This window comes from Rhynchophorus ferrugineus, unplaced genomic scaffold (assembly GCF_030347505.1).
Source record: "Rhynchophorus ferrugineus isolate W39M unplaced genomic scaffold, kcgeb_rfMv2 rfM9, whole genome shotgun sequence".
NCBI classification, from domain to species: Eukaryota; Metazoa; Arthropoda; class Insecta; order Coleoptera; family Curculionidae; genus Rhynchophorus; species Rhynchophorus ferrugineus.
The window spans coordinates 30,257,654-30,401,832 of NW_027472588.1; the positions used below are offsets into that span (position 1 = coordinate 30,257,654).

A 144,179-nucleotide genomic window follows, 5' to 3' on the forward strand; every position below is an offset into this window, starting at 1 on the left:
GCTCCCAGCTGTTGGCTGTTCGCAGACCTCAAATAAATGCTCACCGGTAAGAAATTTCGCTCTAAATATTCGGTTATCGCTGAAACTGGGGCTGATTTTGAGGTAAAAGATAAATCATTCTATATAAGTGGTATGGAAATGTTAGCGCGGCGCTGGAATGATTGTGTGGCTTTTAATGGAGATTACGTTAATGAATAAAGCCAATTTTGAACAAAAAAACGCCTTGTCTTTGTTACACCCAGGACGTAAGTATCTTCCGACTAACCAGTACAGTTTTATAATTTTGAATCTGATCTCTTCTACTTTTTATCTAACGGGATACATTCAATTTCTCATGTTTTCATTGGTAGGTTCATCAAGATAAATGTCGAACTATATCGTTGATTTTACTTGAGCCTCTCAAATTATATAATTAGATTATTGCCACTAGGCATTTAATCTTGATAAATGTATGTTCAGGTCAAAATATTATTAAATGATATCATGTAATAAGTTAAATACGTTCTTTGATTGCTTTTTCAGCAATTCATTCCTTGTTTACAACATGTGTAACAATTATACTAGATAGATAAATCTGCTCTTCCAAAAACAATAGTTTTGTAAGTACGATGATTCGTTTAAAGTCGATCGACAATTTTGATAAAATGTAAAAGTAAAATTTAAAAAGTAAAATTTGATAAAAACTCTAGGCATTTACTAAGCCTAGCAACTACTAGACATATTGAAAAACATATCGGTTTATCGAAAAAATGTAGAACCAAAATGTAGTAATACCGTAAATTTATTGAACGATGTTGTATAGCGACTATAAAAAGAACAATAAACAAGTTCTAGGATCATATGATGTAAACCGTCGTGATATTTTCCATTTGTGTTATATCACCTGTGTAGAGTAGGTAAAGATTATCCCAATACACTTCTTTGTAGCACACCTGCTTTTACATCTTTTATTGTAGAGTAGGCTCCCTCTTGTTTTACTCTAAACATTATGGCTGTAATGTAAGATTTCAATAGTTTCGGTTCGTAATTTCATAAACTTTTTCAATTTATTTCAATCTGTTTTTCTGTATCTCTGTTGTTATAAACCAGAGCAATTCTTGACTCTTTATTAAGAAACCCAAACCGGTGTGTAGTTATTAGTTTTTTTTGTCTTTATAATCGGATTTAATCTCTCCAACAGAAGTTTTGGAATCATGATAATTTCAGCCACCTTTCAAATATCTGAGATGTTTTAGTCAAAATGTTGCATTGATCAATTTGGTGAGCTTTATAATTCCTTTTCTTGGTAGTATTTGCAACAATTGTCATGTTATCAAAGGTTTCACACTTTCATATTTTTTCATATTTTTTAAAAGATTTTTTATAGATCGACTTTTTGTATAGTTCTCTTATAGGTGGACTGTATAGACATAATCGTTTTATGTATTTGGTAGCCTTCCAGAACGAATAATATTTCCCTTATCCTTTTGTTTTTTTGTCATCTGTTAGATTTCTCAGATATTTATGTATGTTAGATTTCTCAGATATTTATGTATGGATTTGTTTGTAATTTACAGTTTTTCTTGTAAATCTTCAGTATCTTCAAAACTTAACTGTTCGACTGTCTTAACAGGTACATTTAGTTGAGTTCTTCAGCAAATTATTCCCACTCTGTTATCTTGTTTGCTAGTGAATAAATAAAACGCTTTGTTGAAATGGTTAGAAATAACATTTTTAATGCTGCTGGTCCAACCCCCTTCTAGTTCTTTCCCATCGCTAGTAAGCATCTGCAACACTTGATTCATCAATTGCTAAACTGCCTGAAAACTTTTCGAAAGTTTGTTAGTAGATGTTCGCCCAATAAGTCTTGTAATTTACATTGTCCTCGGATTTTTTAGTTCCCTAAGTAAATCTTTGTTATTGACATGAAAATCACCGCTTCTAAGTCGTTGAAATCAAAACCCAATATGACGAAACATCATCAGCATAAGTTTGTAAAAGTCTTTAGAAGCAGATTTCTTTATTTGTATTAAATAATCAAAGTAATGAATGTCCATTTTCGACAATTTTTTATTACGACAATAATTAATTAGCGTCTGTAAACACTGAGTAAATTAACAATCGAAACTGTTATTTTTAGTGGAAAAGTATCAAAACCATCGAATTTAACAGTTATGTTAGGTTATCTGACGCCATTCAACGAAACCGTACAACAAAGTACCTCGTTCAAGTAGTGATGACAAAAGTATATATTTTTAGATTTTTTATATACAATAATATCCTACAGCAAAAAAATAGAAAAGGTAGACAAATTGAAATATTTAACAAAAGATAAAATAAACAGTGTTTTCTAATAAGAATGGATAACATATTAATATAACCAATAATGGTGCCAAAGCAATAACTATGAAGAGAACAATAAAAAAAGAAAGAAGGGTGATAAAAGCTTGTTATGAAATATAAAAGGGGATGGAAATACAAATAATAAGATAAGTAAAATATGGCAATATTGAGATGTCACCAGAGAAAAATGAAAAATAAAGCAGTATAGATTCCAGCAGAAAAAGGGAAAACGAAAAAACCAGAATCAGATGATTAAATAAGAAATAATTAAATAAAGAAGAATAGAAGAAATATAGAATATGTGGAGAAAAAATGGACCATTAAATAATATAAAAATAGAATATATTTCTTTAGGAATATTCGGTATAAGCAGAAATATCACATGGGATATAAAAGTATTGTTCACAATTGCACATGTATTACCAATGGTGAACTGTACATCTATTAAAAACTGAAATAGGCTAGAAAAACCCAACTGATGAGGTGATGACAAGAGTCTGCATTATACCTTATATTAGAATATGATTCAATGTATTAATGCAACAAAACGCTTTCATAATAAAACTCTTTAGCCAAAAAAATCTTTGTAACATTCTTTCTAAAGAAAACCTGCTGCAACTTTACAAATGCCCAATATTATTCGATACGCCCCTGGTAAATCTACATATATATGAATTTTGTAGCACACAGTCAAACATCATATTTTTTCTACTGCTAAATGGCAGGTTCTTGACGGCACGGCATAGCACTCATGTAGACCATCGTCATACACTGTTAACTACAGAAGAAGCGTACAAACAGGTGCATTGTACTTTTAAATTTTACCCTTGGCTTGTCATGCGCGACACCCCCATAGTTCCAATACGAAGAAAATATATATATTTCTTGCTCCTCATATCGAAGTGTTGGCACGCTCTTTTCACTGCGAACTAAATTAAAAAGAAAACAAATCAACGTTTTAACTATGTGAAAATTAAAAACAGTTGTTAACTATAGTCTATCCAAAGTTTTTTTGTACATACATCATCAAGATGTTTAATGTATTGCCTGTTGTAATTTGTAAATTCAATTTGGAATCAGACAGTATTTTCCTTCTCCTTTTAATGCTGTCTGATAAGTTCGAACTTGTAACCGAACTAGATAGTCAAAGTTGTCCGGTTGTCAAACGTGTACAAAATTCTTTAAAACAATAGTGATAAGAGGTTATAAACCGGCAAACGTTATTTTATTGCTTCGCTTGTTTTGATAAATTTCAAATCGCTGCTTATTATTACTCTGATTGAAAATTCCGAAGCCAGACGGAACAGATTGATTATTTAATTTCAACTGGAACGAGATGATGAAGGCCCCTTCTTGTCAGTAAAATTCGTTAGAGAGGTAAGCATTTTTACCGTTAAATATCAATTTGCTGCGATTTTTATTGAAAATATTTTTAGCGTGTTGTAGTTGCACTGAATATTACGGACACGATCACTGAAATATCTCAACACATTAAAGATATGATCTGGAACTCACCGAAAAAAAATGTCCTCAAATGCATAAAAAAGCTGAGTAGTTTTTCAATACAAACATAATTTAATACAGTTAAAGGGAAACTCTTTGTATTAAAAGTATCGAAAAGGTCAAATGGAACTTCCGTATATTGTTTTTAAAAGAATAGAATTTTTAAAAGCAGATAATAAAATGAAGAAACACTTATAATTATAATTTATATATTTAGATAATATTTAGAGAATACTTTAGAATGGGACCAATATACTCAACCCAACTACTCAAGTGTTATGACAACAAAAGTTGATGGAAAAAGGTAAATGTTGGAATAACAATTGATTAGGTTTTATTAGTCATAACATTTATTAATAATTCATTGCAGATATATTGTACTTCGTGCTGGAAACAGGAATGGTTGATAACACCTTCGGTTGGATGAATTCGATTAATGACATTGAAGAAGAAATTGACAAATTATGGAATTGTGAACAAATGTTAGATAGATTGGGAATTAACATCGTACTTAATTACTTGAATGAAGTGATTAACTGAGTGATATGATTCAATGCTGCCAATGCTAAGGCAGGGTGATGAGAATGGAATCAAATAAAGGTGAGTATATAATTAATATATGATAACTGTAGAAAATCTTATTGTAGAGTGTAAAAGATTTATATGCACAGATATGTGTGTAATTGTTCAGAACATATATTAGCATTTGGTTAGAATGTGTCAGGAGAGAAAGAATAGTAACTGTTTTTGCAGATATGGCAAATGCATTAAGGAGAATGCAGTGATTAAATTTAGTTTTATCAAGAAAGATGTATACAGATATTAACAGAACAAACTAACGAGAAATACAGCGATATCAAAATGTCTTTACATGGAAACACCATACCGAAAGACACAAGAACTAAGCGTAAAAGGTAAATATGCTCTCTAATGAAAGTAATCTCTAATATATTACTTGGATATATAATTGTTAATTACGTGGATTGGCCTCCAGGGGATAAAACTAAAAACGCCCTGAATTCTAAGTCATAGGTGGTATGAAAAAGAGTTCAGTGTAAATATAGTCAAACACAACCCTAACCTATAAATTATTATAACTCTGTACTTAACTGTAATTTTAATTCATTTGATAATATATGCATTAGATTTACTGTAATGTTAAAATAAACTATATTTGATAACAGTATTTTTGTTTAATTATCTAATAACATTGCGACGTTTTGACGTCACAAATTTAGATGACGTATGTACAAAATAATTGGATATTAATATTAAATTAACTAAACATATTAATGATGAATATACAAATAAACTTTGAATATACTATAGGTATGTTGGAAAAATTATTTCGGTTTTTCCCTAGCAGATAGCGCTCAAATAGCATATCCCAGGTAATACTTATTCAATGAAGCTATACTATGACGCGTTCGAAACTAACAACTCATAGAATATTTTAAATATAGCGTCATTTGCCAAAAATAGTTTTTGAATAGTTCGAAAAGAAAAAAACTGTAAAAAAATTGTGGGGTGTTTATCATTATAAATGTGTTTTTTAAATATTTATTTATTACGTTGTTACTTGTCCTTGCCGAGTATCCTATAATTTACATCTACAATTACCTACTACTTAAACCCATATATTATTGAGTAATATAAATACAACTCAATAGGGAACTCTGGCGCAAAGTTTTGCTTTGCTCAACATCCAGAGGGATAATGGGTCATTCAAGTAATTTGATTGGTCAATTTAAATTTCCATTATAGGCACCTGTAAGAAAAATAGTTTACTGTGAAGACATTTGATTGGCTCATTAGTAATGTTTGGCACGTGACAAACTTGACGGCATGTTTGATAGGTCAATGAAATTTAAATAAAAAACAATTTTTTTCTGAAATAAATTTATTAAATAAAATTTAATTAAATATAATTATAACATAATATTTAAAAATAAATAAATACTAATATAATCAAATCAAAATAAAATATAATCAAATCAAATATATCAAATACAAAATGTAAATATAATATAAAAATAAATATATCTATAAAATATAAATATTATATACATATATATAAAACCATAAGCAAAAAACTTTGGTGCATTGCAAATCAAAATTATCTCTTCCGTCTTTTTCCTTTTTCATATTTGTTTAGTGCCATCAATTTAATAGGATCTATCAGAGTTCTGTCTTTTTGTTTTCTTATACTGAAAGAAAACTTTGCGTCTTTCCCTCTTATTATGCTGTTCACCCGTTTTACCCAAAAGTATATAGCACACCTTGTTAGTACTTTTAATATTTTATCCAGATAGTGAAACAGATAATAAATAACAGATAGTGACACTAACTGTTAATTCGCGAACTTGAGTTAACACACGACTGGATACTATCGTATTAAGTTATTATTGCAGCGACGGATGAGATCCAGCATGAAAAAGGAATGAATGCATGTTGTTTGGGTAAAGATTGAGATATGAAATGATATTTGGAGTGTCAGTTTCCCTGTGAATTGGATTATTTCTTACAAACCATGGAGCGGTTAAGATTCTCCCGAGGAGGATATTTTGGAAAACTTGAAGCCGTTTCACCTGGTTGGATGTAACAAACTTGAAGTAGACATTAGATCCGCAGAGGGGCACGGATTTCTTGTTTTAAATTCCTTCCGGCGAAGATTGCATTAAGATTCATTCCGTGATATTTAGAATTGTTGCTATATGGAACGATAGTATTATTGATTGTTATTTGTGCTTGTGCGGTCTGCGTTAACTACAGATGCATAAATTTATATTCGCCAATTTTTATTTTTCAGGGGACTGGGTCCAATCATTTATAGTCTGTTCAAAGAAGCAGTGAACATACAGTAAGGTATTTAATGTATTGCGTGTCGTAATTTTTAAAGTCGTTTCAAAATGAGACAATATTTTCCTTCTCAATTCATTCCATTTAAAAAGAGATACAATGTTGTCTGATATGTTCGAGCATGTAAACGAATGAGCTTTCAAAAGTCGTTCGGTTGTCAAATGTCTGCAAAACTCTTCAAAATATTTGTGATATTAAGACGTTATAAACTGGAAAGCGTTGTTGCGATACTTTGGTTGTTTTGATAAATTTTAAATCGTTGCTTAATATACCATATTGCTCTGATTGCCGCAACCAATAGATAGTCAGGGGCAGAAACCAATTGCGTTCTCTAATCAGTTATTTCGAACAGGAACGAGATAATGGGAGCCCCCTCCTTTCAGTAAATTCCGTTAGAGTGGTAAGTATTGATAAAAGCCCGTCCACATACGAAGTGGGTGACGAATCAAGACCATTTTGATATTAGCGCTATTTGAGATCAAATATATGAAATGTATAAAAACAGTGAGTTTACAAACAATTTTTTCGATATAAACATAGTTTACTAAAACTATTTCAGAGAAAATGCTTAGTATGGAAAGTATTCATAAAACACATAGAGATATGCATCTTTTTGAGGAATGTAAGTCATCTCTTCATACAGTGTTACGGTACATAGGATTTAAATGGTTTTTTTTTCGTTTACTAGGTTGACCAGCTAGAACCAAATGGTCTTCGGCTGATGTCGCTTCAGGTTCGGGGTATGGTTGTTTCGCGGGCGACAGAGACCCTGGGTTACGACTGGGACTGTCGTAGTTTGTTTACTACCGGGATTTGTGGACGGGTAGGGATTTTATCAAGATGTTGTCGTGTTCTAAGGTTCCTATAAAGAACCTCACGCTGAGCATGTATATGAAATTTTTCACAAACGGAATGCCTGATTCGCGGTGTGTATTGACGTTCCTCATAAATCATGGAGCTCTGAGTAACGCACGGACTTTTTTGGATTGGAACACTTGCAGTAGTTCAAGTTGTCTCTCCAAGGCATACCTGTACCACACCTGTGCCCCATTGAGGCAGATTGGATTTAAATGGTGCAAAAATAACCCTCTTATAACCCTATTTTTATTTTTTCTTAAAAATATCGATATTGTAATATCGATATATTTTTTGGAAAATATTCATATTTTTTATCCTTGTTGCAAAAAATATATCGATATTTTTCTTTTCGCCAATATATAGATTTTATTTTTAAATATTAAAAACAATATATCGATATTTTTAAACTGTCGATATATAAAAATATCGATAATTATGTCTATTTGCAACACCCCTAATCCCTACTACCGTTATCTGTAAATTATTATGAGTATAAGCCATAATTTTTAAAGAAGAAAAATCGATTATAACCTACACAATATGATTATTGCTATTCTTTTCTAATACAGGAACATCGACAAAGAGATATACATAATAGATTAGGTTCTATTTAGACATATTGACAAATTTTTAATCACAGCGTTTCTTGACGTGTCCATTGCACTTTAGTAAAACTTAGTTGAAATTATAACTTAACGATATGGCACCAAAAGAAAATGATTCTAAAGGAAAAGAAGAAAAAGTGGGTCCTTTATTTGGATTTTTAAACATATCTAGTTATACTTTTATTTATTTTAGCCTCCCGCAAAAGTCAACAAATGGGATAGTTCAGCTGTAAAAAATTGTTTAGATGATTGTGTTACAGAAGTATACCATTTCATCAATAATTAGATTGAATTGTTATTTTATTTAATTTATTTGTAGGTTTTAACAAAAAAATTTAATTATATAGAAAGTTTTGCACTTATGGATGGAAGACTTCTTATTTGTACAATAGCTATTGCCGTTGCTATATATGCTCTCATATGGGATTATTTATACCCTTTTCCACAATCGAGGTAAAACAGTTATGAGATATCTGCCAGCTTATTAATTACATTTTATTTTAGACCTGTCTTAATATTTAGTGTACTAACATATTTTCTTATGATGGGAGTGCTTACATTATATCAGACTTATAAAGAGAAAGGAATATTTGCAGTGTGTACTCAAAAAGAAGGTTCAAATAAGGGATCCATATGGGAAGCAAGTTCGTTTATGGGAAAATATGATGATATATATGAGTTACATCTTTCCAATAAAGATTCTGTTTCTGGTAAAGTTAGAGAGTTTACCTCGAAGAAAAGCTGTGCGAGTTACATAGATGTCAATGGCATTATTTGTCAAGATTTAGTTGAAAAAGAAGTTACAAAATTACACAATATGTTTTCATCAGTTAAGCCTGTTATAAAATCTAAATAGTTTTTATTTTATTGATTTTGTACTTTTCCAAATTTTGGAGCATTTTCTATTGAATTTATTTCGATGTTTTTTTTATGTTGATGTCAAATAAATGTATATATTTAATTTTAAATCTTTTTATTAATATGGTAGATTTTAGTAGTTATAAGTATAAAATCAGTCATAATGTTTCAAATTAAAAATATCGAAATTTGTTTTTAAATATTGATTTTTTCTATCGATATTTTATTTTTTAAAAGGATATCGATATGTATTAAAATATCTATATTTTTGGAAGATGTTGCAAAAAATATATCGATATATTTTTTGTCCTATATATCGATATTATTATTAGATGGCAACACCCCTACTTCAAATAATCCATCTACCTAGCTGAAAAATGCATATTTTAAGAAGCTGTAACTGCAATTGCTTAGATGTGTTTAAGAAGATATAAGGTTAATTTAGCCTATATAATTATTGTTTTTGAATGGAGACTACCGATACGAAAGAAATAAAACATCATAAGCAGCAAGAATACTGCTTAACTAGACCAACATATCGTCAGGGTAAAAGACTTACAGCTGTAAAGGTGGGTTTTGTAATATATCATATACTTTGGTTTAATATTTTTATATATTCAGGTATATACTATCATCAATGAATCCCAACATTTATATATTTATGGTGTGCCAAAAATTAATTTAAGGAAGGAATTAAAGCATATGTGTACAAAATATGGAGATCTTTCAACTATAAATGCTGTAGTTGATGTAAAAACAGAACTGTTTACTGAATGTTTTCATGTAAATTTTAAAAGGATTCAGTCAGCAAGAATAGCGAAACGACTGTTGGATACTAAGTCATTTTATGGTGGAGTGTTACATGTTTGTTATGCTCCAGAATGTGAAAGTATTGAGGAAACTAAATCAAAGTTAGCACAAAGAAAAAAGGATGTGTTATTTAGGTTACCCAAAAACAGGGCTTAATAAAATAAATACATAACTATATATATTCAGCACATATTGAACAAAGACAATGTCTAAATAACAATATTAGTAGTGTAAAAAAAGGAAATTGTGTATGTATAATTTCATTATTTAAAGCTACAATATGTTTTTAGTAATAATAAATTATAAACAGCAGTTTAAAATGACTTAGTTATTAAAGTAAACTAATTATATTTATATAGATTAATTTGGCCCTATATTAAACTGCAATAAGTACTGCAACCACTTGGAGAGGTGTGGCCTTTTTGACCTACGTGAATGTTATCATTATAAGATTCCCATAATCCAGGTGTCTGTATAATCTGCAAAGAAAACTATTAAACTTTGGCATGATTGATAAACCGATTACCTTATGGACTAATTCTTCAAACGCATTTTGGACTCCATGTTTTGTTTTTGCACTAGCTTCAATATATAAAGTTTGATGCCTTCTTGCAAAGGCCATTGCTTGTTCCCTTGTTACTTCTCGATTTTCCTTAAATATTATACAAATAATTTTAAATTAAATAATCCCAAAATAAATTAATAGTTACCACATCGATTTTATTTCCAACAATCATTTTTACTATATTATTTTTAGTTGAATAAGTATCTAATTCACTCAACCAGGTTTCAAGTTTTGCAAATGTAGAATAACTGCTGACATCAAACACAAGTATAGCTCCTTGGGCATCTCTGAAAATAACTAACATCCTAAGAACCTATATATAACTGTCTATACACAAACCTGTAATATGATGGTGTTAATGTTCTAAACCTCTCTTGACCAGCAGTATCCCAAATAGCCAATTTTACTGTATTTCCATCTAATGTAACTTTTTTTGTTTTAAAATCCACACCAATTGTTAAAGTTTGCTCGGGATCGAAATTATCTTCTGTAAACCGTAGTAAAAGACTGGATTTTCCCACACCACTTTCTCCAATAATTAAAATTTTTAATGTTGTCAGGATATCTTCATCCATAATGAAGTACTATCAATATCTCCAGTAATAAATAATTGAAAAGCACAATATAGAGATGATTAACTTACTTTTATAAACTGTAATAATCTAATATATCCTCTATAATTTGTATTTTAAATTGCCTATTTTAGAATGACGCAATTTTACATTTATAAACAAAGAATTGTCAATAGAGTGACCGCTCTAAAACGTGGAATAAGAAGAATTTTAATTTATAACCCCAAAATATAGAGCTTTCTCAATATTTTATCTTTATAACCAAATTATTATATTATATATATTTTTATTTTAAATAATCAAATAAAATGTTTTCAATTTTACTATTATCAAGAAAGGAAAATACTAATTCCATAAGCTCTTAAAAAAATTGTATATAACTTATATGAGATTATTATATGTACAGATATATTGTGTGTAAATGTGTACCCAATAAAGCAAATACGATTAAAATAATAAAAAAACAAATATCCATAAAATTTCCTTTTTCATATTAACATCCTATTACTATCACAATATTCCCCGTAATAATAACATTATTTTTATATATCGATACTTTAAAAAATAAATATATATCGATTTCAAATATGAGAAAGAATGTATCATGTCGATTTTAAATGTATATTAAAAGTAATTAGGTTTTTAAAATGTTTAAACAAATATCTTCAATTTTTTAAAGAAATATTAAAATAAATATTTTCATCTATATACAATTTTATTAATATTTTTCGGCGTCCCTAGTTCAGTTTCAGAGTAATAAGTAACCTACAAATGAGACTGTTTGTTATTCGAGTGTTGGTTTGTTTTGGTATAAGTTTGTTTTTGTTTAGTGCCAGGATTATTAATATTTTAAGTTAACAATGTTTTTTCACGTAGGAATATTAAGTTTTAATGTTTAAATTTTTTTTAACACACTCTATTTTAGATATCATTGGAACATGAAATATTACTCCATCCTCAATATTTTGGTCCACAATTATTAGAAAAGGTTAAGACAAAGTTGTATACAGAAGTAGAAGGTACTTGTACGGGAAAGTATGTGGTGTAATTAATTTAAAATTCAAGCTTTATGTAATTGTTTATTCTAATAGATATGGGTTTGTAATAGCAGTAACTACAATTGACAGTATAGGAGCAGGACTAATTCTTCCAGGTCAAGGATTTGTAGTTTATCCTGTAAAATATAAAGCAATTGTATTTAGACCATTTAAAGGTGAAGTTTTAGATGCTGTTGTCAGACAAGTAAATAAGGTATGTTAATTCAAAATGTATCATTCATATTTTATATAAGATTTGTTTTTCAGGTGGGAATGTTTGCTGAAATTGGTCCTTTATCTTGTTTTATCTCACATCATGTAAGAAATATATGTTTATATGTGAATAATTATTTCTGAAATAACATTTTTTAAAATTTTTACAGTCGATACCTTCAGAAATGGAATTTTGTCCAAACGTAAATCCACAGTGTTATAAAACAAAAGATGAAGATGTTGTAATTCATGCAGAAGGTGAAATTAGATTAAAAATTGTTGGTACCAGAGTAGATGCCAGTGGTATTGTAAGTATTTAGTAATATCTGTGTACTTCTCTATTAACCATTTTTCTTCTTTTCAGTTTGCCATTGGTACATTAATGGATGACTATTTAGGACTTATAAGTAACTAATAGGAATAATTTTTCATTTCAATATTATTAATTTTAAATCAAATTGATTTTTTTTATGACCCTGTATTTCATTTCCTGATTGTTTCAATTAAATTAAGACAAAAGGGCAGTTTTTCCGACATTTATAAAAAACAAACTTGTAAAATAAATATGAACAATATTTTATAAAGATTTTTTATTATGAGAAAAAAACAATCTATCCTAAAAGTAACAACAAAAGAAAGCTTAGGATTTACGATAATTCATAAAACAACTTGCAACGTGGTATAAAATAAGATAGTTGTTGAGAACAAAGTAGGTAAAATATATCAATATTCTAAATATGGTTTATGCATATTTTTAAATTATAACATTAATTCTGGTAACAACCTCTTAAAAAATGTTATACATATATATTCAGAATAAAAAGTAAATAAATAACATAAGTTAAAAAAAACATCTAATCTGTTATTTTTAAATCCTGATTATAGAAGCTGTTGATTGCAATACAACTGGAACATTATTCTTTCATGATAAATGTTGTCCATGTATCATTTCAGATAACTTTATCCCGTTAATATTTAGAATTGATGTTTTTCGGATGGAGGAATCAAGTTCTTGCAAATGTAATGCTACTTTTTTGTCATCATTTACAAAACAATTGTTTCTTCCCAATTATTCACTGCCATTGGAGGTATCATTATCACAGATTTGAGTTTTGGTAAATGTGTCTGACAGTTTCTTAACGTCATCTCCTGGTTTTGCGCCAGCTTTATTGGAATGGTTAGTATTTAAATTATCACCACCTAAATATAAAATATTTATTGATACAAACATTTTTGTAATGGACAATCAGTAATACCAACCGCTATTGTAATCAATGACGTTCTCACTATCGTCTAATAGTTCAGTCTTATTTGCTTCTGCATTTGACGAGTTAAGATTTGTTTTAATACCTCCCAGTCGTGGTCTTATATCTGTGTTATTAAGATAGAGACGGACTTCGTCTTCACTTATCGTTTCGATTCCAAACATGGTACCTAAAAAATATTTTCGTTATGCGTGAAAATCAGCATCATTTGCTTAATTCAGTTACCTATTGGGTATAATTCTAGGAATTTCTTATTCGAGTCTTCGTTCCAAGTCAGGCCAGGCATTGTTTCCAAGCTAAAGGTTTCTGATAGGACTTCCCCGTTTTTCTCCAAGTTGAATTCGTTTAAGCTCCTGAAATTCCTGATCAAACCTGGCTCAGTTAGTGGCAGTATTCGAGGTACTATACTTTCTCCGTTTAGCAGTAGTTCGATGGTTGCCGTTTCACCTGTAGTTAGTTTTTTCATCTCAAATATTGTTTGGCCTAAAATAAAAAGTAACTAAGCGTGTGTGTATGTGTTTGTGTGTATACACTACCGTCAGCAGATATTTCATTAAATTTATCTTGCGCTTCTTTCGTCCAATATGGAATACCGTCAGGACGTTGAAGGCAACACTTCTGTGCTAACGGAGGAGTAACAACTAGATCTTCCGGTAGCTGCCTGAGACTGCTGCTTACACAGGAATTCCCATAATCAATGAAAAGTAATTCTATGCCTGTGACAACATGATTATTTTTAAATCTGATATTTCTCAACATGTTTCAAACTTACCCGCAATTGTATTGGACAAAATTCGGGCTCTATACCACATTTCATCGTCAGGAAATAACGCTGCGCATAATGTACCCGGAGCCATGTCATCAAGTTCCGGGAAGGATTCCGCACCTGAAAGCTATATACCAAAATAAAACATAACGGTACCATTTTCAAAATACGTACTTGTTCGGCAATCCACTCTAATTCATCCACACAGTTTTCCAGCTGTATCCAAAATTCAGATGGAGAATTCAGGTGACTAACAAAACAGGTAGCTTTATTTTCTAGTACGATCTCACAAGGCACCTTAAATTTAAAACGTATAACACGGATAACGATTGGTTCGGATCTAGACTTACGGCAAAATTTTGAGCCAGCAATGCGTCTTTCACATTTTGCGAATTTGCGTACAGTTCTATGATATGAATTTTTTCGTCTTGTATCAGAAGTTCTGCAACCAAATTATCTTGAGAAGTTAAATTTTCAAATAATTCTAGAGCAGCCTGGCTCCATTCCTCATCTATGGATTTCAATTTCAAACTACATCGGGTAGCGTAGACGGCTAGAGAAAGTAAACTGGGCGGTAGCGTTTTCAGTTGGGTGGTTTTGTTATTGATAACGTCAGTATTTCCATAGTCGACAAAACGTACGGTCGTTATATCGTCATCGGCATCCAAAACTTCAGCCCTAAATGAATGAAAGTTAATAAGAAATGAGGTTTCCGGTTTAATTTGCATTATTTTTTATTTATTTAAAAATCATCAAACATGCCACATGTTACAACTATAGTCTATCTAAAGTAGCAGTGAACTCAAGTCATCTCAATCTAGGACGTATTTAACTTTGAATTTTAGTTTATTTTAGCTTTTATATGTAATATATATTACAACATTCTAATGCAAATAGAATATTGAAACAAAAATATTATAAAATACCATTTATTTTAATATTATAGTTAACTGCTGCTTTGGATAAAGTATAGTCATTCACTGTCTAGTCATTTTTAATTCGTTTCTTATATTATTATTATAATTCCAGATTTTATTAATAATCGTAATTAATAACTCAATATCTAAGATTTCAGGCACAAACTTCGGTACTATACAAGGGGTTTTTGTCTCTTCAACTTGCAGGTAGCTCCACTTTTCTATCAAGGAGTTTTGATGCTTCTATGTTTTTTTTTCACAAACCGTTCGCTCACCTAAACTTAATTCTTTCTGGATGTCCTCATTTCTAATATTCCATGGGACATTAACAACGCTGTAGAGAATATTGGATCATATTGATACCATAGTGGCTCCACGGAAGTCCACATTGGTTTGAAAATTTGGTTATATAATAACAATTTAATGTGGATTAATATTTCGGATTGTCGTCCAAACAGCCACATTTTTTTAAGGCTCAAACAATGTATTGCTGTTTCCTTTTAGCATGTTCTTGCTATTTCAGCTTCCCATCCAGTGTCATGTGCAAGCATTTTCCAGTGTTCACATTATTTTAGAACCAATCATTACCAACGGGTAGTCTACTTTCTATATGTGAAATTTACATGTGTAAACTTCGTAGCATTAACTTTATTCGTAATTTCTCATTTACAGTCGTTTGAACGTTGTAATTTGCAGGTAAGGCAAATATAAAATCAACAAATGTGGCCGATGTTATTCCTTCACGTTTAGTCATATCATACAATATTGGTACACAATATTATAAAGTAGACATAATCATATATAACAGATTGGTTTCAAATATGTATTGTTTGTTATTTTGAATTGACGATTAGAAATGTAAGATTTGATGATTCTCGCTAGGTAATTTATTTACTAACATCTTTTCGAGGCAATCGTGCCATACTTTATTAAAGACTTGGTCACATCTAAAAGTATAGAAGCACAACATTCCTTTTTTTTTTCAAAAGTTCAGTTGTCGAATTTTTATTTTCAAATTAGTAACCCGGGAGCAGTTCCTATTCTTCAATAATTGGTTTAAAGCGTTTCAAGAACTATTTGGATATGATTCGACAATTATATTTTGAGAACTCACCTGTACCATTGATGGTCCACACTATATGGGGCAGCACATAGAATACCAACGGAAACTGTTTCTAAAACTGGCATCTCCTCAACAGTTTTTTGTAATTTAACTTGTAGCTCGTCTAAAGTAGTGGACGCTTGAGCAAACTGCACGTAGAATTCTGTAGGACTGTCTATATGGCTTACATAAACAGAAGTACCTCTTTGTTCTGCATCATCTTCTGATTCTACTAGAGCTAAGAAAATATTATTGTAAAAACAATGTTATGAATTATCGGCGGAAAATCCATTATTTCAAGCATACCTGTTTCTTCGAATACTTCATTTTCACTGTATAAATATCCTGTAGTTTCTTCTTGTGTTACATCATTGTCGTCATTAAGATGCTCCCCTTTTGGTGCAGTGTCACATGTCGATTCAATAATACCTTCCCATCCTGATTCCCCATAATATATTTCAAGAACAATTTCTTTTCCAAGCAAATTGTTAATTTGTTCCGAGTTTATTTTCACCTACGTTTATTTAAAATTAAAATACAACATATATACTCATATAATTTAGAATCATTAACCTCTGTACATAGCATATTGGGGACGTTAAATTCACTTTTTAGCTGTCTTAAGGCATCAAAACCAACTTTTTCTTTAGTTCCATAATCAACATAAAAAACTATTACTTCCGTATTATCAAAAGTTGTTACTTGTCCTCTATACCAGTGTCCATCATTACTTCGAACAGCATATATGGATCCTAAAAGATTGTTTTAATACAGTATTCAAATAAAGACAAATATTAACTCACCTTCTTCAGGAATAATGCTCGTTTCCTGTTTAGAATTATTGTAAGAAGAATCTAAATTTACCAAAAGCATTCCAATCAAATCAGTAATATCATTTGGTTGTATATAAATTGATGTGCCATCTACACCTGATACAAATCCAGTTATATGGGCACTAAAAAAACAATCAAGAAACAAAACATAAGTTGAGTTTAGATCTATAGTACTGAGATACTACCTTAGAATAAGTAGAGGGCATAACGGTTCAACCGTATCCAATGCACCATCATCTGGATTCAAAATGACCAATTTGTTCCCAGAGTTATCATAAAACGTCACATCCAATCTGTATTTAAGTAAATTCCATTTAAGTAATAGCATAAATTAAAAATATTACTCCATAACTTACACATTGTTTGTCAAAATGTTATCTACATATATAATTAGAGTTTTTTCAATATAACTTTTCAAGACATTCTCAAAACATTCCGTGGCTGATTCTAAATTATGCGCCTTACAATTCAAAGCCAAACCGCACTCAAGGGCTATAATGATATCCATCAGATTATTAACGCTCTTCAAAATAACTCGAAACTGTTGGTTAAGCAATAGGGCAACATCAACTTCTGGAGCTTGAGGGGGTGGCGTGACAACCACCAGGTTATCCTGAACCAACAAATTTCTTATATCTTCGTCCCTATCCCATAATTCAATATAGGTTCTAGGACAGTAAAGTTAGTGTTATTGAAAACCTTAAGATATATACAATAAATATTTACCGTATATCATCATTATATAAAAATTTTGCTGTATAAAATTCCTTCTCAAAATATTTACTAAAAGTGGAACAATCTGGCCAACTTTCTCCTGTGGGATTAACGAAATTTAAGCCACAACAAATTGCCTGTGCTGGTAGATTCATGAATTTTTTTTCTGAAAGATATTTATATATAAAATCCATGATTTCAGAGAAAAATAATATAAAAAAAGGTTGGAAAAAAGTAATCTCGGAGTTTCCGAATAGATAGCTTTAACGTAGCAATACTATCTAGCAATACTTATTCAATATTCCATAACAGTCCATAGAACATTGTGGTTATAAAGGTAGCACAATTCGTTTTTTTTTATAATGTCAGTCAACAGTTATTAAAGATGGAGAATCTAGAGGGTTATTTTTGCCATATTTTGCCTTTTTTATCTCTGAAAGGGAAAAATACAGCGTAGGCTCACTACGTGACATACATGGTATTGGGTGCTTAATACCAGTATCAGAAACGATCGCTTTGGATATAAAATGACAAAATTACCTTTTCCCCAAGCCCACATAAAATTAACTCATCTATTACTCACCAATGGCCCACACTTTAGTTACAGTAGCAACGTTTCCAAAATCTACATAGAACACTTTAAATTGACCACCTGATGATTCCAATATTTGCGCTCTATACAAGACCTTGTCTTCAGGGAAGTAACCTATAACTGGTGCGCCTACTGGACAATGTTCCGGTTTCCGATTTTTATATGTTTGTTGAATATCTTCCATGAGTGTTTTGAATTCATCCTTGCAATAATAAATATATATGGATAAAAGTTTAGTTATATTATACTTTAATGAAAATGCTTACTTGGACTGATTGAAGTTGACAATAAAAATGTCCGGGATTGTGAAACCAGCTAATCATTACTTGAGATTCCGTACCAACTACATTTAGTTTTTTAAACGTTGCTGTAAATGATGCGGCATCTAATGGTACAGACACTTCACTCATGTTCCAGGTTTCGTTACTCGCACTGCTTTCAAATGAGGCATTATTAGACCTAGATAAAACAACAATGTGAAATGTTTTGGCCTCCTAATTTCACAAGCGCATTATTAACCTGTTATGAAATCGGCTGCCGCCAAAGTCATTCCGCGAACTCGTACGGAGATTCCTTTTGAAACTTTTTTCAGATCCACTAGAACTCATTTCACTACCATCCCTAGAAAGAGTAAGTATTAGCAACCCAAAATTATGTTTATATTATGTTTATGTGTATGCTTTAGATGCATACACATAAACAACAGCATATTATTGATCCTATACCCACCAAAATGATAAAAAGCGCTATGTTTAATAAAACAGGCATTCGAAAAATAAATTGTATTTGAAGAATAATAAAATGCTTTCATTTTTAGTTTATTTTGCTCATGCATAATGTTGACTTCTACTTTTACTTATTGATATGATTAACAATGGAAACTTCAGTAATACTGATCCAACACTGGATTCTTAACAAAATATTATTCAACAATTTTGAATACTCCATAATCAGAATATTACCTGACGGAAACTGAAAGTTAGAAAATGAAGTCCTTTAAGCAAATAAAGGATTAATTAAACGAGCACGTTTAAAAAAACAGAAATTATAATATATAACACACTAATAGGACTATAATAAAGTATAATGTGTAAATAATGACAACGCCAAAACAAGTCAAAGCAACACTAATATTAGAGGAAAAGAAGATGTTAATAACCATACAAAGATTTTAAAAAATTCATGGTGAAAACATAATTAAAATGAACTATGAAATGCAAAGAGTAAAGTGGTTGGGCTATTTTATTACAACTAAAGAAAAATTGCAAATACAACAATAGGGTGCAGTATAAAAAGGAAGACTAATATGGAAACGGATGTAAACAAGTAAAAATCCCAAAATTCACCGATATCCCTTCATTTATTCATATTTGGTGGACGCAATTAAATTAAAAGAAGAACATCGTAGTATGTAAGTAGTATGTTTTATTTAACTTAACACAGATTCAAGAACAAGAATAACGATTTTTGGAGCTCAAAAAACATTAAATGATTCCAGTAAAAGCCCTTACATTTTGAAAATTGTTTGTTTTCAGATATATGGAAATATAGCCGTATTTTTTAAAATTAAGACAAATGATAAATAAAATGCATCAACTGAATTTAATAGAATGCCAGAATGCTAGTGTACTAAAATTATAATGTATAGATATACACAAATCAAACAAAATGTATAACATCAGACGAAATTATAAGGTGATCATTAAAGGCAAACTAATAACATGCATTCATATATTAAAAATTGTGCTTAATTTTACAACTACTCTAGTTAAAGCAATGTCACAGTTATCCAATATCCACAACTTCCATTAATAAATAATATTTTTTTTGGGCTGGTTATGTGGAGACTGCCTCATATAGTCTGCCTACCTGATGCCTGCCACTAAACCCCACCCTATCAGTTGATCCAATGACTGATATACTTCTTACTGTTAGTAAGGAGGGTGCCCGTAATCGAGAACACCATCAAGAGGCACAAGGGCCAGGCATGACATGACAATAATAAGATTAAATAACCCTAACCATATGGGTCATTTCAAGTGCTTTACGTTCATAAACATATTAAAAACACCACTTACTGTTTTTTTTTGTTCAATGAATAATTTATCCGTTAAATAATTTATATCCCAAAAGAGCATAACTGAAGCCTAAGCAAATATGTAGAAATGAATGAATAAATATATATGGTTGATTAACTTACACCAAATATGATCTTTATTACCCAGAAGCATACTACACAGTATGTCCAATCAAGAAAGTTGCTCAAAATCTATTTGGAATAATAAATTAAATGAAATCAAGTAGCATTTTATAAAAAACATTAATAAATTTAAGCTTTCTTAATCAATTTTTTTTAAGTTCTCTTTCAATTAGACAAACTATGAATCTCTCTACCATTTAGCAATATTTTTACTTACAATATCGGTTATTAAATAAAATTGAATATGATGTTACCTTTTAAATTTGTTTGTATGCGACCTAAAATATATATTAATATCTGTATATTTAATATAACTAAGAACATTGTAACTATAGAACTAGCAGGAAAAATATATATCTTATGAAAAATAACATATCTTAGTCATATTATTATAGTAGATATATATTATTTGGTTATCTCTAATTTTGAATTAGTTTGGATTTAGTTCCGTTCTGATTAGTTTTTATATATGATAAATCAAACAAGTGAAGTCAAATAATAAATTCTTCGCATCTACCAATCCTTCATACATGGACAAATTTTAGATCTGATAAAAGAAGGAAAACGAGAGTAAGACTGAAGATATTTTGCATCATCACTTAATTTTGATTTAAAAAACTTATACCATAAATCAACAATTTTTCAGCCATTACCGATGTGTATCTGAACATTCATTGTTGATAAAAAATAAATTAATTGTGGCAAGAAATTTCTTCACGAAACAACTTTCCAAATTCTTTGAAACAATAAACTAAAACACAATTTCAAGTGACTGACTGATTGACACACTATTACACATTATCGGCAATTTTAAGATGATTTGCTTGATTATAATATTATGCAACGATAGCAATTATCAAATGATCGACATTTTTATAAAAAATATATGTTTAAATCGTTTTTTTTTGTCATATTTTCAAGGCTTAATTCTTTCAGAATACATATATTTAATAGTATTTTCCAAAATTTAAATTATTTTCGTAGATATAGCTATTTTAGTGAGATGGTATCCAAACTCCATACAAGATTTTCTCGAAATTACTTTTTTCAAAACTGTTGACATGATATATTAAGTTCTACTTAACAGATTTACATGATTTTTACTGTTTTAAGGTTAAATTTTGAGGTATTCTAGAGTAGAAAACCCATTTAAAATCATACCAAACTATATACCATTTTTCACTGCTAGTAAAAACAATGAATCATACTCACTTCCTATATTCTTTCTTGAAACCATCTCTTTTGTTACTGTCTTTGTTGTGTGCCCAGCTGTTTCTCTCACTTCTGTCTGCTTTGTCATGGTCAAATCTGCATAATTTACCAAATAATGATCATTACCAAATAAAACATTTATCACCGGCCATCACCTTCTTTTATTACCGCTGAATTTGTCCCTATGCCTTCGGTCATCATAGCTTGCTTGGGCACTTGGTAGCGTTGTATCCCAAAGGCCGCTGTTCGATTTATTAATTCCGTTTTCATTCACAGCAGCTGCCCAAGAATTCGATTGGTTGTAAGCATCTCTGTTGTTCCAGTTGTTTTTGTTGTCGTGTCGGGGTCTGTTAATTCGGTCGTTAATATTCGTTTTTTTCGAGTGTTCCGATCTATTTCCTCTATCTCTATCCGGTCGTTCGTTATTTCTACGTATAAAGTAACGGCGTAGATAAATGGTACCAATAAAACAGTTTTAATTATGAAGCCTCATTATTTAATATATTATTTAGATTTACTAACAGGTATCAATAAATAACTCTTATTTTGAAAGTAAAAACTGTTAACCTACCTCAATCCTTTACTAGTTTGTCTCCAAGATCCTTTCTCAGGCGAATCGTCATTTGAATTTGAGTCGCTTTGTCTATTAAAATAAAAATGTTAAATATTTTTTTATTTACGATGTAAGAATGAACATAACAACTTACATCCTGGTAATTCTCCAAGATAATGGTATTTGCCTGATTGCATTAACAAATAAATACACAACTATGAATACTTAAGTTACGAAAAAAGCTAACTTGCCTAAAGCTCTAGTATAAGAACGGTATAGTACCGTCCGGTTTTTGTGAAGTATAGTGTCAATCAGTAAATTGGTATCCGAAGAAGCAATCTCTTCCATCAAACAGTGAAGCAATCGAAGCAGTTTATGAGAGCGCATAAGAAGGAAGGCTGTATAAAAAAATAATGTCCAATGCCAGTTACCGCTGTCGCCTCAAATTTATTCTCAAAAGCTCGACATATCCAAAGTAAACACAAACACAAAAATCATTGAAATTAGGAATTAACTTCAACTCCCTTCCAACACTCACACATAATAAGGCAAAAAGACGTCGTCACTTTTGCATACTGTCATCAAAGGGACTTTAATGTTCATTTATATTAAATTGCTGTCAAAACTTTCACCCCCCGTCGAAGTGTACAGAAACTGGTCTTCTCAAAAGAGGAACGAGAAATGATCTTCGCCTGTAAAATAGCTTCAATTTACGTGAAATTCGCAAGAAGTCACAATTTAAATCAGAAACCTTAAAAAAATGTCATGACATGCCCTCCTAAGGGTTTCATGTGCCACCCACATGTTTAAGACCTAGGACAATTCCAAACTGGCTTCACCTCAAGCCCAAAACTCCAATGCCGAGAAAGTTAATTTTTTCAAGTTAGATCAATTAAAATAAATGATTATAAAAAGGCTAAAGTCCAAACATTTCGACGTTAGTCGCAAATTTCAAATGTACTGAAGGCTGCAGAGGCATATAAATTTTAATTTTAAAACCTGACTAATGACTTTCAGTCAAAAGAACAGACTAAACGCATTAAACCCCCTTCTGAATTATTACTAACTATTATATATATATATATATATATATATATATATATATATATATATATATATATATATATATATATATATTATTACTAACTAGTTAGTAGTTTTGAACAATACAATCAATTATGAACGACCGCATAAGTTTCAAGTCTAAAATGAAAATCCCTTTTTCACTTCATACTACATGAGCAAAATAGCTTGACACTATGGAAAAATTGAAACATGATCATATTTATCTCAGGAATGTATAATATAAAACATTATTAATTTTTAGTATTAATGTGGAAGCTGTAGAAAGTGTATATGACCTCTTTGCCTGTTGCCTTTTCAACCGAGCTCACAAATTTCAAACCTCTCATTCTCATACAACCTCTCAAATAATTGACATCACCGAGTTATTAAGAAAGTACTTACCGTAAACTACCAGTTCTCCAGGATTTCTCGCTTGGTCTGTCACTGCTCCTGCTATCGGAACGATCACTTCTGCCTTTCCATTCTTTAGTATTGTCTCTACAATTAACCCAAATAATATCATCATGCCCGTTAGCGTAAAAATTAATTCTTATTTGATCAAAACATTGTCGTGAAACTTAAAACTCTTAAATTTTTAACATTAAATATTACTATACCTTGCCGGTTTTCTCTGCGGTCTATAGGTGTCGCTACTGTCAGACTTCCTATGTTCAATCTTGTTACCCGCTTGTACCAATAAAGGGCTCACTTGACTCTTAGCTGTGGCGATTTTGTCCAAAAGTAGTGAGGCAACGTTATAATTAGCCGCGTCGATCAGCTCGACCAGTGCTTTCCTGCCGAGCATCTCACTAACTTTCATAGTAAATGTCTGCTCGAGAATTAGCTCTTCAAGTAAATTATCGCGAACTTTATCCGTACCCATGTTCTGGTATCCGTTCAGGCAACACTCGATGGCTTGAGGCCGGAGAACTGTTAACTATAAGTATAATATTATTAATCACACATGATAATTAGGGTTAAGAAAACACATTACCAATTCTCCTTCGATCATTTTAAGATGAGCGATTGAGATCACTTCTTCGTTGCCATAATCAATATATCGGACTTTAACGTTTTCGCGATCAATTATATCAACGATTTCACTTCTATACCACACCTGGTCGACTTGGTACAATGCGCAACATGGGAGGCCTAACTTGATTTCGTTTACATCAATAGTATCGTTGGTCTTACACGAAATTTGTAGATCTTCCATTACTTTCAGAAGTTCTTGTTCCTAAAATATATAATATCAATAGGCGAATCAAGGCGCATGTTTCTTAAATTTAACCTTAGCAGCCAGTTGTACATAAAACCTATTGCAACTGAAGACATAGCTCACTTTTACAGGTTGCGTAAAACCTCTATTTAGTAGCAGTGGTTCAGGATAAGCGTGTTGAGCTGCCCTGTAATAAAATCACTTTAAAACCAAACCATTAAATACTATCATGTTATTGAACGTGTAACATAAAATGTAACTGAAATGGAACTACATGATTGTTGTTATCATTTCAGTATCGATGATTTATACACGATTCTACTCTACTATATACTTCTACTATCTGATTCTATTAGCGATACATTGAAATGACACATAAAATTTTTCATTAACCATTTATTGAACAAAATTTATACAAATTGAACGTGTATTACCATCAATTTCTAAGATTTTACAACACATTGGATAGACCTAATCAAATCGGTTAAGCAGGGTGAGTATGTTGATCCAATTAATTTAATTTATGATTTGTATGGTTGTACTAAGACAATAAAAAACCTATAAGGTAAATTGATTTATGTGATAGCAATTTATGTACTTTTAATTTTCTTGGATTTTTCCAAGCTATAAAAAAATTTCCAACTGTTGATCCATCAATTCATCGACTTTTGTTTTGTATAGCTCCATGGAACATTTGAGCTATCAAAACCAAACTGTTTAGCTGGAATATGACAAGAGCATTGCTATAAAATTTCAGTGTATTTTGCACAACTTTTTTAGCATATGTAGGAAAGAAATACCCACGGGATAAAATCTCGTAGCAGACAAATAAAGAAACTTGAATTTGATGGTGTAAACCATCATTAAACCTTAATAATATTCATATTAGACTATAAATGACATCTGCAACAATTAGTTCCGGATTCTAATATGTATCAAAAATAATGAATCAGTATATGAGTTACTTTTTATAAACTCCATATATGACTTATAAATATGAGAGTAAATTTTAATATAAATACCTGTTTATCACGTCCAAAGCATTCGTTTTTGTTTCGGGGTCCCACATTTCACATTTTGGTATTGTTGTCTTTTTGTTAGATGGCAATACTTTCATATATAATAGGCGGTTATCCACAAATTTCTTGAATGCCAATAACATATCTAATGTCACAGTCGATTTTTCAACGCCATTTAAAGACAGACGTATTGCCATAACTTTAGGGAGAACATATTTAAAAGGGATCTGATACAGAGCTTCCAAAGGTAGAGTTTCATAATTACCAAAATCTACATAAAATACCTAAGACAAAATGAAACTGTTAATTAGGAACGTTAGTTTTTGAAATATACTTGCTTTAAACTGGTTATCTACTTCATTCGTCACAACCGCTCTGCATACATTTCCGTCTTCGATGCACCTGGCTAAACAAATTGTGCCTGGCAAAGGAATATCTTCCAACATTCTTAAATTAATAGAATTAATTTCTTTCATCAATTTAGCTAGAACATGTTCTGATTGTTGCAATTGGACAGAAAATAATGTGGGACCCTCATTTACGAAAGATACATATACTGCATATTGTTGAAGAGGTTCAAGTGTCGATGCTGAAATTTTTAGGTTACTTTTTCTAATTATTATTAAAACTCAACTATTTACCTTTATAACTGTTGATTTCTGATGGGGCTCCTGTTGGTAAAGGAGTAGGTGTACTTTTCTGTAAACTCATACTTAATAGCACTGCCTGTTGGGCATGTAACGGTATAGGTTGTAACAATCCCCTACTTATGAGTAATGCACCTGAAAAAAATGTAACAATGCAAAAATAACATATGTATATAATGATTGTTTTAGTATACCAATATCAGTGTTGTCAATAAAAAGTTTAACAAGGTAGTACTGAGTAGCTTGAGTCAACAGTTGACATTGCACCTCCCTGTAACGTAATTCTCTTGATATTATCTCAAATAAATGTTCTTTCCATTCTCCTCCGCCTAAAAAAGAATAAATTTGGTTGTATTCAGACAGAACAGAAATTTCACATTAAACTGTAACCAAAACATTATTGGTTATAAATAGAACTGTTCCGCTTGGTTTAACAAGTACATGTTTTTTGATTCTCTGCTTTCATAAGTAAAATATGTTGACAATTTAAACCTTGACTATTAATTAGGCAGTATTAGTCATATCCAGACAAATTAGGATAGTCAGGATTTATTTTGTTTACCTGGGCAATGTGCTTCAGCAAATATAAATCCTGTTGCTTGAGGTGGGATGGAGATAAAGGCTGAACATAGAGTATGTAAACTTCTAATATTATCACTGGGAACTATGTCTTTATTACCATAATCTATAAAAATTACCTCAACGAAGCATTCATTAAGATTATCAATGCTTAATATTCTGGCCCTAATAAAAATGTTAGATCACTGTACATTTTTAATACACATTTTAAAATAAAAATAGTAATTTACCTATAGTATTTATTGTCTTTATATTTCGCGCATACCAAAGTGCCGACCTGTAATTTTTCGAACGGTATTCTACCTAAGCCTTGATCGAATTGAGGCGAGATGCCGCGAAGAAATTCTTCAACATAAATTGAATTGTTTTTTTCGGATTGCCCCCACACTTTTAGAAAGGGACCTTCCTTGTCCACGTAAGTTATAAAGAGGTCTAATGTTTCTTGTGGCTCCATTTCGATATATACCCTATTCGATCATTTAGTTATAGCATTTAAATAGGTCGTTGCAGGCGAAAACCGGCAGGAAACGTTCTTAATCAGAATAGGACAGTGTTTTATCACCTAACCAAACAGAAATGTCAAAAGTTCATTCGCGTTATTTTGGCACTGTCAAATCAGTATTTTTCCCATATGTTTATAAAAAAAAGTTGTTGCTGATAACCCAAATAACAGCCTGAATAAGAACCCTATTAAATTATTAATTAATATGTGAATAAAAAGTTACTACTTAGGAATTATATTAAAATAACGTAACTAATAGGTTATCAGATATAATTGCATTTTTCAGGTGTGAATGCAGGATCGTACTTATAAAACATATATTTTAGAGACTTAGCACATGCAATTGCTTTAGGTATTTATGGTGTTCTCTGGAGTAAAAAAAATATGATGGTAATAAAACGCTTATTTTTTGACAACTTTAATGTAAATATTTTTTATTTTAAACCTCATAAAATATACATTCAGCAAAAACATTATAAAAAATACTTTGTGATATAACTCCACATAATCTGTAATGGCAAAGGTATAAATTTAAGATCATTTCTTCAGTTTCTTATATATAAAGGCATCACACAATTTAATAACATAACAAATTATATAAAATAATGAAAATGCAAACTATGTTTATAACTTAATTTATAAAAAAAATTGTCACCATCAATCTTCATAACGCTCAAAAAGGTTTGATGAATTATTTTTAAGTACTACAATTGAATCATACAATGGAATGTTATATATATTACTGGAATAGAGAGGAAAATATGTTCTTATGCTAAAACCCTACTTACTACAAATAGAATAAGGTTTGAATATCTATTAAGTGCTTTTCTTTTGATTGTTCCAATTTTTTTGATATAGGTATCACAAAAGCACTTGGAATGATATGGTTCTCACAAAATGTAAAAATATATCTGTAAAATACTATATTGGATGTAAGAGAAATTGACGTTTTTTTTGGTCCAAATATCTATAAATTGGTTCTGGAAGGATAAATTGCATGGCTAAATATAAAGGCAATATTTAAAGCTCAAAAATTCAAACCAACCCTAATCTAAAGAATTGGCAAGAATGGTACTAGTAAAAAATTATGAACATGGATTATAAAGAACTGTAAAATATTTGAGCAAAATTAATGTTTTCAGCTGTGTTGATTTTTTAATAAACTAATTCTTAACTTAGATATGGTTTATAGTGACCAGCTGATTATTTTAGACAGTTGCAAGATTTTGGTCTTTTTTTGGCTGGCGAAGGTGGTGCAGACCTAAAGTAAAATGAAATTTATTACAATTTACTAATTTGTTAATCATGTTACTCACTGAGGAGGTTCAGAGTAACTTTCTCCATACTGCTCTATAAACTTATCAATATCAATATGAGGAATGAGCTAAAATTAACTCTTAATTAAAATAATATAAATAATCCGAGAGACAACAAACCTTCGATGGTTGTAAAAATCTTTTTGGAATCCTGTTAATAATTGTTGAATTTTTTCTAGGTCCAAATCCCAGGCCTAATAAAACTTCTTCTGGATCAGGTCGCCTTAGCTCTAACACTGATTCCACACTACTACATTGACTGTCATCTGAATGAAATGATGAATCTCTGAAAGTAGTTTTATCATAATTCATTTTGATCCTATATATAATTTCACTTGCCTTATAAGAAGTTTTTGTCGGTTAATGAAATTTTGTTGGGCAGCATAAACATTAGGAACTGAAGATTTTTGAGTCTGACCAACTTGATTTCTTTGTAGGGTATTCAAAGTTTCGAGCCACTGTTGAGTAAGGGCTGATTGTTTTGCTACTAAATTTATGACATTATCACTAAAAAGACATTCTGATACTTTATACATTATTTATATATTCTTTTTATTTTACCTATCCATATCTACTATAAAATCCTTTCTTCTTTTCAGTTGACTATAAAGAAAGAAATGTGTTGTTCATACTTCATATTGTAAACTTTTTTATTTATTATTAGCTAAAAAAGAAATTGAGAATATCATAAATAATAGAGGGGGCGATTTAATAGAGTAAATGTGAAAATACGACATACAGTCAATTGTTAATATGTCAAAGAAATTTAAGTGAAGGTCAACATGAAATAAAAGGTGATGTCTTTCATGTCTAGTTAATTTAGCTAAAAAACCGATTGTAAATTTATAATAGAAAGGTTAAGAGATTTTATAAATACATCCTCTAGTTAATATTTTGTCTATACATACCAAATTTCGATGTTTTGAATTTTGGTAATTTAAGACAAAGTTAGAATTTTTTATTTAAAAAGAAACAGTAATGGCATTGGTCAGTTTATGTAGCTAATGTCATGATATGTTTATAAATAATGGTGTTCGATTTTGAGATATATAATTGAAAAATATTTATTCTGATAAAATATATCGATTACAACTACTGAAACACTTTATGATATATAATTTTAGGGTAATAAAAATAGAGCTTACATATAACATGTAATTTTTGTAATATAATGTATGTTTTTATAATGTATTCGAAATAAATAAATTTTGATTAATTTATATAAAATGATTTTTTTTGGATTACCTCGAATATTGAAATATATCGATAACGCCCTACACTAAATTAAGTAATATTATTTTCTAAATTTAAAGAAGAAGAAGCAGAACCGTACTCTAAATTATGATAATGTGTAAAATTTCATTATATTATTCTTATTATTCTAGATACTATATTAAATTTAAAAGTCTGTTAAAATTATGGACATATGTATAAAGTTTATATTTTCAGAAAAAATGGAATTATAATAAAATATACAAATGAGCTCTCTCATCTCTAGTTGCAAAATCTTTTATGCGTCTCCTTCAGCAGATTTGGTAGCTGGGATTTCGGTAGTGACATTTTCGCTAACTTCTGCTGTCTCTGTTTCCGCGATGTCTATTTCAAGAAGATTTATTAAAGTGTATGAAAAAGTGTTAGCGTTAACTTAAAAAATACCTTCTGCTTTTGTTTCACCTTCAACTGGAACATTTTCGGTTTCTTCTACTGGCTTTTCCTGAGTTTCACTATTATCGCCCCTCTCACCTTTCTGATCGCCTTCTTCCTCAACCTCCGCCTTTATTTCGGTTTCAGTTTTGTCTTCTGGTTGCTCGCTATCGCCCATCTCAGCCTCATTTTCAGGTGCGGCTTCAGGCCCCTCTTTAGTTTCAGTTTCAGGCTCGGCTTCTTTTACCTGAGATTCATCGGTTGGAGGCTCCCCACTTTCGGTAACGCCTTCTTCTGGTTTCACTTCATCATCTTCCTGTTTACTTGCTTCCTCGACAGTTTCTTCCTTTTGTTCTGAATCTGGAGCGACAGCCTCCGTTTGTTCTTCTTCCGGTTGGGGCTTCTCTTCGATTACAATGGTGTCTTCAACAGGAACTCCTTCTTCGACTACCGTTGTGCGCGTAACTTCGAAAATAAGTGATGTAACACGCGGTGTAATGTTTATTATTGCACTTACTTACTTTTAATAACCTGATCATACTCTCCTTGCGTTTCGTCTTTTGCCGTTGGAGATTCTTCGGCTGGACTTGGTGGTGGAGGAACTTCCTGATCTCCCTCCTCCGTTTTTTCTATTTTAATTGGTGGCACTGCCGCACCAGCTTAAACGAACGTGATTCTTGGTGCGTTTATCGAGTTATAACATGTCAATTGAAAAGTCCCCGGCCTGACACATTGATGGCGCTACTAGAATTAAATCCATATGTTTTTTAGTTAGCCCTAACCCTTAAAAGATGCGTGTATAAATTTGACAGCTGTCAGATCATTAGTTTGTGAATTATAGCATTTTGAGTGAAGCAACTTTTGTTATTGTGAAAAAAATGGATAAAAAGGAATTTCACGTGTTGATAAAATATTCTTTTTTGGAGGGAAAAAATACAGTTGAAGCAAGAACTTGGCTTGATGCCATGTTTCTGCACACTGCTCCAGGAAAATCAACCATCAAGGATTGGTATGCTAAGTTTAGATGTGGTGAAATGAGCACCGAAGACGGTGAACGCAGTGGACGCCCAAAAGAGCTTGTTACCGACGAAAACATTTAAAAAATCCACAAAATGATTTTTGTGGATTTTTGAATGTTTGAATGACCGTAAATTGAAATTTAATAAAATAGCAGACACTCTAAAGATATCAACTTAACGTGTACATCATATCATTCACGAATATTTGGGTATAAGAAAGCTCTGTGCAAAGTGGGTGCCGCGCCAGCTCACTTTTGACCAAAAACAACGATGAGTTGATGATTCGCAGCAGTGTTTGAAGATGGTCAAGCGTAATAAACCCGAGTTTTTGCGTCGATATGTGACCATGGATGAAACATGACTCCACCATTTCACTCCGAATTCCAATCGACAGTCATCCCAGTGGATTGCACACGATGAACCCGCTTCAAAGCGTGGGAAAACGCAACAGTCACCTGACAAAGTTATGGCGTCTGTATTTTGGGATGAGCATGGAATAATTTTCATTAACTACTTTGAAAAAGGAAGAACCATCAACAGCGAGTATTACATAGCGTTATTGGATCGTTTGAAGGACGAAATCGCCAAAAAACGGGCGCATTTAAAGAAAAAGAAAGTGCTGCTTCACCAAGACAATGCACCGTGTCACAAATAAGTGAAAACGATGGCAAAAATCCATGAATTGGGCTTCGATTTGCTTCCTCATCCACCGTAATCTCCAGATCTGGCCTCCAGTGACTATTTCCTGTTCACAAATCTCAAAAGAATGCTCACTGGGAAGAAGCTTTCGTCAAATGAAGAGGCGACCGCCGAAACTGAGGTCTATTCTGAAGCAAAGGACAAATCGTACTACAAAAATGGTATCGAAAATTTGGAGGGTCGCTATAATCAGTGTATTACACTTGAAGGGAATTATTTTGAATAAAAAAACTAATTTTGCCAAAAAAATGTGTTTTACTATGGTGGGCCAGGACTTTTCAATTGACCTGTTACTGGACGTTACGTATACCTGGTGCTTCCTTAGAACCCTTATCCTTTGGTTTCATCTTACCGCCAGGACCAGAAGCGAATAGTTTAAATTCGTTGGGCAATTCCTCGTCCGTGTGCAGTTGATCGGTGAAATAGATCCTCCGTATTCGAACGTTTGCGTGTATCTGAACCCTGGTCGTTTCGATGTAAATGGAGCCGTAAGCTCGCTTGGTAAAGTCAGCCAAATTGAATTGCACCTGATTCCACCCGGCGCTCAAACCTATCGGCATGGTAGTGCAGAACGGTCGTACTTTGGTGGTCGATTGAAAATTCGATACTCTAAACCTCCGTCTCATCTCTTTATCATCTGGATAAATAAAATAAATAAGTAAATGCTATATGTATGATTTATAAAATATAGCATCCCATTGGTTCAATTTTTAATGGCTCATAAATTTGGCTGCATTTGAGCGATAGCCACCTGCGATTTAAGAAAACATTTTCCTATATTTTAACTCCAGTTCCTTCATTTTTTTTAATACATGTTCCTTCCGGCCGAAGTTTTGCATTAGATTCACTCCGAGATACCTAGCGTTGTTGCTATATGGAATAATACTATTATTTATTGTTGTTGGTGCTTGTACGGTATGATTATAAGTGAACTGCACATGTACAAATTTACTTTTGTTAATTTTAATTTTCCTGGTTTGGGTCCGATAGTTTATATTGTCACTTGCTTGTTGTAATTTTGTGGCTTCTTCACTATTGTTTCCAACAGCCAGAATAGAAGTATCATTAGCAAATTAGGCAGTGTGCGGTTTCGGTAACATTTTCAGTCATGAACAAGGCCGTCATATCATATTTTATCGAATGGTTTTGCTAGATCCAAGAATATAGCTGAACATGCCTTTTTACCTTCATAAACTTTTTAAATTACATTTCTTATTCTATGCACCTTGTCAATGGTTGAATGTTTGTTAATAAACCCAAACTGTGGGTCGTAATTACGTTTTTTCTCTCCATAATTATTTTTAACTGAATTAATCTATAACGCTACCTTTATATCGAGAATGTTTTATGGACTGTTTTTTCTCAAAGGCGCTATATTATTCACGTAATGTATGGAAGAAGTTGCACGTGGAAGGGAGGACATATTATTGGAGGCTATCGATTGATGGTAATGATGATGATTCCGTAAGTCAAAATAGGCTTTATAATTTATAGATAAACCGATTTCTCTGATTTTAGGTTGTCTTCGATTTTAAACCCGATCTTCTCTGCTTTTTGTTTGACGTAATGTTTCCACTTTAGAAATATTGAGATATTTTGTTGGCTCTGCTTGCGGAACTGAGCATCTCCCAAATCTGCTGGAATCATATCTTTTTGAAAGAAAATTTAGAGTCACGTATGAAGTGGCATTCTCAATACTTAAACCTATTTCGGCTAGAGTTCTCCAGGGTAGGGTCTTGGGACCACTTCTATATCTGCTCTACATTGCTGATATCCCAAAAACAGAAGAAACAGTACTTCGACATTTGCCGACGACATAGTTATAATGGCAAAATTATATATCCCTGCCTTATCTCTAAGGCTGTAGCAAAATTACAAGTAGCAGTCAACAAAATCTATAAACGGACTAGAGACAGAAAAATACAGCTTAGTAACTCCAAATCTGCCCATGTTAATTTTGCTTTGTGGTGAAATGACAAAAACCTAATTATATCACTTGACGGATGCCCGATTCCTCAAGCAGAATCCGCTAAATTTCGGCATGCATCTCGATGGTAGATTAAATTGGAAACACCATGTTAAAGAATAAAATATTTTTAACAAAAAAAATTGAACAGACCTCAAAAAATAAATAAGGAACTGGCTAAAGATTAAAAAATAATGAAACTTTTTAAATAGACTCATTTTTAACACAAAAAGAAACATTTTAAAATGAAATATGCACAAAATAATCGTTGTAATAAAACAAATAAACAAAAAGCTTATTTAATCTATTTACTAAACGAATTTTATATTTTAATATATACACACAATTTAGCTTAATACCTACCTTACTATTACTTTAACTACTACCAACTGATCACTTTGACGTCGGTACCCAACCCAAACAGTAATATTAATTTATATTTGTTTTGTTGGTAATTTAATTTTTTATATGTCACAAAATTATATTATTATTTTTGTATTGTTTGGGCTTGGCACCGACTTCAAAGTGATTAGTTGGTAGTAGTTAAAATAATATTGTACATAGATAAATAGGTTTAGGTAGGTATTAAGCTAAATTGAATGTATATAGTAGAACATAAAATACATGTAGTAAAAAGGTTAAATAAGGTTTTTGTTTATTTTTATTTTATTATTACAACGATTATTATGCACATATTTTATTTTAAAATGTTTTTATTGTGTTAAGAATTTAAGTTTGATTATTTTTAAATTTTTAGTGAGTTATTTTCTCATTTATATTTTGAAGTCGGTTCAATCTTTTCTTAAAATTATTTTATTTTTCTCTTTTCACTGTTAGATTTTTACTCAATAAATTACGCAGTTATTATTTAATATTAACATGGGTAGTCCAAGTAAAGGTGCAGCCCCCATGAGGAAAAATAGGAATAAAGAACGCTTCAGGCCCCGGGGTCCGCTAGCTAGCCTACGTGATTTGACAAATGTGTTAACTAAATTAGAACAACCAAAAGTTATTTTCCCCGTCGGGAATCGAACCCGCGACTTCCGTTTGGGAGCTAAGCGCTTTATTACTATATAATCACTTGTCTACAATGTTTCTACAAAGTCTTATTTGCTCTTGATAGTGCTTAAAAACAAACTGAATTACTTTTGCACTGAACGACTTCCGATTTTTTGTCACATCAGATCAGCAATAACATTATACACAAGTATGTAAATATATATATATATATATATATATATATACATATTTTTTTTTGTTTTTTACTAGTAATCCAAAACAAAGTTCTACAATGAATTACCAATACTTATTATTACGCATCTAACGAAGAGCTACACGGTTATCTCAAAATCAAATGATTCACGAAGTGATTCATGAATAGGTAATACGAGGATCACTATTTATATTTCTGAAATTGGCAACACTGTTGTCATTTGAGTCCATCTGACGGTTCCATCGTAAAGTATGACATTTTTGACGAGATACGTACATACGACCATTTTGTCGTACGGACGCTATTTGTTTATTTTATATTTAGTTGAAAGTTCCGTCTCTGCAAAAAATGAAACTAAATCGTGAACATTTTCGTACGGTGATTTTGTTACGATTTTCGACGTGGATTATCACAACAAGAGTGCACCAATTAACTTAATTTGATTTTGGAGATGAAGCTCCATTAAAACCACGGTGTATCGTTGGTTTAGTGAATTGAATTCAATCGTGGTCATAGTTCGCTGCCCGACGAGTTTCGTGAAGGTCGTCTAAAATCGGCTGTTGTGTAAGAAAACATCGATGCTGTGTGCGAAATGATTAAGATTCTTCCGATTAAGCAAGATCGTCATGTCACCTATTGTGAGATTCAGGCATCCCTAAGTATTAGTTCCACCAGCATATATGCAATTTTACATACATAGCTGTGCACATGCTTACATGCTTAACACTTAGCTGTACGAAAATTATGTTCGCGTTGGATTCCACACAATTTGACAATCATATAAAATTGTGACAAGTGACGAATCATGGATATTTTCGTATGAGCCCGAAACTAACCAGCAGTATGGGTGTTCCAAGATGAACCAAATCCAAGAAAAGTTGTTCGCGTACGAAGCACTTCAAAGAAAGTGGTGGCCTGTTTCTTCAGGAAAACTGGTCATATTGCAACAGTGCCTCTAAATGATTGTAGAACAGTAAATTCTGATTGGTACCCAACCATTTGTTCGTCAGAAGTCTTCGGTGAAATAAGGAAACTCACACATCGTCTCAAACAAGAGACTATTAGAGCACTCAAAACATCGAATTGATGGGTCATTCGCCGTACAGCACTGATTTGGCACCCAATGACTTCTTTTTGTTCCCATACGTGAAGAATAAACTGCGTGGTCAACGATTTTCATCGCCTGAAGAAGTTATTGAAGCGTTCAAACATCATGTTTTGAAGATATCTCATTCGGAATAGAACAAATGCTTTGAAAATTGGTTTAAGCGTATGCAAAAGCGTATCGATCATCGTGGCGAGTATTTTGAAAAACAATAAAAATATATTCGCAGCTTAACTATTTGTTTTTTTTTCCTATTCCCGAAATACAGAGTGACCCTCGTATAACCATTCACACAAAAATGACTCTTTTCAAACAAACACTCCATTCCACCCCAGTTATTTACATAATAAATAAAGATAGTGACTCCTGATCGATCTCAGTTTACATAAAACAAGAAGAAAATCTATAACGAATCGAAACAGTCTGTTTTGACATCCGTAACTGAACTGGACGGACACGGGTATTGACGTTTGAGCCGATTAATATTTAATAACGATCACGTCTAAATGGAAATTTAACCTAAGGCTCGGGCTGAAATAATTATCCAAGAGTCGATTGGTTCTATCGCGTGACATAAAATTATCGAGTAGAGCAGGTTGAATTGGGAGGAAGGGAGGAAGGAGAAATAGGTAAGGTTATTTGGTTTTAATTTTGTCGGAAGCTTCGTTTAATTACTTTGGTTGAATTCCGCCCAAACAGTTATTACATAAACAAAAAAGGAAAGAATAGTTTATAGAATATGGATTTGGAGTTACTTGACGTTTTCTAGGCCAGGCGCAGGATGGGACGCAGTTTGGTGAGGTAACGCAGCATGAGTCACGGCGAGATTTTGTTGAGTTAAAGAACGTTAGCTACTGCGCAATATTGCTTTGCAACGCGATCCTGCGAAACACGGTGTTCTTGTTTCAGTGTTCGCCTAAAGTCATGGTGAGTGTTTAAAAGTTTTTTTTTATTACTCTTCGTGAGTCCACAATCTGCCTTATTGGCAATAAGTATTTCTTATGTCTATATTATATATACATGGCATGTAGAAAATCACTTCATTAAGCAATCTTCTGTATAAAATATTATCTTAATTAATTAGTCTTAATCCAAAGTCTACATATGTCCAGTAATCAGATCAGGTGGTATTAAACGTTTTAGTCTACGCACTTCACTATCACGTCGCATATTTAGCTGATTAGCGAGTACATTGGGACGCACTGACACTCTTTCGAAGTACTTCACACAAACACGTTGAATTACACTCGTTATATGTTCTAGAGGAATATCACGTTGTATCACTTTATTTGAAATATAGTACGGAGCATCAACAATGGCACGCAACACCTTCTTTTGGAACCGTTGAATGATGGATATATTAGATTTGCTAGCGGTACCCCATAGTTGGATTCCATATGCCCAAATGGGCTTGAGTATAGACTCATACAGCAATACCTTGTTATCTAATGATAACTTGGATTTGCGCCCGATGAGCTAATACATTTGATATAATTTTAGTCCCAGTTGTTTTCGTTTAGAGAGTATGTACTTCTTCCAGGTTAGGCGTCGATCTAAGTGCATACCAAAATATTTAACATGCTCTGCTTGGGGGAGTTGACGATGATTGATATTCACTGGTGGACATGTTCTTCTACGCAGGGTAAACGTTATATGCGTGGATTTTGTTTCATTGGCTTTAATGTGCCATGTCTTCAACCATAATTGTATTTGCTCCAGGTGGGTTTGTAGGTTTGTTGATGCTGTGACTGGATCTTCATGGGATGCTAAGATTGCTGTATCGTCTGCATATGTTGCCACAGTAGTTATTTTTGTGGTGGGCAGATCAGCCGTATACAGAAGATACAGTACTGGACCCAGTAGTGTTTAAAAGTGGAAGAAGAATTAATCGAATCTGTGTGGATTCGGCAAGTTTTCTATGATACAAGTTATGTAGACGACATGAGCATTAAATTCTTTAATTAAAATTCTTTACTAAACTCTTAAATTAAAGTAAATTCTTCGCGAGCCTTTCTTCATTTTAGATACAACTTCTCAGTTACCTTACCAGTTCAATTGAAAAGTCCCCGGCCTACCATAGTAAATCACATTTTTTGGCAAAATTAGTTGCTTTTATTCAACATAATTCCCTTCAAGGGTGATTACTGATTATAACGGCCCTCCAACTTTTCGATACCATTTTTGTAGTACGATTTGTCCTTTGCTTCAAAATAAGCCTCAGTTTCGGCGATCACCTCTTCATTCGACGAAAATTTCCTTTCACCGAACATTCTTTTGAGATCTGAAAACAGGAAATAGTCGCGGGGGCCAGATCTAGAGAATACGGTGGATGAGGGAGCAATTCGAAGCCCAATTAATGGATTTTTACTATCGTTTTCACTGACTTGTGGCACGGTGCATTATCTTGGTGAAGCAGCACATTCTTTTTCTTCAAGTACGGCCGTATTTCGGCGATTTCGTCCTTCACGCAGTCCAATAACGCTATGTAATAGTCGCTGTTGATGATCCTTCCTTTTTCAAGGTAGTTAATAAAAATTATTCCATGCGCATCCCAAAATACAGACGCCATAACCTTGACAGCCGACTGTTGCCTTTTCTCACGCCTTGGAGCGGGTTCATCGTGTGTAGTCCACTCGGATGACTGTGGATTAGATTTCGGAATGAAATGATGGAGCCATGTTTCATCCATTTTCACATATCGACGCAAAAGCTCGGATTTATTACGCTTGATCATCTTCAAACACTGCTACGAATCATCAACTCGTCGTTGTTTTTGGTCAAGTGAGCTCGCGCGGCAACCACTTTGCACAGAGCTTTCTCATACTCAAATATTCGTGAATGATATGATGTACACGTTCAGTTGATATCTTTAGAGTGTCTGCTAATTCATTCAGTTTCAATGTACGGTCATTCAAAATTATTTTGCGGATTTTCGTTGGTAACAACCTCTTTTGGGCGTCCACTGCGATCACCGTTTTCGGAGTTCGTTTCACGACGTCTAAACTTAGCGTACCAATCCTTGATGGTTGATTTTCCTGGAGTAGTGTCAGGAAACTCGGCATCAAGCGCAGTTTTTGCTTCAACTGTATATTTCCCTTCAAAAAACAATATTTTGTCAACACGCGAATTTTTTTATCCATTTATTTCACAATAATAGAACTCTTCACTCAAAATGCTATAAGTCACAAACTAATGATCCGACAGCTGTCAAATTTATACACGCATCTTTTGATGGTTAGGGCTAACTAAAAAATATATGCATTTAATTTTAGTAGCGCCATCTATGTGTCAGGTCGGGAACTTTTCAATTGACCTGTTAGTTACTAGCTATCTGGGAGATAAACTTTACCATTACAGATTCGAATCCGTTTCCCGAATCAGATTCAGAACTAAATTCCAGTACAGCCATTATTAGTGCAGTATCAATACTATTGTACCAAGATTGCTACTGTGTACAGCTTTACTGTAAAGCGAGAACTGCAATCGTGTTTACGCGTTGTCGGCGTCTGGCAGTTTTATGCCGGGTACACTTGCTGTGACCCTCACTGCGTTACCTCACCAAGCTGCGTCCCATTTTGCGTCTGGTCTTAAGGGAGTATTCTAGTTTAGAAATTTGAAAAAAAAATTTAATCTTTGATCATAATTTTTGAAACAGTGTTATAAGTACTGATGAATTGTCAGAAGATAGATCAAATCAAATCATTCTGTCCGACACTTATTTGTTTCAATATTTTTTTGTAACAGAAAAGTTTATAATATTGGGTTTTTTTGTTTCTATTTGATGGCCAATATGTTGATTTGCCAGAAAAGATACGTTGTAAGTTATTTACCTGTATCGCTTTGATCAGTTTCCTACCCTTTGATGTTATTAATCTTGATTCCTTTTGATTAAGTGTTTGGAATTGTAATCTCCGACGGTAATAAAAGCTTGGAGCTATTCTGCTTTGTTATGTTCGTTATCTTTAGGTGGGAAGTAAGTCACAGACATTGTTATTGACCCATGGATTTCCTATATGGTTATACTGGTTGCTTCTAGGTAGTTTTTGCCACATTTTTCTCTTTCGTAATACCTTATGCCTTCACGGATGATTATGGTTGCACTTCCATGGCCTTTATAATCTGGGTGTTTTTGTACGATAAAGCTTATATTTGGGGATTCGCAGTTATGTGATATGAATATTAAAGTGTGTTTCAGAAACTATCATTATATCAATGTTTTGTTCTTTAATGAACTTTTTTAGGTCCCTGGCTTATTGTTGTGAGTCATTAGCATTCAGACAGGGATTTAGTATTTTAAGTACTCAGTCATTAGGCAAGTTTACTGACGATAGTGCAGAATAAACTAAGCATCGTACTCATTTGTTCCATTAGTTTACTGATCATTTCTTGTAGCATAGTGATGTGGCTGGCAAGTATAATAGGTTGTGGTATTTGGATATTTTTGTTCTGACTTTTATCAACCCCTTGAGTGTACCATATATGCGATTGACTTGGTCTAATGGGTAGACTGATGTCTTTGTTATTGTTGATGTCTTTGTATTGTATCACGGGATAAAGTATTTGCTGTAGTTTCTTGTGAGCTACACATCCCTTGTAATTCGCTGAGTGATTGCCTTTGCAAACTCATCTCGAACTATTCTAGTGCAGTCTATGGTTGCATGTTATATTATTTTATAAGTTGTTGATGTCATTCATCTCCTTATTATAAGATTTTGCTTTGAGGTTGACATAAAACATTGACGAAGGTTTCTTTGTTGTGCGGTGATTAATATTATGTACATTTACTCTCTATATATATATAACCTTGTTCAGCTACATATTTGAAACTTTGTTTAGATTTTCGTATGAATGTATGATAGTGTGTATTTCTTTTATATAGCTCTTCTAACAGTATTTTAAAATGCTCAGCATCGAATACTTATATTTTGATTGCTTCACATCTTACCATTTTAATTGTGTAATTATTTGTAATTCTAATTTAAGGTCGTTAGTATGTCTAATTACTTGTAAACGGTTATTGGTGGTGGCTTGGAAATTGTTATTACCAGGTTTGCTTGTACCCTGGCTTCAGTATATTATGATTGGCCGCTAAAACAATTCATTATTTATTGGCTTAAATGTATCCAATAATCACTGATCCTGGTCTGTTTTCGCGCAATCTGTTCATTGGGATTTCTCAAGCGTTTTTTATTTATGTTCAATTGTAATGCATAGGTGATTGGGTTGATAAAAATAGTTTACAGTAGTTAATTTTAAATTAAGTTATATTTTAATATCATAAAATAAGATACTATGACTTTAAGAACGTCTTACCTAAAATTTGTATTTCAAACGTAAAGTATTTCTTCATATTTTTTATGATCATCACCAGATACGGCAGTTTGACGCCCAATGAGGCCCTCGGTTTTATCGGACACGTTATATAAGTGGTGGCGACATTAGTACCGCCTATATCCAGCACCAGCGACTTGACTTCGTCGTCGATTACGCGCCGAATGTGGCCGTTTTTCACCTATAATATCCGAATCAATAGTTTCCTTCTTGCGTCTTGGAAGAAAGATTGCGTTTTAAATGTCCCGCATACATACCTGTTTATCCCATATCGCCAAGGGATTACTACCGACACTGAAGAATATTGAAATAAACCCGCTCTGATATGAATTTGCAAACATTTTTTTTATTTGATGGGGAAATATGTCAAACGTCAACGTATGACGTTTGACAGACGAGGGTCGTTTTTATTTAGTTTTTTTTAGGAGCAAGATGGGGAAATGAACACCCAAGGACAGCATTTTATTGAGTTGTTTACCGTTTTAATACTATTACTTCACTAAGTCATATTTAATTTAATCATATGTTTTGTCTTACAATTCCATAAAAATTACTAGCGAATCCAGCTTCACAGAAAAAATAGAGATTTAAGTTTAATAGACAATTTTGGATAAATGTTTCGCGACATCCAATATCTATATTTCACCACTTTGAATTTATTACTTGTTTGAACCGCTATATTAAGAACCACGAAGACATTTGATTGGTTTATTTCATTTCTATGGTGCGTTTTTTTTTTTGCGTGAGAAAGTAATAAACATAGAATAAAGAAATGTAGAAGTGGAAGTAATGTGGAAAAAACGGGTACCACGTTTAAGCTTTTTGGAATCCCCATTACGCGGCCAAATGTAAATGAAAAATGCAATATGCGATATGTGTGTTTCTCTCTCGTTCGGCATCGGTATTAATAATTCTAACCTAAGCAGTTAACGGCCGTTTTTAGGTGATATAATTTGTCTTGTTTTTTTGCGTCAAGTTTTTCGGTATATATATATATATATATATATATATATATATATATATACCGAAAAAAATGAAAAATCATTTTAAAGATGAAGGCTATAGGACAACATGTGGAAAGCCATGGCTGAAACAAGATGTAATTCCTACTTGTAATTTAAATAGTAAGTATTTTGTTAAATAGTAATGATTTATTGCATTGGAATAATTAAGCCCCAGAAGTAAGTATATAATAAGAAACTTATGCTTATTATTAGAGAATGGAGGTTCTAACTTGAAATTTATATGTTCATTTACAGATAATTCACCCTGTCCCATCAGCTTGAAATGCAGTGGCAGAGGATATAAACTGTTATCAAAGATATTCTGCTGGCCTTCAAGAATACATTAATGCAGATACTGAATAAGGTTTCTTTTTGCTGCTGGAGTAGTAACCTATAATTTTGGTCGTTAGTTCAGAAACTTGACTGTATAGACTGAACTGTAGTTGTCATATTTGATAAAATGTACCTAAATTTAGGTAGGTTGTTAATTTAGTTGATTCTAAAAAATAATACAACAGAACCATTAATAGTTATATTATCTTATTTTAATGTTTGTTTGTTTAGGTAATTGTTTTAAATATTAGAGAGAAGGTAATATCAGAGGATTACGTGTTTTGGGTAGTGGAGATAGGATAGTGGTAGGAAAATTAATGTAATTGTGACATATCAATAAAATATATATAAATATATTTATTTTTTTATTTTCCCAGTGAAATTAAAAGACATTTTTTTTATTTTCCACTAAATTGTTTTACTATACATTTTTAAATTTTCCGCCGTAACTAATTGTCATACGGCGTATGCGTAAGCGCCCTCACACGGGGATTCCGAGCGTAACTTAGAACCAATTTTAACATAGGAGATGCGCTTTTAAGTTTCTTTATTCTATGGTAATAAATGGTGCCTTTAGCGCTTTTTAAGTTTTCATGATTAAATTATAATCAAAATTAGTTCGTTATAATGCATATTCGTTCTAAGAAGTGTAACCGGATCTATTAAAAACAAAATAAAAAGACATCGTTTTCCTTTTAACTTTTCCACACTTACTTAAATATTATTTAAAAATTAAATAGGTCATGTAAAAAATCCCAAGTATTCTGTGTCAATATGTGTGGTGTGTAACAGCATTGTTTTTACTTGGTATATATGCATATATATATATATATATATATATATATATATATATATATATATATATATATATATATATATATATATATATAAATATTGTAGCTTGAGCTTTTGATTGAGGTTTTGTATATATAAACACGTATTGTTTTTTAACCTATTTTTACTTTATTACCAATAAATAGGCGATAGTTATTATAAATAATAACTTATACTAAATCTATATCTTTTACTATATTTTTGTTGTATGATACGTACTTTTTTGGAATAAAATGTTACTATTATTATGTTAATAATATGAATAATTAGCGTGACACAGTTTTGGGCCAAGGAACTTATTTAAATTATAACAGGGAAGAACAAGAAAAAGGAAGAACTCTACAATTTAAGAGGATATCTAAGAGGATATATCTACTTAAGCTAAAGTTAAGAATACACTTATACACTAAACAAGTTCGTGTGACTTGGTACGCTTAAATCTTCTGATTGTCTGCATGTTGTCCAGTAGCTATATTGCTTTCACGTTGCTATTTTAGCGATTAAGCAACCTTATTTCATATTTTAAGGCGAAATTGTGGATTACTTCGTCTATCCATTTCATTCTGAGGTCTTCACGTTGGTTACGTAGTGATGAGCATTGATAATTAATTATAGAACTTTGTTTTGAGTGGGTTGGATTACTAGTTGGTTTGATGTTATAGTGCAACCTCATATTTCAACACCATAGGTCCAAATAGGCTTTATGATTGGCTGATAAACCAATCTCTTTGATTTTAAGTGAAGTTGAGAGTATCTTCCAATCAACCAGTGCAGTTGCTTGACTTTGAGTCGAATTTGATCTGCATTTTATCTAATATGATGTTTTCAATTTTAGCTGCCATCGGGATACATTCTGAGGTATTTAACTGATTCTACTTGATGAATCGTGCAACGGTCATGTGATATAATTAGGTTTTTGTAATTTTTCTTCTTTTGTTGTTGGGATATCAGCAGTAAAGAGCAGATATAGGAGTTATCCCAAGACACTACCTTGTGGAAATCCAGCTGAAATAGGTTTAAGTGTTGAGAATGCCCCTTCATGCGAGAATCTTTTTTGATATTCCAGGTCAAAGACTTGTGAATATATATATATATATATATATATATATATATATTTATATATATATATATATATATATATATATATATATATTTATATATATTATATATTATATATTATTTATATATATTATATACATACATATATATATATATATATATATATATATATATATTTATATATATATATATATATATATATATATATTTATATATATTATATATTATATATTATTTATATATATTATATACATACATATATATATATATATATATATATATATATATATATATATATATATATATATATATATATATATATTTATTTATTTATATATTATATTATAACACTATTACTTTACTAAATTTAGTAAAATTATAGTGGCAGACCACAAGGATTAAATGGATCTTAACTTAAAGCATATCTTTTATTTTAGTTATATCTTACAATTCCATAAAAATTACTAGCTAAACCAGATTATGCTTCTCTGTGGCTCAGTTTGAAATTATTACGCGTTTGCATGTATACTTATCACGTTTTCTCACTTTTTATGATGTATTTATTGAGAAAAATTGGTATACTATATGCTAATGAAAGTATTTTCATTCATCATTTTCTACAACTTTTACTATCTGACAAATAATGATATTGGTTTTTACGCTTTTTCAGAATTTTGAAACCAAGTGCCAAAATAGGTTTGCAAAAATTTTGGATCGGATTTGGTATTGAAAATAGAGAACTAACTGCATGATACAAGGCCTTGTATCTTGATGTTGATTCAGAATTATGACCATCCTTATTCTGGATGTTGTTGCTTCAAATTATGTCAGTTAGATGCAAGAAATGAATTTAGGAATTTGACCAAAAAAAAACAACAATTAGCTCAAAGATGTTCATTTTGTTGCTCTCGACTTTAATTTGCAGGTGTGTTTGCAACTAGGTCTCTAAAATTGACAGTATCAATCAAGTGTTCTTCTGTAGTACTAATAGGTCAATTGAAAAGTCCCCGGCCTATCATAGTAAAACATATCCTTTTGGCAAAATTTTTTAATCAATATAATTCCCTTCAAGGGTGATACACTGATTATAGCGATCCTTCAACTTTTAGATATCATTTTTGTAGTACGATTTGTCCTTTGCTTCAAAATAGGTCTCAGTATCGGCGATCCCCTCATTCGACGAAAATTTCTTCCCAGTGAGCATTCTTTTGAGATCTGAAAACAGGAAATAGTCGCTGGCGGCTATATCTGGAGAATACTGTGGATGGATGAATTTTTTTCCATCGTTTTCACTGACTTCTGACACGGTGCATTTTTTTATGTTTTCGTCAGTAACAAACTCTTTTGGGAGTCCATTGCGTTCACCGTTTTCGGTACTCATTTCGCCATGTCTAATCTTAACACACCAATCCTTGATGGTTGGTTTACCTGTATTATCCGGAAACTCGGCATCAAGCCAAGTTCTTGATTCAACTGTATTTTTTCCCTTCAAAAAGCAATATTTTATCAACACGTGAAATTCCTTTTTATCCATTTTTTTCACAATAACTAAAGTTGCTTCACTCAAAATGTCATAATTCACAAACTAGTGATCCGATAGCTGTCAAATTTATACACGCATCTTTTTAGGGTTATGGCTAACTATAAAACATATTGATTTAATTCTAGTAGTGCCATATATGTGTCAGGCCGTGGACTTTTCAATTGATCTGTTATTTAACCGATATTTACGGTCGATTTCCAACTAGTTCCTGTTTATCCTGGATGACGTGGTATTTTGTTTTAATAAATACAGAACAAGATATATACTTTTTCAAGTTAAAATTAACAAGAATGTAGATGGAATTTCACGAATATAATTAAAAACATTGTTCGATATATTTAAAACTAGACGTTTTAATCAAAAATCTCTACACCTAATTGATTTTATCGATCACGTTTATGTGATTATTTTATGAATTTCAACTATACTTATTTCTGTTTGTTAAATTGAATTGTTAGAATAGCCGGTTTTTTTTTTAATGATCTTGATATTGCGGTAATATTTCCGGAAATCACTGAGCGATCACCTAAACGTGAATGTTCATGATTTGAATAAATTAGTACCACATAAAGGGCGCTCTTTCGCTCTATGTCGCCAATTACTCAATAATTTAACGTTATCGGAAAAGTTCCGTGTGCCAGCAGACGCAAACAGATTGTTCAAAAGTCATAAATCAATTTGGCGAAACTATTAAACTATTAATTGGGATACAGTAGCGGCCAGAATGCTAAGAGTCTCAAGGCGTTTTGCTCTATACCATCTAGGTCCTGTTCGATATTTGCATTTTCGGGTGGACTAAGAAAATGCAGTAATTGAAGTGAAATTGGGAGAGAAAGAGTAGATTATTAGTAAAAGACGTTGTTAATATTTTGTTTAAATAAATATACAAAATCGGTGTACTTCGGAAATTTATTGCCGATTGTTCTGATATTTTGGCACCAAGCTGAAAATGCGAGCATGTTTTTATATTCTTATTATCACACTCGTGACAGATAGGAACATCTTATTTATTTCTATTAACAGAATGTTGTAATCTTTATAAAAAGTCGTGATATTGTCATTATCAAAAACTTTTTATAGGGGTATTCTAGTTTAGTAATCTGAAATAATCTATCATTTTTCATATTCTTAACGCTTAAGTCTTTATATTATATTTGGTTCACATTATATTATATATGAATTTCCAAAATTTAAATTATTTTTGTCTTAAGGATGCGACATTCAAACCGGCTTGGCCGGAACCAGGATACATTACTTAACAAATATCTCCAGATATGGCGCCTGCGCACTAACGTGCATAGAAACAACTATACTGTCTTCCTTTTCTAATGGCGGTACGTTCTTTTCGAGTCAATACATACAGGCAATCAAGTGAAAACACCAAAAAAATTCTAGAATATCTAGATTTTGTGCTACATTAATAATTCTCTAGGAATAATAATAATAGCATCAAATTATTTATAGGGGGAATGTTAGTTGCCAAATTTATAACACATCATTTTCAACGACATCGAATAGGTATCAACATATACAAAAATTTAATGACAACAAGAAGAGAGAGAAGAATATGATTCTTGTTCTGTTAGATCATTAATTTCAATATCATTAATGAGATTTGTCTATCAAGAACAGTAGCAAAAATTGTAACTGGTAATAATTATACATTTATTTATTATGTTTTTATAAAAAAGAAAGGCATATAGTAATTATATTTTTATTATTTAATTTTATTCAATAATTTTCCAAATAAAATGTGTTATTTTAATTTTTTTTCTATGTTTATTTCCCTCCTTATATATAGTTTCAATATTAAATTAATTATTTATTCAATTTGTGTATATTTATTTGTAAAAAATTTATAGATAAAATAGGAGAAAATATGAGATATTTGTTATGTAATGTATCCTGCCGGAACAGAACTCTTCAAAGGATTGACTTGACATATCTGAAGTTATATTAAACCGATTTACTTGAAATTTGGTATGAGCCTTCTCTATATATTCTTCTGTCGTAGCATCTGTAAATTAAACAAATTTGTATTATTAAAAAAAAACGGAAATGCGAAAAAACTTGTAAATTGTGTTTTATGAAAAATTGCTGTAATTTAAAAAAAAAGATCTTTACTTTGTACGATAGGCAGCACTTCTCTAAATTAAGTATTTCTTTCTTTGGATTGGGATTATGAAGAATGAAATCGTGTCAACGAAAATGCGCTATTTTTTTGAGACTCCCCACTTCATCGTCCTGTAGTTTTTTGGATTTTTAATTTATTCTTTAGGGTTTTCTTTAAACATTAATAAATATCGAGTAGAAAAATTGGATAGTTTAATATAAATCAGTCAATAAAAAAACATTGTTTATTTTTTTTATTTCACTTGAAAATAACTGAAATCCCTGAACTAGAATGCCTCCTTAATGCTTTAGTATAAATATAAATATAAGCATTATGTATTGACAAATAAGCATACTAAATTACACTAATTATAATATAAGTTGAGTTTCAGTGCATAAACACTTATATAGGCCAAAGCTAATAACTTCAAACCGACAAGAAATACTAAAAATATTTTTTGCATCTTTGGGTAAAATAATATCAGCATAGAACAATACCGAAAAATATATATACATCTCTAGATAACAACTTATTTAAAAATTAATGTATACACCTAAACAGCTTAATAATGGGAATAAATTTGGTCTTCCAAAGATGTTTTAAACCCTTGGCGCCACTATATATGGTGTTGACAAAAAATCGTAAGTGGTAGGCATTTATCTTGAAAACCGACAAAATTTATTCTCGTTCCGTATCTGATTCGTTTTACGTTTTAATCTTCCTTTAATCGCCGTTGTGTCTTATGCTAATTAGGACGAATTCTTTTACAAATGTAGGCAACGAAATATTTCGTTCTAATCGAGTCTAGTAGGCGGAGATCAATGGTTTCGGACTTAAAATAAAAGAACACTGAATGACAGATAGTTAAACGCGTACGGTGCCAAGAATATTTTCATTTGTCACTTTTATATTATATAATTCTGGAACTTCTTGGTGCCATTTAATAAAACCATTAATTTTTGGTTGCTTTGCACAACTGCTGTGGACTAAGCTGATAATAATATTTCTTTAAATATATTTTTTGTATTTATTATGGTATTTTATATATATATATATATATATATATATATATATATATATATATATATATATATATATATATATATATAGGAGGGCCTCTCCGCTCTATCTTGGTCTCTGGTGTAATAATGTTTATGTATTAATGCAGATATTTTTCTATTAAATGCACCTCACTACACTACACGGTATAGCATCAAATGATTTGATTATTTTGAAATTGTGCCCTATTCTGATGTTATCCAGGAGCTGTATTACTTCGATGTTGACATGAGAATGAAGTCTGTCCGCATGTCTTCTTGTCACTCTCTTGATTTCCTCAGTGATAGTTGGTATCTGAAGGTGTCGGTGTAAGTAATCAGTTCTGTAGTATCTGGGTGCACCTAAATACTTATTAGGACTTTATTCTGGAAAACTTGTATTGTATTTATATTATTTTTCGCGGAACACCCCAATAATTGAATTTCGTATGTCCATATAGGTTTCAATAATTGCTTGCAAAACAGCAATTTATTATGTACTGATAATTGTTATTTTCATCCAATTAATCAATACATTTTCCTATATTTTATCTCCAGTTATTTACTTTTCGTTTTTACATGCTTCTTCGAGCGAAATTTTGCGTCAAGATTCATTCCGAGATACCTACCATTGTTGCTCCATGGAAGAATAATATTATTTATTGTTATTGGCGCTTGTGCGGTTTATACGTGAACGTGAATAATTATACGTGAGCTGCACATGTACAGATTTACTTTCGTTAATTTTTATTTTCCAGATTTTGGTCTAGTTTTTTATTTGTCACATTTGTCGCCTGTTGTAAAAATTACAATAGTGTTGCTTCTTCGCAATTGTCCACCACAGCAAGAGTCGCAGTGTCATCAACAATGTAGCCATCGTGATATTTTCCATTTGTGAAATATCACATATGTAAAGTAAGTAAAGAATGGGACCAAATACACTTCCTTGTGGTATACCTGCTTTAGTTTTTTTTATTGTAGATTATGTTTCCTCATGCAATTATTTATTATGCGATTATACAATTTTAATAGTTCAGTGTGTTCAGTCGGTAACATTTTCTGTAGCTTATGAACAAGGCCGCCATTTCATATATTATCGAAGACTTGTGATACATCTAAGAATATAGCTGTACATACCTCTTTACCTTCATAGGATTTTTAAACACATGTAATTGTTTATGACTAGTGTTGGGAACTATCGACTGTTTAGTAATTAATTACTTTTTACTATGTACTGTATCAGTCGCTAATTTTGGTCCGACTGATTTTGTTACTATTTACTATCGACTATTTCAGTCGTACTTCTAGTTACTATTTTTCGTTCATTTAGTTTCATTCGACGTTAAAAATCACGTTCTGACTCGGTCGTCCTAGCCGCGACCTTGAATATATGTAGTTTTATGATTTTTGTCTGATAGTTTGCTTGTAAATAACAATATATTGTATACTAATATTACAGCAATTTGGTACGATATTTTTCAAAATTGTTAATGTAATAGGATAAAAAGATTAAAATTGCAAATGAAAAATATTAAAATATTTTGACTGTTTTTATGGCAATAATAAGTAATATTTCGATTACTCTCTACATTTTTGTTAAAAAATATTTCCGTTCAATAATAAATAAGGCATTTATATGATTTCATTCAGATGGATCAGTTTTTTTTTCTAAGATTAGGTATATGTATAATTTTTATATAGTATTTACGGTTATTGTACATCTTTAGTTTTTAGATTTTATTTAAGTTCTATTGTATTGTCTGTATTTATTATAGTATATTATTTAAAAATAACAATTAACACATTAAAATGCAATAAAACATTTGTGGGGTATTATTTCATTCCATAGAAAAATTCCAATCCTTTTTACAGATCCACCGAACATTCAGATATAAAAGTAATATACTTGGTTTAAAATTAAATTATAAATTGCATGTTATATATTATTATAATAATAGTCTTCAGTAGTTTTTTTTTTCCTTTTCTCTTTTATAATTAGTTTGTGAAGGAATTTATACATCTCCGTCTCACTTATACTACCGTTGGAAAATATAACCACATATAAAATTAACTGCCCCAAGCAATTATGTCCGTCCTTTTCTCTCTCACAATTTGTACAGGTAATGATTCGTACATCTTCGTCTGACATCACGAATTGAAAAAAATAAACAGTCGAACAGTGCATTTGAATGAAAATAGTAATTACTATGTTCAGTCGCTAGTTTTTTGACTATCGACTGTTTTGACTGTTTTCAGTAGATAGTTCCCAACGCTAGTTACGATGATAGTTAGGACATACAACAAAAATGAACTATAATCTATTTAAAATAGCAGTGAACTGTGAAGCAATATGTGTCTGTCGCAAATTTTAAATCCGAGTCAGACAATATTTTCCTTCTCACTTTATTCTATTTAAAAAGATATAGAGTGCCATGTGATAAGTAGGAACATCTAACCGAATCAGCCTGTCAAAGCGGTTGTCAAATTTCTGCAAAATTCCTCAAAATATTAATTTTTCATATCCTGAAGTTATTATAACTTCAGGATATGAACCAGCAAACTTTGTTTTAACGCTTTGTTTGTTTTGGTAAATTTTAAATCATTTCTTATAATTACTCTGATTGAAAATGCCGAAGCCAGATAGAACAGGTTGCGTCTCTAATCAGTTACTTAGAACAGGAACGAGATAATGGAGTAAAAAATTGTCAGTAAATTTAATTAAAGGGGTAAGCATTTTTACTGTTGATTATTTGTAAAAATTGCTGTGGTTTTTATTGAAAATATTTAAGTATTAAAATATATAATATAAAAAAATGAAAATTATGTCCTTAAATTTCGTAACAAAGTCCTGAGAGGTATTGTGGGTGCACCCAAATACTATAGGATTGATTACCTACATCAAGAGCTTCAGATACCCACAGTCAGTCAAGAAATCAAGAGAATTGCAAGGGAGCATGAGAAAAGACTCCATTTTCATGAGAATATTAAAATATTGCAGCTTTTGGAGACCACCAGAACAGGACACAGACTCAAAAAAAAAGAATCAAAGAATTTGATTGACTCAAAAGAATCAAACCATTTGATCTTGTGTAGTGTTGTGTTGTGAGGTGCATATATTAAAATATACAGCAGTGATATGTATAAACAATATATCACCAGAGACAGGACCGACGGGTCCTCCTATTTATATACTTAGATTTAAGTTATAATAACAATGTAATTAAATAATAACAAAAATATCCTTAAATTTACCGAAAAGAGACCGTACTTATACGAAGGGGCTGACGAATCAAGATTAGTTTGATGTTAGTTCTATCAGAGATCAAATATATAAAATGTACAAAAACAGTTAGTAGTTTTTTCAACATAAACCTAATTCAATGTAATTATTTCAGTGTCAACTGTTAATCTGAAAAATATCCATAGAAAGCTTAGAGATATGCAGCTTTGGAGGAATGTAGAGCATCATTTCATAGACTGTTATGTAATATAGGATGTACGTATGTTAAATAACCCACGAAGAGGTCGAATGGAACTTCCATACATTGCTTTTAAAACAATACAGTTTTTAAAAGCATATAATAAAATCAAGGAAGACTTATTTAATAAAACTATTTCAATACGTCTATTTAAATGAGACATGCATATTTCAGAAGGAGACCAATATGAACCCAATGGCCACTCATGGCAAGATTATAATAAAAATAGTGTTCAGACAACAAAAGTTGATGGGAAAAGATAAACGGTGGAGTAAAAATTGATTACATTTTATTATTCATAACATTTATTAATAATTCTTTGTAAATACATTGTTGTTCATGTTACAAAGATGAATGTTTAATAACATTTTCGGATTGGACGAACTCGATCAGGCATTGACAGTTATTATCACTCACTTAGTTATTCACTTGAATAAAAGTTTCTGAATATGGGTAACTAACAGACCTGACAAAGTTGTCCTGCCGAAACAATTTTTTGTTTGAATGGAATAATTTCAACAATAGAACAAATACTATGAGATCATCATAATGACATCCAACTAGCTAGTCGCATAAATATTACAAAAGCTATTGTTATAGTAAAGAATATATTTAGAACCCTACGAGCGTTATTTACCAATAGCGAAACTAAATCAAAAAACTTCATCAAAATCGGTCCCTCGGTTTAGGAGGACTCAATAACATATACATATAAAGAGGAATATATATTGAACGACAAATTTGCTGCAAAATGTGCACAAACTAAGTCATACGCCTAAAATATAATCGCCAACAAATACAAGATTGGAAACGAGTAATTGTGTTTACATTAAAAATGAGAATCTAAGGAATATAAATAAGTAGATCGGCCTTGTATTTAGTCTCTCCAATTCGCAATAGATTTACATCACGGAATAGGGCCTATAGACCATCAGATAATTATTTCAGCCTCAAACACTAAGTGGAATTCCATTAGAGGGGATCGCTATTAAATATTAATCAGCCATCAATATTCGCGCTCCAATGTGTTGGTGATAACAAGCCATCCTGTTTAAATTATAGCTCTTCTTTAGTTTTCTTGTAATTTTATAATTGTTATATGTGCAATATGTATAATATGATATATGTTGTACATAATACTGTTTATTAATTTTCACTATTATTTATTGAAATATATTGTTTGTCTAATAGTTAGACCCCTTCATAAGAGTATATTTTAAAAAGTTATCCAAAAGTCTTCCATACAATATGCTTACTACAATCTTAATTTACAAATTAATTTATTTCTACTGTTCGGTTGTACTTGAATTAATATATAAGCAAGGCGTGTACGGTATTAATACATCAATATGTATACACTAAACTAATTTGTGTGGTCTGGTTCGCTTGAATCTTCTGATTTCCTGCGTGTTGTCTAGTAGCTCTATTGTTTCCACGTTGTTGTGATCTAGCAACCTTATTTCATGTTTTAGGGCGAAATCTTGGATCACTTCGTCTATCCCTTTGATTCCGAGGTCATGGTGCAGCTTTTCGTTGATTATGTAGCATTGGTCATTAATCGTAGAATTTTGTTTTGGGTGCGTTGGATTACTAGTTGGTTTGATCTTTTAATGCTTAGGTCCAAATAGGTTTTTTTATTGACTGATAAACCAATGTCTTTGATTTTAGGTCAGGTTGAGAGTATCTTCCGATTAACCAGCAGTTGCTTGACTTTGATCTAATCTGCTTTGCTTTTTGTATAAGATGATGTTTCCAGTTTAAACTTCCATCGAGATTCCAATGTATTTAGCTCCGTCAAGTGATATAATTAATTTTTTATCATTAATTTCTTATTAATTACTCTTATGATAACTATTTTATACTTGAATAAATTTAGTTACAGATTTTGTGTGTGAAATATATTATTCTCAATTTTACTATAAAGTTTATATGCATCTAAATTGTGGTAACAATAAATTGTGTCTCATGACAACATCAGAAGCCGAAAGGTTTTTCTCAACACTAAAGCGCATCAAAGCATTTCTTAGAAATATAATGGCCGAAGATCGTTTAACAGCTCTTTCCGTGCTATCTATTAAAAAACAGTTTCCTTCAAAATAAACAGTCTCCGAAATAGACAATTTTAAGGACAAAGTGATTACCAAATTTGCAAACAGGAAATAACGTAGGATAAACTTAAATTTAAAAAATAGGTAAGTTTTTTTTTAATTACTAAACACCAACATTTTTATGAAAAGCCGCCACTGATTAATTATGTAGTTATTAAACTTTGTTTTCCAATTTTTCATAAATTACTGGTTCTTGTTGATTCCGACTTGTAATTTTTATTGCCCTTAGCATGTCATATTGAGTGTATCGTAAGCAAATGTTCCAAGTACTGTTTTTAGTGATGCTGGAATATCAACAGTGAAGAGCAGATACAGAAGTGGCCCCAAGATACTGCCTTGCAAACTATTCTGGAAACAAATAATATTGAGCAACTTTTTGGTGCTTTTCATACGACTGTTATATTGAACGAAACTTTAAGGTGATTTTACAAAGTTTTTAAACATTTTAATTGCTGTCAAAAGCGGTAAAAATCATTGTTGTTTTAACCATACTTAAACTCAGAAAAGTTATTTAATCAATAGAAAGTTCATAACTAAAAGAGAAATATATTTATGAATAATTCAAGGGCAGCGTTCCTATTTTAGAAATTACCATTCTTAAAATCGGATCCATATTTAAAATTCTAATGGCATGACGCTTCATATTCGTGCTTTCTTGTGTGCGCAAAGCCCTCTCCACCTTTACGTTATTTCTGTTTTGTTTCGGAAACTTTTCACATATTTCTATCGGTGCCTTTTCCACCAGGTCTACGGAATGGAGATTTAATGCGCTGGACGCGATCGATAGTCGTTACTTTGGAAACAAAATAAACGACAGTTGTGTCACAAGGATTTGGAATAGTTTACATTAACGGATATGAGTGAGGTGAAGGAAGTCGATGCGGCGGAAAGTAGAGCTGAGGATGACCATACTAATCCAACTCCAACAGATGTAGCTGAGGAGGCTAAAGCGCCAGAAGCTGAGCCAGAAGCCGAATCGGACGAGGCAGACAATATTGAGAAACTATTATTAGTGGACGAGCCGAAAGAAGAATCTCCGCCTGTAAAGGACTCTGACCTAAAAATTAAAGATGTTGAAATTGTGGATGTGAAGAATTTTGTTCTTACCCCTAGAGATAGTAAAGACCCCAGTTATGGGAATTTGGTTCTTCCGTAGTAAGTATGATTTAGATAACGTATTTTGTGAATGAAATGGTCAGTGAAGTGTCAAGGATATATGTTCGGTCAGAGCTGGGCAGAGTATAGACATGCTTTTCTTCAATTAAAATTCAAATTTCAATATATTATTTGGCATACAAAAACACGATATATGAAATACTTTTAAGTCATCTTTTTTAATATACAAAATGCTGTATTTTAACTATTTTAATTTTAAAATCAAAAATACATATAATACAACCAGGTGTTAGGTTATGTAAATAGAGTAGAACTGATCCAACTAGTTATGTCCCAGTTATGGGAATTTGGTTCCTCCGTAGTAAGTATGATTTAGATAACATATTTTGTGAATGAAATGGTCAGTGAAGTGTCAAGGATATATGTTCGGTCAGAGCTGGGCAGATTATATACCTGCTTGGCTTCAATTAAAATTCAAATTTCAAAATATTATCTCGCATACAAAAACACGATATATGAAATACATTTAACTCATCTTTTTTAATATACAAAATGCTGTATTTTAACTATTTTACTTTTAAAATCAAAAATACATATAATACAATCAGGTGTTAGGTTATGTAAATAGAGTAGAACTGATCCAACTAGTCTATTACTGAGTAAAAGAAATAATTTTCGCTAACAAACACTAGATTTTTAAATGTTCTATCAGAGAAACAGCCTCTTGTTTGGTCATGAAAATAATCTGCTAAAGAAAACTTTTATTATATTTTATGAACACTTTTTTATATTTGCATTTATCATTTAATAAACTGATTAACTTCATTTATTATCTCAATTTTTAATTGTTTGGCAAAAACAATAAAATCATCATCTTTACTAGTACTGCTGTTCATGCTACTTCTAGACATTTTTCATGTTCTTTATAATCTTTCTTTAAGGCATGGATTGTAAGATTTGTTAAGAATTTAGAAGATTTAATAGTCGCTATTTTGCCTACGAAAGTTATCGAGCGTTATCTTCTCTAGCACGTACCCATTGATAATATTGCTAAATGTATGTTCAAATGTATTTTGACGCCGTAAGCATTCGAAATACTAATTACAATATACGCTAGCATGATATATTTGAAATATAAATCACAAATTATATTTTTAAGAAGTAGTCGAAATATATAATATGTAAAATATGTATTGGTATTTCAATTACGTATTACGTATAGGTAGAAACTAAAACTTAGTACTTGTTTCACGTTCTTTGGTGAGTATATAACCTCAAATGTTATAAGTAATAACGCTATGAGTAATTAAAAACCGTCGTCACTAAAGAAAGAATACAAATTAATAAGATAATGACTAATTTTGCAAAACCTTTCTATAATATGGTGGCGCAGGGGTATAGGCGATATATAGGACGGTCCTCCTACTGTTGTGTAAAACCCGACAAGGAAAATGGACCGTTTGAAGGACGAAATCGCCGAAAAACGGCCGCATTTGGAAGAAAAAGAAAGTGCTGCTTCACCAAAACAATGCACCGTGTCACAAGTCAGTGAAAACGATAGCACAAATCCATCCACCCACTGTATTCTCCAGATCTAGCCCCCAGCGACTATTTCCTATTCTGAGTTCTCAAAAGAATACTCGCTGGGAAGAAATTTTTGAGGCCTATTTCGAATCAAAGGACAACTCGTACTACAAAAATGGTATCCAAAAGTTGGAGGGTCGCTATAATCAGTGTATCACCCTTGAAGGGAATTATGTTGTATAAAAAAAATAATTTTGCCAAAAAAATGTGTTTTACTGTGGTAGGCAGGGGACTTTTCAATTGACCTGTTATATGAATAACATTTCAATATCAATATTAATAAAAACTACCATTAATTTCTAATTTATTAACAATCAATTCTTCGAAGTGACATGATTAAAAACTTTTTATTTCGTTTCAGCCGTGTGGTCTGCAGACAACGTTACAGGCGTGCTGGTGCCATACAACGAGCCCAGTTTATCAAAGAAATTAAACAACACGAACTACTGCAAACGAAAGCCCTGGACGGCGTTAGGATCCATCGGGAATTCTGTAATGCCATTATAAGACAGCCGAGGCCCGAGTCATTGATTAAGCTCACCGAGAGGCAAAAACTCAAACTAGAAGAACTTTTGGCCGAGCCCTAATTATAGAGCCCCAAATATAATAAAAACTTCGGACGAGGAGAAATTCCGTAAAATTTGTGTTTTAATCTTTTTGCCTGTGTTATTTTATATTTTTATAATTTCAAGTTGTTTAAAAAATATATAATTTTCAATTATATGATGAAATAAGACACATGTTTTAAAATAAAAGAAAATAAGGGTAGAATTCAGTAAAATACAACTAATTTTGTTTGATATGGCAACAGCGCCCCAATGGACCAGGGGATAGACGAAGGTAGCCGAAACAGCGTTAAAAGATCGCCGATGCCGGCCGATATCTTCTGGTTTTATGTCCAACCCTACAGCTCGTTTTGTAATTGGCCAACTTAGATAGCGGTGCAGTGTTAGCGGTGTTATCTCATGGAATGCTAAATTTTGTCATCTAATATTTTTAATTATCATGAAAAGGGATATTTTCATATAGATGCTATTTGTCAAATATTTGTTAATGCTATTGTAAATTATTAAAAATGATTTGTTTTAATTTTTTTCAATAGTTTAAGAAAGGAAAATGAAAATGTTAACTACAATATGTCAATCGATATTTTTGTGAATCGTCAGTCACATTCTAAAATTTTTTAAAATATATGCATTGCTTATCAACTTTATATTATTCTGGTTATATCATAATTATCGTAAAATGAACGTTTTCTTTAAATGTTTTTAGCTCTGCCTGTACAGCAATATCAGCAATATATATATATATATATATATATATATATATATATATCCATATATATATATATATATATATATATATATATATATATATATATATATATATATATATTATTGCGCAATTCGTATATTCTACAACATGGATAATAGTTATTAACATATATGAAGGATAAACTAACTGACACTAAACTCACTGAACAATAAATGACAAATAAATATATTTTACAACTCACATTACAAAAGTTTTGTAACAGTGCTTAAGATGGTGGTTAAGATATGGTTAAAATCGAGTTCTATTTAAGATAAGATCATTCATACCATTAAAAGATGAAGTGGTACATAACATACAGCTCACTCTATAGAGTGCTTGTACTACTAACTGTAATAAAATATATTAAGGCTTAGTCTTCACTATATATAGTAGTATTTTCTTATTGTATATTTTTAATAATTAATTAGCTGTCCATAACAGACAAGCAGTTCATATTTTCAATGTTGAATTTTAGTAATTGTAGTTGTTGTTGTAATTGTAATTGTAGTTGTTGAATATTGTAGCAATAATAAGTAGTACTTAAAACAAAATATAGATAATAATAGGGAAACTGCCACACAAAAGTGGAACAAAAGTTAGACTTACTTTGCCACTAGAGGGCGTGTCAGTCGCAAATATTTATACAATAATTTGCATGTGAATTGGTTATTTACTGAATTCTTCACTTCTAATGACATCAAATGTAAAGGAATGTAAGTAAGCTCTCTTTAATTGAAAATCATTTAAAATTGTTCCATTTATACGTTTTTATGTCAAGAACAATATAAAATATGACTGAGAGGTTTTGTTATATAATATTAGGTATATATTACTTTGGTATTAAAATGTTAAGAAAAAGTTAAAATAAACTTGGAGTGCTAATACATTAAAATACTTTCTTGCCATCATTAACAACCTGTTTTCTATCTGCCTGTAGTAGAAATAACAGATTCAAACGTTTCGAAAGAATCTTCGAGTTCAATTTAGAAACTTCTCAATCTACTTGATTTAAATTGTAGAGATTTCTGTCTGCATATTCTCCAGAAAACCTAGAAAAAAAATGTTACACTATTTATTATTTATTTACAACCGATAACATTAAATAATACTATCATTCCATATAGTAACAACGCTAAATATCGCTCCGAATGAATCTTGATGAAAAACTTCGCTGGAAGGAACATATAAAGAAGAAAAGGAAAGAACTGGAATAGAAATATAGGAAAATATATTGTCTAATTCGAAGAAAATCACAATTATGAGTATATAATAAACTGCTATTATATAAGTAAATATTGAAACCTATATGGACATACGAAGTTCAATTATGAGGACGTTCTGCAAAGAGTAATATAAACAAAAGACAATTTTTTCAGAACAAAGTCCTGAGAAGTACTGTAAGCGGACCCAAATAATACAGGACTTCTTACATCGAGACCTTCAGATACCCACAGTCAGTCAAGATATCAATAAAATTTCAGGGGGCAGGAGGAGGTGTTCTGTAGTGAGGTGCAGTTAAAAAAATATAGCAGTGACATTCATAAACGTTATTTCACCAGAGACTGAGATAGGGCCGATGGGTCCTCCTAGTTATATACCTAGATTTAAGTTATCATAAAGACAAATTGTAGTTAAGTCGGAAATGACTAGTAACAATTGTTAGAACCGACTTGGTGAAGGTGTTTGGCCAATTAAACCACTGGATTCATCTGAGTCACTCTCTATTTACTTCGACAAACATTTCGGTCAAAGCCCCAACACAGAATGAATCAAGATGGCGGGATCTTCATCCTGTCCGGATGGTATTAGTACGAGCATGCGCCGTAGCGTTTATTATAATTTACAGGAAACTACTAATCGGTTATGCAACCATATATACATCGTCAGAGGACGTCAGCTGTAGGCGCACCCACCCAATTATTTATTTATCCAACACAATGTAATAATTAAATAATAAAAAAATATTATTTATATTTTGAATTGAAGAAATAGCATTTTGCTTAAAATGGATTAGAATTTGTGACCAAAATACCTCAAATCTGTTATAATGTTGCGGTTTTTATGTATTAAGCATCTTAATAAATTCTTTTTACTCTTTGTAATCACTTATTATGGATTTCTTCCGCAGTGAAACTGGCCATTAGGGAATATTATTTGAATGTTACATATCGTAAATAACTCATATCATACCGTAACACTCATATTTATCAGACTTATCTCTGTCTGTCTAACTTTTGGCTAGTCTCTATAGCCTAAATCTTCTCGCCGGTTTGGTAGCCGCAGTAGTTAAGGTGACAGGACAGTCCTGTCATAGGTCAATAGAAAAGTCTCCGGCCTGACACATAGATGGCGCTACTAGAATTAAATCCATATGTTTTTTAGTTAGCCCGAACCCCCAAAAGATGCGTGTATAAATTTGACAGCTGTCGGATCATTAGCTTGTTACCAGATTGGTAAGACCGGATATTTCCTGGGTTGGTAACTAGGTAGTAGGTAAACTTAATGCCGAACACTGCAATTTAGAGCCCATGTTCAGAAGTAAGTCTAGTCCAGAAAACCTTCTTCGAGAACATCGTTTCAAGTTGTTTGAGGATAATGGAGAAGACGAACAAACCTTTAAAACTACTCTAGAAACAAAATCGCAGCAGAAAGACTGCAAAATACCTTTAGAATAATTCAGCAAAGTAATTACCGGTGGAATGAATCTTTTTTTTTGTTATATTCCGAAAGTGGTGATAATTTATAATAATAAAAAAATTAGAAAATAAATGTCAGTTACCAAATATCAAGGCTAATAGCCTAATTCTTATTTATTTGCAGAATGATAGTTATAATATTTTTGTTAAAATCGTGAAATATGTGGCATCCATTAATTTCAACTGTTAAACCCGCGGAGTAAACTTTATCGAATATTGATATTTTTGTACACTAAACTAAAAACATCAGCCCGTAATAAATTTCTACATCAAAAAAAAAATCGTGTTTTGTAATAATGGGGAACAAAATTGGGAAGGTAAGATTTATATAAACATATATATTTATTGAAAAATTTTGTCTTTTACATTTTTTAACAATTTGTACACAATTGTTTGTCATGTTTTGTAATAATGGAGAACAAAATTCCATACTATAAGGTGAGATTTATATTAACATATATATTTATTGAAAAATTTTGTCTTTTACATTTTTTAACAATTTGTACACAATTGTTTGTCATGTTTTGTAATAATGGAGAACAAAATTCCATACTATAAGGTGAGATTTATATTAACATATATATTTATTGAAAAATTTTGTCTTTTACATTTTTTAACAATTTGTACACAATTGTTTGTCATGTTTTGTAATAATGGAGAACAAAATTCCATACTATAAGGTGAGATTTATATTAACATATATATTTATTGAAAAATTTTGTCTTTTACATTTTTTAACAATTTGTACACAATTGTTTGTCATGTTTTGTAATAATGGAGAACAAAATTCCATACTATAAGGTGAGATTTATATTAACATATATATTTATTGAAAAATTTTGTCTTTTACATTTTTTAACAATTAGATTGTTTTTATCTTTTAACGTAAAGGTACATATTTTTTGATCTTATAATTTTAGGATAAGAACGTAAATATTCACCTTTAAATAATAACTCCTTAAAATATTGTTAAATAAAAAAAAACATTAAAAAATATGAGGAAATAATCTCTTGAACGAATTGGTAGACATTTTCTCAAGGAGATAAAATATTATAAATAAAAGCGTCTATTGTTTTTTTCAGGGGCCTAATATGAATCATTAGTTTTTATACATTATTAAGCAACTTAAGTAACTTTTTCCCGCTAGTCTATCTATCGTAAAGAAACACATTGATATTACAACCCTATTTCATTAATATTCAAAGAAGTCAGATGAGAGTATATGAGGCACTTCATTGACTTCAAGATTATATCTCAATTTGGTTATTTTCTATTGTAGACTTCCCTTCTTTTAAAGTATCAGATAACGGATATGAGGGTTATATATTATACTTGTTTTGATATTCATATACGTTAAATCAACTTAGTCTGGTTATATTCTTTAGCGAGAATAATTTTTCTCATATATTAATACAAAATAATGGCTCACAGTGTATTTAATTGTATTTGGTGTTACAATGAAGCACCAAATAAAAAGAAACAAATTAATGGTAATGTTAAAATAATATTTTGGAATTATTTTATTATGTTTTTATCAATACTGAAAACAGGAACTGTGACTTTTTTTCCATTGTTTCATTCTATATATTCTATATATATGCTTAATAAAAGGCAAGCAGGTTATTAATTTTTTTCAGATATATTTATTATTTGAAACGGTTCAGTTTCCATTCTGTTATAATATCTTCAGTAGGCAAGTCCAATGGTCTATATCGGGCAAATATTTAAGTTAATGAGTTGAATTTTAAACCTGTAGAAAGGCACATTATCTCAACCAAAGAAGTAAGTTTTTAGCAATTAGATATCTTAATTAGGCGATGAAAACAAAATAATGTGATGTGATAATGACAAATATGAAATTATTTTATTTATTAATATAGTTGTTATGTGTAATGGTAAAGCGATTGAAAACACTACAAAATTTTAATTGTTTTCCTATCTATGCTTTAAAAATCTGGATTACATCTACATAAAGACGATAAAATGATAAATTCTTGTAATGATAATTACAATTTAGTATGGTAACTTACTAACAAATATATACTTTAAACTTTTTTTAAATATATTTTGAAGTCTCCTTTTACCAACTATGGGTTTATCTGGACTGGACCTAAAGTTTAATGTGGGCTCCGAACCACGGTCCTCAGCTTTAAACCTACCGACTGGCGAGTGACCAACTGTAGGAATCATCCCAGAGGACGTCCGGTCTTACCCAGCCTGGTTACTGGCGTTTTCCTTGTCGGATTTTACACTCTCAGCCTAGAGCAATCACAAGTTTTAAACGACCACAAACATAAATTTACGACCATGCCCCAGCAGGATTCGAACCAGCGGCTATCGCAGCAATAGGAGGACCGTCCTACTGTAGTCCTACTGTATATTTTCCTACAGAAGTATAAGCGAGACGGAGATGTACATATTCCTTCGGGTACTAACTTTAATAAAGAAAACAAATAAAATAATTACTGAATACTATTAACAGCCAATTTATAATTTCATTTTAAACGAAGTAGAATTACTTTAATATTGGAATGTTCTATGGATTGGTAAAAAGGCATGGAATTTTTCTATGGAATGGAATACCCCACAAATATTTTCTCGTATTTTAATATGTTAATTGCTATTTTTAAATAATATACTATAATAAATATAGACAGTACAATAGAACTTAAATGAAACCTAAAACCTAAAGATGTACAATAACTATAAATATGAAATAAAAATTAAACATATACCTAATCATAGAAAAAAAAACTAATCCATGTCATGATAAAAGTGATCGCACAATAACTTCTAGAGCTTTTTAAAATAAAGTAAATGTCTAATTTATTATTGAACGGAAATATTTTTTAACAAAAATCGAGAGAGTAATGAAAATATTATCTATTATTGCCATAAAAAGAGTGAAAACTATTTTACTGTTATAATTCATAATTGTTATCTTTTTACCTTATTACATTTACAAGCAACCTACCAAAAAAAATCATAAAACTATATATATAACATATAAATTTATGTAAGAATAAATTGGGTACATTAATGTCAAGGTCGCGGCTAGGACGACAGAGCTAGAAATCTAGCTAAAAGTCAGTCGAATGAAACTAGTAGAACGAAAAATAGTAACAGTCACTGGTAAAAAGTAGTAAAATCAGTCGAATCAAAAATAGTTACTGAAATAGTCGATAGATAGTAGTCAATTACTAGTCGATAGTTATTTTCAGACGATAATTCCCAACACTACTTTTAATACATAGTTTTAAATAATTTATTTTAATATCCGCTCTAATATATAGCGTTAAATTAAATTATGACATATTCAAACTTGAAACCTCTAAATATATTGTATATTTTTAAATATATTGACTTTGTTTATATACATTTCTTGTAATATTCGGGTTTCATTTGAATTATATTAAGAACTGTCACTTTATATCCAGTATTCAATTCTCGTTAATTGTGTAAACTTATTATTAACCTTGGTCCGATTTTAGTGCTGGGTTTAATCGATTTGTTTTGATAATCGATATAATCAAAACATTTATTTTCAATAATTCACACACAATTAATAGATTTGTTGTCTATTTCCAATGCTATCCAATAATCTGATTTTATATTATAACAATACTGTTTCATATATTCGAGATAAGTTTACAATTATTATGGAAAAATTTGAGGTTTGTAGGATTTATTTTACAATAATCTATAACTCAAGACTGAATAACACTAGCCAACATTGTGTTTTATGAGATGAGAAGATTTGATCGAAATTATTTGTTTATATAACAAGACAGCCGATAGCAATACAAAGAAAAACGTATTTGTTTCTGTATAAATATGTTTTTTATTTTTAATTAAACATGAACACGTAGTAGTCTTATAAAATGAGCAATAGTAATAAACAAACAAAAATATATTCCTCTTTTTAAACTTACTTTAGATAAAAAATTAACATTTTTCTATTACCCTTTGTTGTTCAATAATCTGCCCAGGGGCAATAAGTATTATATCAAGAAGTATGTCATGTATAAAATGATTTATTTTTTTAAATAATAAAACATCTATAAGCGTCTATTATACAAACATATTTGAAGAACAAGCTTATAATCAAATAAAAAAAATCAAATAACAAAATAATAAACAAATTTCTGTTTCATAATCAAGCTTCAAAGCCTTTTCCCTAATAAGCCCAGTGGTATTAAATTCGTTCACTTGAAACACTCTGGGTGTGACCAATAACTGAATATTGCCACAGGTAAATGAAGAAGGCAATTTTGCTCATTTACCTTCGACATGATATAGGATCTGTTAAAGTTATTATACCGCTGAATATTTCCTGAGTTTCGGATTAAGAGGTGAGCAGAATTTTGGTAACAAAATAGAACAGTGTCATCTTGTTTTCGACGAGGAAGAATTGCAAAAAGAAGTAGGCTGGATAACAGTTAAAAGAAATAAGAAACGAAAAGCAAACTATACACCTGAAGCTTCACCACAACAACCAAAAACCATTAAAGCACAAGAATTGAATAAAGAAATAAAAGTGCCGAGACCACCTCCAATTATAGTAAGTAATGTCACAGACTTTGACTTGCTATATGAAACAATGAAAACAAATAATATACTATTTAGAGCAACAACATTAAACAATGGACAAATCAAATTAAACGCCGAATGTCGTAAAACTTTTACGAAAATTGCTGAGTGCTTGGAATTCCTAAAATTACAATGGCACTCGTATGAAGATAAGCAAACCAGAGACATTAAAGTAATGGCAAGAGGGCTTCCACCGACAGCTAAAACTACTAAAATAGTGGAAGAGTTAATAAAAAATGGACTTAAATGTACTGACGTCACAAATATCCTGAAAAAAGAACGAAATAAAAATAACAATGGAGAAATAGTTGTCCAGAAGAAGCCTTTACCACTGTTTATGTTATCATTCCAACATAACACGGACATAAAAGCAATTTATGAAATTAAACAAATTCTAGGAGTCGAAGTAAAAATAGAACCTCTTAGAAAGGCAAATCTTGTGCCACAGTGCAAGAGATGCCAATTACATGGACACACACAAAAATTCTGTAAAAGGGAACCAAGGTGTGTAAAATGCTCAGGAAAACACATCACGGGAGAATGCAAAAAACCCAAAGGAACAAAAGCGAAATGTGCGAATTGCAATGAAGCGCATCCAGCAAGCTACAGAGGATGCGTAGTTGCGAAAACATTCCAAGAGAGAAGAAATAAAATCAGTCAGGCTAAAGAGCAAAAAACAGTGACTCAAAATAAACAACCAAAAATGTACAACGAAGTCAACGATGAAATGACCTATGCTCAAAGCATAAACCAAACCGCTCAAAAAGAAACAAAAAAAGAAGACGTTACAACCAACGAACTGCTATTGAAACTTATAGCAAAGCTGGACAACCAGGAAAAGATTATTGAATCGTTTTCTGAAAGATTACTTAAACTCGAAAACAATAGGGCGGTGGCCTCAAGAACTAAAAATGGCAAGTAAAGACATCCGCATCGCAATTTGGAATGCTAATGGGATTCAGAAACATCACGCTGACCTACAAGTATTCCTAGAATTGCAAAAAATAGATATTTGCTTAATATCTGAAACCCATTTGACAAAGGAATCCTTTATTAAATTTAGAGGATATCACTTTTACCACACCATTCATCCAGCTAACACAGCAAGAGGAGGAAGTGCAATAATAATAAAAAATAATATATGCCATCATCAAGAACCCGGACTCAGTTTAGCAGAAAATCAGGTAACGGCAGTAACTGTTATATCTAGCAAATACAGGGTTACATTAGCTTCCATATATAGCCCTCCAAGATACAACCAAAAAAAAGAAAATTACTTGAATGTTCTAAACAACCTAGGAGAAAAATTTATAATCGGTGGTGATTTCAATGCTAAAAATACAAGATGGGGATCTAGAATGACGACAACTAAAGGTAATGAATTACATAAAGCAGCTGCTGAGCTAGGGTGCAGTTACATGTCGACAGGAAAACCAACTTATTGGCCTACCGATCCAGAGAAAACTCCAGACCTGTTAGACTTCTTTATAGCTAGAAACATAACCACTAACTACATGGAAGTTGAAGAAAATTTTGACTTAAGTTCAGATCACACACCTGTGATTTTGACGCTGAGTGAAAACATTATAAGAAAACAACAAAATCCAACATTAACCAACAAGAGGACAGACTGGGAAGGATTTGTTGAAGAAATAAACAATCGAATTCAACTAAATGTTCCCCTTAAGACAGAAGACCAATTAAATTATGAAACCGAAAAATTCGTTGCAGACATCCAACAGGCTGCTTGGAATAACACTCCAGAAATTAAAACTTCAACCAAAGGAATAAATTACCCGAAAGAAATCAAGGAAATGGTAGCTGAAAAACGAAAACTACGGAAAAAATGGCAGCAAAATAGAACACCTGAAAATAAGAATATCTTAAACAACATAACACAAAGGTTGAAGAGGGAAATTTTGGAAATTAAAAACAATTCCATAAATAACTATCTACGAAATTTAACAGACGACAAGAACACAGACTATTCGCTCTGGAAAGCCACTAAATACCTAAAACGATCCTGTCTACATAGTCCTCCGATAAGAAACATGCATGGAAGTTGGGCACGCAGCAACCTGGAGAAAGCAGAAGCATTCGCTGACCATTTAGAGAAAACTTTCAAACCAAACGAAAGTGAAATTGAACATACTTTACCGGACATAGACGGCGAAAATTCGACAATTCAATTAACAACTCCGAAAGAAGTCACCAACGTTATTAAAACAAACATCAAGCCAAATAAATCACCAGGCTATGATTTAATAACAGGGCAATTGCTGCACAATCTGCCAAGAAAGGGTATTATAAAGCTCACTAACTTAATCAATGCAGCATTTCGACTGAAATATGTCCCAGACGTTTGGAAAATGGCTGAAATAATAATGGTTCCAAAACCTGGAAAATCACCAAATGATATAAAAGCTTATCGACCTATCTCACTGTTACCGATGATAGCTAAGGTATTTGAAAAGCTCCTCTTGAAAAGATTAAAACCAATTATAGAGAGAAAAAACCTAATACCAACACACCAGTTTGGGTTTATTACCAAACATTCAACGATTGATCAAGTGCATAGAATAACAGATGTTATTGAAAAAGCCTATGAAGATAATAAAGTATGCTCAGCTGTATTCTTAGATGTAGCACAAGCTTTCGACAAGGTATGGCACAAAGGCCTCGTCCATAAGCTACAGAAAATATTACCGAAGCAACACACCGAACTATTAAAATCCTACATCACAGCCAGAATGTTTAGAGTGAAACAAGAGGAAGCTTACTCTACAATAAAAGAAGCTAAAGCAGGTGTACCACAAGGAAGTGTACTGGGGCCAATTCTGTACCTACTTTATACATGTGATATACCACAAATCGAAAACATTACAATGGCTACATTTGCTGATGATACTGCTATTCTTGCTGTCGGAAACAATAGCGAAGATGCAACCAGAAACCTACAACAGGCTACTGACGCTATAAATAAATGGACCCAAATCTGGAAAATACAAATTAACCAAAACAAATCTGTGCATGTTCAATTCACCTATAAACAGGCCGCGCTTACACCATTGACCATAAACCACACTGTCATACCATACAGCAATAATGCTAAGTATCTCGGAATGACACTTGATGCAAAACTACGGTGGAAGGAACATGTCAAAAAGAAAAGAAAAGAACTTGAGTTAAAATATAGAAAAATGTATTGGCTAATTGGAAGAAAATCTCAATTAACTATACATAATAAATTACTTCTATATAAACAAATATTAAAACCTATATGGACATACGGAATACAATTATGGGGATGTTCCGCAAAAAGCAACATAAATCTAATACAAGTTTTCCAGAACAAAGTCCTAAGAAGCATCGTAGGTGCACCCAGATATTACCGGACCATTTATTTACATCGAGATCTTCAGATACCGACTGTCAATCAAGAAATTAAAAGAATTGCAAAGAGACATGAGGAGAGACTTCACTCTCATGTTAATTTCGAAGTATTACAACTCTTGGACAACACCAAAACCGGACGCAGACTCAAAAGGACCAAACCATTTGAACTTGTGTAGTGTGTTGTAGTGTAGTGCAGTGAGGTGCATTAGAAAAAACTCAAAGTGTTAAAACAATTATTATTATGTTAGAGACTATGTAGGACTGATGAGTCCTATTAGATATATACCTAGATTTAAGCTATTATAAGGACAAATTGTAGGTTAGTCGGCAACGACTAGTAACAATGTATATAATTATAAAAAAAAAAAAAAAAAAAAAATCTTGTTTTCTTTGCTTTCCTTTATTATCACTTCCACGTCTATTTATCAGTTACTATTTATTGCCACCGTTATGGTTTACGAAATATTTACAGCAATATGGCAATAATATCATTCTAATATGAGAAATTACTATTTTAAGTACTTTTAAATATGATTAAAACGTAGTTAACATAATATCGAGCTAAATAACAGCGTTGATAATTTGTTGTGATTGTTGTGTATATGAGTCTCTTTGATTTGTCTTAGCAAAAATCTGCAAAAATTAAGTCACAGAGCTAATAGAATAACGAGCCAGAAAGTCAAAAAAACTGTGCTTATTTACGACAAATTCTGTCAATATTTTCTATATTAAATTCGACTCGTACACACGCAAAATAAAACAATATCCGATCTTTCCAATAAGGTCGATAAATACCGACATTCAATTAAGATAATTATAAAATCAACCGTACATAAATCTGTCGCTAATCCCCGCAAAGACCCGGCGTGGCGAATAAAAAACGCTCATACACGTTATTCGACCCGTTCGGACCGGCGTTCGCGTCTCCTCGTCTGGGCGGCAGCGTCGGCGGGCGGCATCGCGACGTCCGTCTCCGAAATTCCGAGCGCCCAAAGCGGCAGCGTCGCACGCGTCCCTTCTCGTATGCGCGTGAAAAGCTCGCTCCACTCGCGTAGTATCATTACGACGCGGTTAGAGACCAGTACGAAAATGCTGTCAAGTGTCCTCTGAAAAGGTCCCTTTATTTTTGTTTCAATCGTTTGTCAGACGGGTTTTGACAACGAGCACAGGTCGTCAGCGGGTCATCCGGATATTTGCACGCTTTTTTCCGTGTTTTGGTGCCGACTAGAGTGATTGTTTTGATTCAGTGCACGTTAAATCACTATTTTGGATAGATTTCCCGGACAGTTCACCCCCAGCGACACCCGTAGCGGCGTGTTTTTCCCCTGTGAGTATATCGAAATTTTGACATTACCTAACCTATATTTTTTTTTTAGTTTGTTTTTTAAAACCGTACGTGGACGTTAATTGTTTTGTATCGTGTTTGTGTGCGTTACGGCGTTCCGGTAATTCTCCCGGTATCGAAAACGTTCCCGAAACGTCAAAATTGTCGTTTTTATACGACTACACAACCAACCCTGCCGGTCGGTTTATTGATTCGGGGGGGTATGCGTGGTGGATGAGACCCAGAGCGCCTGCCTGGTGGCGGTGTGACTGACGGTGCTGTGGTGGATATAACCATCCCCCTCGCCTACATTTTTTCGCTCTGTATTATTCAATTTCTCCTCCCAATAGAAAAAAATTAAGCTCCAATTATTCAATTTAATTTCGGAGGTTTTGCACGAACCTTGGTTTATTGCAATGTTTCCAACGCTATATATCGGATTTCGAGGCACAATCATTAGGTCGATATAAATATTGGTACACTTTAACCTGTTATGTTGTCACTTACCTGTTTATGTATATTTAAAATTTCGATAAAGTGATTTTAATCAATAATCAGAATAGTTAAATCGAATTAGTTAAGTTAAATTAATTTAATGGACCATAATTTCTGAATTATTTTGTTATTTTATTGTTGAGATCTGGAGGTATTTATAAAATGGTGTGTCAGTTAAATTTAACATTAACAAATTTAATATGTTGAGTTGCCAATAATTATTTAAGTGTAATTTAAAACTACATATATACTATATTTATTAAAGATTCGTTTTATTAAGATATAACTTATTTATTAAATTCAACACTGAGGAGCTTTATATCTTATAGGAATCTTCAGTCCATTTTTCAAATTCATAATGATTTTGATTAATAATTATTCAATTCAATTTCGGAGATGTTGCACGAACGTTGATTTATTGCAACTTTGCTAACGCTGGATTCCGGATTTTAAACAATAATCATCAGGTCGATATATTGTTGGTACACTTTAACCTGTTATATTGTCACTTACCTATTTGTGTATATTTAAAATTTCGATGAAGAGATTTTAATCAATAATCAGAATATTTAAATCGAATTAGTTATGTTAAATTAATTTAATGGAACTTAATTTCTGAATATTTTGTTATTTTATTGCTGAGACCTGGAGGTTATTATGAAATGGTGCGTCAGTTAAATTTAACTTTAACAAATTTAATATGTTGAGTTGCCAATAATTATTTAAGTGTAATTTAAAACTACATATATACTATATTTATTAAAGATTCGTTTTATTAAGACACTAGCGACCCGCCCCGGCTTCGCACGGGTGCAATGCTGATACTAAATTAAATACACTACAGAAAAAATATGAACATTGTATATAAAAACATAGCGGCCCGCTCCGACTTTGCACGGGCATAAAATATATATGCCTATGTCACTCAATGAAAACATGATTAAAATCGATCCAGTATTTTTGGTTCATTCATTACTGCCCTTGGCTTGCACGCATTAAATTTGGAGTAAAACAATTCCTCTTCCCCTATACTTACTATGAAGATTTCCTGCTATCTTTGGAATATCTAAATTCATACAATTTTTATTACATTACACGTTTTTAAACGCAAATTTTAAATTTGTAATATCTCCGAAAATATTTGTTTAATTTACATGCTGTAAGGAACCATATTGATCTATATTAATTGCACACTGTATTTAAGGTACTTAATTCGATAAGGATTAATGCCGTATTGCTTAAAATAGCTTCGTAAATAAGCCATTTTCTCACGTAAAAAGTAAACAATAAAAATGGTTAATGTGGGTTATCCCTAAAAGATAAACCTATACCATCGCGGACTTTTTTGTAGACCTTTTTATGGTGTACAATACTGTAGTACATTAATTTGATCTAACTCGTAGGGTTAGGCAGCGTTTTTGCTAATTGCTAAAAAACCCTAAAAAAATAGGTTAATTTATGACATCACGTTAGAAACCTCTAAAATTAGCAATGTTGCCTTAGTATATTATGCATGTATTATACATATAAACCTCTTGAATCACTCTATCTATTGAAAAAAACCGCATCAAAATCCGTTGCGTAGTTTTAAAGATTTAAGCGCACATAGGGATATAGGGACAGAAAAGGCGACTTTGTTTTATACTATGTAGTGATAACTTATTTATTAAATTCAACAGTGAGGAGCTTTTTATCTTATAGGAATCTTCAGTCCATTTTTCAAATTCATGAGGATTTTGATTAATAATTATTCAATTCAATTTCGGAGATGTTGCACGAACGTCGGTTTGTTGCAACTTTGCCAAGTCGATATAATTAATGCTACATTTTAACCTGTTATATTGTCACTTTACTTGTGTTTAAAATTTCGATAAATCTATATTATTTAACCATCTGAATATTTAAATTCGATTGGTTAATTAAGATTAATTTTCTAGGATATAATTTCTGAATTATTCTATTATTGTATGATACAAGACCTTTTATGAAAGTATTAAGATTATTTAATGATTATTTTGTACTATTGAGACCTGGAGGTACTTATATAATAGGGTGTCAAAATATATTTTTAATAAATTTAACATATTGAGTTGGAATAAAATATTTAAATGTAATTTAAAATTATTAGATACCATATTAATTAATGTTATATTTTACTAGGACATAACTATTATTTATTAAATTTTACGGCTAAGAGCTGTATATCCGATAGGAATCTTGGGTCCATTTTCCAATTGGTACTGATTGTGATTAACAATCGGAATATTGAATTTGAATTTATTATCTTAAATTTGTAATACAATTTAATTTCGTTTTGTTTAATAATGTTTTGCACGTATGTTGGTTTATTGCAACTTTTGTCGATATAATTGTAGGTACATTTTGACCTGTTATATTGCCGCTTACCTGTTGGAACAATTGGAATATCAACTTGAATTAGTTTATTTAGATTAATTTATTTGAACGTGGTTAACAAGTTTAATATATCAAGTTGGAATGACTTATTTCAATATTAAATTTATTAATACTAATAATTAAGTTCTGTATATATTATATCTTTGTTTTATTAAGAAATAACAATTATTTATGATATCAACTGCAAAAAGCTGTATATTTCGTATATCTAGATATATTTCGCATTATGGACTAAAACAAGTTATAGTTAAATTAACCAATATCTGGTGGATGATACGTTTGGCGATTATTGATTCTTTATAACGATTGAATATTGTAGTTTCATCAGTTTTAAGAGTACATAAAAATGTTCCTTTGTTGAATGTTTGTTTCTTCCTATACAAGATCAAAGTAATAAGTCAATTTTCTATCCATTTTAGGGTTAATTGAGTCAATGTCTGGTGGATAATATGTTTTAATTAATAAAATATCTTTTTATATATCAACATATTTCTTCATACAAGAAGTTACCTTGTTCTTTTTTGTATATTCAAGGCGTTTTTACTTATAATGATTGAGTATTATCGTTTCATTTAGTTTAATTAGGACATACCCATTTTTCGCTTGTTGAATATTTGTGTGTGAATGCTTCTCTTTTTTCCCTACAAGAATATCAAAATAAGCCAATCTTCGATGTATTTCTCAATTTGTTATAACTCTAATAGAACTGTGTAGATATATTTGGCACTATGAAGTAAAATAAGCTATGGTTAAAAGGACTAATGTCTAGTTGACACAAAACTACTTAGTTGTTTCTCTTGGTATATCCATTTTCATTCAGTATTCGATTTTGAATTGAACGTCATAGTTTCATCAGTTTTTAAGAGCACATAAAATTCGTCGTTTGTTGGATGTTTCTGGTGTGAATGCTTCTTTTTTTTTCATGCAAGGTGATCGAAATAAATTAGCGATGTTAATTTATCAATGCAACTTAAGAATATCAGAGGTACTTTCAATACTTATTATTTTCCATTTCCATTTTCTCCTTATATATCCACTGTCATACATTCGTGATTAGTACGTAATGATATGTTTACCCTTCTTCTTCTTATTTTATGTTTCACAATGAAATACACCCAAACATTGTTGTTGAAATCGGTAGAATTTCATTTATTGTCATTTTCATAATTTTCACCACCAAATTTGAACAAATAGGCGAAGAAGAGCTATTTTCTTTCGATTAAACTATAGAAGGAAGACTCATCGCAAATGTTACTGTAATTTAGTGTGGTTGTATATTTTTAACGTTACACAAATACATGGTAAGCCTAAATTAGTCTGTAGCATTGTGTAGTACAACCAATATAAACTTATATATTTAGTATTAGGTTTTCCCTTTCTTCATTTATCTAATAATATGTAGAAGAATGATAACTTTCAAAGTTATTTGCATTATACATGTTTTTGAATCGAATACTTGTTTGTATAATTGGAATTTACTATTAATTTCTTGTGTTGTTCTTTGATTAGCATCTTATTTTGTCTATATCGTAGGCGTTCATTGTTAAAATATATTTTAATATGAATTCTGGTGGTTACTTATTTTTTTAACGCATTCTCTTTTAGATTTGTTGATATCTTTTTTTGATTATGTAAATATTAATAACTATAATATATTTCTTTGATAATCTAATATTGCAAAACTAAATTATAAAACTGTATTTTTTTTTCAAAAGTGTAATAGTAGCTGAGTGACAAAGTGCAATTCAAAAAGATAAAATATATAAATATTTCAGTACGCAGTATCAAAACACAATGTGTTCTTAAGTACGATACTAATAAACAAGTTTAACCAAAACGTGTTAACCTAACATCAGTGAATTGATTACTTAATAAATCAATGTTGATATAAGCGATTGATTATGGTCTTGCATACTAGTAATATACTCTAGGCATGTCACTTGAAGCCTCCTCATATTTGTAGTTATGTTACTTTGTTCTGTAATGTATCTCTCGTGTATATTAGGAATAACCTAATTCCCTACTAAGAATGTATTTAGCTTGGTACATGCTTGATATTGTTTTACTCTGAATACTTTGGTATGTATCATTCAACAGTTCTAATTATTTTTGGACTAGCATTCAGTATTTATTTAGAGCCAACATATAAAGCTTTATTAAAAATTGAGCAACATAAGAATGAATATTAGATCATTATCAACTTTTCTTCATTTTTAGATATTTAAAAGTATATAAACAATAAACATTCAACAACAATTTTATAATTATATAAATTCTACACTTAAATGCATATAATAAAATTAAATCAACTTGCTGTTCACAACTGCCGGCGGATATTTCATTGTCTGGTTTAAGCAGGTTTGACTGATATAAGTGTTAAAGTTATTAAATTCAATAGTTGCATCGTGTTTCTGGTGAAATATCAAAGATGAAGGTTGTTTAGAAACTATCATAACAATTGGGAATTTATTTTTGTTCATTAATCAAAATTTAAAAACATATAGTCAAACTTAGTGGGATTATTAATAAAGCAATTTTAAAGCAAAAATACACTCCTTTTTTTCTTAATATTTTATGTTGCATAACTTATTATTACGTATTATTTATAATTTAATCGACAATACAATAAAAATAAAATGGATTTCAGTTCATTGTACCTAATTTCCACCATGTCTTGACACCATGAGTTATATATTATATGAATTATACATTATATATTATATATTTAGTTCAATGGATAAACATAAATTGCCTGATGAATTTGTAATATTGCAATCTCGCAAAAAGAAGATCTTTTTCGGACTTTTATTATTTATCTAATAATATGTAGAAGAATTAACGAATAACTTTTAAATTTATTTATATTACACGTGTTTTTGAATCGAATACTTGTTTGTATAATTGGAATCTACTATTAATTTCTTGTGTTGTTCTTTGATTAGCATCTTATTTTGTCTATATCGTAGGCGTTTATTGTTAAAATATGTTTTAATATGAAGTCTGGTGGTTACTTATTTTTCTAACTCATTCTCTTGTAGAATTGTTGATATCTTTTATAGATTATGTATATATGATTAACTATAATATCTTTGCTAATCCTATATTGAAAAAATAAATTATGAAACAGTGTTTTTTTCAAAAGTGTAATAGTAGCTGAGTGACAAAGTGCAATTCAAAAAGATAAAATATATAAATATTTCAGTACGTAGCATCAAAACACAATGTGTACTTAAGTACGATACTAATAAATAAGTTTAACCAAAACGTGTTAACCTAACATCAGTGAATTGATTACTTAATAAATCAATGTTGATATAAGCGATTGATTATGGTCTTGCATACTAGTAATATACTCTAGGCATGTCACTTGAAGCCTCCTCATATTTGTAGTTATGTTACTTTGTTCTGTAATGTATCTCTCGTGTATATTAGGAATAACCTAATTCCCTACTAAGAATGTATTTAGCTTGGTACATGCTTGATATTGTTTTACTCTGAATACTTTGGTATGTATCATTCAACAGTTCTAATTATTTTTGGACTAGCATTCAGTATTTATTTAGAGCCAACATATAAAGCTTTATTAAAAATTGAGCAACATAAGAATGAATATTAGATCATTATCAACTTTTCTTCATTTTTAGATATTTAAAAGTATATAAACAATAAACATTCAACAACAATTTTATAATTATATAAATTCTACACTTAAATGCATATAATAAAATTAAATCAACTTGCTGTTCACAACTGCCGGCGGATATTTCATTGTCTGGTTTAAGCAGGTTTGACTGATATAAGTGTTAAAGTTATTAAATTCAATAGTTGCATCGTGTTTCTGGTGAAATATCAAAGATGAAGGTTGTTTAGAAACTATCATAACAATTGGGAATTTATTTTTGTTCATTAATCAAAATTTAAAAACATATAGTCAAACTTAGTGGGATTATTAATAAAGCAATTTTAAAGCAAAAATACACTCCTTTTTTTCTTAATATTTTATGTTGCATAACTTATTATTACGTATTATTTATAATTTAATCGACAATACAATAAAAATAAAATGGATTTCAGTTCATTGTACCTAATTTCCACCATGTCTTGACACCATGAGTTATATATTATATGAATTATACATTATATATTATATATTTAGTTCAATGGATAAACATAAATTGCCTGATGAATTTGTAATATTGCAATCTCGCAAAAAGAAGATCTTTTTCGGACTTTTATTATTTATCTAATAATATGTAGAAGAATTAACGAATAACTTTTAAATTTATTTATATTACACGTGTTTTTGAATCGAATACTTGTTTGTATAATTGGAATCTACTATTAATTTCTTGTGTTGTTCTTTGATTAGCATCTTATTTTGTCTATATCGTAGGCGTTTATTGTTAAAATATGTTTTAATATGAAGTCTGGTGGTTACTTATTTTTCTAACTCATTTTCTTGTAGAATTGTTGATATCTTTTATAGATTATGTATATATGATTAACTATAATATCTTTGCTAATCCTATATTGAAAAAATAAATTATGAAACAGTGTTTTTTTCAAAAGTGTAATAGTAGCTGAGTGACAAAGTGCTATTCAAAAAGATAAAATATATAAATATTTCAGTACGTAGCATCAAAACACAATGTGTACTTAAGTACGATACTAATAAATAAGTTTAACCAAAACGTGTTAACCTAACATCAGTGAATTGATTACTTAATAAATCAATGTTGATATAAGCGATTGACTATGGTCTTGCATACTAGTAATATACTCTAGGCATGTTATTTGAAGCATATTCATATTTATAGTTATGTAACTTTTTTTTGTAATGTATCTCTCGTGTATATTAGGAAAGACCTAATTCCCTACTAAGAATTTATTTAGCTCGGTAAATGTTTGATATTGCTTTACTCTGAATACTTTGATATGTATCATTCAACAGTTCCGATTATTTTTGGACTAGCATTCAGTATTTATTTAGAGCCAACATATAAAGCTTTATTAAAAATTGAGCAACATAAGAATGAATATTAGATCATTATCAACTTTTCTTCATTTTTAGATGTTTAAAAGTTTATAAACAATAAACATTTAACAACAATTTTATAATTATATAAATTCTACACTTAAATGCATATAATAAAATTAAATCAACTTGCTGTTCACAAATGCTGGCAGACATTTTATTGTGTGGTTTAAGAAGGTTTGACTGATATAAGTGTTAAAGTTATTAAATTCAATAGTTGCATCGTGTTTCTGGTGAAATATCAAAGATGAATCAAATCAATATGAATCAAAATTTAAATAGTTAAATTTAGTGGGATTGTTAATAAACCAAATTTGGAGCAAAAATACACTCCTTTTTTCTTAATGTTTTATGTTGCATAACTTATTATTACGAAATTTCCACCATGTCTTGACACCATGGGTTATATATTATATGAATTATACATTATATATTATATATTTAGTCCAATGGATAAGCATAAAATGCCGGATGAATTTGTAATATTGCAATCTCGCAAAAAGACGATCTTTTTCGGACTTTTGATTTATGTATCGTATATCGAATGGAGGAAGGTCAGTTGAATATTTCATATTTTTTCTGATAGTTTGGGAATAAAACGATGTTTGATCAATATAAATGTTTCCGAACAATTCTCATTGAATTTTTTATGTGTTGGGGTTTTTATACTTTCGAATATGTTTTTGTTCCTCTTGTCAGTTTTAAATTATGCTATTAGTACCTTCAAACACTAACATATCATTAATTTTCTTTCACATGTGTACTAAAAATAATCCGTAGTAACAAAAGTAAGATTGGTTTAATTAAAATTATATTTAAAATAACCCAGATTAGCGTTTAATGCATATAGTTGGAACAACAGACCATAACTAGTTTTCTTTTTTAAATATATTGTTTGAGGGTTACTGGTCATTTCCATTACAATTTGTTTTTTTTGCATTCACTGAAAAATTAGGTATTTATCTAAGAGACTATTACATAATATATTTGAAAAATAATATAAATTATATTGTTTTTAACACCATCCAAAAAATTATGAAGAAACTTAAGAAAAATTAGATTTAAAGAAGGAGAATTAAATGTATTAATTAATTTAAATATGATAATATACATTTTACAAAGAAGAATAAATTTTAAACCAAACAAGCCTATAGCATGCAAATTTACTATATAAATCAATATAATCTTCTAAAAAATTATCATCGGTATAATGTACAAGAACAAGAGTAAGAAACTATGAACAACGACTTCATCAGCATATAAATGTTGAGATAATCTTGTTCTTTTACAGCGTTAATTCAACAGGAATTACATGATGTTCGAGAGTGGTACATGACAGGTTTACTACAATTAAGTTGTTCAAAGACCTTGAGGTGTACTAGTGAACAAGGCCTAGGTTTTTTTAAAAGATTTACTTATAAATGAATTAAGGTAGAATACAATTTTTAAAAAGAGTATTAATAGATAATATAAAATAAAATACTTATTGTGATATCTCAATCGCAATGAAAATTGTTGTTACTACAGTGTCAAGTTGTATATTTTTAGCGCTTTAGAGAGTCTCCAGTCTTTGAACCTTTAGCATATTACTATTACTGGCACAACTCCAGATTTTCATGCCATATATTATAGTTCTGTTTATTGATACTGTTTTCGATTTGCAGTTAAATATTGCAAGTTAACATATCGAGAGAAAATTAACCCGAGAAATATTGAATTACTTATAATATCTGTTTATTTTGATTATGTGAAGGGATGAAGAATATTAGGCATATGCGTTTTCTTTCAAAAGTCTTACGATTTTTTTTATTACATTTAATATACAATATGATTTAACATAATATGATGAAAGTGTTTGTCATAAATTACATTTTATTGTGTAATAAAAAAAAATACATTAGATAAACAAAAAAAAACAAATTTAAAATAATGGTGATTGTATTTATCTCCCATTTGGATAATAAAAAAGCTGTGGACGGCAACAACGTTTGTCATTGTCTGGGAAAGTCGAAAAAGTATCACTAGTATAATTATAAACCCGTAAAACAGTCAGGGAGTGCTAGATAATATTAATATCGATTCAATTATTTCGAAAAGATAAGAATCCTCGAAAGAGAATGCCGACGATACCTCCCTAATTGACAATTACTAATAACTTCGTTGACGATGACAGAAATGATTTTTAAATTGTTTTCGAGAAAACTATATTGAATTAATTAATGGGCATCGGGGAGATACGCCGGTTTAGTAGCTGGATACCGACCACCAGCATTGTAACCGCCGGTTTTGTAATTACATTTCGACAAATGATCGCTTACACTTTTAAATGTCTTCCTTAAACATTCGATTTACTACCATATGTGTATTTAATTAAGTTCATGTGTATCACGCGATCAAATTCATTGATGAAGACATCATTCAGTATTCGCTTTCGCGTTAGTTGTTCACTGTTTTTGTTTACTAAGTTCACTTTGAATATTTCTTGTTGATATTTATACAATTTAGAATTATTAATTGAACTCAAATTATATAATGTTCTATAATATATGTTTTTTATAATCTATGTTAATTTATGTTATCTCTGCTACCAGAAATACTGTAGACAAAATAATATTTAATAGAATTAGTAATCGGACGAATTAAAATATTAAAGAATATTAACAGAGTTGCTTCGAAAAATATGTAAGTGACTTAAGCCAGGAAGCACCCAAAGATTATTCGCTATAAAAAGAAACTAAATATATTTTTAAAATTTAATTTAATTGGGTGTTTTCAAATATTTTTTTTTCGCTAACATATTAGGACCTAAGTAATAGGATTTACGCATGGAAACACCCAAAGATTGATTATTAGCTATAAAAAGAAACTTAGGGATTTAAAAGACACATTTTTGGAGTACCGCCTATTAAAAATGATCGAAATGATGAAACGATAAAAAAGCTGAATTATTCGCGGAACCTTTAACTAACGTATTCCAAACGAATGATATTGAATCTACAAAAGATATAAAGCCTGATTTCTCCAATGTAACTTGCCACAGAAATTAACAACAACCCCAATCCTAAAAAGGCTCCTGGAATTGATGACATTTCAACTGGGTTATAGAAAGAGCCACGAAAAGCAATAATTATGTTGATATATATATTCAAAGCCTTTTTGAGACTGAAGCATGTTTCGGAATGTCTTAAGGTTGCTCGAATAATTATGCTTAATAAACCTGACAAATAGACAGAACAAGTTGAATCAAAATTACTTGAGAAACAGCTGTTAAAACATACTAAACCATTTATAGAAATACCAGATTTCCAGTTTGGTTTGGAAATTTTGAAATCACCACTCGACAATCGATCAAGTGCACAGAGTAACAGAGGTTGTGGAAAAGACATTCGAAAAAAAGATACTGACCGGGTATGGCGTTTGGTATTAATCTACAAAATAAGCAATTTGCTACCGTAGAATTTCGACTGAAGTTCCACAGTGACTTGGGGGGACCCTGTCTTTGGCCTACTTGTGTTCTGCTCCATACTGCTGATAAACATTCATTTCAGTTATTTCTAATTAAGTATAAGCATGTTATTTTTCTTCGATATTTACAGAAGTGGGAGCTCTATTAGAGATTATTATAATCATTTCAAACTATGTTTAGCCGACGTCGAAAAAGGAGCAGGTTCTATGTTCGGCAGTAATATATATTCGCCGATTTCTCCGTCATTTGTGGGCCAATTTTCAAAATTTTTTATTCGAAAGAGTGTACCTCCGAGGTGGTCCCATTGGAACCACATCAGGATCTGTGTGCGGGAAGGTGTCGAAATCGAGGGCAACGCTCAAATTTCATAGGCACGTACAAAGTTTTCCCATATTTTTTATCTAAAATAATCAGATATGTGTGTATAATGTTATCTCTGAACTGATGTGACGGAAAATCGGAAGTTGTTCAATGCAAAAGCCATTCAGTTTGCTTTTTAAGAATTAACTATAGCACACAAGACCTCGCGGAAATATTGTTGACAACTGGTTCTATGGTGTAATGGTTAAAGCATTTAGTTCCCAAACGGAGACTGCGGTTCCGATTCCTGGCGGGGCAACAACTTTTTGTTGTTTAGTTAAAGCATTTGTCAAATTATCGAGGTTAGGTAGCAGACCCCGAGACCTGAAGCGCCCTATATTTTCATTGTTTTGTAAGAAAATATAGAACGGCATTGTTGACGAAATATGTAGAGGATACCTGACTACTCATTCGCTAATCGACGCGGACGTGGTATCGGGGCCTGGCGATGGGAATGCTGAGAGGTACACTTTTTGGATACAAAGGCGGGCGTCTTGACTGGGAGTCGTATAGTTTCTTAGAGTCTCTCGAAGAGTAATTGTTGACGTAGTTGATAGCCGAATGTTATTGTAATCACCGTTGTAATATCTTGTATATTATCAAGATAATAATCATCATAATGTTATGCTGAATATTCGTATTTTATTTACCAAGAAATAAAAGTATTTCTTACAGTTTTTATTCTTATTTTTCTTCATATGGGCTGCATCTTTACTTGGCCTACCCATTATAATATTAAATAAAACAACTGTGTAATAGTTATTACAACGATTGTTATGTACATATTTTATATAAAAATGTTTTTTGTGTTAAAAATTTAAGTTTGATTATTTTTTTATTTTTAGTGAGCTAATTATTTTTTGAAGTCGGTTAATTTTTTTTGTTAAAAATATTTTATTAATTTCTAACAATTATTTGAAATTACAGTTTCTATCCATGACTGTATCTTTTTTCTGATTAGATTGGTTAGGTTTGAATTGTACTGCGGCTAAGATACAGGATAATGTTAGGATAAGGATAATATTGATCAAAGCTTGAAGAGCAATTTTAATGTCTTTATTATGGCTGATCAAGTTCTAAACTATTAGGAGTAAGATATATTTCTGCAAATTTATGTTGTACAGCAAATAGATGACGACGCATTTAATCTTAAAAATATTCTGAATTGATTTTTAGTACTCCGTACTCAGGAAACCTTAAAATTTTAAATATTAATCCACTAAGACCTGCTACATTTTAATCGAAACAACAGCCTTTTTTACGCTTTTGTTAAGTTTGTATGAAGTCTTGGAAAAAGCTGTTATTATTTCCTAGCTGAGCTATAAGTTCTCATTGCGTTGTTAGCGTCATCCAGCAGAACTTGCAGTTGTCTTCTGCATTTTGAAGTTGTCTAAGGCAAGTCTGGTTATGTGTGTGAGTTTCGCGTTGAATGTCGATACCAACAATATTACAAATTGGTTCTATTTTGGTTTAGATACTTTTTTATTTTTTTGTCGTTTTGCCAAAAGTTTTGAGTCTTTCGTTCTGTGCTATATCCTTTAAAAACCACAAGAGACGAAAATATCTCTATTTTAAAAATAATTTTGAGCCTCAATAAAAAAGAAACTCAAAGAAGTATGTTGTTATCTGTATCGACTGCTAGAGTCGAAAACTTGATACAGATAGGAAAGATTAATTTACGTAAATTTTTAAGATTAGAATAACTATTAAAATTAAATTGCTACTATATCTTAATTATTAAGGTTTGATTATATCAGATTAGAACTGATTTCATTGTTTTTCATTATACTAACAAGACATTCTTCCACTACCCATTATATTTATTATTATTATATATCATTCCCGATGAAGGTCTCTAGCACACATCAATTTATTCAGTCATTATTTAAATGTATCGTACTAGCCCGATTTGATTATGATGTCTTGATTCTGGTAAAGGTCAACATACGATTTAATTAAAATTGATTGCTGAAACATCTGTATCAGGCCGATGGCGTTCCCCCCTGACAACATTCCACCGATATTCATACGAAAACTAAAAAAAGAACCAGAAACAAAAGCGGTACGTGGGCGTTCGGTCTCGTACTTTCGTATTCCTCCGAGGAGCAGGAACACATTTTTATTCGATTCGATGAAAATCAATTGCGGGTTCTATGTGTGAGGTATTTTTTTATATATGTGTATTATTACGTGTATATGTAGTTTGGTATCATTATTTTTTTTTAATCATGTGAGTTGGGGTGGGGTTTTCTGTGTAATTATATATTATGACCTAGTGTTTATGTACGTTAATGATTCAGTTGTGAGAGGGAAACACTCAATTTACTTTAGCTTACTTTTAAACTGTTGTACTTTAACGGGAATAATTGATGAATGATGATACTAATATAAACTTTGTGAATATCGATTGTATCTTCGTCTGCCAATTTGCCTTTGAAGATCTTCTGACAGAATTGCAATTCTTTTTTTTTTCAATTTCCATGCTATTTAGGCTATAGACTATTTTTTAAGGTTTGCTTCCCAAATGTTGATAGATTTATACATATTTTGCATGTTGCAAAATTACTTCTTTTATATTTATTTTATTAAGGGTAAATGATGTGGCTCGGTGAATGGAGGTAAAACGAAATGAAACAGTGGTGTTTACATAATGTGACCGTTATTTATTGGCAATATAAAAAAATGTGAAAATACAAATAATAAAACGGATGGCAGCGGAGTTACCTGAAGACGAGGCTTAGGCAGTCAATGGTGGCACGTCTAAACCAAACGGGGATTGAGCACTGAATGACCGAAAATACCCTTCAATAATATCCCAGATAAACGTCTCGGGGTTGCCGCCAGCTATTCGTTGTCGGGTTCCAGTTGGCACCCCGCCCGTGTTCAACATATGGGATTATATTTCTGGGTATTTCGTAGACCGTTATTCCACTATGTAAAATTCGACATGCTCAAGATCGCTACATTTTAAAGTCTCCTTTTACCAGCTATGGGTTTTTCTGGACAGTACCTAAAGTTTAAAACGTGGGCTCCAAACCATGGCCCGAGCATTAAGCCCTACCGACCGGTGAGTGACCAACTTTAGAAATTATTCCAGAAGACATCCGGTCTTACCTAGCCTGGTTACTGGCGTGACTGGGATCATTTTCCTTGTCGGATTTTACACTCTTACCTGGAACATTCACACATTTTAAACAATCACAAACATAAATTTACTCGACCCAGCAGGATCGAACCCGCGGCTATCGCAACACTAGGAGGACCGTCCTATCGCCTTTACTACTGCGCCATCAAGCCCTCTGCAAAATTACTTGATCGAATACCGTTTAGTACTATTTTAAAACGGTTTTTCTCAATGCTTAATTCAAAACGTGTTTGGTTTTCCGTTATAATTTTTGTCATTGGCATCAAATTCGTCATTTTTTAAATTTTTGAGGCATTTCACTGAAGGTAGCGGGCCCCAGTGTTTGAAACATTCCTTATTTTTACTAGAAAGAGAAAAATAAAATATTTTTACAAAAAAAATGGAGCGACTTCAAGAAATAAATAAGGAACTAAAATATTAGAATAATCAAACTCAGACTTTTAACACAAATTAAGCACACTTACGATATGCTTTACTGTGTGATCTTCAAAATTTCGAAGTTAAAGATACTGATTCGGCTTGAATAAAAGAACAGAAAATAATGTGTGTGATGCAGATATAAAATTCTCAAAATGTCCGTGTCTTATATCAGATAATTTTAACATAACTTAGCGATTACGAGTTATTAATAAAAAATCAACCATTGTTTGCTTTCGAATTTTTGCTATTATATTTTTCAGTTTACAACATACTCTCCTTTATTATATTCCACATATTCCATGTTTATATTTGCAATGTTTCTTCTGACTTTTTATTCCTGGTTAGCATTAAAGTAAATAACTCCCTGCTTTGGCCTTGTTAAACAACCTAATTGTTAAATTCGAATGAAATTAAGTCTACGATCGAATCCCATCAAACACTTTTAGAAACGTATGGCGATGCTGCCCCGTCATATACCAATTGTTGATTATGGTTTCATCGATTTAAAAGTGATAATTTTGATGTGAAATGACAAAGAGGACCCGGAGGACTCGAAGATCGAAGAAAATGAATTGCAAATCCATTGGAAATTCAGCTCAAACCCTTAAACATTTTCTGATAGCTTAGAAATTAGTGAAAAAACTGTTTCCAGGCATTTGCATGCGATAGAAAAGATACAAAAGAAGAAAAAATGGCTACCGTACGATTGTATAAATTATTGCTGCGTATATTATGAGATTAGCAAGGTGTAGTGTGATAGAAGCTGCTAAAACCGAATAAAACTTACTGTGGATGTCTATTGTATATCATTTGTACAAATTATGTGAGGTATTATTCCAAGCAAAGGGACAAGCAATACTGAGTCAACTTTCGGCCACATGTGCAAGAGTTGCAAGGAAAATACTATTGCAGCTTGAATTCGAGGTTCTGCTGCACCCTATGTTTTTATCAGACATATTGTTTATATTCATTCTGATTATCATTAGTTCAGATTGTTGTAGCATTATTTTAGTTGGCTTATGGTTATGGAAATTGGGTCGTTGGAAAATCAATATTGTTTTTCGAAACGCTATGTTGCCAGAATAATGTAAAAACTGTAAATGTGAATAAAGAAAAATGTAGTATATAATATAACCAATAAACCCTCGTTATTAGTGCTTTATATAGTAAGCTAGTCTTTATAACATAGACATTTGATTTTGAACGAAGTGAATTTTTAACTTTTTTTTTAGGACCGAAACTTTATTTTATAATATAATTTCATTTATATTTTTAAAGCAGATAATTAAAATTAAAAGGTGAACGAAATTAAGCTGTGTTCCTCTGAATAACTAGAGTATATATAAATACAGTAACATCGGATGTTCTTTTGAGAGGTTCTCCAAGTTGGTCATCTGCCAGTTAATAGTGGATAAAGATGGTTGGTAAAAAAAAGTACTTCAATATATAAAAAAACTTTTGTCACCACTAGCCTTTCCACTAGCATTAACGTCCACGTGAGAAAATGACCGGTATTTTTTTGTCACAAAACTTATGTTTAATGTTTTAAAAATGCTTTTTGTATTCGGGGAAATCGTAGCCAATAAAGTCAAATTTCTTTTGTTGTCCAATAAAGTCCAACAACGCTTTTGTAGAAGAGCAATAATATATTCAATATTAATATGGTAACAATGTAGCATAATGCAAGTTCATTATAGCGTAATATATAAATAAATGTGTAATTATGTTATATAACATTTATCCTTGTAGACGTTGATTGTTTATAAAATCCTCGTTTAATTGTACAAGTGTGGGTTGATGCCAATAATATTTCTGCGGAAATCCCGAACATTATACTGTTATTTATTAACGTATATGTATTATCACATAGTTTTTGTTACTAATAAAAGTATTCGAGCTGGGATTATTCAACATATACAAACAAATGATACCAAAACACAAAAAATCTTTTCTTTTTGCTACAACAGGTGAATATCCGGTTTTATTGGCGTGGTTGTTCTATTAAGTGGCAGATAGATTTACGTCATTATCATATTTCAACTAACGGTGGATATCGGTTACTTATTTTGTTTTAAGTAAAATAAATGTATGTTAGTGGAGACCTGTCATTTGGTTTAAAAAAATTTTTACTTTCGTAATTGAATATATGAAAATGGATTGTTATGTTTCATAAGTGTTATTGTTTTAGTTGGGTATATTTAAAACTGTTAATAAAATAGGGTATAATAATTACTACTGTTTATTTCTTCATGACATGTCTTTGAATAGATTAAGCTCTTCCAAGATGGCGCATGTGGAGGAGACGAAATAGTACCATAAGGACTAAAATCAATTTCTTTTGAACGCTTATTTTGAGCTTGAAGATTATAATAATGTTATTATTTGATTAAGATGATGAGGGTTTAAATTTTAGATAAAAAAAATGAAAATATATTTGTATTCGAATAAAACAAAATAAAACAACAGAGAAAGTGTTTTAGATCTTGATGCCGAGATGGCAATAGTGAAATCAAAAATGTACGACGGGAACTAAGTAACATACCGACACTAATTATAGTGTAGAATAGGTTAGCTATTGTACCATCAGAGTTAACCAAAATTAGCTGTAGACTCACTCTAAATGCTGGCACTAACTATAATGAATGTTCAATGCGTATCAAAGGAAAAAACAAACACGCTAGATATACTGCTATAATTAGCAATAACATTGAAAGGATATCACGCGACAGTGCCGTTTATGTTTGCTTCCGAATATGAATTATTATAATTAATCGCAACATTAATGACTCATATCAATTTTGCCATCAGTTTCTTTTATTTAAATGAATTTATTAAATAAATGGAAGTAGACAGAACTAACCTCAATATATTAAATATGATTATTATCAAAATTTTATGTTTATCATTTATAGAAAGATTGTTGATTATGAAATATATGTTAAAAGTAAAGAATGAAGACTGGAATACTCTGAAAACAAACTCATTATATTAATGGAAATCTTTTAGGTTGGTCAAAAACACAGTAACCTTCCAGTTACTGAACCTACTTTTTATGTCTTCAAGACTGAACTGTCATGAAACCCTATTGATCCTAGTACATACCAACTCTTGGATCTAATAATAACAGTTCACGTACATGGCCCAAGAATGTTGCCAATAAAGAAGGTGGAACCCATGAAGACGAAGGGACGGAGTTCATGTTGATTTTTGTAGTATACTTTAAGTATTAATTTTCTCAGAAACTATAAATGCTCCTCAACAAATGCTGAAGAAGTGCGAAAATGGATCGATGATTGAATTGTTGCTAAACCAACATTGACTCTCTCGACATGGTACCCCCATATTCCTGGAAAAAGTTGTAGAAAATGATGGGAATTTTAATGGATGGATATTTTAATTAATATATAGTTCTTCTGTTCTTTTAGATTAATATAGGAAATATATTTAGAAAACTGGCTCTTATAGATGTGACAATTACACAGTTGAAAAACTTTTTGTTCTTGTCCATTAAATGTACATAGTTGAACCACTGTATTGGCTATGTGCTAACGAGATTTTCGAATCATAGATATTTTATAAAATAATTTGGAAGTGGAACTTTAGTGGAAGAATGGAATAATTTGTCATGTTTTGATGACAACACGGTTCTTTTTGTACTTGTTATGTAAAATCAGTGACCACATTTAGACAATGTAATTCCTTAACTTTTTTATTTGGCTTCCATACCTCATTTCATTACCAGGCTTGTGGAAAGTTTTTTTTTTTAAATAAACTCTTAAATATATCGTTATTTTATAAAACTATATTTTGAATCCGTGAAATAAACGATATATAATTCTGCGAAGTTATTAGGAGCAAAATGTCGGTCCTCTTCCAGAACTCTTTCTTTGGCAAGTCGCTTGGTAGACGGAGACAAAAAAACTTGAAATCTGAAAATAGATCTTGTGCACATGTTCGTTTTCTGCACGTGTACGTCAAGTGAACGCTTTATTATGTTACGGCCCAACTGTACCAGGACCGGTCCGTATAGTTAATTTCAGTTAAAGGTGCGTATTTGTTTTAGTAGATATATTTATAAATTATTTGAAATTCACTCGTGTCTCTAATCGCAACCTATATATCCTAACATAGTAATTTTAATGTAAAAATATCGAATAATAGAATTATAAAATTCACAAGCCAACTAATTAACAAGTTTTTGGGATTCTAAAAATGTTGAAACTATTATATTAATAGGTGATTAATAGTTTTTTTGTTAAATATTTTGTGTAACTTTTCTTGCGAATAATTAATTCCTGTTTATGTGTAAATATAATTCATACCAACAACAATAACATAGGTACACGAGGATAAAAGGATAAGTTCGTGAAATTGAGAGTTCTCGAATATATATTTTTATTTTTCTTGAAGTGTCTCAGTACTGAAATAGTGTTCAGTATTGAAACTATTGGTTATTATTGATATATTTTGCTACTGCTGCGCTTATTAGGGCTGTTACGGTGTAAAGCGTTGTTGACAGCTGCCACATTATTCAACGAGTTCGGTTAAATCAATAGACAATGCAACCATAGTTAATTAGTAATTAAATCTACAGCTTGATAAGTGAAGTTGTTCTACTTTCTTGAGTATGAGTGACAGATTTTTTTTTCTTCAGTTCACCAATATGTAATAGATTATTATTTATTATTTGTCTACAAGTACTCTCATTGTTCTTATAATAGGTGAATTGAAAAGTCCCCGGCCTGACACATAGATGGCGCTACTAGAATTAAATCTATAAGTTTTTTAGTTAGCACTAACCCTCAAAAGACGCGTGTGTAAATTTGAGAGCTGTCGGATCATTAGTTTGTGAATTATAGCATTTTGAGTGAAGCAACTATTGTTATTGTGAAAAAAATTGATAAAAAGGAATTTCGTGTGTTGATAAAATATTGCTTTTAAAAGGGAAAAAATACAGTTGAAGCAAAAACTTGGCTTGATGCCGAGTTTTCGGTCACTGTCCCAGGAAAATCAATCATCAAAGATTGGTATGCTAAGTTTAGACATGGTGAAATGATCACTGAAGACGATGAAAGCAGTGGATGCCCAAAAGAGGTTGTTACCGACGAACACATTTAAAAAATCCACAAAATTATTTTGAATGACCGTAAATTGAAATTGAATGAAATAGCGGACACTGTAAAAATATCAATTGAACGTGTACATCATATCATTCTCGAATATTTGGGTATAAGGAAGCTCTGTACAAAGTGGGTACCGCGCGAGCTCATTTTTGACCAAAAACAACGACAAGTTGATGGTTCGCAGCAATGTTTGAAGATGATCAAGCGTAATAAACCCGAGTTTTTGCGTCGATTTGTGACAATGGATGAAACCTGGCTGCATCATTTCACTTCGAAGTCTAATCGACAGTCATCCGAGTGGATTGCACACCAAGGTTATGGCGTCTGTATTTTGGGATGCGCATGGAATAATTTTCATTGACTACCTTGAAAAAGGAAGGACCATCAATAGCGACTATTACATAGCGTTATTGGGCTGTTTGAAGCACGAAATCGCCGAAAAATTGCCGCATTTGAAAAAGAAATTTGAAATTGAAGAATGCATTTGAAAAAGAAGAATTGAAAAAGAAAGTGCTGCTTCACCAAGACAATGCACCGCATCACAAATCGGTGAAAATGATGGCAAAAATCCATGAATTGGTCTTCGAATTGCTTCCTCATCCACCGTTTTCTCAGATCTGGTACCCAGCGATTATTTCCTGTTCTCAGATCTTAAAAGAATGCTCGCTGGGAAGAAATTTTCGTCGAATGAAGAGGTGATCGCCGAAACTGAGGCCTATTTCGAAGAAAAGGATAAATCGTACCACAAAAATGATATCGAAAAGTTGCAGGGTCGCTGTAATCAGTGTACCCTTGAAGGGAGTTATGTTGAATAAAAAAAAAACTAATTTTGCCAAAAATGTGCTTTAATATGGTAGGACGGGGACTTTTCAGTTGAACTGTTATATGCAATGCAATTAGATTGCACTAAGAACTTGACATAATATTTATATATTAATACATGTCTATAAACTTTCCTTTCAGTATTATTGTAAAGTTTAGTTATTATGTAAGTTTGAATGAGGGTAGGGGCTTTAAATATTTTTTTTATTTTTAACATTTTAATGTCTCCTTTTATACCAACTAGGGTCTATTTAGTGTGGACCAATTGCATTACGTGGGGTCCGAACTATGGTCCTTGGTATTAAGCCTACCGACTGGCGAGGGACCAATTTAGAGATCATTCCAGAAGACATCCGGCCTCACCTAACCAAACTGGGTTGATTTTTTTTGTCGGATAATTGTACAATCCTATAGGCAATAGATGTTAGGTTTCGTCCGAATAGACAATACATTTTTCTAAATTTAATTGTTCTGCATCGGTTTAATTGTTCGTGCAATATTAGTTTTCTTGGTCTCTATGTATTGGTTCTAAGAAAAATAGGATATTGTTATTTTCCTTTACTCTCAAACTTACTAGTACAAGAAGGAATACGTAAATGGCACGATTGAATTAAACAAAATACATTCGTAAACACACATTAGAATGATATGGTAATAACCAATTATTCCTGTAAATTGGTTTTATAGGATTTTTAAAATTTTAAGCTTTATTGTGAATAGGGGGTCAAGCATTGTCAATGCTGAAGAATAACATTATTGTGTCTTTGCTCATATTTCTGCTGTTTTTTTAACACAGTGCTCAGCTCAAATGCATCGATTGTAGTCGATGGTGATCTCCATTGATGATTTAATGGAGTAATGGCTTTAAATCCTTGTCTTAATTTTTTTGGCTGTTCACAGCGCTCTTTGTCTTCGGTGTCAAAATCACCATTTTTAAAACGTCTAAATCAGTATTCATATGTCGAATTCGATGCAAACAACATTCAACTACTTTTGAGCCGTTTTCTTCTTCAAATTAATGTTAAAAAGTAAAACCTCCCGCAAATGCGATTCGCGAAAAGCGACACAAATTCAGACGGAGCGCACTCAAAAATGTTTGTTCAAACTTCGACAAAATGATTCACACTGAGAAGTGAAGAAAAGTAAGGCCCGATGCCGCTAATACCAGTAACACCATTTGTTGTAAATCTTTTAAATTCAATTTATAGATCTGGTACATATAATATATTTATCATTTTTCAATACTATACGGCTGACCTGCCCACCACAAAAATTACTACTGTGGCAACATATGCAGATGATACAACAATCTTAACATCCCATGAAGACCCAGTTACAGCATCAATATACCTACAAACCCACCAGGAGCAAATATAATTATGGTTGAAGACATGGAGCATTAAAGCTAATGAAACAAAATCCACGTTTACCCTGCGTAGAAGAACATGTCCACCAGTGAATATCAATCATCGTCAACACCCCCAAGCAGAGCATGTTAAATATCTTGGTATGCACTTATATCGACGCCTAACCTGGAAGAAGCACATACTCTCTAAACGGAAACAACTGGGACTAAAATTATATCAAATATATTGGCCTATCGGGCGCAAATCCAAGTTATCATTAGATAACAAGGTATTGATGTATGTGTTTATACTCAAGCCCATTTGGGCATATGGAATCCAACTATGGAGTACCGCTAGCAAATCTAATATGTCCATCATTCAACGGTTCCAAAATAAGGTGTTGCGTGGCATTGTTGATGCTCAATAAAGTGATACAACGCGATATTCCTCTAGAACCTATAACGAGTGTAATTCAACGTGTTTGTGTGAAGTACTTCAAAAGAGTGTTAGTGCATCCCAATGTACTCGCTAATCAGATAAATGTGCGACGTGATAGTGAAGTGCGTAGACTAAAACGTTTAACACCACGTGATCTGATTACTGGACATATGTAGACTTTAGAATAAGCTTTAGAATAAGACTAATTAATTAAGATAATATTTTATACAGAAGATTGCTTAATGAAGTGATTTTCTACATGCCATGTATATATAATATAGACATAAGAAATACTTATTGCCAATAGGGCAGATTGTGGACTCACGAAGAGTAATACAAAAAAAAATTCAATACGATACGATAAAATATACTTGGAATTATTGTTCCATTCATTTTTTCAAATTCCAAAGAACATTAAAATATGAAATTAATTTTACACTACCGCTTGCCGGTTTAAAATAACTTAAAATGAACATATCTTTACACCATAGAAATCCTAACAATTATGTTGGTCTTCTTTTTTCACATCATTATTACGAGAAGGAATTTGTACATCTCCGGCTAATATCGCCATATAGTAAACATTATTTTCTTTCGATCACTTTTTTAACTGACTAATTTTTTCGTTTAATATTTTTCAACGCTAATAAATATACTTATAAAAGTATCGAATTAAATATTATAAAATTTACGCTTTAAATCTATATCAAATCCGTTAAAATTAACTTACGCACATAGTAACTAAACAAATATTACTGCGAAAAAGTGAAATCTTCTCATTATATAATTAAAGATCTCCTCGGTCGCAAAAAATACAGTAAAACGGTTTCTTAGAACGGTTTTAAATGTTGCATCCTTCCTGTCATAATAAGAAACCATCAAATTTACTGTTACTAAAATTTTTAAATGAACCACATGACGAATACGCTTTTCCTGGAAACGTTCGGTAAAGGGGAAGTTTTTTAGATTATCTGGAAGGAAAAAAGAGTCGACGATCCGCAGTCGAATGGGTTTTCTAATGGGTTTAAGTTATTTTTAGTTTTGGGAAGCAGTCTAAGATCGGTGCAATAAAATATGAGCATAACGTTAAACTCATAGTCATATTTCTATGGTTTTCTCGGCTGTATTTAGGTTAGGCTTAAAATCTGAGGAATTTTAAAATCGTTTGTGATTTATTTTTATTATTGCATTGGTATTTTTTACATTGTTGGTAAAATTGTATTTTTAAATGCTAAAATGTCATTTAATTACTATTATTATATTATTTAATAGCCAGTTAAGACGATATTAAGCTATATTCAAATTTTATTCAAAACAAAGTTCAGCAACTGTACACAACGTGTACCGTATAAATTATTTTATGTTATTTCTTCTGAATAGATAGCACTCTTACTTCCATAATCCTGTTTATCTAATAATCTGTGTCACATCATTTATGCCTTCTGGATTCATGGACTTATTATATCAGAATTGTATTTATTTTCACTTTATTTTCACTGAGTTTTCTTAAGAAGTGATAAAATTCTATTTTATCTTCAGTTCATTAGCTCATGAGCATATGAGGTCGTCAACTATTCATGTGAATCAAACTTAATCGTAATCGATAATCAGCTAAATTCAGTTTTATTAAAGATGTTAACCTAAGTTTAATCATTAAAAATAATGATAGTATTAGATGTTGGCATATAACGCAAATAATTGTCATTAGATGCGTGATAATAATGGTTAATTAATAATACTACTACTCATGTTTAGTAATATTATCGCAGTTTGGTGAAATAGCCTATAATTTATTACAAAAAATTACATGTGATATACTGCATGTGATTACATGTATTTTGATCAGTGATTTCTATCGGTTAAAATGTAAAGTCTTGAGGTAAACAGTTGTTAAAAAATCTAACCTAAATTCGTTGGTTTTGGTTTTCTCCACATAAGCGAACAGTTTTCTTTTTGTTACACTTTTGTTGCTGCTGCTGTAGAAACTTATTGTGTTGCTGAGTTAAAATCGTTCCATGAGTTAAAAGTGTTGATACTGATATTATTACCAAATATTAGTTAGTAAAAGTTAGTTATTAGTTTATGAATAGCAATAATTATTAGATATACACCCAACTTAAATACTCTAAGAACTTTTAGACAGCTTAGTAGTTAATGTTTCCTGAACTTTATGTGAGGTCAGAAATATTCAAAAGTATTGGTGGAAATAGTAAGATATAGTCATAGAGAAATAGAGAATTAACTTCATAAGAAATTTTGAGGAAATGTTTCGCGACGTCCAACCTGTAGATGTCGCTACTTTTAACATATTACTTGTTTTATTCGATATGCTAAAGCCGCGACGGGATCTGATTGGTTCATTTCGTTCTATGGTTTGTTTATTTGTTACACCATTTTCAATGTGCCTTCAGACAGTGTGGTTAGCTTTTTATAATCTTTATACATTAAATTATTATTTTATTTTATTAGTATGTACAAGTCGGTAGTTGAAATGCATTCTCGTTCTAGGAAGTGTTGTGTGCCCAGATGCACAGATAGTGAGGAAATGCAAAGTGATCGTGATCTTTAAGAAATGAGTCAAGAACATTAACAATCCTAAATTGGTTGGGTTAAATATGAACCAGATTTATGATCGTTACCATGTCAGAGACATTTCTGTAATACATTTAAACTTTCCTTTAAGTACTTATGAACAATTTAGTGATGGTGAAAATAATACTACGAGCCCAGAGTATCTACAAATGAAGTGAATCAAAATCAAAATGATATAGAAGGTAAATTGAAGGAGTCAGTCACGTTTCTGTTCATAATTGTTACCATTAATTTCTAAACTGTCTAGTTATACTTGTAGTGCCGATTTCCATCGTTCCAGGCCCACAACCAGGGTGTTCGAAGCAAATGTCATCGACATTTGAACAAACTCCATAAGGTAATGGTAAAGTTTGTATTCATTCAGTCGGTAACTCCCTTTCTGCCCATTCTTACCGTTAATTACTTGACTCTATAAATTCAGTCCAGATGTTTCTATAAGAGCAAACAAAGTTTTACGTTGTACCGTAGTGTATACCTCAGGTTACTTAGTAAAACTTTTGAAAAAAGAAATTAAGTGTGATTTTTGTTTACATTCAATTATGAATAAATCAGTAGGCCCACAACCTGATACTTATTCTATAGAGGCAAGACAATATCTCGTGCCCCAGACTCCAACAAAATTGTTTTGTTATAGTGTCAGTAGGTCTTTGAGCTATATCTTTTATTTTATTCAGAGATTGTGCCAAGTAGATAATATAACAAAATTTTTGTGAAATGTTAAAAAAAGTAAATTTAAAATCCTTCAATTGTACATATCTTTCGGATAAAATATTAAAAGGGACTAATAAGGTGTGTTATATACTTTTGAGTAAATTAGGAGAACAGAATATTAAGAGGGAAAGACTCAAAGTTTGCTTTCAGTATAAGAAAATGATAGATTCTATTAAATTGGTGGCACTAAACAAATAAAAACGGAAGAGATAATTTTGATTTGTAATGCACCAAAGTTTTTGCTTATGGTTTTATATATATATGTATATAATATTTATATTTTATAGATATATTTATTTTTATATTATATTTATCTTTAATTGAATTTTATTTAATAAATTATATTTCAGAAAAAAATTGTTTTTTATTTAAATTTGATTTGTCAATTAAACATGATGTCAAGGCTGTCACGTGCCAAACATTACTAATGAGCCAATCAAATGTCTTCACAGTAAAATATTTTTCTTACAGGAACCTATAATGTAGATTTAAATTGACCAATCAAATTATTTGAATGGCCCATTATGGCTCTTTCTGGTTGTTGGACAAAGCAAAACTTTGCGGCAGAGTCCCCTATTGAGTTGCATCTCTATTACTCTATGGATATAGCGTACTATGTGCTGATAAGATTGAATGATAGCATATCAAGTATTGTTGAGGATATGTGAAGGCTTCTGCTGCATCTAGCCTACCCACCAGACATAGCGCCTTCTGACTACCACTTCATCAGACTGTCGCAGCATGGCTTGCCTAGAACAAGGTTCTGAAACGTTGAAGAGGCGCGAATATGAATCAATGTAAAAAATGATGAAATGAATATATATTGTACCAATTTTTCTCAATAAATACATTTTTAAATAAAAAAAAACATTATCAGAATACAAGCCTGATATATATATAATAATTTCAATGTGAGAACAATTGAATTCAAGTGATTGTGAATTTAAGAAGAATTTGAGAACAAATCTTTGGAAGTTAATATTTAAGTCAAAGACAAGAACAACTTGCAGCAGTATTAAGTATACTGTTGCTTAATTGTTTGTTTTACAATAAACACTAAGAAATAAATTTATATTGTGTATTTGTATATCTAATAATATATATTTTATTTTTTATTCTGTATACTTGAGCATCTTAAACTGTATATGTAACAAAAAATTTTGTTTTGTTAAAATAGAAGAATTATTTTATTTTTTTTATGAATTAATGTATGGATTTTTTAATAAATGAGAATTATTTCATTAAAATTTAATTATATATTATCATATTCAAAAATTCTTCAAAAATCAAATATAACTGTACCAAAATATATAAAATTCTCCAAAAACACATGTTTCTTTGTTTATTTATTTTGTAATCAACCATAAATAGATCAAAGCCAATTAAATAACAATCTAGTGGAAAATGATCCAGTGACCGCGTTAATATATTACCAAAGACCAGGTAAGAATCATATTCTTCTAGATCTTTGGGGCCGATAAAGGTTGCCGAAATTTACGATCCTAAAATTAGTATTTGCTGCTTTTCGTCGTTGTGTTTGTAGGCCGTGAGATGTCCACACCAATAAAGGCGGGTTTCTTATCTTTTTGTATCTTAATTGGCCGTGACTTATTTAGGATGGGCGGGGACTGGCCATTATCTTTTGATATTTCGGTTTTTTTTTATCGAATGATTCCTTGTTGATACTGTTAGGGAGAATCACTTTAATTAGTTAGTTGAATTCTTTCTGTTGTGTCACAATGAATATTAATAGAATCATCTTGAAATTAAAATTAACAATTTTATTATGTGCCAAGTATTTGTATATAATTTAGGAAAGGTACATTCTTTTTAAAAAAATCTTTTTATTTACTTTAAATCCATTTTAACAGGAAAAACTGGCGACTTTCACATCGCATAATCTGACATACACATTTTTTTTGATAGATTTTTGATTAGATATGCTTAGTACAATTTTAATTATAAAATAATTTATTACTACATTTCATTTGTACTTGGATCAATTCACAAGCAAAACGAGTGCGAGATAAATACATCCATATGTATTCCTCAATTATAAAATTATAATAACTTAAGCTATATTTTACACTAAAAGTATACACTTTATTTAAGTTCGTATGGTTTGGTTCGCTTGAATTTTCTCATGCAATCATGCGGGTTGTCCAGTAGTTGTATTGCCTCCACGTTAGTATGATTTAGTAATATGTTTTCGTCTTTTAAAGCGAATGCTTGGATAACTTCGCAAATCCATTTGATTTCCAGGTCATCGTGCATTTCTTCGTTAGTTACGTAGCGATAGACATTGGTAATTAATCGAACAATTTTTTTTCACAGCATTGGATGAGTAATTGATTTGAATTTTTGGTAGAACACCATATTTGCACCCCATAGGTTCAAATTGGCTTTATGATTATCTTATAAATCAACCTATTCGATCAAGTTGAGAGGATTTTCAGACTAACTAGTATATTTGTTTTATTTTGGTTCTAAAGTGTTTCGCTTTTTGTCTAACATGATGTTGCCGTAAACATAGCATTTTTTTTCGAACAGCCCAGCTCATTTTAGTCGCGCGTTATAACACTTTCTTCCTGAAGAAACGACCAAAAGGATGTATGTGGTGATTGTTTCATCTGGACCGCTTTTATGTCTAATAAATCAGTCCATTAGTTTGTTCCTGGTGGTCTTCTGAATTACACTTTTTTTGTCCAAATTTTTAGCCAAGTTTAGCTTAGTTTCGCTTTAACCATTGTGTTGTGTAGAGGTCCAAATTTTATTATGGATAAATATACTCCACAAGAATGAGCAGAAGTGATGAAATGTATCTTTTTATAAAATTTATTCAAAATAATCGCTCCACTATGGTCTCTCAGCGGAAATTGCGTCAATGGTAGCGGAACTCTTACTATATATGGAACGGATGCTCAAATTTCGGTGTTTAAAAATTGCATTATTTTACGATTAATTTACTGAAATTGTTCTTTGGTGGCCACATGTTGTGAACTGTAATGCTTGTGCCAGAAATCCTCGAACAAAGTGTGTTTTTCAAGGCAGGGATATTTTCTTATTCTAATAGTTTATGGCTAGGTGATTGTGAGCACCTTCAATAAACGGTTGGTAAATTTATAGAACTTACTTATTCAGTTATGATACTTTTGCCTGAGTTCCTCTTAATTACATCAAGGAATGTTTCGACTAAATTCAGAGTCAACCTGTATTCTGTTGTTAATATTTTTTTCTTGTTAAGTAAGTTAATACTGGAGACTGTAAATAGAACTCTTACAATGTTGCGTCATCAGACATCAACAATGCCGTATTAATCGAGCAATATAACATATATATAGTCTATTTAAGGTTATTTTGTACATATGTCATCTAAATTTGTAACGTCAAAGCGTCGCAATGTTGCCGCATCAATTCTGGGTTTTAGTTCAGTTTGGCTTTGCACGCAACAAAATTCTAGTTTAAATAAAATAATGAAACAGTATTGGAATCGTTTATTTTAACATTATTGTACATCTAATGCTTATATGAAGGACTTAAAACTACAATTAAAAATATACAGGTATAATAAATTGTAGGTTAAAGTTAATAATTTTGCGTACGTTTGACAATCGGACAACTATGACAGCTTTGTTTGGTTTCACGTTCACACTTATCAAACAGCATTATGTCTCAAACGAATTTACAAATTGCGACAGGAAATACATTAAACATCTTGATGATGTATGTACAAAAAAACTTTGAATATACTATATGTGTATGCATTTTAGTTTACTAGATTTTATCTACTATTTCATTTACCCAGTGTGGTTACTGACGTGGCTGTTGTGGGTTTATTGTCGGATTTGACAATAATTTTTTCTAAATTCCAGTTGTATTCATTACAACAAGCCCCATGCTGAAAATAGTCGTAGGTTCAAAAATCCTAAATCAAATAATTCTTGTACGATACAACAAAGGATATCTTCATAAATTCCTTACTACTACTCTGTTGTGTCATATGACCAGACTAGTTTTAGTTCATATAGTCTTCTGCTGGATATAATATTAGTAGATACGATCAATATTTAAAATATTGAACCTTTAAAATAGTGTTATTTAAACAAAAAACTTATAATTACTTATAAAACTAATAATAATTAAATTAGAACTATAATTAATTAAATTAAGTTATACCAATTAATTTTTTTTAATTTAAAAGCACTTGTTACACATGTTACGTTATGAAATACAACTATCTAGTCACTTCATATTATTCTTAAAATCTATACCTAAGAATTCTTATATACCTAAGACTTAAATATAATTAACATTTGATGGATGTACTCCCACTGGTGTATTCCAAATAGTTTGAAAAAATGGCTCACTTCTGACATATGGCTTGTGTTAGCTCAAAGGGTTTCGTCTTTTCAATCTCCGGGGAAGCCTTTGTTGTTACACATATCTCTTGGTGTTTTTCTCGCAAAATGTTCCTTATTTTTGATGTGCAAGAAACCATGTACCGTTAAGAATACTGCGAATAATTTTTTGGTAAGTTTGGATTATGTTAATAGAAGATTTCTTTGTGCAACCCCATAAATGCACACAGGCTTGAAACCAACAATGGCTTCAAGATTTTTTTATATAATAACAGTTTACTCTTGAGTGCTAATTCGGATTGTCGTTTTTGTCATGTCAAATTTTTTTGAGTTCTTCAAGCAAACTTCTGTTCGTTTCTTTCTCACATGCCCTTTTCACTTGAGCTTGGCATCCAATGTCATACCCAAGTATTTAGCTATGTTCGCATACAGAATTACTTTAGAACCAACCAATCAAGCAAGAAATCTATTTTTTTGTATATGAAATCTACATATGCAGTATTATCTGAAAATATGGCCACTGTTACTCCTGCATATTTAAGGACATCACTAGTACAGAATAAATACGATATCGATCTAATGACACTACCTTGTGGTATACCCGCATATATGGGTTTCATATATTAATATTCGTCACCGTATCTTATTCTGAAATGACGATTGGAAAGATGAGATGACGAAGAATGAAAGCTTTGGGCGACATCTAGAAATATTGCTGTACTAATTCCCTTTTTTACAAATAATTAATAAGAGATTATATCCTATAGATCTATGAAAATCTGTACAAACCAACAACCTCGAAACTTTTTAATAAAAAAATTATGTTTCTTGCAATTGTTTCCGTTGCTGGTCGGTCTATCGCTTTGTTTTTGTAATTACTTAAGACAATCAAAGGCGTTAAAACGGTCGCAGGCGTCGCAATGAATGAATGAGCTATCGATGCGTGTAAAACCATTACAAACCGAACGGGATAAATCTGTTGTGTTTTGACATCGATTAGAAGTGGCGTTACGCCGAACAGAAGGCCAATTAAAGTTCGCGCTCTTGGTTTTTTTTCTAGATCGTCTAGATGGCGTCGTCTGGTCTGGCAGAGAAACTTGATAGGATTGGTGTTTTTTTTTGACTATGACTGTTTTTCGTACGTGTCGTTGGTGGACAGTAGTCGGAGTTGATATAATTTGAATCATGCCATTGTAATGCGATGATTGTAAAAACATATTGTTTCTGTAATTGTGTTCGGTTATTCTTAATGTCTTCAGGCTTTATGGTAAATATTTTTTTATTATGTATAATTATTTTGTTTTATTATGCAGACCGCAATTATTGATTTGTGCGCTGTTTGAAGTTACCTTTCATGATACTAAAAATGAATTAGTTTCGACTATTTGTTAAAAACGTGTATGATGATTTTGAAGGACTACCCCATTACATAAATAAAAGTTTTGAAGTAAATAGCCAGAACCTAGTGTGATGTAATGCCTTACTAATCACTTTTCAGTTCGTATGATAATTTGACAAGTTTGCTATCAAATATTATTTCAATTATATTGGGTTATATTTGTGCATAGTAATGTTTATCGATGGTCTACAGGTGGCAATAGTAATGCAGTGGTAGAAATAGCAAACAAGTTGTTTTTTAACTTTCCAATAAAGATAAAGTTAGAGATAACAGATAAATTGAAAAGTACCTGGCCTATCATAGTAAAACACATTTTTTTGGCAGAATGATTTTTTTTATTCAACATAATTCTCTTCAAGGGTTATAGCGACCCTCCAACCTTTCGATACCATTTTTGTAGTACGATTCGTCCTTTGCTTCAAAATAGGCCTCACTTTCGACGATTACCTCTTCATTCGACGAACATTTCTTCTCAGCGAACATTCTTTTGAGATCTGAAAACAGGATTCGCTGGGGGCCAGATCTGCAGAATACGGTGGATGAGGAAGCAATTCGAAGCCCAATTTATGGATTTTTGCCATTGTTTTCACTGATTTGTGACACGGTGCATTATCTTTGTAAAGCAGCATTTTCTTTTTCTCAAATGCGGCCGTTTTTCCGCGATTTCGCCCTTCAAACGGTCCAATAATGCTATGTAATAGTCGCTGTTGATGGTCCTTCCTTTTTCAAGGTAGTCAATGAAAATTATTCCATGCGCATCCCAAAATACAGACGCCATAACCTTGCCAGCCGACTGTTGCGTTTTCCCACGCTTTGGATCGGGTTTATTGTTTGAAATCCACTCGGATGACTGTCGATTGGAGTTCGGAGTGAAACGATGCAGCCATGTTTCATCCATTGTCACATATCGACTCAAAAACTCGGGCCTATTACGCTTGATCATCTTCAAACACTGCTCCGAATCATCAACTCGTCGTTCTTTTTGGTCAAAAGTGATATTTTATCAACACGTAAAATTCTTTTTTATCCGTTTTTTTTTTCACAATAACAAAAGTTGCTTCACTCAAAATGCTATAATTCACAAACTAATGATCCGACAGGTGTCAAATTTATACATGGTTCTTTTGAAGATCAGGGCCAACTAAAAACCTTATAGATTTAATTCTAGTAGCGCCGTCTATGTTTCAAGACGAGGACTTTTCAATTGACCTGTTATATGGCCAAATCTTGCAGGGCGAGACTAAATAGCTAAATCTTCAGAAGGTGATACCATATCGAGATTAATAACACTACACTTACTATCAAATAAAATTTGAGGTTACGTTATATTTGTTTTGTTTATTGTAATCATAGAGCTATGTATATGTAATTTTATTTTTGTTCCTGTTCCCTAGTGCAATGTACTGCAATTGGCTTAGTTATATCTTTAGAAGATTTTCCAAGTAGATAGAAGAAAAATAGCTTTTAATACTATTAAAGGACATATATTTCAAAAATAGGGAACCATATTAATTGGCTTACAAAAAGGTATTAATTAATTTCTATCATGAGCACATCACTAAGAGCAAATACCATAAAATATTTAGCGTATTGTACATCAAATAGTTTGATTAATTACATTTCGCCAGGCCATAATGCAGTTCACAACTTGTATATTGATTGTCTTGTATATTGATTGACTCTCTGACTTAATATGGTGGATTGTTGTAATTTTTATTTTTATGTTTTCTAAAACCATAGTGATCATACCAATTTAAAACAAATAATTTTTCACAGCACCTTTGTCCTATATTATTGCTATACATTAATGCTTTTGTGATTCTTTGTTACTCACATGATGCCTCTTTTAAATTATACGTCTATGTTATATTTGCTTATTCTGGAATAGTTTTAGAATAAGCTAGGATAGACTTTAAAATAAGTTAGAATAGTATCTATAATTAAATTGAGATTATAAGTTTAGTTATACAGTAGATCACTTACAGAAGTGATCTACTACATGTCAGGCTAGTTATATTATATAACTGAACTCATATAATAATACTTATTGCCCACGGGCAGGTTGTTAACGTTCTAGTAGATTAATTAAAAAAAATATTTGCTTATTGTAATCTAGAATCTGTTTTTCCATATTGTTGAATATTGGTAGGTTGTTTTATTATTGTATGTTCTTGACATAATGGTGTTGATTAAATAATTTTTTTTTATTTAGGATTTTTATAGTATGGTATCAATACGAGGGTTGAGCTACAATTATTGAGAATAAAAAATTCTATTAATTATTGATTAATCACGCAATACAAATTGTTGATTATTAAATCGTGTAGTATTTTATCTATTCTTCCCATTACTGTTTGTGGTACAGATATCGGTCATATGTAGTTAAAAAATAATTTACTGTGGCCTTTGTTGGATAAATGAAATTGACATGTGAACACATTCAGATAATAATAAACTATGATTTTAAGCATGAAAAAAGTTTGAAATTGACGTTTACTGGCCTTGCACCATCATTATCTACGGTTTGTTGATAATATAAAGAATCTGAGTGGGGTTGAGAGTCTGTTATATACGTTGTAAGACGATAAGTTGGTGCTGCTTTAACTACTGCTAACCTCCAAAATACTGTTGCAGTGAAGATGGTGTGAGACTGAATTACCTGTTGTTTGATAGTATACAATTTGTATATTGGGTCATTGTAAGTGAAATCAATTCTAGTTACAGGAAAAGGGCCAGTTTTTACAAAAAGCGTGCTTGAGGTGAGAACGTTACGTGTGAGTGAAGTGAAGTTCTGCGTCAAATGGTATGCTAAAATCTTTTCACTGCCTGTTTGAAATTAGTTATCAGGAACGAGAGTCATGTTATATCAAAATATCACATGTTTTGATATGCCTGAGGTATTTTTTTCAGGTATTTCAGCTCATTATTTTGCTGAAAACAAAACTCCAGTTACGAAATTTCTACCATATGTTCCATATTTAGCAATGTGTGACTTGTCTAATTTGTCGGCTAAAACAATAATTCGCTATTGAATATGTAATAGTAACAGAAGATGTTGATATAACAACTTTGTTATTTATAGTATGTATGTGATAATTAATATCCTATAGTTTTTTTTATTAAACGATTAGCCGTGTTTAATTTAAACCAGTTGTTCACACTATTAACATCTTCAGCAACTGATTTAAATTGATTGAAATTTGACACTTAAAGTGCCTGTTTATTCGTCGCCGTTCAACGTATTGCCAACCCCTTCTTGTTTACCATTTTTTATGATGAAGATCAACCGACAGAAGGGTCGATAATGTAAATCATTTTGAACTGTTGACTTAACCCCTTTATGAATTTGTACTTGCCCTCTGGCGACTTTTTAATTTCCATAATGCTTATCAACAGGGGTAGGAGGACTTTTTAAAGTTTAGGCTGTTCTGTCGAGTCTGCGATTTCTTAAAATTTGTCTTAATGTTGTATAATTTTATTTTGATTTTTACTTTAAAACAAAATATCACCATTTCCTTTATTTTGAATCATACTTTTGTGTATTATTATAATGTCTATTAAGGAGTTTTTATTACATTATTAATTTTATAAATTCATTATTATAATCAATATATTACCATTAAAGAGATAATTTAATTTTTAAATAATTATTTGTGAACTCGGCAGTTTTCTAACTTTTACATACAAGGTGTATAAATAATTTTTGATTGTTTTCTAATTATTTGAAAACATTTTCAGCGAAAGTGGTACCATGTATTTTATTTGTGCCTAAGTGTATGTATGACAAACGTATCAATTTCAATGTTTAGCAATCCCTCATGGCAATGCCTCATGGTTAGTTAGGTTTGAACTTTCATTTAAATATTTATAAATATTCAACTAGATTTTTGTCAACAACACTACATTCACAATTTCCAAATTTTTTAACTTAATTTTTCACATAAGTCAAGTTATTACTATCACGTCCTTTTAAAAAGCAATCGGTCTCTAAATGCCTTCAAATTAAAGATGTAAAATAAATTAAATAATTGAAAATAACAGACTATTGAGATTATTGAATTGGTAACAAAAAAAAACGAAAAACTATGTGTGTTTTCTTTACAAAATCACTAATATATGAAGGTTCCTTTATTGCGAGATTTCCCATAATACAATATAATGTTTTAAGCCAATGGGTTGCTCATGGAAGAAGTTAAATGTTGATTATGTATTTTTTAACTAATTTGACAATCAGCTGTATATTTTCTCATTTCATCGATAGTAATTTTTCCGTCTGTGAATATACTATACTATGACTCCAGAGTTTTATGACATTACAATGATATTTTTTGATGCCGGTCGAAAAAGTAGACTTCCTTGATGCAAGCTAATTCCTTTCAATTTTTTTTAATATAAAGTACTGGAATTTTGCCCTTTGAGCTAGCTATTTAAATTGCCCATCAGTTTTTGATTGGTGGACGAATAATTTTATCCATAAGATGATTGTGTGGAAAAGAGGAAATGTTTCAATCAAGACTAAAATCCTTTTTCGAACGTTCATCTTCTAAATCCTTCTGCATAGCCTTAAGAATTGGACTCTAGCACTTGTAAGCTTGATACTTTATGATCTTTGATGCGGTGTTTAAGGAAAATTCTACATGTTTCCCTTCGAGGCCAGATATATATGAAATCGTTTAAGATGGGACAATCAGTACACGGTTGAAGAACAAATTCACAGGAGCAGATTTTGATGTACATGTCTGTTGAATGAAAAGTAAACGAGTTCTTTATTGACTTCCGTAGCGAAATCGACCTTTTTTGAAGGTCAATGAATGGTCAGTTCTGAAAAAGACATGGAGCAATATCACAGAAAGCGATCTGACATGGTTGCCAAATGTGGCGAAATTTAGTAAGAAATATTCGAAGCCCTATTTGGCACCAAAAGCAACGTATTGATTAAGAACTAGACACTCTACCTAGGCGCTGACTATGGATTCATGATGATAAAGATGACGATGATAAGCAATGTTCAAAATTTTGAAGTTAAAAAATGGAGAAAAAAAAAGTATTATTACATATAGCTACGAATATAAATGTTTTAGTCTTTCCGTGACTGAGCGGTGTATTTTAGGTACCATAGATACGGTTTCCTTTTAATAACTTTCCAAATGCTTCATTGATTTTTATTTCCTTTCAGATAATCCTAGAAAATATATTACTAAGCCCATTTTTAAAATAAGTTACTAAATTCAGTTGGAATTTGCGATGAAAATCTGAATTTTCCCCGCACGGTTTGCAGCGTATTGAAATCCTACGCGTACAATGCAAGTCTCATCGCAAGATATAGAGAATATTTATGTTTTGCTTCTAGAAGATGGCCATTTATGGAAAATGTTGATATAGCTGTACTCAATGCCTATATCATATGTAGTAAAAATGTTCTTAATTGGAAATGTATTGACCGAAGTAGACGACGAGTTTTTTACAAAACTCCCAAAAGTTCTAAACGGTAAACGAAATAGCAATAATTTTCACAAAACTGTAACAATTGCAATAGACTGATTTCTTGCAAATAGCAATGTCGCGAGTGAAGAAATCCTACTAGAGAGATTCAACATTATGCAAATCGAAGATACAGCTGTTGTGTCAGATTACGGGATAGAAAGACTAAAATATTATGCAGTACATGTAAAAAGCCCATTTGCAATGTCCACCGAGACGAAACTGAAACATTTTTATGCCTTGACCATAAAAATAATGATTTAAGCGCAAAAATAATTTAACGTCAAAATGCAAATATTTTTTTAACAATAAACACACTGTTCAAATTATTAGAATTTTATTTTATAACTTTGCAAAAAGTCATGTATAATTTACATAATTTATCGAAGTGTTGCAGTGGAATATCGTAGTTACCCTACACCGTCTGAAACGTAATTTTTATAGCAGGGTTCCGAAAGGGTGTATATCTTGCTCGTATGTATTATCAAATAAAATAAAACTAAATTGTATTTGTAATTGTAGAGGGGATCTAAAGCCAGCCTGATCTTTAGAGACCTACCAGTACGATCAATCAATAAAACCCTTTATTTTTGGCCGCGCCACGAAATCAACATTCATTTATTCACAACAATGTTCATAATTACTCTTTGACCAACCGGACGGTATTAAACTGATGACCCACTTTCCTGCCTTGGCTTTCACGAAAAATCCATCCCGGTTTTTTATCGATTTATTACGTCTACGCTGTTTAAACAAAAGGGAAAAACATTCGACAAGCGGTATCCACCGTCGGTTCGTCGATCATCCATCAACATCGTCAAAAAAAAAAAGGAAAAAACGAAATCGAATTTAATTTTTACATGAAATGTGTTTTCTGTTGTATTTTTATTATTGGTGTTTGTTTGTTAACGATAAATAAATACAGGACTGCCAATTGATTTTGAAGTATCTTTTGTGATATTATAATTATACGGCAATTATGGAACGTTATTGACCGGTTATTTTTCATTCAAATTGTTCCATTATTAAAACTCTACCATGGGTACTCACTGCACGAACGATTTGAGGGTATGGCTATAGTGACCATTTTTCTAAACTTAAAAAGTGATATTGGTTTATTTACGTCAGTATATATGTTTTAGACCTCGGGCAATGTTCGTCTCCTATTTTTCAGATCTATTTCTATGATTTTATTTTTGTCGCATGTTAAATAGATGACTTCATTTCTAATATGATCTTGGAGAGAAAAATGTGTAATTTCTCTTGAGTTTCGCATTTCAAAAACCTCAAGTTTATGGATGTCAGACCGTAATAGTGCCCAAATCTTGGAGCCATATAAAAGGATAGAAAAGATAAGGGATCGAAGGCGTGGATTTTAGTACTGGTTATAATATATCTTCTCTTCTACAAGCACTATATTAGAAGAGCAGAAGCTGCTATAGCTTGGCCGATTTTGACTTATTACTTCAATGGTAAATGCCAATTTTTTTTTCTTATATTGTAATCACAAATACTTGAACTCCTTCTTTAACTCTAGATCCCTCTGCAGTGTGAACTATTTAATGAAAAGTTAGCAATGGATACGCCGGGTAGAAAGCAATTGCATCCAAATTTATAGATAGTCCCATCCTTTTGATAAGGACAAGTACGAGATGGTATAGTTGAACGAACGACTACTTCCAATTAACTGTCTTCAAACTTTCTTGTCGAGAATTCAATTTTCAATAATGCCATACCGAGTAACTCATTAATACTAAATGGAAAATTATTTGATCTAGAGGAATGTCAGAATCACCGGATTAACAATTAGATTGAACTTTTTAACAAATCTTTCAATTGATACTTTACGCGTTTTCACCAAAATATATTTTCGATCAAAATTCATGCAAAAACTTAATATATATATATATATATATATATATATATATATATATATATATATATATATAGAACTTTGAAATAAGTGATGATTAATTTTACTATTCTTTTACAGATCACACGTAATATACCGCCAATGCCTTACCACACCACCAGCTGAAAAACCTCATACCATGACGAAGATGGAGTCCTGGTATATTTTGACGGTGTTGGTCTTCACCATAGTTTCGGCGGCCTCCCCAGACACGGTGTCCGTAATACCTCATGATGCTCATCCCGGTTATAGCGTGAAAAAGTTCAACGAGCACTTCACGCTGGTCAACTCGTCGTTCAGTCAGTTCTTCACTATGCTTCAGGACGGATCGATAATGACAGTTAGCGACGTGAGTCCGTTGGTGGATCGGCCGGTGGACCTGTTCGTGATGGAGAACGACGGAAACACCACCAAACAACATTTAGTGCAATTATACGTGTTAGATCGACGGAACATGTTGAGTTTCAAGCACGAGGATGACGAGATTATGGGAAGGGTCGCCGAGAATCAACCGACGGGGACGCGAGTGTCTGGACTGACGTTATTGCAGGCTTCCAGCAGTATCAACATCCCAGTTACTTACAGTATAATAGCAGGGAACACTGGACAAGCATTTGAACTGAAGAACAGTGTGACGGGAGAGACCTTGCCTAATGTAACAGTCGATAACTCCGGAGGTGTTTACGTCGTAACCGGTCAAGTGTTGGACAGAGAAGACGTGGGTAGATACGTTTTGACGATTCAAGCGAGTGACCCAAGTGGAATAAACAAAGCCGTCACCAACATTGTGATTGAAATTGAGGACGAAAATGACAACAATCCCGTTTTTACTCAGAAAGTATACAGATTCGTTGTTGGAGATGATTCTTTGGAAGGAGATAATGTTACTCTGGCGTGGAAGAGGTTCTCATCCATAGGAAAAGTAGAAGCAACTGATGCGGATGGAGATAAGGTTGCCTACAAGCTTGTGACGCCTACTAGTTTTCTAGTAATCGTTCCCCAAACCGGTGACTTGCTCTTGGCTTTGGAACCAATCGAGGAGGTCGAGCTGGAACTTGTGGTAGAAGCACATGATTTACGTATCCCCAGTAGGACATCACCTAGACCAGCTCAAGTCATCTTTCATTTCAAACCACCAGAAGAATCGACGGCCTTAGATTTACAGTCACTCCAAGAAGGTAAATTTAGTTCAAAATATTAGCCACTATAAGTTCTTTTGTCGTTATGTCTTCCAGTTCATCTAAACTTTCATTTATTATTTAAATTAATAATATTTACTTCATCTATTAGGTTTTTCTTTTCTTCTGCAGTATCTCCATTCTCTTCTTGCTCATTCGTTCCATTGCCCTCGTTCTGTTCTTCTTCCCATACTCTATTGATCTGTCTTATGTGTTCCTCAATATACTCTAAGGTGTTAAGTTAGTAGTAGTGTGTAGTGTTAAGTTAAGTCAACTAAGTTGTCTCCTATCTATGTACATTTCAACTATTTCAATATTGAGATTTCTTCTTATTTCTCATTCTACCAATCTTTGTTACAGCGTTGTTATATCATTGACACTTGTGTGATATTTCCTTTCTACTGCTAGTATTCCGCTTTTATCCCTTCTTGATAATATCAGCATCTTTCAACCGGATGTTGTTTGGTCTATATATTGCTTTGTACAATGGAATTATTATTTATAATACAAATTCATCGTGTTCCAATTCGCTTTACTATATCCAGATATTTCAATACATTTTCTTATTTTAATTTTATATCTTCAATTTGGATGTGTATTCTATTAGCTTCTTATTTACAACTGATTTTAGACGATATTCTTTCATTTGTTGAACATTTAAAGATCTTTAAAATAGTATTTAATCATATTATAGTAATAGTAATAATAATATTATCAATTCCAGATGGAGAAATTCTTCATCGAGAAAAACGTAGAGTGACCAGAGCTGTACGTCCGACCAAGAGAATCGAATTCACTGAAACTGATGGTGAGATCGAAGGACGTGTGGTGTTCCAACTGGAGAAGGAAACTGACAAAGAAACATTCAAAATAAGGGACGAGAACAGTTGGGTTATCGTTGAACCGAATGGTTCGGTGAAAGTGAGGAAGAAGTGGGACTATGAAGAATTGGGACCCGAGAAAACCATCGACTTTTGGGTTACTATCACCAATGCAGAAAAAGGAGGTAAGTTTTCGTTTATTGTTTACCCAAACATTTTGATATTTCGTATGTGTAAGCAGGATATACAATCATATTACATGTTAAAATAGAATCCTCAATATTTTCAAACTCAGATTATGGTATCGATTAAACAAAAGTTTCAAATTATATTTCTAGTATAGTATGTATCGATGACATACATAATAATATTAAAACAATAAATAATCATTTTCTTGGTATAAAGCCTTGAATTTTGTATTATTTTAATCAATTTAGTGGTATTTTCTTCTACCACTTTTATGTTTACATTTTTCAGAGTATTGAATAGTTCACAATTCGATGAATAAGAATATCTGTATTGTTACATCAATCAGTCTTATGGGAGATCAAGTCATCTCGAGGTTTTCTTTCATTTAAGTCTAATATATCATTTTTTGTGATGAGATAAAGAAATAAGGTGGGTGGATGGTGATTTAATAAGCTTCAGGTTCTGTAATTTTCTGTTGAAATAGTGACTATAGGCGATTAGTGATTAAAATCAAAAGGATAAAGACGAAAGCTACAGTTTCAATTTTGTTCAGATAGGTTAGAATTTCGTTGTTGGATACGATTATTTTGAGGATCACGTAGTCTACAGTATACACCAAACACATTTCAAATTTGTAGGAAAAATAAAAGCAACTGATACAGATGGAGATAAAATTACAAATAAGTTGAAGATATCAACTAGTTCAAAGTAATTAATAAACAACATTCTGAATATATTTTAAATTGCCTTTTACTGCTGTTTCGGTTAATTTGATACTTTTTACCACTTTTATTTATCTAGCAGAACTTCATGCTTGATTTATTATTTTAGAGCGATGTATCAGCTCTTTTTTTTTGAAAAAGTGACAAATAGTATTTTCAATCATTAACTCATTATTGTTTTTGGTCGATTTAAATGTTCTTTTGGCGTTATTAGGTTAATATCCTAATTTTTTCTTCCACAACTTTGATATAGCATTATCAAAACTAATTTATTATGATGTTTTAAATAATTCTTCTATTGGAGTAAAGTAAAAATGGGTGTTCAGAGTAATAGCATTGATCAGAGTCAGTTTTGATGACTACTTTGATTGACTACTACGTCTAACTCTAGAGGTATGCTAAATGTGTGTAGCAGTCACCAATGTCTAATCCTTATCATATCAAATCATTTTTTAATATGATATTTATTATTGATATTATTTTTACGAAAAAATTCTTGCACCAATAAATTATTTTCAGATAATTATTTTCAATTGTTTTGAAAATCAGTGTTAGAAAGAAATATTTTCTTTATTCAAATTATTTAAGATATTTAGGATGATATAATTTACGTCAAATATGCCTTGTTTTGTTCGATAACTTTTTGTCATTTTGAAGATAATTCTCTTATGCCTCTATCGTAGATGTGTTTGCCCCTATTGGTAATAAACAAAATCGGTAGTTCCATAAATCTCTCTTAAGGAGAATTTTTCACCAGTAAAATACTTCGCCATGGATTATAAATAGGTGGCAATCTGGAATATAAGCAAAATGGACTTTCTAATGAGCTCCAACAGCTTCTGACAAGTCGCTATCGATGCGTGCAGCTTGGCGTTGTCTTGAAGTAACACTATTCCAGTTCTAGAGGCCAAGGTTGACCACTTCTGGACGATCGCCTCCTTCAGACGCTCTAATTGTTCACAGGATAAGTTTGAAGTAAATGTTTGGCCGTAGGCTATCAGTATTACGTAAAGCTTCTTTTTGAATAGCCTTTTTCAAATGGTTCCAAATGACTTTGTGGCCAATTTTTAACTCCTGGTAATAGAAACAGTGCTTATATGCGTCTCATATTTTCATTCGAAGAAAAACTGTAGTAAAATATAGCGTAACTATTCACAAAACTGCTAAATACGTTTTTTTTTAGTAAAAATGTCAGCTCTCTAATGTTACATCAACTTCTTTCTAGAAGATCGATCTCTTTACATCTCTTTTTAATAAACCTGATATTAAAGCTATAGTCACTCAAATAACGTTAGCTTAATATCTAATATAAAAAGCTACATATGCAAAAGATTCATATAAAAAATTTAGTAGGGATTTTTATTGGAATTGTTAGGTAAATTCGAATACTTTTTATTCTAGAATTTATATAAATCTATACTAAGTTTGTATTTCTACGAAACCATGAAATAAATATGAGTTTGTTATTATTATACAGCCCGGACCTGTATAATAATACTGTAAAAATAAACGGATTAAATACTATTCGCTAGGAAAAAGAAAACCAACAGAAGGTACTCAGGAACAGACTCCGAAATATCATATTTAAAAAAAACGAGGAAGAATCCTTTATCGACAATTTTTACCGATAATATTTGGTTTGGGCTCGGTGTTTCCTTTTCAGTAGTTTTTCGATTTTCGTCCTCGGAATCCAATAACGAAAGTTTCTTGTTGGACTTCGGATTTATATCTTCTCGCAGTTCCTCTGCAATTTTAAAGTTGCGATTGGATTTTCGGAAGCTCCGGCTTTAATTATTTTTTGATTGGGAAAGTTTAGGCTCGATTGTTTTCTGCTTTCTTTGTCTTCCTAATTGGATGGTTCGATTTATATCAATTCGACGTCAGATTATTTTTCAATTTTATAATACCGGGGTTGTGTTATATGGTGCGCGATCTTATCGCGTATCTTCAATTTTAGCCCTTTACGTGAATATTTCTAAAATAGTAAATTTGGGGATACGATAAAAAAATTGGTGGATCAGTTACTATATTTTAAAGGTGAATGAAATTTGCAAAGTGGTTTACTGCAATTACAAAATTAACATGTCAATTGAAAAGTCCCCGGCCTACTATAGTAAAACACATTTTTTTAGTAAAATTGGTTTTTTTATTTAACATAATTCCCTTCAAGGGTGATACACTGATTATAGCGAACATCCAACTTTTCGATATCATTTTTGTAGTACGATTTGTCCTTTGTTTCAAAATAGGCCTCAGTTTCGGCGATTACCTTTTCATTCAACGAAAATTTCTTCCCAGCGAGCATTCTTTTGATATTTGAGATTCGCAAGCAATTTGAAGCCTAATTCATGAATTTTTGCCATCGTTTTGACTGACTTATGACACGGTGCAATGTCTTGGTGAAGAAGCACTCTCTTTTTCCTCAAATGCGGCCGTCTTTCGGCGATTTCGTCCTTCAAGCGGTCCAATAGCACTTTGTAATAGCCGCTGTTGGTGGTCCTTCCTTTTTCAAGCTAGTCAATAAAAATTATTTCATGCGCATCCCAAAATACATAGGCCATAACCTTGCCAGCCGACTGTTGCGTTTTCCCACGCTTTGGAGCGGGTTCATCGTATGCACTATACTTGGATGACTGTCAATTGGACTTCGGAGTGAAATGATGGAGCCATGTTTCATCCATTGTCACATATCAACGCAAAAACTCGAGTTTATTACGCTTGATCATCTTCAAACACTGCTCCGAATCATCAACTCGTCGCAGTTTTTGGTCAAAAGTGAGTTCGCGTGGCACCCACTTTGCACAGAGCTTTCTCATACCCAAATATTCGTGAAAGATATGATGTACACGTTCAGTTGATATCTTTAGAGTGTCTGCTATTTCATTCAATTTCAATTTACGGTCATTCAAAATCATTTTGTGAATTTTTTAATGTTACCGACGAAGGTAACAACCTCTTTTGGGCGTCCATTGCGTTCACCGTCTTCGGTGCTCATTTCACCACCTCTAAACTTAGCATACCAATCCTTGATAGTTGATTTTCCTGGGGCAGTATCCTGAAACTCGGCATCAAGCCAAGTTTTTGCTTCAACTGTATTTTTTCCCTTCAAAAATTAATATTTTATCAATACGCGAAACCCCTGTTTATCCATTTTTTTTACAATAACAAAAGTTGCTTCACTCAAAATGCTATAACTCACAAGCTAATGATCCCAAAACATATGCTGTTAATTCTAGTAGCGCTATCTATGTGTTAGGCCGGGCACTTTTGAGGGTATATGAAAAAAAAGGTATACCATAATTTGATTGTGTGTTGAACTATAAATATCGTTGTTGATAAAAATTCTTATATATTGAAATATAAGTATTATTCTTGTAAAACTTCACAGTTAAGATTACTTCAACTATTTAAAATGACAAAAAAAGCTGTACAATGTATGTTACAAATTAACAATATTTCATACAACAAATCTGAAATTTGTTTCTGAACACAATATGTTCAATTCACTTGTTCATTTTCATTGTATGAACATAATTAATGGATATATCACTAGACATAATTCAATATAATTACTAAAATTCATAATACTAAAACGCTTTAAGCACACTAATAACTGTTTGCATTAAAAAGCAACACCACTTATATATGATTTAGAGGTATTTAAAATCAATTTTAACGTACTTTTATACGAGCGACACGCAGGTTACTCGTGGGAACCGAGGAATATTATGATGGATGCTGTTCGAGCACTTTTAATGTTCGGGAGAAAGTTTCCACCCAGGCAAAACAACAATTACGGCAACGAAGGGAGACGCATCTCTAATTAGTGATGTTAAATTGGTTGATTTATTGTTGGTTATTATTTAACAGGGATTGACGGTAATTAAATTCCATCTAATATGTCGTCTATTGTCATTTACTTTTTAGGAGTTAATTGAATAGACTGGTCAATTATTAAGGATTTTTAGAGACAACGAAATATGGCCTAGTCCAATAGTTTAAATAAAATAATACAATCCACATCAGTCTGTAGAAGAAGAGAAAAACCTCTTCATGATTTTTTACGAATCTAATTTAGTTTAAATAGATTTTTATATGCAAAAAATAAAGGAAAAATTTGCGCTTGATATATATCAATCTAAATTTGCGTCAAAACGTTATAGTAATAATGGCTTTTGGGTGTAAAGTGTAAATAACCATAAACACAAAAAAATGTTATTTTTCAACGGCACTTTTTGCATGTGAAGCAAATAGACTCATCTCCAAAACGGTTTTGTATAAATGTAACTGAGTTTCTTTGACGCAGCGCTGAATATCCTCATTCAATAGATAAGCGTCGTGTTCTTGATTGTAGTTCTCTTAGCATATAATTTTTACGTCAGATAATTTCATAAAATAAATCAAGTGGTGTTAAAACATATTAATTATCAACTGAGAGTTCTCTTATAGTGCTTTATTTTTACTAACTCTTAATTGTCAGTCTAAATTTTTTGGTTACAAAACACTCGAATCTTTTGATAATCAAAAAACAAATACATGAAACTGAGATTCTATTTTTAATTAAAAATAGCAAAAAGTTATAACTTAAGTTAAATATATTTCTTGGTTTTGAACTATATCTTTATTTCCTGTTTATATTTGTAGTCATATTATTGTTATATTTATAGTAATGTATCCTGGTTTAAGCTAAAAATACCGTGTACAATGGAAATAAAATCCCCCAGTAGTATTTTCTAAACAACTTTAAAAATAGATTTCTTATATGGTCATAAAAGAGGTTGCTTGGTGAGTCGGTTACCAGTTCAAAGGAAATAACAAAATAATTGGAGTATTAATGATGCAAAGTTTATATTATGTGATTTGTTGTATTAATCTTTGATATTATGTCACAGTTGTTATATAAATAGTAAAATTGCGTTATCACAATTGAGTAAGTAACAATGACTACGCTGAAAAGTGATGATCTTTTGCAAATAGTCGATTAGAATCAGTGTCTTCAAGGATACTGGGAATTGTTTCCAAGCACTAAGATGAACAGATCTTATTGTGGTAATATTTTTCATTGTTTTCTTATTACAGTAATTATACGTCTCTATGTTTACATCTTCTATCGTGTCATTTACTATTAATAACATATCTCGATTCACCTAATTGTGAGGAATAATAATATTTTATATACATTTTTACATATTTTTAATTAAGCTTGTCAGGTTTATATACTATTTTCGTTATTACATAAATAGCAGAAGTCTCAATATATTAGGTTATTGCGATTAGGTTTTGCATAATTGCTTTACTAGAGAAGGATATGTCAAGGTATTTATATTGCTATGCAATGCTAGTCTTTCATGTGGTGTATAATATGATAAAATATTATACATTATAGACAAGAAACCGCAATATTTTAAATTTATTATTATAAGTCGTTTATTGAATAACTGTGTATCTGTATTTAAAAAATGTTATTATTGTTATAATTTACGCTACTTTTTTTCATGTAAAAAAGAAAAAAAACATTGTGTTTCCCATTTAAGTGCCCATCTTAACATAAAACATACGTTATATGCCAGGTCATAACTGTCGCTTTTTTAGAAGGCGGAAAGAAAATCCAGGCTTTTAAACATGCCTAGGAGACACTGACTCTACAATATGTTTATTTGAGTATCCAAAAACATTTTGCTTTATTACATCGCGACCGCTTTTTCCAACTGATGCCTCCTAGTTGAATCATTTTGAGAGTGTCGATAAATAAACACCAACGAGTTCCGACCTATAGAGTGAACATTGTTTCTATAAAATTGTTATTTTAAGAAAATATATTGCCACTTCTTAAAATTCCTTAACATTTGTTTGTAGTTATTTCCGCATATTTATTTATGATATTAGTTCGTGACATACTAAACAAACTCAATTTATTAACGCATGATCATATTTTTTTTTGGTTTTGGTTACAATATATAAGTTTCTTTATTTAATTTCACTGTTATATTTTATATAACTTTTTTAATTAAATTATTTTAATTACAATTATAAAAAATAATTTGAAATCAGAATGAAGATATATTATTAGTATTAATTAGTTATTGACGTTAATTAATGCTGTGTCGGTAGAACTTTTTTAGTTTTCGTTTTTTCGAACGTTTCTAAGTAGTTTTTTTCACATGTGACTGTTAGATATCATGTCCACTTTGGCGTAGTTACATTGTTGAGTCCCTTGTCGTATTATGGCAATAGGTATGTGATGGTTACTCTCGTTTTTTGCCTGTACTGCACAGTTCTTGATATGAAGAGCCTTTTTAAACTGATAAGTGCGTTTTTTATTCTTTTCAAAAGCATGCGGTACCTATATGACAGCTACTGTTTACTATCTGCTACTGTTACAACTTATCGAACAATTTGGTTATATATTTGGTTATTTGGCAGTGATATTGGTCGATTTACCGGGTTTATCATTTCTTGGGTCTACATTCTATTTGGATTAGGTGGGATATCATATCCGTCAGCAGAGTGGAAATTATTTGCTAAGTAGTGAGCAAGTAATTCCGCTTTCTCGTTGTCTTTATATGCCAATATGTATGAAAAGCGTTTTTAAACTGACAAGTGTGTTTTAGATGTATACTAGCATATAAAAGTCCCAATAAACTAACAAAATGTTTAATATTACATAATAAGGTGTTTAAAGGAATTATAGATTTTTAATAATATGATTTTTTTTCTGAAATTTCATTAGATGTATACTAGAACAAATAAGTTAAATATGAATTTATTCCAACATAGAGAATTATAGGTAATGTTAGAAATATCAATTTATGTATGATGTAAAATAAAATTCTCACATTCTATATCCCTCCAAATCATTTCATTTGTACCAAATTACGTCTGATGAAAAATGGGACCCGTGTGACAATTGAATGGGTAAACATTCATGCCTGAACAGCTGTATGCACAGAGCACAAGACCTATATTGATGCCATAAAAGGTATGTGAAAGCTTAGTAGGGCGCAAAAGGTCCCATTTGTTACTTCAACTTTCATGGACACTCTTAACGTGTAAATGGCCTACTATTATGGTCCTTTTATTAATATATTGCGGTTTTTTTATGGATTGGTTGGGATATAATTCAGAAAAAATATGTTTGGAAGAATAACTAAATTATGTTACAAGATTGATGTCTCACTAAAATGGCAAACGTGTCATAAAAATAGTAGTTCTATGAATCTCAATGTTGTATCAAGTACATTGTTTAATGTTTTCTTTGAATAATTAGCAGCTTATCTTTAGATTAACTTACGTGCGCTCGCATATATGTTTGTAGAACTATATATAATCTAGCAGATAAAATGAGGAAAGTTCCCTAGAGACATTATAATGTGCACATTATCCAAATATCAGTGTCAACATTATGATTTCATAGTTTTTTTGGTATTTATTTTGTTTTGAAAATTTATGACAAAAATGCTCTTCTTTCTATTGTAGTTGTTTTGCTTCGTGATTCAAAATAGATCTAAGTATTTGTTTTCATAAAACTTGTATAGAAGTTCTTATTATTTGATAACTTAGAACTCTATTTCTCAAATTCAAATTTTCACATCTAAGGTCCTGTTTTCCTTTTTATTGATATTTTATTCTATATATCATTTTATGAGTATCTGTATATATTCTTGTTCGTAATGTTCAGTTTTTGTAAACAAAACGTGACAAAAATGTGTGAATGCTTGTTTTTATTAACGTTATATTGATATATGATTCGGAAAATAATAATAGTACGAGGTGTATGAAACAATAATACTAACAGTACCAACAGAAGACAACTAATATTAAAAGTAATATATTTAGAATTATCTTTATGGATCTCAAAATAATCATTAGTTGAAGAGGAGTGAATGAGAGAGTGGGACATTGCGCTCTGTAATATCTATGTGATTTCAAAATTTTTGGTCAGAATTCTGTAAGCTTCAAAATCAAACGATAATATTAATGACAAAAATTCTTTAAAAAATATTAAGCAACATTGAAAAGTTGTAGGAGGGTGCAGACAACAGGTTCACCGAGCAATTTCCGGATATTGATTTTTTTATTTACCAAAAAGTAAGTGATGTAGATGAGGGAGCAAGCATGACCAAAAAGTAGGTGTTGCAGTGATTTTTGTTTTTGAAGTTTGAATAAAATTTGAGCTTTTGAAACCCTCTTCAAGAAAACAACAAAAAGGGACAAAAAAATGTAAAAGAATTAAAGCTCGACACTTAAATTTTATGTACTTTAAAGTCATTTTATATGGCAAAATGAAGTAGTTAATCTGAATATCTATGTCCCTATATAGCACCTTATGAATTTCAAGAATACAGTGTCTGTAAAAACTCTGAATTGGACACGATTATGCTGTGATCTGATGCTAGAATAACACTTTACACAACAGATCACTACAACTACTTTCAGATGACTGTTGTTGTGACAGAATCCTTTGTGTAATGATTATTTCAATATATTCAGATATTCAACTATGCATTATAGATCACTTTGAAGGAATTATAGTGATTTTAAGATTTACTATTTTGGTTGGCGATCAGGTCCTCTGTTTAATGGTATGAAAATAAAAGTACTGAGTACTGAGATGTTGCACCAGTACAGATGAAATAATTAACAGTGAAGTTTTTTGTGGATGATACTTTGATGGTTGTGACAGAAAATCAAATACAAGTGTGTAAGAAATATAGATTAACGCACAAAGAGCGTTGAACAAATTACTCATTATGTTTTGTCGTTACCCATTAGAAGAAAATATGTAGTTGCCAATTATATATTGTCCAACAGAAGAAATAATACACACTAACAATTTCAACAAATATTACACATTACCCAGCGTAATAACCTTTAATTCAAGTAAGACTTAAATCAATTGATGTTTCTCGTAATGGCAATGAATGGAATGGCGCAGTCCGAGGCGTCGACTGCGGTGAAAAGAATACTTTTTCGTTGCATGATCGGACTCATCGATCGTGAGATTGAAAGGCGCCACCCGATCTGTTAGATGAACTGGGAGGTTTGTGGTCAGGTCATTGGTATGAAGCCTTCCTGAGATTATCACGAATTAGCTTTTTTTGGCTTTTTTCTTTGTCGGGACAATTTGAATTAAATTAATTGATTACATTTGGTTTATAAAATATTTGATGAAAAAGTTAAACGAATTTAAGTCATCATTTTATATCAGTTTTCTTGAGAAGACATATGTTTCTTGTCGAATATTTCTTCAAGATTATTTTCTTGAAAATAGTGACTCTGAATGTTTTGTGAAATATTTTCCTTGGATTTAAAACGTATTATTGGAATGCAAACCAAGAGAGAAGGGTACCAGGTGTATTGATAATTACCTTCCGGTTTTTGCAATATATTTGACTAGTTAATAAGTACATAATGTTAGGATTTTATTCATATATCAATTTATTCTTCGTTCAATGCATTAACCTCAAAAGTGTGTAAGTTATGTGCCGCTAAAATAACAGCGTTCTAGATTTATAGTTTTTTGATTTTTGTACTTGATAACGTACATTTGGAGTATAGATACTGTATATAGATGAAAGTAATTATTTAGTGATAGAAACTTATGGTGGACATGATCCAACCATAAGAACGTATGAAAGGTAATTTCGGGAATTCAACTGCGGTGATTTCAACGTTCAAGAAGGTACTGATAAAGAAAGCTTGGAAAACGTTTGAAGATGCGGCATTGTAGGAGTTATTGGATGAAGACCCAATACAACATCAAAACCAATTGGCAGAAAACTTGAATGTGAGCCAAGTTGCAACTTTCGAGTCACAAGGGATGGGAAGATTGGTGGCTGTCATTTAAGGCATTAAGGCATTGTCATTTAAAAATCGAAAAATCGTCAGTGAAATACTGCTTCAAAAGTTTGAATGGAAGTAATTTCTGCATCAATTGAAGGATTCTGGGTTATCATCTGGCGAAGCCGGCGTATCGACTCCAAGGCTAAATCGCTTTCTGTTGCAACTGTTGAAACTTGAAGAAATACTCACTGATGCTACTGAAAACAAATAATCAATTTAAATTGTGCATTAGTCATAAAACGTCCACAGTATGTTTAAAGATATGCTAAGGTAATTTTGGAAATGGGTAACAATATTAATTCTTCATCTAATGATATGATTTTAGAGCTTTTTTCCATTTTTCTAGAGATTTTTCTGCCCGGTTAGACCAATTGGATTAAATAGTTTTTGAAAATTCCACGTTAAAATGTCGAATACTCATTACTTCTGTATAAGATCTTTAATTCTGATTTTTGTTCGACATGTCTAATTTATGTATCTCGTAAAACGAGATCAGGATTACATCTCGTACTTTTAACACATGCTATAATTTTTTTTAATATCAAAATGTGTCTTAGTTCTTGTAACATTAATTTATTTCGATGGTTTTTTATTTGTTTGTTCTATTGCCCGTTAATATAGTTTCGTAATGTGTCCATAACAGTATCGTTTGATACGATAACATACGATTTTATGTGTCACGGTCGACACTTTCTTTATAGCAGTTTTAAATATAGTCACCAAATTCCTTCTTCTACTATGTTGATAATAATGAAAATAGCGTGATTAATACCAAGAAGATATAATAAGTATCTTCCAAAACTTTAAAATATCCATATCATCACTGAAGGATATTTTTTGCCAAATTCTGTCACTGCTGTCGATTGTCTGTAATTGCTCCACTACCGTATAGTGTTAGTGATAGTCCACTGACTGATTAGGATGCATATATTATTGTGAAATGCTTCAATAACATTAATAATTTTTGTTTAGTTTCTAAAGTTGTACAGAGTGATTCAGGTTTTTCACATCTAATACTTTCCTACATAAAACTGCTCTAAACTGCTCTAAAAAATGGCCATTCGGTCTAAATTTTGCCTGCTCTTATCTAAATTTGAAATATACTATCTATAAATAATATATTGGACCCAATAATTTCAAAGAAGGAAATAATTACATTGCTAACGTAAAGTTCTCGCCTTCACTAAAATTTTATTCGCCAAGTAATAAAACATTTTACGAATACGTTTGAAGGATAATAAAGTTTCACACTTAACCAGATGCAATTATCCCGAAAATTCGACAGCGTCAGCATAAAAACACTCGTTTTACTTTTATACCACCACGTAAGCAGAACTTCGTAGGATTTGGTAAGTATTATTATCTATTAAATTTGTTTGTCACATAATCCTCAATATTAATAATATACTAACATTCTGTTTCTCCATGAATTTGATTATTTCTGACGAACCAGGGGGCATTTATTATTTTTTATTTCTAAGTTGGTCACTCGCCCGTCGGTAGGCTTAATTTCGAGAACCGTGGAGACTAAAAACTTTATAGGAATGTTCATCTGGTCGGTCGGTCGAAATATGTGGCTGTCGATGCGATTGTCCGAACACTCACTACTATTTTTGGAAAGAATATGCACGAGAACTAAAAACAGTGATTGAAGAAATACTTGTTTATTGCGATATTAAATTGATACATATGGTCGACGCTAGAATGGACAGGATATTAGGCTAAGGTAAAAGAAGTACGGTAGCGCTCTGGAAGTGGTACTGTTGCAAGGGGGTAGAGAAAAGAAAAGAGAAGAGAGTCAGACGTCGTCGTGATGGTCTTTTAACGCATGGACCTGCATGGTACCAATCCACCGGCGTTGCCAACCTTTGAACTTGTTATAGGTGAATGCGTGGTGACCTAAAGGGTCGTGGCAGTCGCCACAACTTCTCGGGCTTATTCTCTATGTAATTTTCTTATTTAATAATTTGCGACCTTAATTTTCTTTAGTTACCCAATTAGTTGAATATGAATCAACATTTCAATTATAACGAAAACATATAATTATTATTTCATTTATAACATAAGACGTGTTAGAATGAAATTAATGGTTGGTCTGGGAGGCCAGTTCTCATATACAATGAAAAAAATCTCCAAAAAACTTTTATAAACAGTATTTAAGTATAATAAAAACGTCGCCGCGGAAGAAATTATACAATTATAATGGGAATGTCAGTTAAATAGACGAAAATTGAAAAAAAGAAAAATTTCTCTTCCGACCGAGCGAAACGCAAAAAAAACATTTTTCTCCCCCTCGACTTTATGTAAATAAATACATTTATTCGAAATAATTTATGTCCCGAAATTGGACTAATAAGCCGCCACCCTCTCGCTGCCGCCCCCACCGGCCCGGTCATATTTACGTGACGGAATATGGCGACACGCGTTTTTTCGATCCATCTTTGTGGTGAAACGAACGGGCCCTTCTTGAAATTTTTACGCAGTCATTCCCAGTTACGCCCAGCAGATGACTTTTTTCCGTGGTTGTTGTGAACGGTCGATTTTCGAATGAAAGAGGACGAGATCGACCGCCAAATGCGTGTGTTGTTGTACAGGAAATGATGTTGAGTATGTGAAAGTGGAGGGGCAGATACAAGGTGCGTTCCAATGTGAAAAACACTTTGTAAACTAACTGGAACAATATTGTTAATATTTATTTTTTCTTTTAAAAATAATATACTTGTTAGTTCTGTCATTAACTAAAACTTGATTCACTTGATTTTTTTTGATATATATTTTAAAATGTCCTTTTTACCAACGAGGGTTTATCTGGACTGAACTCTACAAATTAACGTTGGCTCCGAACCACGGTCTTCGGCATTAAGCCTACCGACTCGCGAGTGACTAACTTAGAAAGCATCCCAGAAGACATTCGGTCTTACCCAGCCTGGATACCGGCCTGACTGGGATCGTTTTCCTTGTCAGATATTACCCTCTTGCCGAGGAAAATCACAAATATTAAACAATCACAAACATACATTTATGACTATGCCCCAGCAAGATTCCAACCCACGACTATCACCACAGTAGGTGGACCTCCTGTCGACTTTACCACTGCGCCAACCAAGCTGGCTCACTTGATTTTGTCTACTCTTTTAATAGTCTTTTTTTATGACACTACCAATGTTTTGTAGTATCGCACAAATTTAGTTACTCCCAACCAGGTGAAACGGCTTCAAGTTTTCCAAAATAAGCTCCGCAGGAGAATCTTAAACGCTCCATGGTTTGTCAGAAATAATGAAATTCGTAGAGAAATTGACACTCCAGAAATCAAGCGCTTCATATCTCAATGATTCCACAAACAACAACTCAGCTCAAGTTTTTCTGAAAACGTACTTCTTCGCGAGCTGGCCGACATGCTGGGAGCTTAGCACCGCGTGACCGCTAACCCCTTTTCCAGGCTGAAACGATCTCATCCGTCGCTAAAGTCATAACTTTTGCCCCCATACAACAGTATCCAGTTGTGTGTTAACTCAGGTTCGCGAATCAATAGAACGCCGGGTCGTCGTGCCCAATAACGGCTGCCCGAACAGCGGGTGCCATATCCCCAAATTTAATGCAGTAACAGTGGTGATCCACAGGGGTCAACTGTGAGGTAGTTTCGGTTTAGTGTATTGGTAAGCCCAGAGGCAGTCCCACCTAACCCGGTCTACCTTGTTACCACCTAGTTTTAGGCCAGAACAAAAACAAACAAATTCAGCTCAATAGACAAAATAGCCAGAATGGTCAGCCTTAAAGTATTGGATTATTGATTTTGTAGTGTAGTGAGGCTATCCTGCTAGTGAGAGCAACAGCACCAACAAAAATCGACAATTGGATTATGAACGAGCTGCATCTCGATAAGTATCTAAAAGTGTTTGATGTGCTTCAGCAGCGGATGTCTGCAAATAATGCAAAACAATAAACATATTGAATGTTGAAAATTAAATTTTAAGCGTTTTACGTCTCTTTAAATTGAGTAATTCAATAATAATACTCATGTAAAACTGTTATTTCAAGTAGAGAAATCTAAAATTCAGCTATTATTTTAGGTTTTTCAACAGTTGTTTAGATTGACACTTTCCATTTCCTCTAATAGATATCGTTAGTCAAAGACATGCAAGCAGCTAATGTACCAGGACTAAAATTCATTCCAGTTACGCCTAGCAGATGTCTCTTTTCTGTAGTTGTTGCGGATGTGGATTTTCTGATGAAAGATGACAAGATCGACATTTAATAGTTTTTTTAGTAGCAAAGTGTTTTACTGCACTATCAATGTCTACAGCATCACGTAAATCTAGCTCAAAAGACAAGATAATCAGGTTGGTTAGTCTTAAAGTACTGATTGTTGAATGTGTAGCATGGTGAGACCACCATGCAGCCTCCACTACGCTACGCCACTGCAATAATGTGCATGAGTTCATCAAAAATTGACCAAACACAACATCCATTAAACTGTTTGTTAGCCAAAAATTACACTTTCATCATCAAACTTTCGTTGTAATCACCTGATCTAGCACCACGTGCTTTACACCTATTTGAAAAACTGTATTTGCCGATAAAAGGTAACAGGTATATGGACGTGGATATAATCCTATATGTTTTGTATTGATTTGTTCAATAATATTTTTACAGATGACTTCTTGAAATCTTGTATTATGTTTAATAACTTGTTGAAAGTGCAAATTAGTTTTGAATAAAGTAAAGTACTGTCATTAATTAATTAAAAAACTGGACCTTGTATGTATAAATAAGAAAAACATCTAAAAAACTTGAAAAACTAATATTCAACAATATAAAAATATTAACCAACACAACCCAAGTAATTACTGTTTTGTTGTTAATTTGTAAAAACGGTGTAATAATACTACTATAATTATTGCTATATCCTATTTGTTTTAATCAGCGCCATCTATTGGTGACATCTATTGGAACAACGTAACCTAATTGTTAAATTCCATGGCTTTAACATCTCTTTTTATGAATTAATAGTGTTCAATTTAGTGTATACAAAATTGCATTTTTGATATTCACTACTTCTGTTGTTTTATTTGAAGAAGTCTGCTTGTGAAGTCCATCAAACTTATGGAAAACTTATGGTGATACTGCTCCGTCATATCCTAATTACCGATTTTGGTTTCGACAATTCAAAAGCGGCTATTTTCTTGTCACTAATAAGGAACGGCCTGGAGGACCAAGAAAGTTGGAAGACAATGAATTGCAAGACTTACTGGTTAAAACCCAGCTCAAGTTCACAAATAACTTTCAGACCGTTTAGCAGTTAATGAATTAACTATTTGTAGACGTTTACATGATGGGTTGCTGCAAAATTATTATGATTCTTTCGACACGGTATTGCCATGTTGACAGAAATATAAGAAAAGTTGTAGAAAATTATGAACAATACTTTGATTAATATATAATGTATCAATTTTCTCAATAAATGTTCTTTTCAACTGAAAAACTTGTCAGAATATTTATAAGCACCTAATACTAACTATAGTCATAGAGAAATAGAGATTTAACTTTACATGAAATTTTGGGGAAATGTTTCTATGGTACGTTTGTTATTTGTTTATTTGTATATTTTGCGCCATTTTCAGTATGGCTGACAAGGAATGATGCAAATGATGAACGAATGATGAATTTTCCAGATAGAATATTACAAATAATATTAGATTAAATTGATGGTACTAAACAAATATGAAAAAGGAAAAAGACGGAAGAGATAATTTTGATTTGTAATGAACGAAAGTTTTTTGCTTATGGTTGTATATATATGTATATAATATTTATATCTTATAGATATAACTGTTTTTATATTATATTTACATTTTGTAGTTAAATTTGCATTATCTATTTATTGTTATCGATTATATTTATATTTAATTGAATTTTAATTAAAAATTTAATAATAAAGAACAAAATTGTTTTTTCTTTAAATTTCATTGGTCCAATAAACATGATGTCAATGCTTTCACGTGCCAAGCAGTACTAATTAGCCAACTACATGTCTTCACAGTAAAATACTTCTCTTACAGGTGCCTATAATGGAGATTAAAATTGACCAATCAAATTACTTAAGTGGCGAATTATGCGCCCTCTGGATGTTGGGCAAAGCAAAACTTTGCGCCAGAGTCCCCTATTGAGTTGCATCTCTATTACTCTATGACTATAGTCACATAATATGCACGTCACGATTGATATTTAATTCTAGGGAAAAATTGAGGAAAGGGAAAGCACGTTCTGGACAAAAGAAATATATAATAACAATATCAACTAAGATCAATATATTTTACGTTAGTGTCAATGTAATTAATATGGTTAGAAAGAGCTCTTAATTCAACAAAGTTAATATTGTGATTTCAGTGACCAGTTTGTTTTTAAGAATTAGGTGACCAAAATGGTGTAAGAATCCAAAAATTTATTATATGATATATGTAGGTTAAAATGTTATCTAAAATATAAATATTTGTAAATTTCTTGGTAATAAGCCTATTCTTGATTAGTGGAAAGTTCGCAGACGCGAATTTCTTAGAACTATATTCAAGCGCTTTCACAACAATGTGAACATTCAAAAAGCTTGGATAGTGGGTCTTACATGTGATGTTCGAGGGCCATTGTATGTCCTTTATTGATAATCCAGCGAAAAAATACAGAGCTCGAGCTTACGTGTTGCTCATGTGACTCAGAAGACGCTCTTCAACTTGGGATGGGGAGTTCTTCCATATACAGTATATTTAACAGACTTAATCCCCTGTGACTACGATTTTGTCATTGATCAGCCAGTACATCACGTTTAAAGGATAAACACTTTGAATGCTTAGTGCTGTTTGTAGTATTACCTGAGAACTGATGAATGGTTCTAGCCCATGCATGACCAAAACAATGGATAATATTTTGCTGAAATATGTGTAAAAATAAACTAATAATTTTTTTATAATTATTTATACATAACATATTAACAAAGTTAAACAGCTTCGATTCGGTAGCAATTAAAAATTCGGCGTAAAGATGATACAATAAGCTTTTTAAAGAGGAAATTAAATAAATATTTAATTACGTCATTTAATTAACATTATGTTAAACACAGCATTCATTGACTTACTAGACCGTCAAGATCAAGTTTTGACGATTTGACGAATAAACATTATTAGTTCTTCCTCGTCTCGATTAATTCCTTGATTGATTGATAAGAAGACCGATTCGTTATAATTACAACGAAGGTCTCTTAAAGCCGTTAATATAACCGAAATAAAGTTGGAGAGATAACATTTTCCGTCCTCGTAAAGTTAACGAAATCCATTTGGAAACATTATCGCCAGTTAAAAGCTCGGAATTAATCGCTGTGCAAATATTTATGGACCACGTAAGAGGATACACATTAGCGTATATTTTCGTACTCTAAATATCGGAGCTCGTCGACGTTACTGGTTCATCGATTCCATTCATTCTCCGGGCGGCGAATAAATACAAAACTAATTTACTATGAGAGAGAAATCGTCTCTTCCGTTTCACGGAACAAAAGTTTCGCGCTGGCCGGCTAGTACGAGAGGCAGTGTCAACATTTCTATGGCAACCGGGCTCGTTGGGACAAAATTACCGAGGTCTAACAAGGTGGCTTTTGGGAAAGGTGGGAGTTTTGGCGCAAGGGGTTAAATGATTAAAAATTAAATATTTTGGGGTGGACGGATGGAAATAGACTCGTAAATTTTGGTTGTTGTTAACTAAATTGTTAATATTAAAGTGTTCAGTTATATTTTTTGTTGAGAAATAAACTTTTTTATTATATCTCTTAAAATTAGAACAATCTTAATTTACAAATTAGTAATTACTAGTGATCGACCTTGGGTCGAAATTCGACCGCAATCTATTAAATTAATCATGTTTCTCTCGTAAAAGGACTAATTTAAAAATGATATGTTACTACACACAGTTGGTTCCACAGTATTTTTAATATAAGATCAAAAATGAATTTGATATATAACATTAAATGAAATAATAAATGTGTGTATATTAAAACATTAATATATAAAATATGCAAACTATTTCAAGAACTAACACTCACTAGCATTTTTTAAATTGCATTTAATTAAATCTAATTTCTGTTAACTTTCAATAATTAGCAAAGTATAAATAAGTGTAAATTACTACGGCACTGAATATTATAACAAAGTATCATAAGTAAGATTATTTTCAGAATTGTAAGGACTCATCAAATATAAGTATACATGATCTTTCTTTACATTTATCTTATACACATAAGAACGGAATAATTAATGAAGTTTGTATATTCAAACAGTAACTAGGTAATTTATTTTCTACAATTAAGAAATATATATTAATGGAATGTATTTTGAATCATTAAATTAACTATCGATTTTCTATAAAGTAAATAATCAAAATAATTGATAATAAATGATAATAACTGATGATGGACAATATGTGTGTAAATTCTGCGAAACTTAAGTATGGTGTACTTATTAAAATGACTAAAACGAATGCGAGAAAGTTTATATATCATTAAAAGCAATCTCGCAACGGTTGTTTTTTTTATATAAAAGCGAATGAAAATAATTTACAGTAAACGAACTAGGAAAAATCGAAATGTTATTTTTGGCCGCCTGTTTGGAAAATTAATAATTCTGACTGTATTGGATGTGTTTATATTATATATCACATAGTTCCAAGGTAACAAAAACATGTCTGGCACAAGTTCGATGAACTAAAATATTCATTCAAAATACACTAAATGAAAATCGCTCATAGACATTGTATTATTTTGATTTATAACACTGTAAGTATTAAAGTGTTATTTTTATTTATACAATTCAAATGAGTAAATCTATTTTTTAATTGATTTTCAAAATACTTTTTCCAAATTTGACTGTTCAAAACAGATTTTTGAAATTAATCTTTACATGGTTAATCCAAACTTTTATTGATTATAAACTTCTATTGTGATTTATAAATAATGGAAGATTCTGAAGATAAAATTCTGTTTTTTACAGTTAACTAAGGCATTATAAATAAGCAATGATTTGTCAGATTGTTGGGGTATGAAAATTGAATTTTAAATTGAATTATTGAATATTTTAACAAGTTAATTTGATATGAAGTTTCGAAATAGATAACATACTATAAGTAGGCTGTAGTCAATATAGCATGAAACTAGGTAGACACTATGAAGAAAAAAATTAGCTCTTCGTCTTTTTCGCTTATGTTAATATGAATTAAGTAGCTATAAAGATGCAAATCTGGTAGTACACTGTTTATTATTGTAAAATCTTAGTAAAGTCTTTTAGCAGTTTTAAAATAACCATGACTGAAATTAATCGAAAACAAATTTTATTGTTTAGTGAGATATAAGATGTGGTATAGATAAAAATAAATATACATAGATATAAAAAATAAGATACACACACCAAAGACAAATTAATAAGAATAAGAAGATAACAGAGGAATAATACAGAAACAACATGAGGTTATCAACGTACTAATTTTATAAAAGTTTGATCACTGTCCAGTTAATTGGTCGAACATTTATTCGGCTGCTCATTAGAATTAATTGTAGAATAGTTTTCTTTATTATTAAATAAGTTCTATCTAAGTTCTGATGTAGAAATATCAACTACAAGTTATACCATGTATTTTATATTTTTAAAAAAGAATTTACAACCGTAGTAGATAAAACTCAGAACAGTAGAATAGAAATATTATAGTTGTGATGGAATTATTCTGTGTTTGTGTTTCTCAGTTGAATTTTTGTTGTCTGATTATATTAAAGTGATTAAGTCTACATAACGCTGTGGATATCAATCGGCGCTTCATTTTCTCTAGGATTAGATTCATGTCTTTATTGAGTTCTGATTTAAAATCTTCATTGATCCATTCTTCAAATATTGGTGCATATTTAACGTTTTTAACTAACCTTTGTAGTCTTAATTCTGCTTATGATATATGTTTTCTATAGTGTCCCTCTTGAACATTATTTATGACAATAATACAACTCATACTTTAAAGAGTTGATGAAGAGACAAGTGGCGAAGAACAGGCAGAATTTATACCGCATTGCAGTTATGTGAATAAGATTTTCGCATTCCGACAGGTTATTATAACTTTTAAAGCATCCTACTATGATTCCACTAGCTGTGGGCGAATGTGAAACGATTTTTTGAATTTATTTGAGGTCCAAGACGATACTCTCCAAGAATGTTTCATTCTTCTGTTCGCAGATGATTTCGCTATATTTATTGATACTGATGTTGAGGAGTATTATCAAATAGTGAACGATCTGAAAAACAGGAGACTGATATTATTTAAAATCCAACAGCAGTATATTGGTTCAGAAATAGACACTCTTTCTATGGATTACATAGCCGGCTATAGATGAATGATGATGGTAACTATATTGCACAGTGTTCTATAGTTGAATTGTGGTTATTAAGGGGGTATTAAGAGGATTTTGTGCTTCATTTAACAATTGTAGAAGAAACTTGGATCCTCCATCGTAATCCTGTATGAAAACAAGACTTTAAGGAGTTGTATGAACCCTTTACTATCTTTGCTCTTCGGCTCCGAAGTAAGTTCGTGTTCAGACTAATTGACCAAGACAGTGGTAGCGTCAGATATGAAATACACATAGAATTTTATTAATTGAGAATCCCCAGAATCGGTAAAACAATAAACATTGACTGCTATCGTAACCTTTTGTATGGATTGAATTTCAAAATTCGGGAAAAAAAACGTCGAATTTAGCTCCTTGATTCTTTTATCTGTTCTTACACTCTCACCATCTTCTCCCAAAATATTTTATGGAAAAAGTACAATGACAAGATCCATAACCTGGTGGATCATTGGAAGAAGGGTATTGATCTTGAGGAAACTTCTACTGTCTGTCATTTTTACATTTTTCAATTTCTTTGAACAGTCTATTAGTTCTACAAGGCAACTTTCAGTTCATTTGGATTAAGCATTTCAATTACAAAACGTCCTTATTAATGCTTACTGCTGGAAATTGATCATTTTGGCATCAGTTAAAGCTAATTCTTTTATTTAGTAAGGTTTTGTACTAATCGTTTAGTGGCGAGTGTATATTCTGGAATGTTGATTCATATTTTAGAATTCTCACTGTTAGAAATCCAGTGTTTTTCAGCTACCATACATACCAAACGTTACCCTCTTTTTAGAGATTTTCAGATTTTCGACTTTAAGCGATTTTAAGGAATATTGAGATGGCTTTGTCTTTCACATCACAACTATAGAAGAAACTTGGATTATATATAATGATCTTGAGTTAAAGAGTGGTAATAATCCTCTACTCTCTTTGCTTTTCGACTTCGAAGTAAATTCGTCTTAAGATTAACTCATCAAGATGGTATTCATGTGAATTCAAGAATTTTATTAATGGAAAACCCCCAAACTGGTGAAATACATTCTGACTGCTGTATGCTGTATATGTGATATTTTGTGAAAAGAATGCATAGTGATGTGATCCATAAAATGGTAGATCATTGAAATGGGGGGTAATGGTGTTGAGAAAACTGTACTGACCATTCTTTTTTGGAGTTTTTATTCAGTGAACTTAGAAGGCATTCTTTACTTCAATTTCATTCTCTATTTCAAATTAAAAACATCCTTATTGGTTCTTATTGAATTAGCATCAGTTACTAATTATGGGAACTTAATTGATATTGTGGAATCTTCACTGATAGATGTCCAATGTTCTTCAGCAACTATATACAACAAACCTTACCTTCTCTTTTAAAAGAGATTGGGGAAAGCCCCCTCATCTGTCGGCATTCTTTCGGCCATTACAGGTCGATTTTCACGACTTTACGTATTCGTCAGGTTTACTTCGCGATCGTTCCCTTTTACCGTTCGCGATAGCCGGTCTTTTCGACGATGACGTATTCGGCGGTGGGGTGGGGCGAATACAGGCGTGGTTGGACACAATACGGTGGAAAAATCGATATAGCCGCGAAGACGACGGGCGTGAAGCGAGTCTGGATAACTCGATTCCGGGGGTAGAATAGTCGAGTTTGTCGACGTTGCCAAATCGACTTAGTTATCTCCCGTTTGGGGAGAATTCAATTTGTCTTCGTTTTTGCTGGGAAACCGACAGTTCTCGAGGCGGTGGAGTCACGGCGGAGATCAAAAGCGACTTTGATTCTATTTTATAATTTTTTTAACGAACGTATCGGGTTCTTTTCGTTTTCGTCTTATAGGAGAGATCCAGTCTTATTATTATTATTAGTATCGGTAGAGAATGTTTGGTGTATTTTATGTAATTGCGATTTTATAGAGGGATTTCAGGTGGCAAATATATTTGATATACGTTATGTACTGTTATTGATAAATATAAGAAGATTTGCTGAATGGAGGTGTAGTTTTCCTCATCAAGTATTATTAAACGAATCGTATACTGCGGGTTTTGGACAAGGGCTAATCCCAAGAATTGGCTTAACGAAATAAAATGAGACTTATTGAAGAATGTGTTCTTAATATGATATGGAATTTGTCTACATTTGTCTGATTATCTAACACTACTACACACTTTTAAGTTCAAAACAATATTATTCAACTTTATTTATATTTAATTCATCATTTTTTTAACTTACATATAACATTAGATATCTTTAGTACAATCTTAAATTTAGAAAATTAATATATTACTATTGTTCTGGTGTACTTGCATCAATATACAAGCAGGGCGAGTGTGAGATAAATATATCAATGTAGCATATTTTTCCCAAAATAAAATAAAAATTAAATAATAATTAAAAATTCTCGCAAATAAAAGTATATTAGACTACTTAAGCTACAGTTTAAGATTAAATGCTTATATACAAGTTCATGTGGTTTGGTTAGCTTCAAACTTCTGATTTCCTGCTTTTTGTCCTGTTTTGCTTCTATGTTGCTGCGATTTAGTAACCTTAGTTCATGTTTTAAGGCGAAATCTTATATAACTTCATAAATCCATTTGATTTTAGGTCAAGTTGAGAGTTTCTATCGACTAACTAGTACAGTTCTTTGATTTTCAGCTTGATTTGTCCTGCTTCAGGCAACAGTTTCGCTACTTCAAGGCAAATACAAAACGCTTTAAAAAACGCTGCTAAAAATGCTTGGACGTATCAGCAAAATCGATCACATTCCCACTATCCTCTAGGTATGGGACTTCCTATATATCTTTGTCAAATTTACCCATCCAAAATCTCGTTCTCGAATCAAGATATCAGAAAAATCGCCCAAGAATTTTTAATTTACTTTATAAGATGACAATGCGTCAACGAGAATGTGGTTTCTTACAACTTTGTTAGTTGATTACGTAATTACTGACGAAGGAAGAATAGATTGTTCAAAAGTAACAAATTATCTCGTATATCTTTTGCAGACTGCTTCAGGTTCTATCTCGATCTCTTTCATCTTAAAGATAAATTTAATTTTACAGAAACGTTGTTTAGACTCTTCTAAAGGGCTTATATGATCATATTTATTACTATTTGTTTTGGTTCGATGCTGCTCGAGATTATTCAAGTTCTCATATACTTCTATCGCTTGCACTAAACACTGAAACTGACTCTGCCAGTTGTTAAAATTGATGCTAACATGATTGAAATAATTATAATGAACTGATTGAATTAACATCAAATTCCTGGCATATTTAATAATTTATATAATACCTCAATCATTATTTGTTTAAATTTGAAAAGAGTGAAAATCAGAGAAAAAAATTAGAAGGAACAGTAGAAAAGAAAACCAATACTTTTCTCATTATTTTGTCAGCCTTATGAACTTAAATAAGTATAACTGTTTCTAGACAAGGCAAAATTGCGGTAGTTTGGCGCTGGAAGCGGCACGGAATTGTAAATATAGTTTTAATGAAGGTCCTAATTGAAAAATAGATTTATTGTCTTAGAACAGTGTGGTAGAGCCGGTCGATGTTTGCTCCTAAAGTTTCTTGTTACTCTATAGTCGTTTCTCTTTGTTCTATATTCTTATTTTTGAAATATAACTTTGATATAGTCATTTTTAATTACTGCTCTTCCTTACTGTTAACTAATATGTTTACAATTTAATATAATAATAACATAGATAAAATTTATTTTTATTCGGAGTATGTAAAACTCTGAAGCCACTAAATATTTAAAGAATAACTTAAATTTCAAGAGTTTCTACCTTTTGGGTATTTATTGCCTTATGGTTTTTTACTATTATCAGCGGGCAATATACTGCGATGCAATGATGGTTTTCTTATTTTAGGACTAACTGGCATACTGATTTGGGGAATCTTTTAAAATAATTCTTTAGTTTTCCAATAAGCCAATACATGTATTGATATGTCAGCATCCAATCCAGTTGCCATATTTGGCGAAATAGATTAATCGAGTGTCTGAATAGTTTTCAATGGAACATTGTCCCATTCTTGCACCAAAACATCTGCTAGTGGCTTCAATGTTGTTGGAGATGGAAATCTCCTTACTCTCTGTTCCAAAACTCTCATAACGGTTCAACCGTAGTAGATAAAACTCAGAAGCGTAGAATAGAAATATTATAGCAGTGATGGGAATATTCAGTGTTAGTGTGTGTTTCTCAGTTAAAATTTTGTTGTTTGATTACATTGAAGTGTTTAGGTCTATATATTGCTGTGGGTATCAATGAGCGGTTCATTTTCTCTGGGATTTGATCCATTGAGTCTTTATTGAGTTTTGATGATCATTGATCTTTTCTTCAAACATTGGTGCATATCTCACGTTTTGAATTAACATTTGTAGTCTTAATTCTGATGATTATTTGTTTCCCATAGTGACTGAGCTTCTTGGATATTATGCAATTTTATATTTGATATAAAACTCATGACTTTCTAATTATTTGTTAACAAGCTAAAGAGGATGACAGTTGCCATATTTGGCGTAATAAATTCTTTGAGTGTCTGAATAGTTATCAATGAAATATTGTCCCATTCTTACACCAAAATATCCGCCAGTTGCTTCAATGGTATTGGAGATGGAGATCTCCTCACTCTCTGATCTAAAATTTTTATAATGGTTGACTTTTGTTGAGGCCCTTCTATTGTGCTGATGTTTAATGATATTATGTTGGTCCTCAAACCAAGACTGAACATTTTTGCCGATATCTACGGGCACATTACCTTGTTGGAATATGATAGTGTTTATGAGCAATATGCTAGTCATAGTAAAAACTTCATCATTTAAGATGTCTAGATAATAATTCAAAGTAATCCAGCCAGTGATGTGAATGAAATAATCAGCTGAATACCATGATATTACAATCCAAATCATTACAGAAACTCCCTTATGCTTGACTGTAGGAAGCAAGCAATCTGGATAGACTTCTTTTGGGACCCAGGTGCTTGTAGAAAACATTATAAACATTCAATCAATTTTTCGGACCATACCACATTCTTCCGATTATCAAATGCTCAGGTTTTATAATCTTTATTAGATTTTTCACAGCTTAGATTTGATTTAATTATTACTTATTTAAGAATGTGGTTTAGTGAACCTTTGATGCTTTGGACTTGAATTAGGCTTGATGTTAAATTTGAAACATATATTTCCGTGGTATACTTCATTTAACAGAAATTTACTTAAATTTCAAAGTTTTTTTAAGGCCTTTCTGTCTGTTCTCATTTTATATTTATATTTAAACATCACTGTTATTATTCTGACATTAAATGAATATACTATCTCCCTACCTGATCTAATAATAGCTTTTTGATTATAATATCTTAACTTTAGAACCATTTACTTTTCGCATAAACTTTGAAATAGTATGGAGACGGATGGGGCAGAAGGGTGAACGATTTTACGACGAGATCGTACGTGATGGAGAGACTGGCAAGTCTAGACAGAGCTAACAAAGGATTAAGGACAAAGGCTGTATGGAACAGAACGTTATAAAAACGAATTATCGTCGTGTAATCAACGATGATTCTCTATTATCTCTTTTTTTGTGTCACAATCTTTTTGTTTGCTTATTGATTATGATTTTCGCTTTCTTCATTCATATTTTATCAGGCTCTATTAAGAGTAACAAAGATTTTATTAAGATAAATACTACGCAGATTGGTTTTATAAATATCTGAGTGTCATAAGATGGTGTGCGCAATTTTTTTATACTCAATTTTATAAAAGACATTTATTCGTAATTATATAGTCATAGTCAAGAATTGGTATGCTAAGTTTTGACGTGGTGAAATTAACACCGAAGACAGTGAACGCAGTGGACATCCAAAAGAGGTTGTTACCGACGAAAACATAAAAAAAATCCACAAAATGATTTTGAATGACCGTACATTCACGAACATTTGGATATGAGAAAGCTCTGTGCAAAGTGAGTGCCGCGCGAGCTTACTTTTGATCAAATACAACGACGAGTTGATGTTTCGGTGTTTGCAAATGATCAAGCGTAATAAACCCGAGTTTTTACGTCGATATGTCACAATGGATGAAACATGGCTCCTTCGTTTCACTCCGAAGTCCACTCGACAGTCATCCGATTGGACTGCACACGATGAACCCGCTCCACAGCGTGGGGAAATATATTATTGGGGATTGAAGAATGAAATAAAGACTGAGGAAATGAAACATTTGACAAATTATAAAATATTCTGTTGAATATAGCACATCTCTTAATAATCAAAATATCATATACTTCCAACTATTAGTTTGCAAGTGTTAGTGAAACAAAATTTATTAATTCCATAATTGTTTTAATGTTGATGTTGATCAAACATTGTTGTCTTGATGGAAAATGTACTGTTGATGTCGTCGCTTAGTAAGTGTTAAACATCTATACATTTTATCGCTTACAGCTATCTGCTGGTATCTTTAGAAGTCTGTAAAATGTTTAGAATCTTTGTTTCGATTATATGCTGGTACCTTTATGAACATTTTAATTAATTTGATTAAAAATTAATTCAGAGCAAATATACAGTTTGTTGTTCCATGATATTTTGTGGAGTTTATACTGAGAAAATAGCAAAATATTGAGTAAAAGACCACAGAGATGAGTCAGTATTAAAGCCTATATGGATTTGAGAAATCTATATTGATATATTAATCCCACACTTGTCTTGTTTATTACTTAATCGAACTACAAGAATAATACTAATAAATTAATATATAAATTAATACCGTGTTAAGCGTATCTGATGAAATACGTAATAAAAAAAATATGTACGTAATTAATTATCCCTCCAAAATCTGCAAAAATGAGTCCATCATTAATCAAAACGCCGAAGCCTTATCGAACGTGACACAGAAACATCAACCCAAATATTGATAAACCCGAAATTTTTTAGTCGAAAAGGAAAATTGAGACCGATTGTCATGGAGAAAGCGCAAACATACGCTGAACATATTTACACAAAACCGCACAAATTCCAAACAAAACGCGTAATTTCGTAGACCGTGCTTCCTATTTGCTCGTATAAAATAAACAGAAGAAACAACAGTACAGTGAATATAACTCGGTCCCCCCAAAATACACACCCGGAAAATATTTTTCTAGAACAGTTTATCGATTACAAATCCGACTTGGTTATCTGGAACAGATCGAGCTTATGTTTTAACGAAAGAAACTTTGGAGGATGGAGAATATTTTTATTATCTCAATTGACCGTAAAAAATTGTTTTCTTCTTGGGGAATATGATGCATTGGCTGAAAAGTCTGTGATTTGACCTAGAAAAATATTTTTTCATCAAAACTGAAAAACTAGCAAGTTTAAAGCAAAATCTCTTAAAAAAAATCAAGCAGTCTTCTAGTTTATCTTTATTAATGTGGATTTAAAAATAATAAATAAGAAAGTATTACGTTTCATCATTAAATACTGATTTTTCGATGTATAGGAATACTATTAAATTTGCTGGTAACCTTTTAAATTAAGTTTTTTGATCAAATTCCATGGTTGTAATACAAATCGTTTTGGAAAATCGTTCGAGTAGTTTGTTTCTATGAATCTGTTGTTACTATTATTTGATAATTGAGTTTCTCTTCATGTGTCTTTGCCATTCTCTAATAATATCTGAATGCATCTATGATATATCCTAGGGTTTTGTTCTGAAATGATTGTATTCTATGTATACGTATTATTTTTTCCGAAATTTCCAAATAACTGTTCATAGACTCATGTCGCTTTCCTTCCAATTAACTAATATATATATATATATATTATATCTTTTTAAAATTTATAAATTTTATTTTATAAACTTTATAAATTATATATGAATATATTATGAATATTATTTAATCAAATAAGTAAATTAAAAATATGACGATTTCATTTTATAATTAAATATAAGCACGTACTAATTAACATCAATAATGAATACATAAATTCTCTCGAAAAGGACGGGTTCTTCTTAAAATGGAATGAAATTAGCTGCGTATAAGATAATAATGATCTGTTCTGAATCTCAAATGTTGTACATATTTTTATGTATGGAATATAAATTTGTTCAAATGTATACTGCAATTTGTTCCTGCGGCAAAATTGTCCATTACTTAATTTGAATGCGGAATATGATAATTACTGTGGAATATGACACCAGAAAAGTCTACGAGTTTAGTGGGATCAAAATGCTCTATTTTGGAGGTCAGTTCATGTTAGTTCTGCGACATATAACCATATCCTCAAATCAAAGGACGGCGAGAAGCCTAATTGCTCACCGATAACCGATAAAAGGTATAATTTTTTTTATTATTTAATTAAAACATTGTTACTAGTCGTTTCCGTCTAACCTACAATTTGTCTTTTTGATAACTTAAATCTAGGTATATAACTAGGGGAACCCATCGGCCCTATCTCAGTCTCTGGTGAAATAATGTTTATACATGTTACTGCTGAATTTTTTAATATATGCACCTTACTACACAACACTACATAAGATCTTTTATATAAGGAGGATCTAAGAAACAAGGTTTGATTCTTTTGAGCCTGTGTCCTATTCTGGTAGTATTCAAAAGTTGCAATATTTCAATATTCGTATGATAATGGAGTCTTTCCTCATGCCCCCTTGCAATTCTCTTGATTTTTTGACTGACTGTGGGTATCTGAAGGTCTCGATGTAGGTAATTAGTCCTATAGTATTTATTTATGTTACTCTTTGCAGAACATCCCAATAATTCAACTCCGTATGTCCATATAGGTTTCAGTATTTGCTTATATAATAGCAATTTATTATGTACTGATAATTGTGATTTTCTTCCAATTAGCCAGTACATTTCCCTATATTTTAATTCCAGTTCTTTTCTTTTCTTCTTTATATGTTCCTTGCAGCGAAGTTTTGCATCGAGATTCATTCCGAGATATTTACCGTCGTTGCTATATGGAATGATAGTATTATTTAATATTATTGGTGCTTGTACGGTCTGTTAATAGGTGAACTGCACATGTATAGATTAACTATCATTAATTCTTATTTTCCAAGCTTGTGTCCAATTATTTATATTGTCACTTGCCTGTTGTAATTTTCGTGAGGCTTCTTCACTATTATATATTATCACTATTATATATTATATATATTCACTATATCACAAGTGTAGAGTAGATAAATCATTGGTCCCAGTATACTTCCTTGTTGTACACATGCTTTAGCTTCTTTTATTGTAGAGTAAGTTTCTTCTTGTTTGACTCTAAACATTCTGGTTGTAATGTATGATTTTAATAGTTCGGTGTGTTGTTTTGGTAACATTTTCTGTAGTTTATGAACAAGGCCTTTATGCTACATCTTATCGAAGGCTTGTGCTAAAAAGGTATAATGACGCTATTGACTCATCATTTATATTATACAGTACCTCTTATCACTACCTGGCTAACCTTGTGTGAAATATGATATGAACTGCAGTTATATTTGTTACATAGCCATTCACCAAAGCCCATCACACGGTAAAGATCAGTTTTCGGTTAAAATTTGTGTCCTAACGTTACTAAGTTTTATTATTTGGATATACTGCTTAATCGTGACGAATTGATCAATTAAATTGATTTGACATCAGTGACTTAATAATAAACAACAGGTCTAAAAAATAACACCACAAGCTGTCACTTAATTATAGCAATATCTGTAAAAATATTCACATTAGAAGCAATTTTTTTCTAAAACTTGCTAAAAAAAATCTAAGAACTGAATTATTAATTCATTGATCACTTAGAGTATATTTGCAATTTTTTTCTGAAATATTATTCTAGTAATCCAGTAGTTTAAGAATAAACTACTGGATTAATTCATCTTAAAAAGAGACGAATATCGAGATCTTCAAATAAGCGCATTAGAACATTTGTATTAGCATATAAATGTTGAGATAATAGAGCTGATCTACAACCAATGAGCAATACAATAAATACAAATAAATATGATAATTCTGCCAAACTTTGCTTTCTGTCTGCAAATAATATTCAAACAGAGAGTTGGTTCGAGGAATCCGTAAATGAGAATTAAACATCATTGCTGTATCTTGCTTTTATATTTATTATGCTTAGCGATGATGCTTATTATTTGCAATTGCGAGTGGGAAATATTTAAAAAATATATAAAATGATATGCAATTATGTCAGTATAGAAAGAAATCAAACAACATCGATAAAAAATGGTAGCTATTATGGCGTTTTTGTATTTCGGTTGCGTATAGAATATTTTTCATTAACTAATTTGA

The 144,179-nt window shown here is 31.4% G+C and overlaps 9 protein-coding genes and 1 long non-coding RNA gene across 14 annotated transcripts in view; 6 read left to right on the forward strand and 4 right to left on the reverse strand.

Annotated features, from left to right (window-relative positions):
• Window positions 1-7,093: 7,093 nt before the first annotated feature.
• LOC143202732 (uncharacterized) lies at window positions 7,094-7,617 on the forward strand. Its single transcript, XR_013007220.1, has 3 exons — window positions 7,094-7,188; window positions 7,244-7,306; window positions 7,373-7,617. It is a non-coding gene; the product is annotated as an uncharacterized LOC143202732 (long non-coding RNA).
• A 510-nt stretch (window positions 7,618-8,127) lies between these two features.
• Spase25 (Signal peptidase complex subunit Spase25) lies at window positions 8,128-9,108 on the forward strand. Its single transcript, XM_076414461.1, has 4 exons — window positions 8,128-8,284; window positions 8,341-8,409; window positions 8,467-8,600; window positions 8,652-9,108. The coding sequence occupies exons 1-4, from the start codon at window positions 8,243-8,245 to the stop codon at window positions 9,001-9,003; spliced, it is 597 nt and encodes a 198-aa protein (XP_076270576.1). The 5' UTR covers window positions 8,128-8,242; the 3' UTR covers window positions 9,004-9,108.
• Window positions 9,109-9,363: 255 nt separating this feature from the next.
• Window positions 9,364-10,165, forward strand: LOC143202730 (RNA-binding protein 48). The gene is made up of 2 exons (XM_076414467.1): window positions 9,364-9,574; window positions 9,627-10,165. Exons 1-2 carry the CDS (start codon window positions 9,473-9,475, stop codon window positions 9,969-9,971), a joined length of 447 nt encoding a protein of 148 aa, XP_076270582.1. The 5' UTR covers window positions 9,364-9,472; the 3' UTR covers window positions 9,972-10,165.
• Window positions 9,968-11,163, reverse strand: LOC143202723 (ras-related protein Rab-18-B). Of its 4 annotated transcripts, none has more exons than XM_076414459.1 (5): window positions 11,024-11,163; window positions 10,720-10,964; window positions 10,526-10,667; window positions 10,342-10,467; window positions 9,968-10,294 (listed from the first exon to the last, which is right to left on the reverse strand). In XM_076414459.1, exons 2-5 carry the CDS (start codon window positions 10,953-10,955, stop codon window positions 10,187-10,189), a joined length of 612 nt encoding a protein of 203 aa, XP_076270574.1. In that variant the 5' UTR covers window positions 10,956-10,964; window positions 11,024-11,163; the 3' UTR covers window positions 9,968-10,186. The 4 variants fall into 4 exon arrangements, with proteins under 4 accessions (XP_076270574.1, XP_076270572.1, XP_076270573.1 ...); XM_076414457.1 differs by having other exon boundaries at window positions 10,526-10,685; XM_076414458.1 differs by having other exon boundaries at window positions 10,526-10,685; window positions 10,720-11,103.
• Window positions 11,164-11,688: 525 nt separating this feature from the next.
• On the forward strand, window positions 11,689-12,786 carry Rpb7 (DNA-directed RNA polymerase II subunit Rpb7). Its single transcript, XM_076414463.1, has 6 exons — window positions 11,689-11,824; window positions 11,878-11,987; window positions 12,044-12,203; window positions 12,257-12,307; window positions 12,373-12,510; window positions 12,567-12,786. Exons 1-6 carry the CDS (start codon window positions 11,813-11,815, stop codon window positions 12,615-12,617), a joined length of 522 nt encoding a protein of 173 aa, XP_076270578.1. The 5' UTR covers window positions 11,689-11,812; the 3' UTR covers window positions 12,618-12,786.
• LOC143202712 (protein tudor) lies at window positions 12,778-27,494 on the reverse strand. 2 transcript variants are annotated; one of them, XM_076414429.1, is made up of 31 exons: window positions 27,116-27,494; window positions 26,869-27,050; window positions 26,501-26,635; window positions 26,301-26,441; window positions 25,998-26,248; window positions 25,663-25,943; window positions 24,713-24,827; window positions 24,416-24,658; window positions 24,039-24,358; window positions 23,824-23,919; window positions 22,375-22,446; window positions 21,959-22,231; window positions 21,804-21,899; window positions 20,846-20,869; window positions 18,911-19,012; window positions 18,658-18,850; window positions 18,383-18,593; window positions 17,812-17,965; window positions 17,442-17,753; window positions 17,271-17,378; window positions 17,056-17,207; window positions 16,826-17,004; window positions 16,559-16,766; window positions 16,265-16,490; window positions 14,584-14,911; window positions 14,408-14,530; window positions 14,240-14,360; window positions 14,004-14,183; window positions 13,693-13,950; window positions 13,463-13,636; window positions 12,778-13,402 (listed from the first exon to the last, which is right to left on the reverse strand). In XM_076414429.1, the coding sequence occupies exons 1-31, from the start codon at window positions 27,337-27,339 to the stop codon at window positions 13,272-13,274; spliced, it is 5,613 nt and encodes a 1,870-aa protein (XP_076270544.1). In that variant the 5' UTR covers window positions 27,340-27,494; the 3' UTR covers window positions 12,778-13,271. The 2 variants fall into 2 exon arrangements, with proteins under 2 accessions (XP_076270544.1, XP_076270545.1); XM_076414430.1 differs by lacking the exon at window positions 20,846-20,869.
• Window positions 27,495-27,792: 298 nt separating this feature from the next.
• Window positions 27,793-29,737, reverse strand: olf186-M (Ki-ras-induced actin-interacting protein-IP3R-interacting domain olf186-M). Its single transcript, XM_076414465.1, has 6 exons — window positions 29,612-29,737; window positions 29,265-29,367; window positions 29,043-29,210; window positions 28,824-28,989; window positions 28,704-28,771; window positions 27,793-28,648 (listed from the first exon to the last, which is right to left on the reverse strand). The coding sequence occupies exons 2-6, from the start codon at window positions 29,270-29,272 to the stop codon at window positions 28,591-28,593; spliced, it is 468 nt and encodes a 155-aa protein (XP_076270580.1). The 5' UTR covers window positions 29,273-29,367; window positions 29,612-29,737; the 3' UTR covers window positions 27,793-28,590.
• A 371-nt stretch (window positions 29,738-30,108) lies between these two features.
• On the reverse strand, window positions 30,109-42,062 carry LOC143202715 (uncharacterized). The gene is made up of 6 exons (XM_076414437.1): window positions 41,938-42,062; window positions 41,663-41,861; window positions 32,376-32,702; window positions 30,869-31,006; window positions 30,360-30,812; window positions 30,109-30,299 (listed from the first exon to the last, which is right to left on the reverse strand). The coding sequence occupies exons 1-6, from the start codon at window positions 42,019-42,021 to the stop codon at window positions 30,214-30,216; spliced, it is 1,287 nt and encodes a 428-aa protein (XP_076270552.1). The 5' UTR covers window positions 42,022-42,062; the 3' UTR covers window positions 30,109-30,213.
• A 13,864-nt stretch (window positions 42,063-55,926) lies between these two features.
• On the forward strand, window positions 55,927-58,530 carry LOC143202725 (uncharacterized). Its single transcript, XM_076414462.1, has 2 exons — window positions 55,927-56,345; window positions 58,252-58,530. The coding sequence occupies exons 1-2, from the start codon at window positions 56,047-56,049 to the stop codon at window positions 58,475-58,477; spliced, it is 525 nt and encodes a 174-aa protein (XP_076270577.1). The 5' UTR covers window positions 55,927-56,046; the 3' UTR covers window positions 58,478-58,530.
• Window positions 58,531-70,940: 12,410 nt separating this feature from the next.
• Window positions 70,941-144,179, forward strand: part of CadN (neural cadherin) — a 953,627-nt gene continuing 880,388 nt past the window's right edge. The window contains exons 1-3 of the mRNA XM_076414423.1: window positions 70,941-71,214; window positions 110,811-111,907; window positions 112,632-112,913. Coding sequence (XP_076270538.1) covers window positions 110,869-111,907; window positions 112,632-112,913 — 1,321 coding nt within the window. The 5' untranslated portion in view covers window positions 70,941-71,214; window positions 110,811-110,868. The remainder of the gene's footprint in view (window positions 71,215-110,810; window positions 111,908-112,631; window positions 112,914-144,179) is intronic.

Excerpts from the sequence above, each read along its gene's own strand:
- olf186-M (XM_076414465.1), bottom strand. Across the intron at positions 28,990-29,042 it reads CGACAAAAACTTCTTATAAG|AGATTCATCATTTCATTCAG; the intron begins GCAAGTGAAATT and ends AACTACTTTCAG. Across the intron at positions 28,772-28,823 it reads GATTTTTACAACCATCGAAG|CTCATTCCTCATATTGATAT; the intron begins GTTTGTTGTCTC and ends AGTTAATTTTAG.
- LOC143202723 (XM_076414457.1), bottom strand. The coding sequence starts at position 10,955 with ATGGATGAAGATATCCTGACAACATTAAAAATTTTAATTATTGGAGAA. Across the intron at positions 10,686-10,719 it reads TTAACACCATCATATTACAG|GATGTTAGTTATTTTCAGAG; the intron begins GTTTGTGTATAG and ends ATAGGTTCTTAG. Across the intron at positions 10,468-10,525 it reads TTGGAAATAAAATCGATGTG|GAAAATCGAGAAGTAACAAG; the intron begins GTAACTATTAAT and ends ATAATATTTAAG.
- Spase25 (XM_076414461.1), top strand. The coding sequence starts at position 8,243 with ATGGCACCAAAAGAAAATGATTCTAAAGGAAAAGAAGAAAAA. Across the intron at positions 8,410-8,466 it reads TAGATGATTGTGTTACAGAA|GTTTTAACAAAAAAATTTAA; the intron begins GTATACCATTTC and ends ATTTATTTGTAG. Across the intron at positions 8,601-8,651 it reads TACCCTTTTCCACAATCGAG|ACCTGTCTTAATATTTAGTG; the intron begins GTAAAACAGTTA and ends ATTTTATTTTAG.
- Rpb7 (XM_076414463.1), top strand. Across the intron at positions 12,204-12,256 it reads TTGTCAGACAAGTAAATAAG|GTGGGAATGTTTGCTGAAAT; the intron begins GTATGTTAATTC and ends TTTGTTTTTCAG. Across the intron at positions 12,511-12,566 it reads GAGTAGATGCCAGTGGTATT|TTTGCCATTGGTACATTAAT; the intron begins GTAAGTATTTAG and ends TCTTCTTTTCAG.
- LOC143202730 (XM_076414467.1), top strand. The coding sequence starts at position 9,473 with ATGGAGACTACCGATACGAAAGAAATAAAACATCATAAGCAGCAAGAA. Across the intron at positions 9,575-9,626 it reads AAAGACTTACAGCTGTAAAG|GTATATACTATCATCAATGA; the intron begins GTGGGTTTTGTA and ends TTATATATTCAG.
- LOC143202725 (XM_076414462.1), top strand. The coding sequence starts at position 56,047 with ATGAGTGAGGTGAAGGAAGTCGATGCGGCGGAAAGTAGAGCTGAGGAT. Across the intron at positions 56,346-58,251 it reads GGGAATTTGGTTCTTCCGTA|CCGTGTGGTCTGCAGACAAC; the intron begins GTAAGTATGATT and ends ATTTCGTTTCAG.
- LOC143202712 (XM_076414429.1), bottom strand. The coding sequence starts at position 27,339 with ATGGAGCCACAAGAAACATTAGACCTCTTTATAACTTACGTGGACAAG. Across the intron at positions 26,636-26,868 it reads TGCTGAAGCACATTGCCCAG|GCGGAGGAGAATGGAAAGAA; the intron begins GTAAACAAAATA and ends ATTCTTTTTTAG. Across the intron at positions 19,013-20,845 it reads CATACAAACAAATTTAAAAG|GGATGGTAGTGAAATGAGTT; the intron begins GTAACATCATAT and ends TACTCTTTCTAG.
- LOC143202715 (XM_076414437.1), bottom strand. The coding sequence starts at position 42,021 with ATGTTTGCAAATTCATATCAGAGCGGGTTTATTTCAATATTCTTCAGT. Across the intron at positions 32,703-41,662 it reads GTTTGAAATACAAATTTTAG|ATGATAAAGAGATGAGACGG; the intron begins GTAAGACGTTCT and ends TTATTTATCCAG. Across the intron at positions 30,300-30,359 it reads AGGTGAAACAAAAGCAGAAG|ACATCGCGGAAACAGAGACA; the intron begins GTATTTTTTAAG and ends TTCTTGAAATAG.